The following is a 121896-nucleotide window of genomic DNA, read 5'->3' as shown; positions in this document are numbered from 1 at the left end:
GAGATTTACTTTGCTAAAAAGCAGGAGGATATTTATCAAGGATAGGTATTGAGGACACCTTGATTTGATTCAGCTGAGGGGAAGCTCCTTTGCTTGAATTATCTAATGCGATCCACTAGCCAAGAACCAGAGCCACCCTTTGAAGCTCTTTGTGCCTGTACTAAGTTGAGTAGGAAGTGATATCAACAGTCTAAGCCTTTAGTCTCATTAGTCTCCTGAGCCAACTAAGTCTCAAGGAAGTTTTCAACACCTTTTAAGGAAAAATTAGCCTAACTTGCATGAGGGGGAGGGGTTAGGATATTGTTTCTACTACAGAGGCCATATAATGTATATATGTGTGTATGTAGATAGGAATATATAAATACAAATAAATAGTTATTTGTGAAACTATAACTTGAAAACCTTTCCCTTTTCCTCATTTCTGTGTAAACTATATATTTTTGGCATTATAAACAAAAATATTTTTTAAAGTATGTATTTTTTTCTTATAAAGTTTTAGTGATGATGGGTCAGAATTAGTAGTATATTCAGAATTTTATACAAGATATTTGAATTAACATTTAGGCTTTGAAAACTTATGAAAAATGAATATTATGCATCTTTGTGAATACTGTGAAGCTGGGATTCTGGAATCTTTTGATTTATCAAACACTAAATTACTGTGGTCATTTATTACTAGGTTTTGTATGCCTAATTTATTTCACTGATCCATTTCTGTATTTCTTATCCAGTCCCAGATTGTTTTGATGATTACCTCTTTGTAATACAATTTGATCTGCTACTGGTAGGTCACCTTCATTGACATTTTTTTTCATTGAATTTCTTGCTATTCTTGACCTCATATTCCTTCAGGTGAATTTTGTTATTATTCTTTGATTATTGTAAATTAGAGAGGAAATCTGACTATTACACCAATAGCTCTTCCATATAGGCTATTTAAAAATAATTTTTTCTACTGATCTATCTGCCTTTAAGTATTTATTGATCAATGGATACATTTGTCTATTTATTGATTGGCTCTGTCCAGTAAGAAGCTCCCTCTACCAATGTTGATTAGAGGCAGCTATATGTCACATTAGATAGAGTATAGGGCCTGGAGTCATGAAAGCCTGAATCTGAATCCAGCTTTAGATGTTACATAACCTTGGGTAAATCATTTAACCTCTGTTTATCAGTTTTCTCAACTATAAAATGGGCATAATTTTGACGCTTAGTTCACAAGATAGTTTGAGGATCAAGTAAGAATATTCATGAGGTTCCTAGCTCAGTGCCTGGCCCATAGTACATATAAGTATATACTATATAAATATAATATAAATTCTAGCATCAGTTATATAGCAACAGAGTTTCCTGGGGACACTGATAGGATGAATAGCTTATCTAGGGACTTGAACCAAAGTCTTAGGTTCTCTATTTCCTTTCATTACCTTTCAAGATAGGATTTATACAAGCTGAAAGATGTCAAATCTCTCTTACTCTGAGAAGCATTGGGACCTTTCTATTATATCTCTATATTATATAAATAATATGCATATTATTCTTATGTCATTACCATGATATAAAATTATTATTATTAAAAATTCCTACCTTCTTTAAATCAATACTATATATTAGTTCCAGGGCAGAAGAGTGGTAAGGGCTAGACAATAGGGTTTAAGTGACTTGCCCAGAGTCACACAGCTAGGAAGTAATCTGACCTCAGATTGGACCCAGGATCTCCCATCTCTAGGCCTAACTCTCAATTCATGGAGCTTCCTAACCATTCCTGATATAAAAATGATTAACAAAGACATGAGTATTGTTTAAAAGTTTATATTTCCAGTTACCTGTTAGGCTGGAATTAAGATCACATGCTGACCTCCAAGTCAAGAAGTCCTGGATTCAAGTCCAGACTTTAGCCTCACACTTGCTTTGTGACCCTGGACAAGTCACTTAACCTTTAAGTGTCCCACAAAGTTTTCTAAGGCTAAGCAAAGCAGCTACTAATATGCATTTGTCAAGGGAGTTTTCTCACTGTGCCAATGGCATAATGGGTCTGGTGTTCTTTCTCACTCTCACTCTTCATCAAAGTCATCCAGTCCAATTCCCTAACTTCATTGACACTGAGCAGTGACTTGCTTAAAATGACCCAGATGATTGTAGGATTCAAATCCATTTCTTTTTACTCTATTTTTTACACCATGCTAGAATTCAGGTTTCCTAATTGTTTCCCTAAGACAATGCAGGTTAATTAACATAAGAAATAGGGGACAGCTGAGGTTGAGGGGTGGTAAAGTCATTTCTCATCATTTTTCTTTAGTGGCAGCATTTTAAACCAATAATTTGTATTTATAGATTCTAAAATTAAATTTTCCCTTTTAATATCATTTAATCTGTTTTAGACACCAAAGACAATATTGGGGATGATTTACATGAAGTAGTGAATATATAGGATGTGTTTGGAAATGGACTTGTTCATCAGTTTTTCCGGTAGAGATGCTGTCATTTTTATGCAATTATGAGAACTAACATACTGTCAGCAATAATGCTGGGAAATAGGTATAATTATTTGTTTGCAAAAATATCAAGAAGAATATTTGCTGTAAAAAGAAAATCAATTCTGTTGGGTTTTAGAAATGCCACATTTCACTACACCAATGTAGAAGTATTAGAAATATCTAAGATTGTTTCTTTTAATTAAGATTTTCAGAAAGCTAACAGCTATTTCCAAAATATGTAAGAGGGGACAGACGTTAGAAAATTTGAAATGATCAATGAGTAGGTGGGGGGAAGTTCTTGGTTGACATTTTAATTAGTTATGAAAGTTCCTTCAAAATGTATGGAGATCTTGGTGTGACTTCTGTAGCTCTTAGTGTAATGATTAACTATAACAAATGGTAATAGTTAACTAATCTTTGCCCTGGTGAGTGAATCTAAGAGAGATGTCTGGGTGGAATATGCTGACAGACTTGTGGGAGTATGTGTGTCAGAACCTCTCTCTATGCTTTACCAAAGCTAGGACAAGAAAGTAATTCTTGGAAAAGATGGGTTTCCAGAAAATGGGCCGGTGATGGTAGCCTGGGGCGGTGGGGGGGGATCTCTAATGAGTGATATTAAGGGTGCCCCAGAGTGGAGAAGCACAACCCCCGCCCTGCATCGAGGCAGCACAGCAAAAGGTCTGACGGGAAACAGAGTATGGCTGATCAGCTGCCTCTTGATTCCTGCTCCCTCTATGTCTCCCCCCGCCACCAAGGTCTTCCTTTATCTGACTGAGATTGAGTTAAAGTTTAATAATGATAAGGTAGCAGAAGGTGGGGAGTGGGTAGAGGTGTATGAGGTGTCCCTAAATTTCTAACCCCAAAGGTCCTTCTCCCTGGCTGACCCAAAAGGCCAACCCAGGAATTTACCTTCCCTTCCCCTAATTCTTCTCTTAATCTAAACTATGGTATTAAGGTATGACAGGAATAGAAGTAAGGCAAGGCAGGGCAAGGTCTTCTGAGGTCCGACTCGGAGGCCGTCCAAGTCCTTGATCCCTCAGGTCCGAGGGGACCAGAATCTCTCTAAAGGCTGTCAGGGTTTAAGATGGAGTGTTTGGGGCTGGTTTTTGGTCTGTCCCGAGCAGGCAAGAGATCTTCCTCTCTCCCCCGAGATCCCAGACCAAAAGCCCCACTCCTTTCCGGGTCCGTTCCCAGGCTGCTTTGCTTCAACTCCAACTGTCTGTCCATGTCACTCACCCAGCTCTCAGAACAGTCCAAGACTCTTCAGCTCTTCTGCCCTCACGCTAGTTAATTAAAGTCTAGGCACCAGTTTCAATTGATCACACAATTTATTATGTTTTTGTTTTAAAATATACATGTAAGTTTATTTGAAAATTAGTGTTATGCTACATCCTCAGGATGAAATTACAAAATAACTGGTTACAACTTAAAGTGAAATAATAATAATACTTTTACATAAAATAACTATTTCTTGAAAATGAAACAAATATGTAGGTCAATACAGAGAGAAACAAGTTCCTTCTCAAAATTCATTAATGTTGCCACTCCTGTAGCTATTGAAATACTGTAAAATTCATGAAAATCTCTCAACCTCACATTTCCCCCAATCATATACATTTGTAATACCTGCTACTATGTTTCCAAACAATATAAATTCTTCATGTGCATTTTCATTTTAGTAATCAAGGGTTTCTTCCTCATTTCCTGAGGGGGAAAGAATGAACAATGTAAATACTCGTGAATCACTCCCTTTGCTCTGGCTTTTTTTTTTTCTGTTTCATGGACTCCTGTCTGTTACCCGATACTCTATCAATAATGCTAACTGCCATTTATAGTACATTTTAAGATTTGAAAAGAATTTTACATACATTATCTCATTTTATTCTCATAATAACCCAATGAGGTAGGCATGGCAGATTTTTTTTAACCATGTTACAAATAGGAAAACTGAGTCTTAGGGAGGTAAAAAGACTTGCCCAATGTGATGGAGTTAATTAATGTCAAAAGTATCATTCAGAAAATCCAGCACTTTCTCACTTTATTATATTAGTATGATTAATTCTTAATATGTAAGACATACAGTACTACTGAAAAAAACAAACTGAAAACTTTCAGAACAGCAACAATTTCCAGCCTGTGATGAGGATCCCACTCCACATTGGAACTCATGCTTAGCTTTGGGGGTACCTGTTTCAAGCCACAGTACTAATCATGATCCCAAAGTGATCAGTCCCACTCCGGGCCCCAGAGGTTTGCCACAAAGGTTAAACTGAGAGAACACGTGGAGGAAGGGAAATTGAGGAAGGGTAAAATGATGAGTTTCCTGGACACTCAGTTATTCAAATGCCTGCTGGTGTGTAGGATCTTGTTTAGGCAGTCTAGAACTGGATAAAGAAATCTAAAATTTAGGATTTTGCCTCAACCTATTGATTAATTCCATCCATCCCAAGGAAAATATACATTTTAAAAACTGGCCTGTGATGGGAGCACTTTAATCTATTTCAAAAGGAAGTTTTGATGCATAAAATATAATGTTGTTCAATCAATTTCAGTTGTGTCTGACTTCATGACCTCATTGGGGTTTTCTTAACAGAAATACTGGAGTGATTTTCCATTCCTTTATTCATTTTACAGGTGAGGAAACTGAGGCAAACAGGATTAAGAGCCTTGCCCAGGGCCACACCTAGTAAGTATCTGAGCTCCTGATTTGACCTGATTTGAGCTCCAGTCTTTCTGACTCTAGGTCCAATGCTCTATCCACTGTCATATTCAACTTCCCCCATAATGCTATTTGCCTTGTATTTATTTTGTATATATTTAGAAGCATGTTGCCTCCTTCCATCCCTCCTTCCCTCCTTAAGAGGGGGAACTGTCTTATTTTTTTGTCTTTGCATTCCAATTGCCTAGCACACTATCTGTCATATAGTTGAGGATCTAATAGACATTTCTTGATAGTCATCTTTTCATGCAATGGATCTTGGGATATTTTCTGTATTAGCAGCACTGGAGGATACTAATTGTCCAATTCATCTGTAGCCTTTTAATCCTTTTGGTGCTTTTACTATATGGTTCACAACAAATTTTTTCCCCTATGAATTGATGGTTAATGACAGACAAAATCTTTCTAGCTCCTTTTGACACTATTTAGGGTCTGGATTGCAACACAAATGACAACTCCTAAAATTATGGGACCTCTAACGAGATGTGAGGCTCTGGCATGACCACAGAAGAATCTATAATCCCTTGTACAATGAAATTTCTTGAGTGCAATTCTTGAGTGGAATGGAACTTATTATATAGAAAAGCTTCAGATATGTAATTTAGTGCTTGGACTTCTCCTTGGGTGATTATCCTTATTTATTAATTCTAATTTGGCTTTTCACCAATGTTTATCAGACCATACTGGTGTGAAACTGGTGTCAAAGTCAATGGCATCTCCTTCCCACCCCTTCTTCCATTCCCAACTGGCCAAGTCCATGGCATTTTATGTACTGCTTCCCACATGATGTGAGACCAGGTAGACTTTTGGAGGAAGGACCTCAGCCCCAAGAAGCAGAATTTCACTCTTGGCAACTGGGTCACATTCAACCACCTTTACAGGCAGTAATTAATAGTGAAGCCAACAGTCCATCTCCTTTACTGCACAAATACAATATCAACTTTAATTATGTCTGTCACCTACCTTCTACGGGTTCTTGACTTGGACCTTCTGAGATGTCTAGAGAAACTTGGCTGAAAAATTCTAAGGCTAAAAAATGCAAAGAAAAGAAGAAACACTTACAATTAATCATTGTTCGAATATACCTTCATCCCCTATGCTTAGCTCCCCTTCTTTTTGTATTCTACAGCCTTTTAGGAATCATGAGTATACTACATCATTCTGGAAGAGTTTTATTATAAGTGTTAGTGCCCTGTAGTCAAGGAGCTCTAGCACTGTCCCCTCCCTTGGGGCCATGGCATGATGCCCAGCAGCTGGAAAAAACATCTCCAGTGGCAATCCATTGAGACTCACTCCCTCAGGGTTCCACTAGTGATCTAGGGAGTTTCAGAAAAGGGAGTACTAAGCATAGAATGAAGGATCCTAGATTGAGATCTGGAAGAACACTAGAGATCATTGACACTAACCTTGTCATTTTACAAATGATAAAATCGAAGGCCACTTAAACAGTGTATGGACATATTCATTCTAAGAGGTAAGAAACTAACTGTTTAAGTGCACATTAATTATAAAACACAAATATTTTTTGTATTTACATGAAATAAATTTTAAAATTGATTAGCTCAAATTCAAGATCTTTTTCTCCTTTTATATATAAATGTTACCTTTGCCAAAAGAGAACTGAAAAACTAGACAATACACACTTACTTTCTCCTCCTCCCATATTAGCACTTTGTACAATGCTTGACACATAGTAGGTGCTTAACAAATGTTGATTTATATTTATATATAGTTTCATTTATATGTATACATATACATATATATATGTTGTTTATTGTTGTTCAGCCATTTTAGTTGTGTCCAACGATTCTCTGACCCCATCTTGAGGTTTTCTTGGCAAAGATACTGGAGAAGTTTTCTATTTCCTTTTCCAACTCATTTTACAGATGAGGAAACTGAGGCAAACAGGGTTGAGTGACTTGCCCAAGATGACACAGTTAATAAGTGACTGAGGCAAGATTTAAACTCAGGTCTTCCTGACTCCAGACTGAATATTCTACCCACTGCACCACTTAGCTGCTCATATACGTGCATAAAAGTGTGTGTGTGTGTGTGTGTGTATGTATGCATATATATATATATATATATATATATGTCTCATCTACATCAGTGAAAAGAGATTACATAAAGAATTACATCATTTTTCATGGTTCTTTTTCCTCTGAACACCTTTTGCCTGTAACTAATTAATGCTTTTGGTTTTACTGCATTATGTAGAACTTATCTCATACTGTTACTTAACTTTTCATATATATCTAGGCCTTATTTTCCTAGCTAGATTGGGATAAGCTTCTCAAAGGTAGAAACCAACTCTAAGACAAACAGGGAGTCCCCAAAGTCTTAGTTATAGTTATGGATTTTAGTTACAGATATTAGAGATTTTAAAGCTTAAAACCACATTAAATATAGCATGTCCCCAATATCATAGTGCAGTTTTTTTTATAACCCTTACTTTCCATCTTGGAATCAATAATGTGAATTGGCTCCAAGGCGGAGGAGTGGTAAGGGCTAGGCAATGGGGGTCAAGTGTCTTGCCCAGGGTCACACAGGTAGGAAGTGTCTGAGGCCAGATTTGAACCTAGAACCTCCCCTCTCTAGGCCTGACTCTCAATCCACTGAGCCACCCAGCTCCCCCCACATAGTTCAGTTTTTAACTATTAAAGGAATTAAAGTTTAAAAGTGAACTAAGACTTTTGGGACATCCTTTGTCTTTTTTCCTACAATGCCTTGTGCATAGTAGACACTCAGTAAATGACAACCATATTCTTCAATGGTGCTTTTCTTCTGAAGAATACAAATCATTTCACATATATATATATTCTCTCTCTCTTTTTTTAATGAAACCCTTACCTTCCATCTTAGAATCAATATTGTATATAGGTTCTAAGGCAGAAGAGTGGTAAGGGCTAGGCAAGGGAAGTTAACTGACTTGCCCAGGGTCACACAGCTAGGAAGTGTCTGAGGCTACATTTGAATCCAGGATCTCCCATCTCTGGGCCTGGCTCTCAATCCACTGAGCCACCAGTGCCCCCTTTCTTCTTATTTTGTAAGAAAGGTCAGAGAGAGAGAGAGAGAGAGAGAGAGAGATTCTCTAATCCCATTTTATAAACAAACCACAGATTTGTATATTTATTCTTTTAAGATTAAATTTTAGCATTTGGGATGAAAATAAGTAGTTTGTAATTAAAGCAATTTACTACCACTTTGTTCCTTTAGTAGTTCTTCCTCTGCCCTGTTTTCATCGATTTGGATTCTGACTCTGGTTTCCCGCGGTGGGGCTCCAGGTGCTAAAATACATAAGTAAAAATAAAACATTTAAAAATAGATGTATAAACCATCATATTCTTTATACTTTATGGATGTGATTGCTTAATTTCTTGGGTTTGCTATGTTTTGCCCTAAGTGGGAAGAGGCTGATATGCTTTTGAGATGCAACTCCCCCTAGAAAAGTACAATCATAGGGTAAGAAGTTAGGAAGTGAATGATGAAGAAAATAGAGAGGGAGAAGAGACTAAAACTATCAAAGATTTCAGGAAGAAGAAAACTCAAGGACCATGACTACAGATAGAAAAGTCAACAGGAAAAACAATAACAACAGAAGGAAATATGGCCCCTAGACCTATTAAATGAGTAAAGTAACAATCTGATTAAAGACCACAAAACAAAGAAAGGGATAGCACTCAATGAGACATAGAAGACACTGGAGTTGAGGAGAATATGGAACTACACTATGCTGTTCCTGAGTAGTTTAAAAGAAAAATTAGAATTATAAGAATAGAATTTATGGCCCATACAACAAAAATAATAGGCAGAATAGGAAAACTAGAATCTTTAATGGCAAGTATCATGGAAGAAGCAAAAGAGAGGATAATAGATTGGGAATACAAATATAAAGAAATGAAGGACACTCTAGAAGAAAGCAAAACCCAATAACATTAAAAGAAAATGTGCTCACATAGAAGCAAAACATACTGATCTGAAAACAGGATGTATAGAGACAATCTAAGGATCATAGGTCTCTCAGAAGAAATGGGATAAAGCAGGATAAAAATAAAAAAACCTTAACACTGTGGAAAGGAAATTAGACTGAGAGTTTGTAGGGGAAGGGGCCAACTGGAAGTGCCATTTCCTTTCCCAATAAATATTACAACACCCATTATAAAGCAAATGAGAAAAGATGGCCCAAACTTCTATATATAGAAAATGAAATTCCAATTGAAAGAGTTTAAGATCATATCCAGGAAAATCATCCAAGATATGCAAAACACAGAACCGTTGAATTTAGTTATTCATTTCAGTTCACTGGAGTCACCGTGATGATAACTTTCTCTACATTTAGCTAAGAGTTCCTCAAACAACAGACTTAGAATTGTTCTAGTGCTTCATGTCAACAAGCTTTTCAGTTACCATACTGACATAGCCTCTGAGAATACAGGGTCACCATCACACTTTGGAGTGCCATACAATTATTATTATTGTTGTTGTCATCATTATCATTGTAAGGAGACATCAGAGTAGGTCATTAGTGAACTAAGTTTTAAAAATAATAAAATTTAGCTGGGGAATACATATTTTAAACATCTCATGATATGCAACTCAGTTTTTCTTTATTGGAAATAGGTTTTCTTTGAAATTCCAGCTAAAATTTTACCTGGAGTGTATGGCTCATAAATTAATTGTTCTCCACTTGCAACGAGTTGTTCCTGTTTCAAAAGAAAAAGACATTATAGCACAGATTCTACATTGATGATTGCTACTTATTTTGGTACCAAATGGAGATTTCACTAATGTACAACTACCAGTATGGAAAGTCCTTTGCCAATGAAGATCAGCAATAGCTGGTAACTCAAAACTTACATGACATGCACAGGATCATGCTGCTAGTATGAACAAGGGAAATAATTTGAATCCCAGTATTTCTAATCAAAAGACCTGGCTCTCTATACATTATGCTATATTATCTCTTAATGATCATCATTATTAATGTACTCATATTTTAAAATAAAAGATTTTAGTTACTATTTTAAATGGCTAAATACAGAACAAACATAGATAGCACTATAAAGTAGTCAAATGTATTTCTTCACAGACATTCTAGAAAAGACACACTCAAATGAGTGGTGTCTTTCAAAGTCATTGCTCTGGGAGGATGCATACTAATTCCTTAGAAGCAGATGACACAATTCCAAGAGCCACTAGTCAGGGAAGAACACTTCTTCTCTGTTGGGGCAGAACTGAATCTCTGTTCCAATATTCCTACTGTCTGTGTCTTTCAGATCTTGCAAGGATATGGTCAACTTATAGCCCAACTGATTGCATTGCCACTTTTGAATCTATCAGGGGAGAGAGAGAGGGAGGGAGAGAGAGAGAGAGGGAGGGAGGGATGGAGAGAGGGAGGGACGTGTTGCTCATGTTTCACAGAGATATAGAAATATTTTACCACTTTATTACCACATCAACACCTTGTCATCTGTGACTACTTCATTTGAGCTGGGATCTGTGTCCAACCAAATTCTGTATCCCACTGTTCAATTACACGAGCACTACAATTTCCTTTTTATCTTTTCTGAAATTACCTGTTGGAGATCATGGATTATTCTATTTCTAACGTCTTCAGTTAGTTCACTCTCAATTAAATCCGTAGGAACAGTCCATATTCCATTCTGGCATTGTGCTGGCATGGAAATTACCATTCCTTCAGGCATGCCAAATTCACCTGGAATATAGTGGAAAAGCCCATCCCCAAAAGACAGTGAATAATAAGTGCAATCAGTTGTTTCTTCTTCACTGCCCTTATGAAAAGGCAGAATTATAAAATGACCCACAATAAGTGTTCTTGAAAATGAAGATTATGCTGATCTCTCCTACCAGCTTTCTCCTTATTATGTAGTTCTACTAGAGCCCAGTCAGTTCTTGATTGTCTATGCATATGTATATTTGGTGACAGTAGAAATTATGGGCTCTGGGACATACAGCCTAGCTGATCCATGGCCATTTTCTCCCACCCATATTCCTTGATCTGGAAGCTTGTTTCCCATGTCATTTTCATGAAGTCATATCTGTATTATCTGCCCATATTCTAATCCATAAAGCAGTTATATTTATCTATGGGACAAGTTATATATGATTTGGAAGGGAAGTTTAAAATGGGAGTTTAGTGAACAGAATGATTTGGGTTAAAGGCAAAGGATAATGGATTATTTTCAGTACACTATTCAAGAAAAAAAAATAGCACAGCTAGGAGCCTCTGACATTCTATCATGTTTTATATGCTCTGTTCATAAAATTTCCTTTTAAGAATGTTCCTTGTAAGAATGTTCATCCAACACAAGACAATGCTGTAAATATTTGTAACAACATTTTTTACCTCCCCCCCCAAAAAAAAAGGTTTTTGGGAACAAGTTAAAGTATAAAGTGGTTTTATATAAAAACATCAGTTGTCTTCTATATTTTGATAAGCAGCAGTACCAGCTTTCATTTGTAAAGCAGTTTGTGGCATTGGAGGAAAAAAGAATTCCATGTCTGTTGAAATGATTTATAACTGCAAAGAGAAGATAAAATATTAAAGAAACATATTTTCCAAAAAATAAAAAAATTTAAAAAATGAACTTTAGGCATGGGAATTCTCCAGCTAAATACTGAATGTTCATTAAAACAATCTTTACAACCTGGCTAGGATAGGTGATAGGAAAATTACTGGTAATTACTGGTAAGCACTCAATATTCAGCTGAACTGTCCACTTGTATGTAGAAGTGAACCAAAAAAACTGTGGCTGGCTTCCTAGCAGTGATGTGTGATGGGAAAAGCCCTGCTCTGTGAATGAGCAGCCCTGGATTTTAACCACTGCTCTACTACTGACTACAGTACTTCTGGAACAGAACTTGGTCAAATGGCTTTGCCTCTCTACACCTGGTTTTCTTTTCTTTTCTCTCTTTTTTTTTTTAAATGAGGGGATTGGAGCAGATGCTTTTCAAGGTGGCTTTCAATTCTATCAGTCTATGAATCCAAGTAGCTCTTGGCCACTAAGACAAACAGGAAGACTTCACTGAGGAAACATATGTCTAAAAGAGTGGAAAATACTGGAATTTCCCACCACTCCAAATTCTTCACACAGCCTCCTATCTCTAGGCTTTCCTACTCTGGTTTCTCTGTTCTGGGATAGGCAGAGTATTCAGGGATACTGAGAAAGTGCCCAACTGCCTCAAATATCAGCCTCACCCGCCTGTTGATACTTGGAATCTCTTTAAGAGGATGCAAAGCCATTTATTTTATAATTAGACATAAAGCATAAACACAATGACATATTCACACTCATTTGTAAATTACTGATATCGGATCCTTTCCTAGGAGCAGGCATTGATAGGGGAAAATAGAACAAAGCCACTGGGGATTTGAAAGAGATAAGAGAAGATGCCAAAGAGTGGTAAAAAGCTAAGGGTGCTGAACTTGGCCTATTTTGACATTCTGCCTACTGTGAATTGTCCCAGATTCTAGGTCCCATACTGGATGGAATCCCTGCATGGAGGAAATTGCTAGGAGACATTAGCCACTCTCTTGTATTTTCTCTGCTAACGCTTTTTCCATTGACATGAGTGAATGAGTATATTAAGACAAAGATAAAACAGCACCAGCAGTATAATGTACCAGAAAGGGCACCAGATTTGGAACAAAGTCTGCTCCTGCTATGTGTGTGACTTCAGGCAGGTAATTTAATTTCTCATAACCCAGTAGTCTTGTGTATAAAACAAGGGCACTAGGCCAGATAATCTCTCAGAGAGGACAATAAGGATGGAGAATGGTCTCCAGATAATGCCATAAGAGGCTCCATTGAAAGAACCAGGATGTCTACTCTGTTGTGAAAAGGCCTCAGGAAATGCTATATCTCTGCATTTTTCAGGGCTAGTGGTGGGAACAGGGAAAATCTTGGGGAGAGACCTCAGGGAGGTACATCCTTGTCCTTATTGTGTGGAGAGATCCCTTGACACACTGAAGTTGTCTCTAAGACATCACTGCCAGGGGATGGAGCAAGATGGATCAAGGAAATCCTAGAGACTGGATGGAGGTAGGGGTGAGTAATGACAGGTGTTTTGAAGTATAGGTATCCCTTCTGCATCATGGAGCTTAAGGGCATAGTACCCCCAGAATCTGGAAAATCCAGATAAAAATTTTTGACCCTCCCTCTGAACCAGAGCAAAAGTCTGAATTTTCTCCTTTTTCTTTTATGGGGTGTTTATAGTTCCTTACTGTAAAATTTGGGTTGTCACAGACTATATGTTCTGAGTTTCTAAACTTTTTCTGCATCTTCTGTTGGCCTTTGAATGTTATCTGTGACTTTTGCAAAACTCTCAAAAATTTTACATTTAATTTCTTGTGCAGACAAGCAATATATCAACACTGCTGTGGAAAAGTCTCAGTGTGGAAGAGAAACCTGTATTCCAAAAGTTGTTATGTAGAAAGAGAATTAGACTGATTCTCCTTGGCATGGGAAATCAGAGCCAAAAGAGGTTAGAATTTGCAGAGACAAATTTAGGCTTGGGATAAGGAAGAACTTATATTAACAAATTGTTCAGTTGTGTCCAACTCTTTATGACTACATTTGGGGTTTTCTTGGCAAATATACTGGAGTAGTTTGCCATTTTCTTCTTCATCTCGTTTTACAGATGACTGAGGCAAATAAGGTTAGGTGACTTGCCCAGGGTCACACACTGAGTATGTGTCTGAGGTTAGATTTGAATTCAGGAAGATGTCTTCTTGACTCCAGGCCCAGAACTGTAATCATTTTGCCACCCATCTGCCCCTTATTAACAACTAGAGCTGCCTAAAATAAGGGGGGGGAAAGTCCCCCAAGGCAAGGCTGAATGATGCTCTCATCAGGTATGTTTTAAAGGGCATTCTTATTCAGGCACAGGGTGGACTAAAGGGCTTCCAAGGTCCACTATGAGATTTTGTGACTCAGGTATCTTCTGTTCAAAACCCTGAGCCTTTAGTCAATAACAGCTCCTAAGTTAAGAATTCTGATCACTGACCTAACACTATACTCTTTATGATGTTAATGAGCAAATTATAGAATTTCAATGAAAACTTATTTATTAATATCTTATTTATATCCCCAAGATAGAAATACAAAATTCCTTTTTTCCTCATAAACAAAAATATGTAACTCTATGGAATCCTCAGCTTATAAATAAGTTATGCTCTAAATTAATTCCCAAGTCAGTAATTTAGAATGAAAGGTATTTTCTTAGGGAGTGAGAGAGAAGATGATTTTCACAAAAACTAAGTTAATGAATAATCATTTCTTTTCCATCTCCACAACATTTAAAGGGCTAAAGCAGAGATATCAGACTCAATGTGGGCCTGGCCTTTGTATGTGGCTAGAACCAGATTAAAATGTAATTGAGAAATGTTTAACAACAACAAATAGAATTTCTTGTTTTCAGTTGCTTAAGTTGTGTTCAACTCTTTGTGATACCATTTGGGGTTTTCTTGGCAAAGATCCTGAAGTGGTTTGTGTAAGGATAATATTAGAAAATAAGTATTGTTCTATTAGTTTAGGGATAAAAAGTAGAATGCTGGCTTGAGAAAGAACTGGAGTTTGAAGCAGAGCTGAGAGAGCATGTTGATTTCTAATGCTGACAGTTATAACTGTTTTTCTGTGTCAATTACTCTCTCTGGCAGTTGGGAGTCGATCTTTGGCAGTTGGCAGAGACACACACTCAGAGACTCTCAGGGCTGGAAGAGGTAACATCTTTGTCTCTCTCTCTGTCTGATGGAAAGATCTGAAGAAGTGTTTTCCTTTCCCAATTTGGGAAACATTATTGACTATTGTGGTTTTTATAGATTGTTTAACTCTGAGAAGACCAAAGAAACTTTGGTCTTTGGATTGGTCTCTGAGTCTGTGAAGACTCAGAATCCTAACTTGATTCTTGTTGAGACTCAACCAGCTAGCCTTTGCTATTTTATAATTTGAAGGCAAAGTTAAGATTTATAAGGAAAATAGTGGTAGTTTTTATTTAGATAGTATAAATTTGGGTTAGTCAGATCAGGGAGGAGTAGTATAGCCTGTGAAACACAGGAGAAGTGGTTTCTTGCGGAACCAGAGTTTATTTGGGTGGATTTAGAATCCCTTAGATTTAGAAATCCTTTTTTTATCCTTATATATTTCAATAAATATTTTATTTTTATAATAAGAGCCGCTTTAGCGTCCTTGTGCCTGGGCCTGAAGGGAAGTTCACATTTGAGCTTCACTTCATCACTGAAGATACTTTTGATTACATCTATCAAAAGTATCAGAATAGTTTTGAACCTATATTGAATAGTTTTTCCATCTAAATATTTTATTTTTATAACTTGCCAATTTCTTTTTACATTTGCAGTTCCTTCTCCAGCTCATTTTACAGATGAGGAAATGGAGGCAAACAGGATTAAATATCTTGCCAGAGTTACACAGCTAGTGAGTATCTGAAGTTAGATGTAAACTTAGGAAGAGGTCTTCCTACTATAGGCCAGGCACTCTATCCATTGTGACATCTTGCTGCCAAAAAACTGAATACAGCTGTTAAAGGGTAAGTTTGACCAGTAATAAAGTTGGTTGAGTCTTGTTACTACTTAGCTGCTCCTCCCTGGTCTGAGGGCAAGATGGATACCCTCCAGCCTAGAGTACATCAACAAACTCTATCTGACTTCTTGTTAACAAAAGTAGATTTATTATAGTTAAAATTCAGGAAGATAAGGAAAGGATGATGGGCAGAAGGTTCCTAATCTTTTCCCAAGCTAATTGTCCCAGTACCCTTCTGACCCTCAGGGGTATCTTCTGGGTCCAAGACAGACCTGCAATGTCTCCCTTCCTCTATCTAGTTCCCACCATCCTGCCTAAGTAAACTAAGCTAAGCCCATCAAACAGTTGTTGAATGGAGGTCTGAGCTCACTGATTAATCAGGAGGATGATGCTAGAAATGACTTAGCCACCACAGGCTGAAGGCTCAGCCTACTTGAGGTAACTTAGACATCCAAGCCAATTTCTCTGATAGAATCTTCTTGGGAGTCAACAGTTGTCAATTAGATAACTGGAATCACTCAGGAACAACAAGAACCTATGTAGGAAATTTGGGTCGCTTTCCACTCAATTTGGAGAGAGCTAAGGGCAGGAGATGTGTCTTCCTCCACACAAACCTCACTCTCCTCAACTGCCAGTTCCAGGCACTCAGACTCCGAATTCCAAGCTCCTTCCTACATTCTATCTTCTCTATCCAGTGCACTCCTGTCTTTGGCCCTTCACATTTACCCAAATTTCCCCCTTTCATTCTTCCCCTGTAAACTTTGTAATCATTTGTAAACCCTACCCTTACCCTTCTTTCCTTGGGGACATCCTGAGAATAGGTATAGTTATAATATAGGAGAAGTATAGATAGCATAGAGGTGGTTTCTTGTCTTGGGGTTAGATTATAGGGTAAGGATTTAAGTACATAATAAGGTCAGTTAATATGTGGCCCACAGATATCCATTTCTATTTAAGTTTAACACTACTAGGCTAAACAACCTGAGCCTACATGAGAAATCTAGGAAGAAAAACATTAAAGGTGGCTAATTCATGGACATTCTCCTTAACACTAAGTTCTCAGATCTTCCTAGACTGAATCCTAAGGAGCCATATGGAATAGGAGACCTTTTTAATTCCCGCCTTCACCAAAATCCAGAAAGGGAAGTTAAACCAAGGAAAAGAATCAGCCACTTAATGGAACTTGGTTCAGATGTCAGAGATGGGAGTTTGTCACTTAGAGAACATACATGGATATTTGGTTTAGATATGATTAAATTTGATTGTTGCCCGCCTAGGAAAAAGAAAGAAAATCTGATCATCTGAGGTGAGAAACAAAGATTCACCTTCACTTCTTATTCCTACAGAAAAAAACTCTCCTGGAGGGGAATCGTGGAACCAGAATGTCAGCATAGTGGCTATACAGTGTGCTGATGGAATAGCCTTTTGGAAATGCTCTTTCAAACTCCAGGCATTAAGGGAGGCCACAAATTCTTTGCGAATCCATTCACTGCAAAAAGAGAAAGTGGTATTTTACTAAAATAAAAAGAAACAAGAACAATGACAAATGAACTAATTCAAAAAGTTGGAAAACTGAAACATAAACATTAAGTACAATCCCATACTAACTCCATCCTAAATGCTCAGTTACATACTAGCTTTATGTTAAATATTACTGTGTATGTAGATTTGTTTTTAAAAATAAAACAAACAAAAAAACTGTGTTGGAGAACTACATTCCCCAGCATTCTGTACTTTTAAGAAAAACTGTATGCTGAGGAACTACATCCCCCAGCATGCCTTGCACCTCTCAGGGTTAGCTTCCCCCTCCTTCCTGGTGTGGGATTAGTGGATTGGTCTCTAAATGGATCAATCCTGCGCTAGAGAGGGATCTTTTGTCTCTGACTTTGAGCCAATTCAGCTGCAGAGAGGAGGGGGAGAGGGTGCTTTTTCTTTTGTTATTCAAGACCTTTTCCCTTTGATCTTTTTCTTCTGCTTTTCGTTTTTTCTTTTTACATAGATTACAAACTATACAAGAGCAGGCAATATACTTTAATTTCCTTTGTATTGCTTCGAGTACATCGCATATTGTGTTGCACTGAGTGCACAAATCATAAATGGTTGTTGAATAATTAATTACAAAGTGTTAAATTAGTTTGTAGGTAGTGTAAGTTCCCATTTAAATCATATATTTTCTATCTTATGAAAAATGTACTCTATAGAATACATTGTCTGTTATCTACTTCAATAATTCAAGAATGCACAATTTTGTCGCGGTGGGTATTCCCTCTATAGATAAAATTAGTAGGTGTTCTTCAAGAGCTGCTATGGCCAAGAAAGTCATCACTCTGTCATTGCCTAGCCAAATACATAAAGAAAAAACATACACATTTCATTTCACATCTCTATTAAAATACATTAAAGCAAGAAGTACACATTAGCTAATTCTGCAGTTTTGTTGAAAGTAGTCTGCAAATTTGATTCTGTGAAGTAATATTCATCATTGCCCATAGCTCTTTTGGGTGGTGTTGTATTCCACCTGTTCCAAGAATAAAGAGAAATACCTATGGCTAAAATTTTTTTTAAATGTAATACAGGAAGAACTTCTCTCAGGCCCAAGGGAATAGTATGAATTGGATCAAAAAATCAAATATCTAAAATTCCAAATATTTTTGTGTCCCTTTTCTGGTTCCCTTTAATGCTTGTAAATGATTGGAAAAAAATTCAGTGAGATTTAGAAAATTCCATATATACACACAGACACAAATAACGAATACTATGCAGATGGAAAATTTGCAACACCTGAGCTATACGTTCCCAGCATCCTTTTAAGTTATGTCCTCATTTTTAGTAAGGATGCTTAGGAGATAAATTTGCTGCCAGGTGTTACAAATTTTCCATCTGCACAATACTGTTCAGCACAAAAACGATAGTGGTCAAGCTTTTATTTCATATGGACATATCTAATCTAATCTATTTATACTTCATTTAGTAACATGGTAAATATGGAAAAGCTGGACTGATAAAATAACATTTTTGCAGAACTAAAGATATTTGAAAACTATTTTGAAGACTGAAAAATGCATCATCTATTAATGGCTAATATATAATATTAAAAATACTATACCTATCAAATATCAGCTGTAACAGAAAACGTGAATAGTTTGGAGGTCCCCAAATAGCACTGTTATATTTGAAAATTTTTGCTTTCTTCAGGTCAATATAACGAAAGCCAGTAATATTGCCCCAAATTATCACATCTTTGACATCTAGAACAAAAGAATTCAATGAACAAATATAGAAAACGAATACAAAAATGGAAAATACACTACTTTTTGAGAGATAATTAATTGGGACTTAAAACTAGGGAAATTGCTTTTTTTAGAATATATGAATATCCTGCCAATCTTTTATTTCCATGTGCAGCCCTTTTAAAAATGTTTTGTTAATAAATTAAATTTTATATCACAATTATTTTTAGAAATCTAATTTTCCTCTATAACCTCAACCCTTACTCTGAAAGAGAACCCTCTTTTAATCTAATTATAGTTAAAAGTTAAAGTTAAATATTTAAGCAAAATTAGTTATTTCATCTCACAATGCACATAGCCCTTTACTCTAAAAGATCTTCTTTCTATGTATTTCATTAACTATGTTGTTTTTTCATTTGCTATGTGTTTGGCTTCATTATTGTTGATTATTTTATCGATATTATTTTAGTCAATGTGTATATATTTTTGGTTCTATTTCACCCTCATCAGTTACTACAAATCTTCTCATCTTCCTCTGAATTTTTTATTCTTTCTTCTTTTTTCGTTACATTTGAGTTTTAAATCTCTGTGTATGAAACTATATATAATACATAGTTCCTTCTTTAGAGGTGGATAGCATCTTCCATTATAGGTAGGTAGGTAATTTGACTATTCATGTAACTTAGAATAGCATAGTTATCTTTAAACAATATTGCTGTTACTGAAAATAATGTTAATTTGGTTCTGCTTGATTTGCTCTTCCTTTATTTCAGGTAAGTCTTTCCATGTTTTTCCCTCATCAATTTGCTCATCATTTCTTTCTTTTTTTTTTTGATGAAGGTTTTATTTTATATTTTAAGAAGAATAAATTGTTCGCCCAAGAGATTATTGATTTCATATCTATTGATTGTTTGGTTTTCTCTATATGAACTTTTTTTTTGTCATTTATTAAATCCAGAATAAAATGTAAAAATAATTATAGCACTACCAGAAGATCAATTCATCCTGTTTCCAGTATGTATGGCTAAGCCTGGATTGCTCCCTAACCAACTTTCTCTAGTAAGCCCTAGTCCTGTGTTGGTGAACCTATGGCATGTGTGTTGGAGTGTGCCAGAGAGGGCTGCTCCCTTCCCCCTTTCTATGCACAACTGAGGACATTTCTCACATCACCCTCTGTCCTGCAGCCCAATGGGAGCACTTCCTCCCTCCCTCTCCTGTCTATGGTAATATGGGGGAGAGGCTCACAAGTGGCAGCTCATAACTTCTTTAGAAAACTTTTCCCCTGTTCATTATTTCTTAAAGGAGAGGAGTATTCCATCATAATCGCATACCACAGCTTATTCAGCCATTCCTGAAATGAAGGGCATTCTCTCAATTTCTAGTTCTTTGCTAACACAAAGAGAGTTGTTATAAATATTTTAGAAAATTAGGTTCTTTTCTTTTTTTCCCCTAGATTACCTTGTGAAACAGACCTAATACTGCTGGTGCAAAGGATATATACAATTTTGTAACTCTTTGAGCATAATTCCAGATTGATCTCCAAAATGGTTGGAACAGTTTTTACAGTTACACCAATAGTGTAATACTGTCCCAATTTTCCCACATCCCCTCCAACATTTTCTATTTTACCTTTCCTGGCATAAAATTCCACTTGGAGATAATTTAAAATCTTTGTAATATATTGTTGTAGTCTCCTAAAATATATTTTATTTAGAATTTTTGCATCAGTCATCATTAGTGAAATTGATCTATAATTTTCTTTCTCTGTTTTTGCTCTTCTTGATTTAGGATTTGGTTTCATAAACGGAGTTTTGGAGGACTCTTTCTTTACTTATTATTCCAAATAATTTCTTTAATATTGGAATAAGTTAATATTTAAATGTTTTGGATAATTAACTTAAAAATCTATCTGGTCCTGATACTTTTTTTTTCCCCTAAGGAAGCTCATTTATATCATGTTCAATTTCTTTTTTCTAAAATAAGTTTATTTAGATATTCTGTTTCCACTTCTGTTAATCGGGGCAGTTTGTTTTTGTAAATATTCTCCCATTTCACTTACATTGCTAATTTTTTGGCATATAATTGGGCAAGATAACTCCTAGTAATTGCTTTAATTTCATATTCATTGGTGATGTATTATTCAGCCATTTCATTTTTGATATGAGTGTTGTGGTTTTTTTTTTTAATCACATTAGCTAATTGTTTATCTATTTCATTAGTTTTATCATAAAACAACTGATAGTTTTATTTATTAATTCAATGGTTTTCTTACATTCAAATTTATTAAACTCATTCTTTGTTTTTAGGATTTCATATCTGGTGTTTAATTGGTGACTTAAAATTTGTACTTTTTCTAGTTTTTTAAAAAAATTACATACCTAATTCATTGATCTGCCCTTCTCCATTTTATTGATGTATTTAGAGATATAAATTTTCTTCTGATTACTGCTTTTGCTGCATCCCATAAGTTTTGACATGTCTCATTATTATAATTCTCTTTAATATAATTATTTATTTCTATGTCTTGTTCTTTTACCCACTCATTATTTAAGTTTAGGTTATTTAGACTCCAATTAATTTTTTTTAAACCCTTATCTTCCATCTTGGAGTCAATACTGTGTATTGGCTCCAAGGCAGAAGAGTGGTAAGGGCTAGGCAATGGGGGTCAAGTGACTTCAGGGTCACACAGCTGGGAAGTGTCTGAGGCCAGATTTGAACTTAGGACCTCCCTCTAGGCCTGGCTCTCAATCCACAGAGCTACCCAGATGCCCCCCTCCCCCATTAATTTTTAAACTGTGTTTCCATGGTCTTTTATTAATGCAATTTCCATAGTCATTCATGCAATAATATTCTATTATATTCCTATTCCAAAGTTTCTGTGGACATTCATAGAAACATAAAAGCGCAAAGGGAACTTGGAGGACATAAAGCTCAACATCCTTATTTTATAGATAGGAAAACCAAGATATTCTTCCAATTAATAATTTTTTCCTAGTTCTTTGCAGCATCAAAACGTATTTCTATTAATATTCTGGTACATACTGGAACTTTTTTTTTAACCTTTGACTTCTTCTGGATACTCAGGAATAGAATTGTTAGGTTAAAATGGTATGGGCAGATTAGTTTTCAGGTTTCTAAAACAGAGACAATTTTGTTGTCAATGAGGGGTTATAATGGATATTAGTTATCCTGATCAATTCAGGTTAACTTTGGTATTGGATCTATTTTTTACATTGGTGGCACAGTAGATAGAGTACTGGGCCTGGAGTCAGGAACTCTCATCTTCCTTAGTTCTAATTTAGCCTCAGACACTTACTACCTGGGCAACTTTGGGCAAGTTATTTAACTCTTTTTGCCTTAGTTCCTCATCTGTAAAGTGAGCCAAAGAAACAAATGGCAAAACCACTCCAATATCTTTGCCAAGAAAACTCCAAATGGGGTCATGAAGAGCCATATACAACTGAAACAACTGAACAACGACAAAAAATAGGTTGCTATTTTAGATGAGATATATCAGAATACTATTTTCTATGCCTTCCTTGTTGGTAAAGTAATGGATGGAGTTTTTTATTGTCATTTGTCATTTGTTAAGGGATTCAGAGTCCATCAGTGACAATGGTCAAGACAAGGCCATATTTTATAGGGTTTTTTATTTTGCCTAAAATGATGCTAACTATATCCTTGAATGCCTACTGGCCACTGTTGGTTCCCCTTTCTGGAAGGGCCTGACTTACTCAGACTCTGACTACTGTGATCTCTCATTGGATGTTGGAGGCCAACATATCCTAGTAGAAAGTGAAAGAGGCAGGATCTGAACCTATCCCAAATGCTCTGAATTCAAAGCCAGCATTTTGTATACTGCACCTTGTTGTCCCCCTCAAGGCTCCTATTTTTCTTACCCAGACTTGCATCCACTTAACTTCCACACGTGCCACTTCAACAACTAGTAAGGGTAATGGTTAATAATGGCAAAAAAAACATTTCAGCACCCATCAGACATCATAAGCTACCCTTTATTCATCCGATTAGGTGAAAAGCTCCATGCTAGCTGCTCTTTACCTACCCCACATACCACTAACTTTTTATAACATTTAAACTCCATCATATATTCCACATAATATTTGTTGAATATTGCACTTATCATATTTAGTTTTGTATTAAATCTCCATGTGCATATATCATTTCTCATCAGTAGATCGTGAGCTCAATGAAAGCAATGTATTGTATCATTGATTTGTATCATATGATTTGTATTGTATCATATGATTTGTATCATCTCCAGCATCCAAAACAGTGCTTTGCACATGAGAGATGCACCATAAATGTTTGTTGAATTGTATGAAATTATATCATGCAAACTGGGAACTTGGATGACTGAAGGAATTGGGCTCAAAGTTTAAAAAATTTAGAAAGGGCTTATGAATCATACAAACTGGGTCTTTGGTCTATTAGGAAGAACTGTATTCAAATCCTATCTCTGACCCAGGGAAGTTACTTTATATATGAGACCTCAGTTCTTACTTCTGTAAAAAGGGGACAGTCATATTTCAAATACCAGTTTCATAAAGTTGTTTTGAGATTTGAATATGTGATGTAATGTGCTTTAAAATATTAATAAGCTAACCAAATTGTCAGTGATATTATTATTAATCAATTAATATTTATCAGCATGGCATAATAGAGGGAGCACTGTTGTGTGTGGGCAATTCTATAAATGCCCTGTACTGGACTTGTATGGCCTTGAACATCATTAATCCTTAACTTCATTGGTAAAGAGTGGGTATAGATTTGATGGTGCCCTCTAGTTCTCAGTCTATTAACCTCTAAATCTACAAGGTGGGAGTGCTCTGCTGATTCTGGGAAAATGGGCAAAGGTAAAAGATACACCCTGCCCTCAAGAAACTTTCATTCTCCTGGATTATATAATTTCCAGTTCATTAATTATCCCAGATGATAAGCATATAGCCTATATCCTTTTATCTATTCTCATGTTAGTTAAAAATAAATTAACATAAAAACTCATTAAACACATATCTACAGGGATTCACAGATATATCATATCATATACTAAGATCACAGGATTGGAAATGCTAGAGCTGGCAGAGACTTTAGTGCTAATGATCTTAGGCAAGTCACTGAATATCTTGGGTATTGAGTTTCCATTTCCTCAACTGTAAAAGGAATGGATTAGCCTAGATAACCCTACAGGTTCTCCATCCATGACTCTGTAATAATCTAGGTCATTCCTTTCATGTGACAGCTGAGGCCCAGCAAGGTTAAATATTTGTCCCAAAGTCCCTCTGTCAGGTTTGCAACAAGGATTGAACCACAGGCTTTCTGACCCCTGTTTACTGAATTTTTAGATGCTCTGAAAACAAACTCGCTCTAGATTAAAAATGCAAATGACTCACCTGAAGCTGGTGCTTTCAATTTTCTGGCCAACATGGCTTTTGCTTCATTTTCAACAATCATGGCCACAGCAATGATGTTCCGCGGATTCACAGAAGGTGTATGTTGTATGATCAAGCTGGTGGTGAGATTTAGGAAGGTCTTTCCTGCCACAATAACTTTCACATTTTCATTAGCATTTTTGTCAATCAGGGATCCATATAATTGACATATAGGAAACCTATCCCTAATTCTATCTTCTAGAGGCTCAGACTCATCTTCAATAATGTCATTTAGTATGACAATAACATGAGCCTCCAAAAATGCCTCATTGATTTCTGTGCACAAGGAGATATTCCGCAGAAGAGGCAATGCCAGGTCTTCACTCTCCATCACAAGGCCCCTGAGGTTGTCTTCGTTGTAGGTACTGCTTAATAGATTGATGCTAATTTCTTCCTCCAACCCAAAGACTTCTCCACTTGCCAGGATTGGAATTAGGTGGTAGCATGTAGGACAAGATGCACTGATGAAAATGTGATAACTTCATTATAAGTGATACAATGATGTCCCTTTTAAACCATGTTGTTCTGTATATGTAGTAAGACTGTACATATTTACATTTTAAACATTTTATTTTTAATAATTTAATTTATGGTTATTTTTAGTAGCCATATCATTCTGTAAATATAGTAAGACTGCACATATTTTTATTGGATAGTCTGTTTTAGGTCAGAGTTTGTTTAAAAAAACAAACAATCAAAAACCAAGAGATTCTGACTTCTACCTTAGTCTGGTCTTGAGAAGATAGTCTCAAAATAATTGACCCTGCCTCTTTTCAAATGACTGAAATAACATTTCCTTTTTGTAGAAAGCTATTTCTAATTAACTACCATTTTATGTTGGTTGTCCTTTTAAATTTTATCATATGAAAATAAAAATCATCATGTCTCTATTAACCACTATTCATGAAAAGTTATGGGAAAACTTTTGGGAAAAAATTGCTTTTTAAGAAATATGTCTTTAAAACAATCCAAATTTCAGTCTGGACCCAAATTCATCAGTACATTATAGAACTAGGATTTTAAGTCATAGAAATCAAGTCATAACATTTTAAATTTGCAATAATGTAGACAAAAGGAACAGAGTTAGCTCTTTGCAAAGCTTACTCAACAAATAAAATACTTTGGATTGTTTTCAAACCTTTACCTTCTCTTAGAACTGATACTAAGTATTGGTTCCTTGCAAAAGAGTGGTAAGGGCTAGGCAACTGGGGTTAAGTGACACACTCAGGGTCACAAAGCTAGGAAGTGTCTGGGGCTACAGTTGAACTCAGGACCTCTCATCTCCAGGACTAGCTGCCCCAACAAATTGCTGTGTGAGATTACTGACTTTGTACTCAGGACACAGAAGGGTTGAAAACTAAGTGGTGCATAGTGGCCTAATCTATTACAGAATTAATCCCGCTCCCTGATAAAGAAGAATTATAATGTAGCAAATATCCTGGCTGTACTGTCCTACCCGGTGATCCAGACCTGTAGAGGATTGATCATTTCTTTGAGCTCTTTCTCTTCCTGCTCAATTTCTATATGTGTCTCCATGTTCTCGTCAGCAATGAGCAACATATCATCAGTCATCATCTTTGAGGTAATCCCATAGTAAAGCTAGACAGAGAGAAGCCCTAAATTAGCACAAGAAATAAAAGATAAAGAAAGCCTCATTCTGTTTCATTGGAATGAAAAGGGGGTGCTCTGCCTGCTGCTACCACAGCTGCGGGGCTTGGGGAGGCTGCTTTGGGAAATTCGCCATCCCGCGTAAAGGAGGGAACTTGTCCACAATTCAGATCATGCGCTCGGTTCTACATTCTGTAGTCTACGGGCTCACCATCTGTTTACCTCAGGGCGAAGAAATGTTTTAATATGATGCTGAGCTCGGACTGAGCATGTATACAATCAGAATGCCACTAGAGGCTCAGGTTAGAGTATATGCCAAAGTTTGCTGATAACAAAGCCCTATAAAGAGCCAGCCAGGAGAAGCAACCTGCTTGATCCAGACCAGCACGGAATGGATCCAACCAAAATGCTGTGCCCTCAAGCAAGGGAGTAAGTCCTCCAAAGGCTGTGCCCCACCCAGAAGTGAGAGTTCCCCTTCCCTCTCAGAGGGAAGAGAGAGTAGTAGACATGCCCTGGGGACCCAGCTTCTCACAGTTGGGGTTGGGAGAGGGAGACTACAGGAAGAAGAGAGAAAATACAAGAAAGCATTTGAAAATTGACTGCATTTTCAAAGTAAATGTAAAAGTGTAAGGAGGAGCAGATAAAATTTCAAGCAGATATTAACTATCTAACAAACCTATTACCTCAATATGCTCCATGAACTCATTAAATCCTCCCAGAAGAATACCCTTTCCTCCACGGTCTAACAACTCTCTCCAAATTATAGGAGAGCGTTTGTGACTCCATTGATTCTTCTTACATATATCCTGTAGCCATTGCTATTAAAAGAAAATGCCAAGGAAAGTTTAATATGATTAAATTTACTTAAAATTTAGGTTTTTGAGATTGAAATGTTAGCCTTTTCCAATTTGTATAAGAGTTTAAGGGTTCTTTATAAAGTATGCCTTATATTTTAAAATCATACTGAAATACAAATGAGCAAATTAAGTTTAAAAAGTGAAATATACTTTACATTTATCTTAAAATTTAAAAAAAATATTCAAAGCTAATGCAACCAAGATTAGAAAGGAAACAAATAAATTGGGAAAAAAATTACAGCAAGTGTCTCTGATAAAGGCCTTATTTCTCAAATATGTAGAGTCAAAATGATAAAAATACAGGTCATTCCCCAATTGATAAATGATCAAAGGCTATGGACAAGAAGTTTTCAAATGATGAAATCAAGGCATGAAAAAATGCTCTGTCACTTTTTAAAAAAATCCTTACCTTCTATCTTAGAATACTATGTATTGGTTTCAAGGCTGTTAAGGGAGTTTTGTTTTTTTTATTAATTTCTCCTCTTTTATATTTAAGGGGGAAAGGAACAATCATGTTTTTTCAGTAAGAGCCTCCCTGCTGTGCAGGTTGTCAGTTAGTGACAGTTAGAAGGATATGGCTGGGGGGACTGAGTGAATGGGAGAGAGTTGCCAAGGGCTTTTCATCTCTGGGTCCCCTGGAGAGAGGTTGTGCTGCTAGCACTCTCTCTGGTTGGAGACAGAGAATGGAATTAAGGTCTTAATAGGCTTAGTAAATCTTAATAACTTGGGTAAAGAAGGCAGATAGATAGTAGTTATATATGATTAGATGGTGAGAGTAGGAGAGTAGGCGAGGGCTTCAGCCTCACAGAAGATACAGCCCTCTGAGGCAGATAGATGTAGAGTTTTTTGTTTTGTTTTTGTTTGTTTGTTTTGTTTTCCTTTTTTTTTTTTAAGAGAAATTTAGTTAAGATTGGGATCTGGTGTTTAGTTACAAGCTATTGTAAGATTACTTTCACTTCCTTCCTTCCTATTTCCTATCCATATTTTCCTACTAATAAACTAAGTGTTTTGCATTTAATAAACTGTGCACTGACTTTTGTTCCAACAACTACCCCCCTCCCCAATTTAACCATTCACAGCCTGGAGAGTGTAAACCTCAAATTTCCTTAGACTTATAATTGTTGAAAATTTCACCATTGGGATATTTCATACTTGGAAAATTTCTTACTGATAGTCTATTGGAATGGGAACTCCATTGGCATGGGAGGTTCCTTCTCTTCCCTTCTTAAGATTACTTTAGGACAGAAACCCTTTGCTGAACAATGGAAAGGACTTTGACCTATGCTTAAGCATAGAACAGGAATTTCTTTGAGTCTTGATTGATTTTAGAATTGATACAATGGAGATACTTGGAATAAATCTCCACCCTATTCAGTCCTAATAGGATTGAGTAAGGGCTGCAGCCTAGATCAAAATTTAATTATTCCAATCTCTACCATACTCAAGTTAACAGGATTTAGAAAGGGCTGTAGCAAAGGAGTATAGATTTAATCATTTGAAAAATATGACCTTCAACAGACATGTGCAAAAGCCAGAAACCTCTGGGCGGTCCTGGGTTAAGCGAGAGCCTCCATTGACAGGGAAATTGATGAAGAGTGATTGGTAGATGTGAGGACTGAGGGGAGGCAACTTGGATGGTGTCCTTAAAGATAGGAGGGTCTGGAGACTCAAGGGGGAGAGGTGATTGAGTTTTTTGGTCGGTGGTTCCTGGGCTCTGAGGAGGCTTGCTCTGAAGGAAGCTGAAGGTGGGGGCCTCTGAGACTGTTTCTCCATTTTGGACACGTGAGTAATAGGGACTGATCTCTTTTCTTTGCCCCAGCTATCTAAGGGCTTGGGCCTTTTGGCCCAGCCTAAACAGAAGGGGTATTTAAGCCCTATTCCCTTCTCTCCCCTTTCTCTCTCTATATATATCTCTAATTCCTTTCTTGCTCCTATTGTAATTAAACTCCAAAAAAGGCTGACAGCTGACTTGAGTTTTTCATTTAGGAATTACATAGCTGATTCCTTGGCGACCTTAAATTAATATATATCAGTCTTTTAAAGTGATTCCCTTGTAACATTGTGGCTGACCACACGGGAGTCTAAAGAATCCTCTCAATAAAACTTTTTCCTTGCCTTTTTACTATACTGTTTCACCACTTAGTCCTTTTTTTTAAAAAAAAAAAACTTGGCTTAAAGACACAGCTGCTAGAACACGTGAGTATAAAAAACTTTTTCTCTTTTCTCCTTAAGTTAAATTGGAATCAGCAGTTTTTTCTTTTTCTTCCCTTTAATCTTAAGGGACAGCTGGGTAGCTCAGCGGATTGAGAGCCAGCCCTAGAGGCAGAAGGTCCTGGGTTCAAATCGGACCTCAGATACTTCCCAGCTGTGTGACTCTGATAGACAGAAAACAGCTGTTTTTAAATCTCAGCAACAGGACTCTAAAGTCCTGGCTGGAAGAACTGTTTCTAAATATCCTTTCCCTTAAGGAACAACTTCCTGGATTAAAAAAAAAAAAAACCCTGTGGAAAGTTTGTTGCTTTGCCCTGCTCCCCACCTGTTTTGTGAAATTACAAAATATACATATAAAAATGAGTACTACATTCTTTGACAATTATATGGCAGCTGAAGAAGTAGGGGCATTGAGGAATGAAGGATACCTCCAAATTTTTATATTAATAGGTACTGTCATTTTTGTACTCCTCAATACTATATTTAGAGATGAAAAAATAAAAAATATTGAGGATAAAATAAAACAAAATGAGGATAAAATAAAACAAAATGAGGATAAAATAAAACAAAATGAGGATAAAATAAAACAAAATGAGGATAAAATAGAAAATATTGAGGATAAAATAGAAAATGTTGAGGATAAAATAGAAAAAAATGAGGATAAAATAGAAAATATTGAGGATAAAATAGAAAATATTGAGGATAAAATAGAAAAAATTGAGGATACAATAGAAAAAATTGAGGATACAATAGAAAAAATTGAGGATAAAATAGGAAATATTGAGAATAAAATAGAAAAACTTGAGGATAAAATAGGAAATATTGAGAATAAAATAGGAAATATTGAGGATAAAATGGGAGATATGGAAGATAAAATAGGAAAAATTGAGGAAAAAATGCAAGCCCAATTAGAAGATCTAAAATGTTTCTTACAGGATCAATGGGCAAACACCCACTCTACCAGAAACAGACCTGTTTCTGAACCTTTGAATGAGGAAATTTCCTTCCCTGAAATAGAGATGGAAAACACCTTCCCTATAGCCCAGTTAACAGACTGCTTCTCTCGTGCAGTGCAAATCTTGTCTGAATTTAATCCCCAAAACCCTTCCCCTGCAATCCCAGCTTCTCATGTTCCTTCTCCTACAGAAAACCAAATTCCAATGCAAGGGAGATCTTGTCCTCCTAGAGAAACCTGTCCTTGTCAAACTGACCCACAGGTACAAAATTCAACTAGAGGCCTGTTTCCTCTAAGAGAAGTACCTGAAATAGGACGAAATGGGGATGTGGTGACTTTAAGACATAGGATACCGTTTACTCCCCAAGAAATAAATGAATTTACACGAAATATCCCCACATATGAACAAGATCCTTTTCTAGTAACAAAAAAGATGGGAGACATATTTTTTCAATATAATCCGTCTTACAAGGACGTTGAGAGCTTACTACAGGCTTTTTTAAGTGAACGTGAAAAAAATAAAATAATTGCTCATGTCAACAAAACCCGGGGGCGTAATGCAGCACATTGGCCATCTCAGGATCCCGAATGGGACTATAATAATCCTGAGGACTATCTACAACTATACCGTTGTAGAGAGGCCATCCTCACGGCCATGAAGGAATGTGCGGACAGTACAGATAAGTGGATGGAACTGGAAAAAATTAAGCAAAAGGAAAACAAAACACCCTCCAGATTTATGGACAGAATTATCGAGTTTGGGGACAGATACTTAGATTGGGACTTAAATAAAGAGAATAGTTTAAGACAAGTTAGAAGAATCTTTGTAAATAATTCTTGCAAAGTAATTAAAAATTATTTTAAAACACAATGCCCAAGATGGTCAGATATGGACCTTGAAGAATTGCGAAAAACAGCTATATATGTTTTTAAGGGAAACGAAGAAAAGGAGAAAGAGAATAATGATGACATGGAGGAAATGAAGAAAAAAATGAGATGTGTAATAGATAGGATAACTAAATTAGAAAGTGGGCATGATAATGAACCAACGACAATTGCCCCTCTCCAGAAATCCAATTATCAATCCATTACTTGCCACTTCTGTGAGAAGAAGGGCCACAAAATGATGGAATGTAGAACCTTTCTTAAGATGTTTGGAAGGAATACACAGTTTAATAATGGTTTTAGAAATAATAACTATAGAAATTATGATAATGGTTATAGAAACCAGAATTCTAGAAATTATAATAATGACTATGGAAATAACTATAATGAATATAGAAATAAGAACTTTAGAAACCAGAATTATAGAAATAGGAATTGGGAATTTAATGACAATGCTCAAATTGAAGAAAATTTTAATGATAATACTCAACAATATATGAGAAATGGCGCTCGTCCAAAAATTACTCGAGGTGCTAATGATCCTCAGAGAGGTGCCCTTCAGGAGGGTGCCCAGGGAACTTCCCAGTATAATAAAGATGATTCTTCTTAGATTGTATTGATTTTGTTGATATTAATTAACCTTTTTCAGTTTTTTTTTCTCTCCTCTCCAAATAGTAGGAAAGATGAATAAAGAACTTAAGACTATGATTGGCAAATTATGCACTGAGACCCATTTAAAATGGCCTCAAATTCTCCCTCTGGCCCTATTTTATCTTAGAAGCAGGCCTAGAGGAGACTTACATATTTCACCGTGTGAGATGCTTTTTGGACATCCGCCTATACAGGCTAAGCCTTTCTCCCCGGCTTATACATCGCTATTAGGGGGAGATATTACTATTGCTTCCTATATACAGGAGTTACAGCACAAACTACGTGAACTTCATGAATCCGGAGCTGCAGTACAAGCTGGACCATTAGACTTTTCTCTGCATGACCTGAACCCAGGAGATAAAGTTTATATCAAGAATTTCAAGCGAACTGGAGCAACTCAACCTTCATGGGAAGGACCATTCCAAATATTATTAACTACTCCAACATCTATAAAGATTGGAGAAAGAGACTCTTGGATTCACTGCTCACATGTGAAGAAAGCATCTTCTGCTGAGACTGATTGACTCTATCCTATCATATGAATTGTGACTCTATCTTATCATATGAATTGGAGATAATAATCCATAGACAAATGGATGTTTTTTTTTCAAGAATATATTGAATTACTGATTTTTTTTCCTTATTTTTTCTTATTTCTTTTTATTTTTTGATCAGAATATTTGATTTTTTTCTCATTTTTTTGTACTGAAGGTACACATAATTAATATTAATATTATTTTTTCCCTGCAGTAATACAAGTTAATATATATACTCTTGCTATAATATCAATATATGCCTAAAAGCTTTAAACTATGGGAACCTGCCATTTATTGATAAAATATTATAGAACTGTGATTAATGTTTGTGTCTGATTCCAGGAAAAGGGATAAAAACAAGGAGCACAGACTAAACCTGAATAGTGCCAATAGAGCACACATGAAATATTAAAGTGAGACTCAAGGTTGCGACGCTTAACTTATGTTTAAGTCGTAGGACTTCCTTGTATCTACACTCCTTTTCGAAATACTCAAACAAGTACAAAGCTTGACTATCATGCTGGCTCCCTATATCTCTGAAGAAAAAAATCAGACAAGGGAATGACATTTCCCCATCAAAATAGAATTCTAATTCTTTTCTTCTTATATTATGGCAACTTCCTGTAGTCTTGGCTACAGATGGCTAAGTGAAATATTACTGCATTCTATCCTACATACTTGTGGGATAGAAATTACTTTAAACTGGACCTATACAAGGTCTATTTTGAATTTTTCTTATGTTTTTGATTATTTTTCTATTCTTTTGATAATTGACACATACACCCCCATAACTGAACATTGCATTCTGAGCTAAACTTGATATATTTTTTTTTTAAATACTTACTTCAGGGGGGATTGTATTTTAATTTAAAATCTAAGAATTTTTTCATTTTTGATTTTTTTTTGTTTGAGATTTTATTTTTATAAAAATCCAAGACTTTTGTTTAAGATTTTACTTTTATAAAAAATTCAAAGATTTTGATTTTGTTCAAGAAAAGATCTTCAAGAAAGAAGCTTGAAACTTTTATATCCAGAGAATGAACTGTTGCAGAAAGATGCCAAAAACCTACACTTCATCAAGAAGATCAAGAATGAACTTTGGATGTGATTGATTGGACTGAACTTTTGATTGAACATTTATTGTAACATTTATGCCAAAAGGGACTGCCCCTAATTTGGCTTTCTGTCAATGCGCCTAGCAAACATTGGTTTTGCTTTCTTTTCTTTTCTATTTCCTCTCTCACTATTCTAATTTCTCTTAGAAATTGAATATTGTGTATATCTTTAGTTAGAAGTGAATTTAGAACTACAAAATGATTATGTTAAATGATCAATGGGGAGACTAGTCTCCCAATGATCATCAGGGGGGATTGTAAACCTCAAATTTCCTTAGACTTATAATTGTTGAAAATTTCACCATTGGGATATTTCATACTTGGAAAATTTCTTACTGATAGTCTATTGGAATGGGAACTCCATTGGCATGGGAGGTTCCTTCTCTTCCCTTCTTAAGATTACTTTAGGACAGAAACCCTTTGCTGAACAATGGAAAGGACTTTGACCTATGCTTAAGCATAGAACAGGAATTTCTTTGAGTCTTGATTGATTTTAGAATTGATACAATGGAGATACTTGGAATAAATCTCCACCCTATTCAGTCCTAATAGGATTGAGTAAGGGCTGCAGCCTAGATCAAAATTTAATTATTCCAATCTCTACCATACTCAAGTTAACAGGATTTAGAAAGGGCTGTAGCAAAGGAGTATAGATTTAATCATTTGAAAAATATGACCTTCAACAGACATGTGCAAAAGCCAGAAACCTCTGGGCGGTCCTGGGTTAAGCGAGAGCCTCCATTGACAGGGAAATTGATGAAGAGTGATTGGTAGATGTGAGGACTGAGGGGAGGCAACTTGGATGGTGTCCTTAAAGATAGGAGGGTCTGGAGACTCAAGGGGGAGAGGTGATTGAGTTTTTTGGTCGGTGGTTCCTGGGCTCTGAGGAGGCTTGCTCTGAAGGAAGCTGAAGGTGGGGGCCTCTGAGACTGTTTCTCCATTTTGGACACGTGAGTAATAGGGACTGATCTCTTTTCTTTGCCCCAGCTATCTAAGGGCTTGGGCCTTTTGGCCCAGCCTAAACAGAAGGGGTATTTAAGCCCTATTCCCTTCTCTCCCCTTTCTCTCTCTATATATATCTCTAATTCCTTTCTTGCTCCTATTGTAATTAAACTCCAAAAAAGGCTGACAGCTGACTTGAGTTTTTCATTTAGGAATTACATAGCTGATTCCTTGGCGACCTTAAATTAATATATATCAGTCTTTTAAAGTGATTCCCTTGTAACAAGAGTCAGGTAAGAGTTTGATTAATCTATTGATCTTCTGTTCTTTCCAATATTAGGAAAGGGATAGGAGTATAACCACGTTGTTCAGTAATGCCTCATTACCTCAGGGAACTCCCAATACCTGGGAATTTTAAAAAATCTCACAATTTTTTATTGTCTCCGGTTAGTACCACTTATAGGAGTATTTGTTCTGTATGCATTGTTACAAGGGTACTAGCTTTACCAAGCATTTAGTTTGATTCTTACTAAGAAAAAGAGGCAAATGAAAGAGAGATTAATGGAGACTAGAGTTGCATATCTTGAGGATTGCATCTCGAAATTAACTAACACTATTGCTCACCAAACTGAAACTATCTCCAAAGTGGAATATCTCTCAAATCACTAAAAGTATAATGCATTTAAATGAAACTATCTCCAAACAGAATGAGAGTTGTGCTTGGTCTTCTCCTACGTTTCGAATTTTTCCATTAAGGCACCTAAGATTACAAGCCAAAAGAAAGAAGATACTAACCCTAGCCTATTCTCTTTAAGAGAAGTACCAACCCTTAACCTTAAGAAGAACAAGTTAGTAACTATTAGACATCACAAACCATTTGCCCCTCAGGATATGGAGGGATTTAAGTGCAGCATTCCTTCTTTTGAGGAGGAGCCTATAACTGTGATAAAAAAAGCTAGAGAAGATGATGTAAGCAATTTGATCCAACTTGGATTGATTTTGAATATCTTCTAGATGAGTTACTAACTAAAAGGGAAAAGGATAAAGTTACCAATCTTACCAATGAGCAGGATGCAGGGTTCACTGGTCTGTGAATAACCCTCATTGGGAAATTAATGATGAAACAAACTATGCAAGATTGTGCCAAGCTAGGGAGGCAGTTCTTAATGGAACGAGAGTTTGTTAAGATAGACCTAGTACCCGGACAAAATTTGAAAAGCTTAAGTAAGAAATAGGAGAAAATCTTTCACACTTCATGGACACTTATTGAACTGGGAGGAAGATACATAGACATTGACTTAACAAGAGAAAGAGACAATAGACAATTGAGAAGGCAATTTGTAAAACAAAAAATAAAACAAAACAAAAAAACTGTTGCTTTAAAATAGTCAAAGACTATTTTAAAACCAGTTGCCCTAACTGGATGAATATGGACCTTGATGAATTAAGGAGAGTGGCAATTTATGTTTATAATGGGCATGAAACGAAAGATGCCTATGATAGTGATTTAGTGGATGCATTAAGAAATGAAAAGCATCAGGCCCAGAGATGGGAGGTCCTGGGTTCAAATTTGGCCTTAGACACTTCCTATCTGTGTAACCCTGGGCAAGTCAATTAACCCCTATTGCCTAGCCCTTACCACTCTTCTGCCTTGGAACTATTGGTTCCAAGAAAGAAGGTAAGGATTTTAAAGAAAAAAAAAGAAAGGAAAAGTACTAAAGGGAAAAATTGAAAGGCTTTAAAAAGGTGATATTAATTTTGGGGTAACTATTGCTCCTGTGTGAGAATATACAAACCAGAGGCCAATGTGTTACTTGTGCAAAAAAAATGGATACTTGAAGACAAATTGCAGATACTAGAATCAAATATTCAGCAATTTTAGAAATAATGGTGGGAACTTTTGGAATAGCTATTGTTAAATGGTAAATTTGACCAGTAATAAGGTTGGTTGAGTCATGTTAATCTTTAGCTGCTCCTCCCTGGCCTAAGGGCAATATGGATACCCTCAGGCCTAGAGTTCACTGACAAAGGCAATCTGACTTTCTTGTTGAAAAAAAGTAAGTTTATTCAAGTTGATATTCAGGAACTAGGAAAGGATGATGGGCTAGGAAGATCCCTAATCTTTTCCCAAGCTATCTGTCCCAGTTCTCTCTGACCTTCACAGGTCTCTTCTGTGTTCAACACAGTTGGACCTTCTCTGCCTCCATCTCTATCTAGTTCCCACCATCTTGTCTAAATAAAGCTAAGTCCATCCAAACAGTCTTTGAATTAAGGTCAGAGCTCTTTGATCAATCAGGAGGATGGTGACAGAAATGACTTAGCCACCACAGTCGGTAGGCTCAGCCTACTGGAGGTAACTTGGAAGTCCAAGTCAGTTTCATTGTTAGAGTCTTCTTGGGAGTCCATAGATGTCAATTAGATGTCTGGGATCACTCAGGAACAACAGGAGCTGAAGTAGGCAATTTGGGTAGATTTCCCACTCAATCTAGAGAGTTACGGTCAGGAGCTGTGTCCTTCTCCATGAACCTCGCACTCTCCCCCAACTGCCAGTCCCAGGCTCTCAGAATCCCCACTACAAATTCCAAGCTCCCTCCTATATTCCATCTTCTGCATCTAGCACACTCCTGCATCTTCATCTCTGGCCCTTCACATTTTACCCAAATTTCCCCCTTTCACTATTCTAGAACCAATAACTATTCTAGAAATAATAATAACAGAAGCAATTTCCAAAATAATAATTTTGGAAGTTATGGGAATAATAGAAACAGTAACCAAACTGAGGCAAATAACTTGTTACAATATATCCCTAATGGAACATGTCCGTGTACTAGCCAAAATGTAAATCCTCCTCAATTAATCAATTAATTCTATTAATTTTCTGTTGCTTGTGCACTTAGAAGAGCCATAAGGACTAGGCAATAGAGGTTAACTGACTTTCCCAGGGTCACACAGCTAGAAGTATCTAAGGCCATGTTTGAAACCAGGATCTCCCAGGTGCTCAATCCACTTTAGGCCAGGTGCTCAGCCCACTGAACACCATTAGCCTTTCCCCAACACTCTCAATTAGAGAAATGCAAATTAAAACAGCTCTGAGGTATTCTCTCATATCTAGTAGATTGGCTAATATGACTGAAAAAGAAAATAATAAAAAAATAATTGGAGGGAGTGTGAGGAAAGGGCTTTAAAACTGAATACCCTTTGATCCAGTAATACCATTGCTAGGTCTCTATCCCAAAGATATTTTTGAAAAGAAGGGAAAATGATCTATTTGTACAATAATATTTATAGCAACTTTTTGTGGTGACAAAGAATTGGAAATTAAGGGGGTCTCCATCAATTGGGGAATGGCTGAACAAACTGTGGTGTCTGATGGTGATGGAATATTATTGTGCTGAAAGGAATAATGAACTGGAGGAATTCTATGTGAACTTGAAAGACCTGCAGAAATTGAAGCACAGTGAAAGGAGCAGAACCAGGAGAACATTGTACACAGAGTGGCACAATCAATTGTAATAGACTTTTCTATTAGCAGCAATGTAATGACCCAGGACAATTCAGAGGAACTTATGAAAAAGAACACTTATCCATATCCAGAGAAAGAACTGTGGGAACAGAAACACAGAAGAAAAACACATGATCGATCACATAGTTCGATAGGGATATGATTAGGATTTTGGTGTTAAAAGATCACTCTGTTGCAAATATGAATAACATGGAAATAGGTTTTGAACAATGATACATGTATAACCCAGTAGAATTGCTTGTCAGCTCCAGGTGGGAGAAGAGAAGGGGTGGGGAGCGGGAATCATGAATCATGTAACCATGGAAAAGTATTCCAAATTTTTTAAATTGTAAAGAAAAAAAAAAAGAAAATTAGGTTGCAATCTGGTGAATCCAAGTTATGCTCATTTAAGGATAAAATAAAATTATTTTATCAACACATTTTTGTGTGGACCTTGTCTCTAAAAACTAAATTGTAAGTTAGAGGAACAGTTCAATGTTCATTTGGAATAATTCCACTTGGTGCCTTTAAGTTACACACAGTTAAGACTGCTCTAAAGACTTGTATTTTATGATACAATCCTTTTGATATTGAGTAACTAAACTCTTCCTAACTGCCATGATTTTCCACTTGCCCTCACAACTGACATTATAAAGACCTTAATCAGATCAACAAATGCTGATCATTCCTCTGGCCCTTTCTAAAGTCACACTGACTCTTTGGTAGGTGGCCATCTTCCAGATGAGTAATCACTGAGTTAATGATTAAGGAGGCCTATGGCAAGGATCTTGCCAGCAATAACTAAGAGAGAGATATTCCCCCTATGGTTGTCACAGGACAGCCTGTTTCCTTTTCCTTTATAGAAAAAGAAAAATGGAGGTATTCTTAAATTCCAGGAGGAAATTTTCAGTTCTACTTTTGTATGAACAATGTAGATATCTGCTGGGATGGAATCAGTGGCAGGTGCTTTGCCACTGAGTAGAGCTTGATTGCATTCAGTACTTCTTTAGTTGAAGATTTGCCTAGAGAGGAGCTGATTACCACCTGAGGCATATGATCAATAGTTTTAGCATTGGTTGATAACAGTTTGTTATGAACACTATGGAGAAAAATAAAATTAAAAAAGAACACTATGGAGGTGTGTTCAGCCTATCTCTCCAGGATCATGTCATTGTCACTGATCAGTGTGACTTCATTAGCACTGTGTAGTTGAAATGCACCAGAGGTTTTTGGTCCATAAATAGTCCTCAGGGCATCATAGAAGTGCTTGAGATTATTCCCACCAGTGGAAAAATTTCTTCTGCCATCTTGCTGAGCAAGAATCCTGTATCTCTTTAAGCTTCACTTGGACTTTGCTTTTGATGGAGTTAAACGCTGCCTTCACGGAGATGGACAAGCTATCCTGCTGATAAACCCTGTGGAGTTCTTTTTTAGCAGCTTCTAAACTTTCTCATCTTTTTCATCAAATCATTCCTGATGTTTACTGGTGTTCTGGCCCAGATGAGCAAATGCAGTGCTCTACACCAAATCTCTGAAAGCTGCCCACTCCTATTCTGCTTTCCTTTTGCAGTCTGTGTACTTACTCAGTTTTCCCTCCAGGTCAGCAATAATCTGTTCACACACAGAGAAAAGCTCTATCCTGTTAACACTGATTCTCCACAGTCATCTTCAGAGCTGTTGCTTTCGCTGAATGCAAATATTTAGCTTGAAAAGGATGGTGAAAATTGGGTTGCCCAGAGTTCATCAGCATTGTAAGCCAGTGAAGAGAGAATTAAAATTCTCTTTGTCTATTTTGACAATATTAATCAACCAAGAATTTAAAGTACCCCTACTTAACACTGAGTAAATCACTAACAAAAAAAGTTCTTAACTCCAAAGGCCACAAGCATTGCCCCTTGGGCAGTGCTAGGCAAATTGAAAGGCTGTGATTGGTTCCTGTGAAGAGGGGGAGAGACAGGAAGTGACGTGGAAAAAGGAGGTATAAAAAGGCGAGACCAGAAAGAAGATTCATCATGCCTAGTCTTTTGGGAAAGAACTTTCTTATGGATAGATTTCTGGTCCTTCTGAGAGAGACCTTTCTCGTGGATTGATTCTGAGTTGGAGATTGCTGTGCTGGAGAGGCTTTCTGGGTGAGTGACTGGAGCTGAAGGAAGAGGCTTGCATTGGTGGAACCCTTGCTAAAGACACCACCGGGACTTCTGGTGGAAGAAACTACTGTGACTTGTGAAAATTGGATTTAGCTCTCTCCTGATTGTAACAATGAAGACACTTAGCTCTTCCTTTATTGGGAAGATTGAATTGTAATCCACAATCTATTTTTAGATTTTAATCCCCCAAAAGGTGGTAACTCAGTATTTGAAGTAGATCTACCAATTTTAAGCACAAAAAGGTACAAACTAACTACTAAAGGTGTGATCTAAGCAAACAAGGTATAATCTAACCAAAGAAGGTGTGAACTAAAGAGTGGGCAGTCCTGGAGAGGAGCCTCTGCTGTGATTGGTAGACATGAAATTTAGGGGAGGTGACACAAGAGAAAAAGATCTTTAAAAAGAGGACCATAGAGGCCAGAAGAGTGATTCGAAGAGATTTGAGCATTTGAGATTTGTGATAGAGGGAAGAACAGTCACTCGAAGGAGAGACTGGAAGATGGATACTCAGACTTGGCTGTGGAATTGGACTCTTGGAGGAGCTTGTGCAGGAGACCTCAGACTGCTTTCCTTTTAGATAGTCACCTTGGTGAGTGAAAGGCTGACTTAGTGACCCTGCCTTTCTGGAGGTGTAAACCTCCGAGAAAGGCCCATCATCTTGAGACTCCTGTTCCCTGATTAGGGCCTTAGAATGTCTACCTGGCTCTGAGGACACCAGAGCTCTCTCTCCTTCTCTACCCTTTCCTCACTTCCTTAATATCTTAGACTTTATTGTAAATAAACTACCATAAATTACATTACTTTAGTAATTCATTTTGGGATTTAGAAATTAAATCCCTGGTGACCACCAATTATAATATTGAAGTCCAACCACAATTAAATTTGACAGACTCCACATGGAGATTGGGACTTGAAGGGTTCCTTGCTGGGTGGTGAGCTGGACTTCTTCAGACAGTAATTATAGGGTATCTAGCTAGGCAGTGTTTTCTACTTCTTTCCTATATTTCTCTTCTTTTGCTATATTTACATTATATTAAATTGTTAAAAGCTACTAACAGCCATGTTGACTTAAGGGTTAATTATTTTAAAAACAGTGACCACAATCTCATTTTTTAACTCTTATATTTGTCAAACCCATTTTTACCCTTACATCAATTTTAATTTTAATAACAAATTTTAATTGTTATACTAGTAATATGATGGCAAACTCACATGGATTCTGGATGAAGGACAATGCTCTCATACTTTCCCAGGCACCAACAGAGTGAAGTAGTGTTATATGCTTGCTCCCATGCTCTTTGGCATGATGTTCTCTGAGATGTTGTCAGATACCCTCAGTGAGGACAAAAATAGCATCAAGATCAGTTTTCAAACTGATGTTAAACTATTTCATTTGAAAAGGCTTCAAGCCAAAACCAAAGTGGAGAGGACATTGGTACTTGACTTTTTGTTCAAAGATAATTGTTTACTCAATGTGGCCTCTGAAACTGCTGCCTGTGTTAATTTTGGCCTGACAACACCAAGAAAACAGAGGTCTTCCACCAGCCAGCACTGTACCATTCATACATAGAACTGTTGTGGGAGAGCTATGAGATGAAACCCCAGGTTGGGGATAGGCTACCCTTTACAAGAATATAATATTCCAAAACTTAGCTTAAAATTAAAAAGAGAAATGTATTAATTTGGAAGCCAGGTGAAAGGCTGGGAAACAGTGTTCAGATGGAATACTGCCTCCCCTAGGAGATGGGGTTTAGGGTTTTTTATACCCTTTTAGCAACAGGGCCTACATGACTAGAGAAAGGATGATGTACTGGGTCTCTGGAACCTGAGATGGGTCATGTGGTTATGTCCCACGACTCAAAGTCAAAAGTGGGTGAATTGTGCAGTTTAGAGGGTAATCAGATATCTGGATATAAAATAGATGCATATCAGGAGCAAGCTGGGATGTGCTTATCTGTGCTCATCAAGAATGAAGGGAAAGGCCAGAGGGGCTCAAAGTCACCTTCCCTAGCATTGCAGGAATTCAAATAAAAATGAGTATTTTATGTACACTCTGACCTAGCACACAATCTGGGGTTTTGGGGTGTCTAGAGGAAGTCTATACCCCCATATCAGAACCATTGATCATAAAAAATGGAGAAACTTTGAATGCTGTGGATAAGTTACCCTTTTTTAGAAGTACGTTCTCCAAGGCTGTCCCCACAGATGATGAGATTGATGCATATATTGCCAGGTCTTGCTCAGAGTTTGGGAGACCTCAAAAGAAAGTGTGGGAGAGAAAGCTTTCAAGTGGTATAACAAACTGAAGGTCTAAAAAGCCCTTGTGCTGACTGCACTGCTATATGCTAGTGAAATATGGACAGTCCACTACCAACAGGCTAGAAAATGAAACTGCTTCCCTATGAATAATCTCAGGAAGATCTTGAAGGTTACATGGTAAGATAAGGCATCAGATACTGAGATCCTCTCCAGAGTTGAACTGCCAAACCTTGAGACAGAAAGTGTAACTCCAAAAGCTGGCCACGCTGTTTGAATGCCAAATGCACCCTTACCCAAAAGAGTATTTTACAGAAAACTTGCACAAAAAAGCTCAAGTGCATTTAGAAGAAGCAACATGATGCACTTTCAAGGTATCTCTGAAGAATTTTAGCATTAACTGTGAGATATGGGAAACACTGACACAGGATGCTCTGGCATGGAGTGCCTGTATCAAAGAAGATGCTGTGCTCCATGAACAGGGCAGAATTGTAGAAACACAAAGGAAACATGAGCTACACAGATCCTGAGTCACCTACATTCTAAATGTTTTAATGGACTAGTTATGCCCCATCTTGCGTCTTCCCAATGCACAATGGTTTGATCAGCCACAGCTGAACATTGTACCCTGACTCCAGCATTGTGGTATTATTGGTCTTCTTTAAAAACACAGAATGAACAACTAAACTCCTAGAGGTTGTGGTTTAAGCCACATCCACCTTTTACTGAGTTCTAATCTCTAGCAAATAATACTTTAGAGAGGCCTTGAACATGTCCATAGAAGGCAGCAATTTCACACGTTTCACTGGTTTCCTTAAAAAATTTTTTCAATTAAAATCTGAAGATCTTTGAAGGAGGATATATATTAATAAGCAAAAAAAAAAGTGACAGGTACTGAGTTCTTAGGTGAAACTAAATTTGCACTGTTTTCTAATTAGTACCTAGATTTATTTCTATGGATCATATTAAAACTTTTAAATTGGGGTCTAAACACTGATCAGAAGAGATTTGCTTTAAAAATTACCACCTGTCTATAACACATGAATAAACCAAACTTCATTATAGAAAACCAATTTGCAACAGCCAGTCTAACAATTATAATTGAATTTAGGTGTAATGACTTTTAGTGAATCTTATAGACTGTAATAGTTCCTTACCTCCCAAATATCAGGGTGTTGAATAATTTTGTGTATCTGGAAATCAGGTAGATTTTTCTGCAGATAATCTGCCAGCAGTTCTGCCTTAGCAAAGTATGGGCAATCTGCTTTACCTAAGAGATCAAATGAATAGGGAGACAGTTTACATTCTCGTGTATGTTGGTATTAGGTATTCACATAGGTTGCCTATCCCATTTCTGTATTTATCATGTATATACAAATCAGGTAGAATTCAATTCAATTGAACTTAAATATTTATTTTCTATTGTGTGCAAGACAATTCAATAAATTCTAAGGTTATAAAAACAAAACCAAATTGTATCTGTTCAAAGAGCTTCTATTTTTTGGGGCAGTAGGAAGAACACAGCATGTACAAAAATTAAGCATAAATAAGTGTAATACAATGCAATATCAAAGAATTAAAAATTAGTACAATCAGAAGCTTCATGGAGAGCACTGGCCTTTGAAAAGCAGAGCTGTAAAAGGTGAACACTCTGTGGAGAGTATTGTATATCTGTGTGCAAAGCAGACAAGAGAGGGCCTTTTGAATAGAGATGAATCAGACAAGTGATAAAGAAATGAAAGAATTCATTTCAGAGACATGTTCTTTAGTTTTCAACTATTTCTCTTTTGGAATCCTCCCAACTGACATCCCAACCTTAAGGATCGAATAGGTCTTGTTAAACTAGATAATTCTTTTCAAGTCAAGCATATTAACAATTTATTAAGTGCTTGATGATGTGCCTTAGTACAGAGGTGAACTAAGCTAAAAAAATACAAATAAAAAGACAATCCTTACCTTCAAGGAGCTTACATTCTTTTTTTGGGGGGGGATGTAGATTCTTTTTTTTTAAATAGTATTTTATTTGATCATTTCCATGGATTTACATTCTTTTTTAATAACTTTTTAAAAAAACTTTTTTTAACTGTTTCTGTCTTAGAATTGGTACAATTCTATTAGTTCTAAATATCAGTTCTAAGGTAGAAGAGCAGTAAGGGCTAGGCAATTGAGATTAAGTGATTTGCCCAGGATCACATAGTTATGAAGTACCAGAGACCAAATTCAAATCCATTACCTCCTTGTCTCCAGGTCTGGCTCTCAATCCATTGAACAACCCAGCTGCTCTTCCCCCACCCCCAACTTTTTCTTAATGTGAAAAAGAGGATTAGAAAGTTTCTAAGGCATTGGAGTCAAAGCAAATAGAAATGGGACTGTTAAACAGTACATAAAGCTCTCTGCTTACATTATATTGGCTTAGAAAACCACATTATAGAATGCTGTGTTCTATTATATTTTTATTTGTGAAATATTTCCCAATTACATTTTAGTCTGATTCCAGCCAAACTTAGGAGTATTGAAGGTCACACATATTTTGACATCTTTGATCTAAGGTACTAAAGCTAAAATAAGACTTTCTATATGAAAGACAGCATGATATAGAGGAAATACTGTGGGAATGAAAAGATCTACTCTGCCACTAACCAGCTAATGATTTTCTCTTCCATCCTGGACCTCAGTTTCTTCACCTGTAAAATGTGGTTGGACTAAATGATATTTGGTTCCATAAACAAGACACTGCATTTCTTGTTTCTAAGCATTTTCTCTGGCTCTCCCCCATGCCTAAAATATTCTCTTCCCTTATCTCCACTGCTGGCTTACCTGGCTTCCTTTAAATTCCAGCTAAAATCCCATCTTTTACAGGAAACCTTTCCCAAGCCCTTGTAAGTCTAGTGCCTTCTTTCTGTTAATTATTTCCCATTCATCCTGTACACTGCTTGCTTTGTATATATTTGTTTGCATGTTGTCTTCCCCACTAGACTGTGAGCTCCTTGAGGTCAGGGACTGTCTTTTGACTCTTTTACAAACCAGTCTTTAGCACAGTGCTTGGCATATAGTAGCCACTTAAGAAATGTTTACTGATTGGCTGATTATCTATAAGAAAGGTACATCACCTATGACATAGCCTTTTCACTGAATTCATCCTCCAGCAGACTTCAAGTCCCATCTGGTCTCAGTAGACTGCTTTAAGATCAAGCCTGTGATAGATTTCCTTTCACTTGAGGACTACACTAGCCAAGTTTGTGCATACTGCAAGAGGATAAACTGTTTTGGTCATTCTCAAGAACTATCTACTCATTTGCAGAAGGGCTTTGAGTTGGTGGAGGGAATATGGACAGAATTACAGATCTTTTCTTTGAAGTATATTTAAGAACACTGTTCTCATGGACAGCTGGGTGGCTCAGTAGATTGAGAGCCAGGCCTAGAGACTAGAGGTCCTAGGTTCAAATCTGGCCTCAGACACTTCCTAGCTGTGTGACCATGGGCAAGTCACTTGACCCCCATTGCCTAGCCCTTACCACTCTTCTGCCTTGGAACTAATATATAGTTCTTACACTTGAGGAGAGGGAACATTCAATCAGATTCTGTATATCCTAAATCCTAGAGGTTTATCTAGGGAGCCACAGATCACAGGTAAAAATAGGTACATCCCATTCTTGACTCCTCTAGTTTAACAAAGAACATGTAAAAATTATTCACATTTATCCTCAAGTATTCACCGAACACCAGGTATTACATCAAACATATTAACAAACATATTCCTTAGATTACAGTAGCTAACATTATAAGGTGATATGATTGGCAATCACCGTTTTCAGGAGTTCTTAACCTCTTTGGCCCTGAATACAAAGGCCTTTAGCATTCTGGTGAAGCCTGTGAATCCTTCCTCAGAATAATGCTTTTTAAATACATAATATAAAATTAATAAGATTACAAAGGAAGTGTATCTATACAGTACTGACATTGTAATAAAAAATTAAGTAAATTCATGGGCTCCAATCTTAAACTCTTTTTCTTTATTTGATGTGGGCACCTAGTGCTTTGAAATATAATATTTGGAAGGAGAAAGATTTGGGAATGGAAATTTTGGAAGACTGGAGAAGAGAGCCATGAGCACAGATTCGACTTCAATGCAAAAAGGAAGCTTTACCTATATGAAAAGAAGGCATTTAGGTCTTTGTTCCCTGTGGACCAAGTATTCATTTTGGGTTTTACCCACTTTCTAGGACCTTTAACCTGTCTTCCATGAGCAGACAACTCTTTCAGTAGAAGGATGACTTAGGTTAGCTGAGGTTAAAGGAGGTATGAGCAATTGAACTGTAGGAAATATTGCTTCTGTTTTGGGGGAAGTTTATGATTATTTCCAGGTACTCCTACTACTCAACTTAACCCCAAGTTAATGTACTTTTTCAGCTGCAGCACTAAACCTGATTGGTATAAAGAAATAGCTGTCAGTGGATAGGGAAAATATAAGAAGGGCTACAGATATAACAGCAGGAAGAAAGGGAAGATGTCTGCAACATCATTCTTGTCCAGATTCTGCTAGGTATTACTCTCTTTTATGTAAGCACATGTGTGCATATAATATGTATGCTTTGTATGTCTAGATATACATGTGCTTGTGTGTACATAATGTTAAAAATTATCAAGCATATATTATACACCTACTATGTAGTAATTAGATGCAGAACACCAAACATAGAGCTTAAATTGGAAAGCAGTTTGGCAAAAAGTAGATATAGACCAATACATATCTTAAACTATTTACTAAGTAAGATAAGATCAAAATGGATCTAGGACCTAAAGTGAGATATTATAAGCAAATTAGAAGAACAGGAGATATATTACACATCAAGTTTATGGAGAGGAGAGGAATTCATGAATAAACAAGATATAGAAAGCATTGTGAGATATAAAATGGATAATTTTGATTAAATTCAATTAAAAAGGTTCTATACAAATAAAACTAAAATAGCCAAGATTAGAAGGAAAACAGAAAATTGAGGGAAATTTTTTTTAACAGTTTCTTTTTTTGATAGAGATTTCATGTCAAATATATAGGGGACGTTGTCAAATTTATAAGAGTATGAGCCATTCCCCAATTAATAAATGATAAAATGATATGAAGAGATAATTTTTGGATGAAGAATCAGTCATATGTAGTGAGATGGAAAAATGCTCTAAATTATTACTGATTAGAGCAATGCAAATAAATAAAAATAATTCTGAGGGGGCAAGTAGGTAGTTCAGTGGATTGAGAGTCAGACATAGAGATAGGAGGTTCTGGGTTCAAATGTGGCCTCAGATACTTCTGAGCTGTGTGACCCTGGATAAGTTACTTAACATCCAGTGCCTAGTCCTTCCTGCTCTTCTGCCTTGGAACTAGTACAAAGTATTGATTCTAAGGAGGGAAGGTAAGTGTTTAAAAACAACAACAACCCACAATTCTGAGGTATTATCTCATACCTATTAGATTGGCTAAAATGATAAAAGGGTGAAATGACAAATGTTGGAAGAGATGTGGGAAAATGGGGACACATATGTTGGTAGAACTGTGAACCGATTGAACCATTTTCAAGAAAAATCTCAAATTATGCTCAGAGAGTTATAAAATTGAGTAAATATAACTTTAGACCTGGTAATACCACTGTTGGGTCTGTATCCCAAATTGATCAGGCAAAAAAACCCCAAAGAATCTATATGTTCTATAATATTTATAGCAGCTCTCTTTGAGGTGGCAAAAAAACAGGAAATGGAAAGATGTCCATCAATTGGGGATTAGCTAAACAAGTTGTGTTATATGACTGTGATAGAATATTACTGTGCCATAAGAAATGATGAAAAATCTTTTCCAGTCTAGTGAAACTTGGTAGCAGTCCCCTCACTCAGCCCAACTCAGCTAGATGAAGCACTTGGGCTCTGTGGTGTCAGGAAGTGGCTTTCCCCCCAGGTGGGAGCTGACTGGGAGCCGAGTCCCTGCCCCCCTCCTCCCCAAGGTGAGTGTGTGGGAACAGTAGGTCTCTGGGGGGAAGGTGTCATTGCATGCAGTCTGGGGTGGGGAAGGACCACAACATGTGTTCTCTAAAAGATTCTAAAAGGTTTGCCAACACTACCCTAGATCATCTATTAAGTGTCTGAGGCTAGATTTGAATTCTGGTTTTCCTGACTGCAGCCCAGTGCCCCACTCATGAATACATGCATTCAGGATTATGTGTGTAGAGGTATATACACCTGAGGAAGGTGATTTGCAGACTCAGCCTCCTTCTCTTTAGAGATCCTAAGTCCTAAGGACCCAAAAAATCAATGAAGGAGGAGGAGGGGGAGAAGGAAAAGTAGAAGGGAAAAAATGATGATAATGATCCTGCAGTATCAAATACAAAATCCTCTGTTTGACATTGAGACCCTTTTATATCCCAGCCTCTTTCAGCCTTCTAACATGTTACTTCTCAATATGTACTTTTCCATCCAGTTACATTAGTCTCTTGCCTCTTCCTAAAACAAGATTCTCCTCCTCCATCTGTGCTTATGGCATTCCCTCTGGCTGGCCTCCATGCCTGGAACAAACTCCCTCCTCCATTTGCTTACTGACCTCCATAACTTCCTTTCAGTGTCAGTTAAAATCCCATCTTCTATAGGAAGCTTTTCTTCACTCCTTTTAATTTCTTTCTTATTTCCTTTTTATCCTGTATTTAACTTGTTTGTTTGCTTGTTATCTCCCTCATTGGATCATAAGCTCCTGGCAGGGATTGTCTTTTGCCTCTTTTTTGTATCTCCACCTGTTAGCACAGTGTCTGGTGAATAGTAAGCTCTGAAAAAATGTTTGTTTATTTATACATACACACACACATACACACATACCCTTGCTTTTCATCTTGGAATCAATACTGTGTATTGGTTCCAAGGCAGAAGGGCAGCAAAGACTAGGCAGTGGAAGTTAGGTGACTTTGCCCAGGGTCACACAAATAGGCTCGACTTGAAACTACATCCTCCCAACTCCAAACCTGGCTCTCTCTTCATTAAGCCACCAACCTGCCCCAGAATAAATGTTTATTAACCATCTGCTGGTGCTGTGCCTGGCAATGGCCCCCTTTGATCTTTACAACTACACCCCTAGGTAGAGACGTAGGGCATTGTCATTCTTATTTTACCGCTGAGTAAATTAAGATTCATAGAGGCTCCGGCATCTAGACCAGTCAAACAGTCCTCAAAGGGCAGAAAAAGGTGGATCTCTCTGGTTCTTCTCCTAGGACGCAGCCGCCTGCTTCTTTTGGGCAGTTGAACTACAAGCATTAAAAATATTGAGGGGTCCCTGAAGGCTTTCTTACCCGCAACAACGAATTTAGCCATCTTCACTGTAGGGAACGGCCGAGAGAGGGATAGAGAGAAAACAACTTCGTTGCTAAGGAACGTCCGTAAGACGCGTTCCTTTGGAGCACTAAACTGTAAAAACAAAGTCTCTCTCTCTCTCTCTCTCTCTCTCTCTCTCTCTCTCTCTCTCTCTCTCTCTCTCTCTCTCTCTCTCTCTCTCTCTCTCTCTCTCTCTCTCTCTCTCTCTCTCTCTCTCTCTCTCTCTCTCTCTCTCTCTCTCTCTCTCTCTCTCTCTCTCTCTCTCTCTCTCTCTCTCTCTCTCTCTCTCTCTCTCTCTCTCTCTCTCTCTCTCTCTCTCTCTCTCTCTCTCTCTCTTCTTCTTCTTCTTTTCTCTTCTCTCTCTCCACTCCTAATCCTTCTTTCTCTCTCTCTATCGCTCTTCTTTTCTCCTTTTTCCTCCCTCCTTTCCTTTCCTCTCTCTCTTCAGCTCCCCTCCGTCTCCTCTATCTGTCTCTCGTTATTAATAACAAAGTGGCGTCTTTCCGGTCACTAGAACGCCCTTTCGGAATGCTGAAATACAGAGAACCTGGGTTCGAATCTCAATTTTGTCTCTTCATTCATTCAATCAGCAGTTGACTAATTGTCTGTTAAGCTACTAGATATTGTGGTTGACGACTGAGATACAAATACAAAAATGAAGCAACCCCCGCCCTCAAGGAGTTTATTATATTTTATTGGAGGAGAGAATAAGACCAGACACAGAACCGTAAAGTCCAAAGTGGACGCAAAGTAATTGGAAAAAGAGAGTGAGATAACTTGGATAACTCTGGCCAAGTTGCGAGGTAACCTTTATGGGTTTCAATTGCTTCGCTGTAAAATGTAATAGATCTTTTCCAACGTGAAATCCTGAGTTCGTTGGCTGATTTTTCTGGTAGCGAACAGTTTTGACCCTCTGTAGTTCCCGTAAGTCTCGCGACACTGGCGGTGCAGCGAGAGGAACTGGCACGGCGGCGTTCAGTTTTCAGAAATGCTAAGGTGAGTGTAGGACGAGTGGTTGAGATTGGGATTCCTCCTCCACGGAGGATAATCTCGGGGTTCTCTTGAGGGTTCTTTTCAGGTTCTTGGGTTATTGTAGAGTTCAGAGAGGAGGATAGGTTGGGGGCTTCGAGTTTCAGTTTCCCGGAGCTTGGAGGATCGCTGGCTGGGCGAGCTGGGCTTACCTTGGCCCCGCACCCCACCGCGATAGAAGCCTTGGACTACCGGCCCCTCCCAGCCGAGTGGCCCCCTGAGTTTGCCCACCAGAGCCCCAAGCCAGCAGAACAGAAGTATCCCCACCCCGCTTCCAGTGGGCGCGAGAGGCAAGGGGCGCAGCGCGCTCTGCTCTTGGGGAGCCCGGGAGATTTGGCTTGTTCTGGATTCCATCCTTCAGACTGCTTTTCTTTCCCGGTTCATGCCACCTTCTTCTGTTGTCGCTCAGAGTTTAGAAATCACCTAGATAATTGTTTCCTAACTCCCCCCCCCCCCCAAATCCCTTTGAACAACAAAATGTAACAACCTCACCCCACTTACTATACCATTCTATTAGATTTATTCATTAAGTGCAAATAACTACAACGCTTTAAACTGGCACATTCTTGCCATGTCATTTGTAACATAATTGGGGGATTATTTACTGCTTGAGGTTCCAGTAAATGTTTTTTAGCAGCAATCCTTTGTCATTTTGGACCACTAATAGGCCAAACCCCTGGTTTCTACTGATAGGGTGGGTTAAAAGAAGGGTTCAAACTAGCTATATGTATAAAATCAAAGGTTTATTTAACTAAAGGGAGAAAGGAAGGGAAGGTAATCAGGGACTAACTTACTTCTAACCCACACCAGATATTAAAATCCTAAACTTTCTATAATTATACTAAACTAATAAATTAAAGTTAAGGAAAGATTTTTAGAGGCAAGGACAAAGGGCCCAAAGAAATCTCACAACACAGGAGTCCTTTCTTTGATCAAGCAGAAATCCCAGTGACATCTCTGTAGGTCCACCCAGGATTAGAAGGGGAATGATGATTAATCCACACACTGTCCACCAGTGTGAAGTAATCTCTCCCTTAACCACTCCTTCAAGTTGGTCCAATTTCCTGGCAGCTTCAAAGTCTTTTCCTTCAGAGAGAGCCAACTCTATTCCCTCTCTGTCTTCTTCCACAGAGACAACAGTAAGTCCCAACTGCCTCTCTCCTCAGTCATCAGAATGTTGACCCAGTCCTTGCTCAGTGGGATTTCCTTGCTTCTTGCTTTTTGCAAAGCTAATTCTTTACAACACCTTATAGATAGGGGCAGGGACTTTAATGTTTGCTTCAGGGAAGAGTAGGTGCTTAATAAATACTTGTTTATCCCAAAATACCAATTGAGCTGATCATTTATTAACTCATTCTTGTTACATAACCCACCCAACCTTTTTTTCTTTTCCAGTCATACATTAGATAACATTTTTTTCATCACTTCTCAATGCAAGACATCATTAATGACTGTCTTCTTTGTTCAGTTACAGTTGTGTCTGACTCTTCATGATCCCATTTGGAGTTTGCTAAGTTACTGGAGTGGTTTATTGTTTCCTTTTCCAGCTAATTTTATAAATGTTGAAACTGAGGCCATCAGGGTTAAAATAACATGCCTAGTGTCACATAGCTGGTAAGTATCTGAGGCCAAATTTGAATTCAGATCTTCCTAATTGTGCCTAACACTGCACCTGGAAAGTCAAACCCAACTGAATAATAACAATGCCTCTTTGGTCAGACTTACTCCTCAAAGATTTGAGCTAAATTCTTTTTTCCCTACTTGTCATTTGCCCTTCTAGATAGTTCCTTGTGGATATAGGGGCTTTATCTTGTTCATTTTTATCCCTTCATGCCTGCAAAAGTGTTAAATGTTATAGATGATTATTGTTTTGTGAATGAAGGAAATAATTCTAAGTATATGACATATTAGAGCACTGGATTTGGTGTCAGAAGACTTGGGTTCAAATATTGTTTTTGCTACATTTTATATAAATTTGGGCAAGTTACCTTTTGAACTGCAATTTCTTGATCTGTAGAATGAAAGGGGTTGAATAAATTGAAGATAGGCTTAGCTTTCCCTTTGTCTACTTTTGGATTAATCAACAAAAGCTAATACACCCATACTTAACTCTAAAGTAAGAAAGTCCACAAACTACTTACCATAGCAGTTTACACCTCAAGGAAGACACTCCCACTTAATGCCTAAGTGGGGAAGGTCCACAACTCACATGCTAAAGTGGGTGACAACTGAGAAATGACTGACTTCCCTTGGGCAGTCCTAAGCAAAGTTACAGACTGCAATTGATCCCTGTAAAGTAGGGGAAGGCACAGGAAGTGATGTAAAGAAGGGTCTTTAAAAGTGGCTGCAGCTTCCTGTGAGTCAGTCTTTGATCTCTTTTGAGGCTTTGGAGGCTGGAGGAGGTCTTTCTTCAGCGTGGATCTGGAACTCTAGCATTTGGTAAGACTGCTCTGGGATTTTCTCCCCTTGGACTTTGGATTGGTGAGTGGAAAAAAAACTGACCCTCTTTTCCTGACTTCTAGAGAGATTAACACCAGATAGGCCTCCCTCTTGGAGGAGGCTGTGTGGATGAAACACTTGCTTAATTTACCTTTGGGCCCTCAGGCTGGGGCTTTGGGAGCCCTGCCAGAATAGAGCCAGGCACCAGAGCAAATATTTAGCTTGTTAGGTTAACTGCTTTTTCTACTCTCTTTCACATTCCTCTCCTTTCACTCTTTCCCTCTATTTTGTAAATAAACTGATAAAAAGTCATTTTGACTTGAGATATATTAATTTTGGTGACCACATTCTCTTATATTTAGTCCAACCTTAATTTTAACCCCTATAATAAGATGACCCTAAGATCATTATTAGTCTCTAAATCTTATGATTTTAGTCTTTGATGAATTTTTTTAAACAGTTATCAGGTTGCCATATATATACTGTTATTCTTGAACTAGCTAGTTGTTTTTGTATTTCGTTTTCATGAAGGAAAATGGTTCAAATTCACTGTTAAAATGCTTAGGAATTCTCACTGAATTCAGATTTCTATTAAAAGTTTTGTTCTCAGTGGGTTCGGGGGTGGTATTTTGAACATTTTTATATTCAAGAGAACTTGAAATACTGATTTTATTACTTTTTAGTTACACAAAGATTACTACTGTAGGGGATAAAATTAATATTGTTTGACAAAATATAAGAGGATGTTGTTGTTGATATAACTGCAGAAACTACCCTCTCCAGAAGTCAGGAAAGGAGTCAGTGTTTCACTCACTCAAGTTGTAGTCCAAAGGGGAAGATCCAAGCTCTGTCTTACCATATTCTAGAGTCCCAGGTCCACGCTGAAGAAGGTCCTCCACCAGCCTCGAAAGAGCTCGAAGACCTTCCTGTTCCTTCCTCCACTTTAGGGGACCAATTAAGTAGTCTATAAATTTGCTTAGGATTACCCAGGGGGAAGTCAGTTGCTTCTGGAGGTTACAAACCCCTTTAGTAAGTTTCTTGTGAACTTCCCTAGGGGTTTATTCACTTTTGTTGATTAAATTTAAAAGTAGGTAGGGCAGAGTTAATCTCATCTTCAAACTACCATGCCACTTTGTTACTTTTTAGCAAATATAAAAGTTATGGTAGAGCATCGATCATTAAAGTTCAGTTTTCATGCCTTATGTTATAATTGAAATTACCTTATTTTTGTGAAGACTGCTTCGAGCAAAACTATAGCCTGTCTTCCCTTTCTTGAAATACATCAGATATAAATCTAGGGAACAATTTTGTGTTTATCTAATGGACACCTCTTCTAATCAAGTTAAGAAAAGCTCTTTACTAGGCTGTGAGAATACCTTTTTTTTTTCCTTCAATCACAGCAACTCCTAAAGGTGGTTTACTATGACAGCAGAAGTTGTTGTCCCTTTAGGTAAAGTACCTGCACTCATAAAATAGCAAGTCTTGAATGCTTATATTCAAGGAAATGTATTGTCTAGATTCTTTTAAAAGAAGTCTTTAATGATTGAAGAGGATATTCTAGGTTTATCTCAGTCTGATTTAACAGTGTATTTTGTGGTCTGTGTTTATTTTTTAAAACTTTACTAATTAATTTATCCTATTTTATTTTTTAGAGTGAAAATAATGGACCTCTTCTGTTTTGCCTGGTAGAAAGTTTTGGCTGTTAGTGACTTTTCAGAAATCTAAAATCAATAGCAAAATGAATAAGAAAACAAGTTCCTTTTTGCAGAACCTCAGACATTTGAATAGAAACATTTTTCCTTTGAGTTCCACAAACATTGTAAGAACAATGAAAGTAGACCCTTTGGGACTTCATAAACTAAAAATTACCTACCAAAATAGCATATTAAAAAATGTTCTTTTCATTGACTCTCTTCAGAAAGCTCAGTTATCTGTTAGATTTTTCTGTCAAGGTGTGTTAGCTTTTCATTTGGAAGACAATAAGATCCAAAAAAGAAGATTGAGCACATTAACATCAATTTCATTTGGTAAATTCCTATATCCTAGAAGACTGTCTTTTAACTCACAATGCTTCCTTGTGTCAGACACAACACCTCAACTTACTACTGCTGGGCTAGAGAAAATAATGGCCTCCACTGAACATGATCTCCTCCAAAAGGAAAAGAAAAGTTTGTTTTTTGCCAAATACAGGCATCTCATTCAGGAGTGTAATTCCATGAGTGACTTATTAGACTTGTTTTCAAAGTGTTCTGGCTTTTCCAGCTGTAGCTATTTCATAGCTATGTGGAAAATTGCTAAAAATATGTCCGAAGACCAGAAGCGCTTTGAAAGACAGTTGCTGTGTGAACATCCTGCATTTAATAACTTTTGTGACCAAGTATTGAAAGAAGCCAAGATTGTAAATCTTCAGCGATTGATGTTTACTCTGTATGCTGTGATCAAGATTGGAATCCCTCAGAATACTTACCTAGTTCAGTTCTTGCTGAGGATAGTACAGGTAAGATGAACAGAAGCCTGAAATCTTTGATGGGTAGCCTAACAAACACATTTGTTTTTCCCTCAGTACTTTTGGGAACTCTCTGGACAATGGAATGTTATCTTTTATGCATCCACAGATAATATGTGATGTGATAATGGCCTCATCATCTGGTACAGAATTATTATTATTATTATTTTTTAATATTTTATTTGATCATTTCCAAGCATTATTCATTAAAGACATAGATCATTTTCTTTTCCTCCCCCCCACCCCCCATAGCCGACGCGTAAATCCACTGGGCATTACATGTTCTCTTGATTTGAACCCATTGCTATGTTGATAATATTTGCATTAGAGTGTTCATTTAGAGTCTCTCCTCTGTCATGTCCCCTCAACCGCTGTATTCAGGCTGTTGCTTTTCCTCAGTGTTTCTACTCCCACAGTTTATCCTCTGCTTATGAATGGTGTTTTTTTCTCCTAGATCCCTGCAAATTGTTCAGGGACATTACACCGCCACTAATGGAGAAGTCCATTACGTTCGATTATACCACAGTGTATTAGTCTCTGTGTACAATGTTCTCCTGGTTCTGCTCCTCTTGCTCTGCTGATCACTTCCTGGAGGTTGTTCCAGTCTCCATGGAACTCCTCCACTTTATTATTCCTTTGAGCACAATAGTATTCCATCACCAACATATACCACAATTTGCTCAGCCATTCCTCAATTGATGGGCATCCCCTCACTTTCCAGTTTTTGGCCACCACAAAGAGCGCAGCTATGAATATTCTTGTACAAGTCTTTTTGTCCATTATCTCTTTGGGGTACAGACCCAGCAGTGCTATGGCTGGGTCAAAGGGTAGATATTCTTTTGTCGCCCTTTGGGCATAGTTCCAAATTGCCCTCCAGAATGGTTGGATCAGTTAACAACTCCACCAGCAATGAATTAATGTCCCTACTTTGCCCCATCCCCTCCAGCATTCATTACTTTCCTTTGCTATCATGTTAGCCAGTCTGCTTGGTGTGAGGTGATACCTCAGAGTTGTTTTGATTTGCATCTCTCTGATTATAAGAGATTTAGAACACTTCTTCATGTGCTTATTAATAGTTTTGATTTCTTTATCTGAGAACTGCCTATCCATGTCCCTTGCCCATTTATCAATTGGAGAATGGCTTGATTTTTTGTACAGTTGATTTAGCTCTTTATAAATTTGAGTAATTAAACCTTTGTCAGAGGTTTCTATGAAGATTTTTTCCCAGTTTGTTGTTTCCCTTCTGATTTTAGTTACATTGGTTTTGTTTGTGCAAAAGCTTTTTAATTTGATGTAGTCAAAATTATTTATTTTACATTTTGTGATTCTTTCTATGTCTTGCTTGGTTTTAAAGTCTTTCCCCTCCCAAAGGTCTGACATGTATACTATTCTGTGTTTACCCAATTTACTTATGGTTTCCTTCTTTATGTTTAAGTCACTCACCCATTTTGAATTTATCTTGGTGTAGGGTGTGAGGTGTTGATTTATTCCTAGTCTCTCCCACACTGTCTTCCAATTTTCCCAGCAGTTTTTATCGAATAGTGGATTTTTGTCCCAAAAGCTGGGATCTTTGGGTTTATCGTATACTGTCTTGCTGAGGTCGCTTTCCCCCAGTCTATTCCACTGACCTTCTGTTCTGTTTCTTAGCCAGTACCAAATTGTTTTGACGACTGCTGCTTTGTAATATAGTTTAAGGTCAGGGACTGCAAGGCCCCCATCATATGTGTTTTTTTTTCATTATTTCCCTGGATATCCTTGATCTTTTGTTGTTCCAAATGAATTTTGTTATGGTTTTTCTAAATCAGTGAAGAAGTATTTTGGTAGTTCAATGGGTATGGCACTAAATAGATAAATAAGTTTGAGTAGGATGGTCATTTTTATTATATTGTCTCGTCCTATCCATGAGCAGTTAATGTTTTTCCAATTGCTCAAGTCTAGTTTTAGTTGTGTGGCGAGTGTTTTGTAGTTGTGTTCATATAGTTCCTGTGTTTGTCTCGGGAGGTAGATTCCTAGGTATTTTATTTTGTCTAAGGTGATTTTGAATGGGATTTCTCTTTCTAGTTTTTGCTGCTGAGCTGTGTTGGAGATATATAGAAAAACTGATGATTTATGTGGGTTTATTTTGTATCCTGCAACTTTGCTAAAGTTGTTGATTATTTCAATTAGCTTTTTGGTTGAATCTCTAGGATTCTTTAAGTAGACCATCATGTCATCTGCAAAGAGTGATAACTTGGTCTCCTCCTTGCCTATTTTGATGCCTTCAATTTCTCTTTCTTCTCTAATTGCTACTGCTAGTGTTTCTAGTACAATGTCAAATAGTAGAGGTGATAATGGGCATCCTTGTTTCACTCCTGATCTTATTGGGAATGCGTCTAGTTTATCCTCATTGCAGATGATATTAGCTGATGGTTTTAGATATATACTGTTTATTATTTTTAGGAACGACCCTTCTATTCCTATGCTTTCTAGTGTTTTTAATAGGAATGGGTGTTGTATTTTATCAAATGCTTTTTCTGCGTCTATTGAGATAATCATGTGGTTCTTGTTGGTTTGCTTGTTGATGTGGTCAATTATGTGGATGGTTTTCCTAATATTGAACCAGCCCTGCATCCCTGGTATAAATCCTACTTGATCATGGTGGATGATCCTTCTGATCACTTGCTGGAGTCTTTTTGCTAGTATCCTATTTAAGATTTTTGCATCTATATTCATTAGGGAGATTGGTCTATAGTTTTCTTTCTCTGTTTTGGACCTGCCTGGTTTTGGAATCAGTACCATGTTTGTGTCGTAAAAGGATTTTGGTAGAACTCCCTCTTTGCTTTTTATGTCAAATAGTTTGTATAGTATTGGGCAGAATTATTTTTAATGAAATTCTATCTTGATTACTAAACATGCCTATATTTACTGTTAAAATCCCATAACGAGTTAGCTTACCAGTTTTATTTATCAATTCAGAAAGATAGGCAAAGCAGAATAGGAGGATTATGAGATAGGGATGTATGAAAAGGAATATTGCTGGGTAAATTATTTCTTTATTAAGTGCCTAATACTCCTCAGGGATTGTGCTAAATGTGCTTAAGATACTAATATAACAAATTAGACATTCCCTACTTGGAAAATGCTCAAATTCTAAGGGGATAGACAACAAATGCAAATATAAATATATAAAGAGAATAAATGCAAAGCAACTAACTTTAAAGTAGTTTGGAAGGGAAGGCACTATAGCAGTTGGAGGGGACCAGGCCCTTAAACTGCAATTTGTAAGCTCTATTCTCCATTGTATTCTATTGATGTGTGTAATATTCTTTCTCCCTCTGGTAAGCCTTAGCCCTTTTCATCTCCCTTCTCCATATCCATCTTTTCTGTCAGACTGTGTGTGTATGTGTGTGTGTATGTTGTACTCTCATGAGCTATTAAAAGTAAGTTACTAATGTCAATAAGTTAATCTGATTGAGCTGAAATTATCATTTTGATAAACAGTGAATATGAGTTGAATATATTATTAGGGGTAAAATTGGATTAGGTTTGGCATAAAAATTTTATAAGTGGCAGGAGAGAACCTTGTCAAACTGTCTCAGGTCCAATTTGGAACTTAGAACCAAAACCTCTGCTGGAATTCTGAGCTTCTAGGGGGTTGAAGTTTGTAACTGACACTTTCTAGCTTGTTCTGGGATCTGAGTTTGGTCCTAGAAATAGCATTTTCCTGAGCTCCCTGGCAATTTCTTGTGAAATCTTTGGGAATACCCGATTTTGAGTTTTGGAAGAAAGAGGTGACTGACTGACTGGAGAGAGAATACTGACAGAAGAAACAAGACCTTTTTTATTCTCTGGTCTATGTGAAAAACAGTGAGGAAAGAGATTTGACCTACTCAGGCAGGAAGCCATTCCTACTTCCACCAGATTCAACTTTGGCTAGAGCTGGCAGTACAACATTTATTGAAAAACATCTTGAGACAGTATTTTTAAAACTATGTATAATTTTAAATAAGGATTTTGGACATAGGCTTAGTTTAGATAGAAATTGAGTATAAGTTAGAGTAAGAATATAACATATATTTGGGGAAACCCAAACAAATTTGGATTTAGTTAGAACCAACCCCCCCTATGTTTTTTAGGGTTTCCTATTTTATACTTTAACTTTAAACCTTTTAAATCTTATTAAATTAGGATTAAGTTTTTCATCTGTCTCCTAAATTATCCATTACACTGGCCTACAAACTAGGCCCAACACTGTTATATTGGCCCTTATCTAAAGGAGTTGGCAATCACAATACAACAATAAGAACAAAGAAGATATTGTGTCACAAAATTATCTTAACAATTGATTTTGTAAAGGGATACTATTATTACTAAAGCTAGAAGAGTTTGGAGTATACATGTTCATGAGTCTAATACTGTATAGAGCATTATGCTTCCATCAGCTCCAGCTTAAATATATATATATATATATATATATATATATATAATGGAAGCCTGATGCTCTAGTAGGAAGTATGTGAGTGAGTGCATGTGTTGACTGTGTGTTCCAGTCTGTTTCAGTCACTGATCTTTACACTAATGACCTTAGTTATCAAGAAAAGGTTAAAAAGATGTTCATTCTTTTTAAGAATCAGAAGAAGCATGAATCAATTCAAAAAACAACAATGAATATATATATATACATATATATATATATATATATATTTTTAATTTTGGCAAGTAAAAGGTTAAGCTTCACATGCTCAAGAAAATTCCTATATGAAAAATGCCATTCCTTTTTAGGAAATAATGGATAATGGATATGTTTTTGCTGTTCCTCATTAACTTTATATGTGGAAGTATTCATTCAGTTCTTAAGTTTGGGGTAAGATGAACTTTTCAGCGATAATATTTTAATGTCAACATATTTCAACAGGAACGTATCAATGAATGTGATGAGTTGGGTATTTCAGTTTTGTCACGTACTTTAGAAGCCATGGAAGCAAGCAAAAACGTGGATGCCCTTCGTGCAGGATTGCGGTAAGGAGATAACTTCAAGGAATTCTATTTCTTTTAATTCAATTAATTTAGTTCAACATACAATTACTAACTAGGCCTATGTACCAAACATTTCACTGTCAGAATTGATAGAGGTCAGGAAGCCTGTTGCATTTGTAGTACATTTATAAGTGCAATTTTCAACCCAGTTTAAAATCTTGACATTGGATCAGAAAAAAAACCCAAAACTTTACTTTAGGATCACTGTTAAAAAGAAATGGTAATGTTGAGAGTCAAATTAAATTCCTAAATTTTCTCCTAATAGAAAAAAGTGTGATATCCTTTTACTGAACCACTACCAATGGCAGTGATGTTTCATTTCTTCATTTTTTAAAGGCTTTATTTTTCTTTATGGATCCCATTGATGACAGCATAGCAGAATGTGGCTAACATCAAGAGATACAGGCTCTTGGACTGTATCTGCCACCATTTGTGGTGCCATGTAGATTATTTAACTTCTTCAATTTTCTTATCTGTAAAATAAGGGATGAGAGAAGACATGATTTCTAATAATTATTACCAGCTCTTAAATTCTGCAATTCTAAGATTTATTCTCTTTCATAACAGGCTTTTAGTTGATAAACACATATGGAGACTAGAACACATCCTTACTCTACAATCCATCATGAAATGTATTGGAAAAGATGCCCCATACCCTCTTAAAAAGAAATTAGAGGTAAAGGAAGAAAAAAAGGCAAAATTTGACTTGTTTCTGTTGGGTATTTGGAAGGAAAGGTGCTTGTGACTAACTCTTTCCTTTTTCAACCGTAAGTACTTCACTTGATAAATGATTAAGTCAGATACTATTATCCCATAAAGAATGCTGATAAATGGAGCAAAGAATAGTAAGACCCTTCCTCTGCTCTTCTAAAGAAATACATTTCCTGTAATGCTTAGATCTTTTTTGAAATGCTTCCTGTAATGCTGCTCCTTGTCTAGACTACTAAGATCAGATTTTGCTAGAGCTCTGGGTGGCTAGGTACTTAAGGACTCCAAACATAAACACATCTGAAGCAGAGGTGGGGGCTCTGTCTGCTCAGTGGTCTTTCAAAGGGTCATGTTATTCCTTTTATGTCAACTTATGGTCAGCTTGAGTAGAAAAGACTTAACCAGAATAATGAGCGGGATTAGTCCTTTCCTCAAGTAGTTGCTGCTGTCATCATTTCCACAACAGCTTATGGATTGCAGTAATCTTACTCAAATTCCTTTTTCACTCCATTTCTTGGGGTAAGATAATTTTGGGGTAAGCGGATTTTTGTTTACTGATACAAAATAGGAATTCAACTTTATTTTTTTTCTAGATAAGAGCTTTGAATGAATTAAACAAATTCTCTCCTGTAAATAGCCAGCACATGTTTGGTGCCCTGGCTGCCATGAATCACCGTTCTTTCTCATTACTGAACGAATGCAGTAAAACAGTTGCTGGTAAGTAGACATTTTTATGAGGGTTTTACCATTGACTTTACCCATGTCCCTTATATGAGTCCTTGTTTAAGTTCTAGGGTCTTTTGTTTGAACTCCTTACCATGAAATATTTAGAGGAGTTCCTTTTTATAGTTGTAAATAGTTGGCAATATTGTTGGCAGATTTCACTGGTTTGGAGAGCTTTTTATTACAAGTATATCCATTTTTTACTAATACTTGAATTGTGTATCATATTGAATCTTTTTTTCTTTCTTAACTTCATTCTGACAGCTCATATCCATGGATGCCCTTTTTGGATGTTAATGAACATACTACAGTCATGCAGGGATCTCCAGTACCAAAACTTTGATCTCTTTACAGCAATCGCCGACTATATAATTACAACTTTTGCCATGTGGAAAATAAAACAAGTGAGTTTGTTCACAATTGATCTTGCAGGATAAACCTGCTAACATGCTGATTCATTTTCTGTACTGCAATACTTCTTGAATTGTTAAAGTTACATTGCCACGAAGCTTGAAATGCCAGACTGAATGGCTTAAAATGGTTCTTGATACACCATCTGTCTTTCACAATATCTGAATCTAAATAATTCAAAATAGTAACATTAAAAGGTGTTTTTGATTATTTTTTTAAAAGTTGTCTTTGATAGCTTGCATAGATATTAATACTGTACCTATTGTTCCACATAATTTTGGTCAACTTTAGCCTAAGTCAGGTAATTTTATAATAAATTCATTTTCAAATGTAATTTTGTTATTACTTAATGATCAAATAACTGCAGGAGAAATTTAGTTTTTGTTTCTCAAAACTAACTCTGAAGTTTTGTTATTTAAAAATCTCATTTTAAGGACATTAATGAGCAATATTTTCCTTCTGAAATATAGCAGTAGGTAAATGTTATAGCTATTTAAAATCTTTCTAGTTTTTTCAGTGACCTATATGGGATGAAAGCATTATGTTCTACATGGAGATTGAAGCTGAAAAAATTGTATAAGGAAGAGAGGGACACAGAAAGAAATGGGAAGTATATTGGATATTTGTGTTTTCATCATAGGAATTTAATCCTATTCTGCTCTCACTTCTTAAGATTTATGCCATTCCCAAAGTATATACCCTAACTTTTTAGAGAAGAGAAATCTCAGAAAAGGAAATCAAGTGAGACATTTCCTGATAGGCAAGAATTGAGACAGAATCTAAGGTTGACTTATTTATTGTTGAAACATTTTACACTAATTATTATACTTATTTTGTGTTTTCTGAAAAGCAGGCAGGAGAGAGCCCTTTACTCAAAGGTGATTTATATTTTCACAGATAAAGTGACTACTTTATGCCCTTTTCAAAAAACTTTCTGTCTTTATCCACTAAGTCACCTAGTTGTCCTTATGCCTTTATTTTCCATCATTAAAAAATTATCTTCTACCTTTAGGTTTGTAAGGGTGTTATATTTCAAGAAAGAATGTAACTAAGATGTTTGAGTTGAGAAGATTCAGTCAGGATCAGGAACCAGGATTCTTAAACATCTTAAAAAACAAAAAATGTACTAAAGAGAAATACCAAAAGAACAAAAGTAATTAAAACAATATAAACAATGGAATAATTTTGGAAAAAGAAGTATAACTCCTCTTGTGGGGAGCTTTAAAAATCAAACCAAGTATGCAAAAAAAAGTTTCTAAAATAGTAATTACTCTTTGACCCAGAAAATGAAGGGAGGAAATGCTTATTAGTATGCTTATTATGTATCACACTCAAATATTATCTCATTTGAGATTTCTTACAGTCCTGAGAGTTAAGTGCTGTTATCTTCATTTCACTGTTGAAGAACAGCCAAGTAACATGACTGGCTGGTCACATAGCTTAATAAGTGTCTAAGGCTAGATATACCAGAATATCTGTGATAATTAAAATTAATATATAATAACTCAAGTATTATATTTATAAGATTTATTAAAACAATTAAAATAAAAACTAGAGTAAAAAAAGGAGCTATCTAACTCAAGTCATAGTCACAAGAGAAGAAGAGGAGGAAGAGGGAAGAGTCCCAGAAACTTCTAAGCAATCACATAAAGACTCATATAAACGAAGAGAAAAGTATGCTAGAAAATGCAAAAGGAATTCTGGGGAATGTAGTTCAAAGATAGAAAAATTTCTACTTATACAATATCTATAGAAATAGTTCTTGTGGTAACAAAATTGTGAAACAAAGTAGATATCTATAGATTAGAAAATTGCTAAACAAGTTATCATACAAATGTAAAAGAATTTTACTGAGCTCTAGAAATAATGAACATGAAAGATGCAGAGACACATGGGAAGAATGAATTCAAAGTGTGACAATTAGAATCAGGAAAACAAAACACATAATGACTACAATAATGTCAATAGATAGAACAGTTTTTTCTTTTTCTATTTAAAGATACGTTGTTTTCCCAAAACATGTAATAACTTTCAGCATATATTTTCTGAAATTATAAGATCCAAATTGTCCTCCTCCTTTCCTTCCCCATCTCAGGGATAGTAAGCAATTTGATTTGGATTTTCTATGTATTATGCAAAACACATTTCCATGTTGGTCATTGTTGTAAGAGAATACTCAGGTAAAACCAAAATCCCAAAATAAAACTAAATAAAATAATGTGAAAGATAGTTTGCCTTGATCTGCAGCTGACTCCAAACAGTTCTTTCTCTGGAGTTGGATAGCATTCTTTGTCATAAGTCCTTCAGAATTGTCCTCAATCATTGGATTGCTGAGAGTAGCTAAGAATTTCACAGTATAGTATCATACAATATTGCTATTACTGTGTACTTTGTTCTCCTGGCTCTACTTATTTTGGTCTGCATCAGTTCATGTAGATCTTTCCAGCTTTTTCTGAAATCATCCTGCTTCTCATTTCTTATAGCAAAATAGTATTCCATCACCAACATGTACCACAATTTGTTCAGCCATTCCCCAATTGATGGATATCCCCTCAATTTCCAAAAAAGAGCTGCTATATTTTTGTACAAGTAGGTCCTTTTCCCCTTTTTATGATCTTTTTGTGATACAGACCCCATAGTAGTATTACAATATCACAGTTTTGGGCATAGTTCCAAATTGCTCTCCAGAATGGTTGGATCAGTTCACAACTCCACCAAGAATGCATTAGTGTCCCAATTTTACCACATCCCAGTCAACCCATATCACTTTCCTTTAACTGTCATATTGGCTGATCTGATAGGTAGGAGGTGGTACCTCAGAGTTGTTTTATTTATTTATTTATTTTTTTCATTTTCTAATCAAGAGTGATTTAGAGCAATTTTTTCATATGATTATTGGAAGCTTTGATTTCTTCCTCTAAAAATTGCCTGTTCTTATCCTTTGACCATTCGTCAATGGGGTATGACTTCCATTCTTATAAATTTCATCTAGTTCTCAATATAGTTGAGAAATTAGACCTTTATCAAAGAAATTTGTTATAAATTTTTTTCTCCAGTTTATTGTTTCCCTTCTAATCTTGGTTACATAAGTTTTGTTTCTACAAAAGCTTTTATATTTAATATACTCACAATTCATTTTACATTTTATAATGCTCTGTATCTTCATTTGGTCTTAAATTCTTCCCTTCTCCATAGATCTGCCAGGCAAATTATTTCCCAGATTTACTGAATGTTGTGAAATTATGCTAGATTTAACCTCAAAGAAGAGATATGAGAAGACACTTCAACTTATTCTTTTCAGAGATAGGGTACTATGGATGCTAAGCACTAAATATGTCAAACTTTTCACCTGTGTTTTTAATTTTATAGAACTCTTCTTTCTCTCTATTATACAGGATGGCTTTTGGGAGGCAGGGCATTCAGAAATGTAGATCAGTATGTCAAACTCAAATCAAAATGGATCCTACAGGCAGCATATTGACTTAGGAAACTAGAAATGAATATCATCTGTTTTGTGTTTTATTTTTATTATTATTGTTAAACATGTCTCAATTACGTTTTAATCTGTGGGACCTTATTCTTTGATGTAGGTGATATAAACCAGAAGCTACCAATAAAATTTATTTTAAGCGAACAAAATAAAAAGAAATAATAGAAATTATAGAAGGAAAAATCAGGTTGAGTTGTCTTATCTTTTTATCCTAGAGGCAATAGGTAGCTATTGAAGATTTTTAGTAGAGTAGTGTTTTATAAATATGAGTTTTGTAGCTTTGTGGAGAAAACATATGGAATTGAGCCTGAAATCTGGGCGTCTGAGTTTGAAGCTGATTTGCAGTAATCTCATGGAAGCAATGAGGGCTCTTTGCTAGGGAAGTGACTATGTAAGTAGAGAGAAAGGAATTAGGAGCTAAACATTGCAAAGGAAGAATCAACATGACTTTGTTAGCTGACTAAAAATGGGGGAGAAGAAATAGAAACCAACAGAGAATCAAAAAAACAAATCAACCAAATGTTAAATGAGCAAAGGACAGTGTTGAATAATTCCTATAGACTATTGGATCAGCCAAAATACCAATCAGTGAGATTAAAAAAGGAAGTCAGAGAACATAAAACCTTAAGATATCCTGAGAGAATAAAAGACCGAAAGAAATTTAGCCAAAGTTGCCAGTGCTAAAAAAAGTCAGAAAACTAAGAGGCAATGCAAAGTAGCACACATTTATTGAGTACTTACTAGGTACGAGACATTGTATTAAGTTTTGCTAAGGATACAAATGTAAGCAAAAAAATAAAAGAATCGCTGCCTTCATAGAGTTTACAATGTAACCAAGAGAGATTACACAAAAAAATGGACTGGAAAGGGTGGGAGGTAGTAGTTGGGAGTTATGTGAAGATACTTAGATCAGGGACATTGTGTTAAAATTGTAGGAGAATGAAGATTTGCTAGTCTGGACCCCTACCCCATGTAGAGTCCCTAAGGAACCTAAGGATGAGAGAAGAGGGATGTGAAAATTGTAGGAGATGATGAATGTTCCAGAAAATGACTACAAGTTGAGCAGTAATTTTGAAGACTGAAAAGTCAGGAACCTGACAAAGAAATAAAGGTTAGTTACCCTCTCCAGGAACTTGAAGAAAGTTAAAAATCACATAAGGAAATTCAACAAGAATTAAGAGGCAAAAAAAAGAGGAACTAATGGAGGAAAATGGTCAATATGAAAAATACATGGAAAAAATTTATAAAAGCAGCATATAGACTTATTACTATGGAAAGTAGAAGTATGATACAAATCAAATGGAACTATATTCTGAAAATGACTGGATTATGACAATGAACTATTAAAAAAGAGAGTTCCAGGTGACAGATTATAGAATAAATTATGCCATAACTATCTTAATATTTCTGATAGTCCAGACAACTTAAAGAATTTGAGACAATATTTTCCAGAGTTTTTCAGAAAATTTCCAAGAATTGACAAAATAATACTATAAGTATTATTTGTGTCAGATTGAATCACTGAGGGCAAGACCATCATAAAAGTTTGTAAAGCCAAATGCAAAAATGTCAAGCTTCCCAATGAAACAAAAAAAAGTTGCACAAGCAATAAAATGGATTAAAAGAATCTAGATTATATTTATAGGAGATATATTTAATCCAGAAAATGCTAAATGGAAATAATAGACTGTTCTAAATTGACCATGTTTCTACTAAATTGCCAAAAGTGAACAAAATTGAATGTGAACCCAATATTAAGAGATAAACACATATTATGCCCCAAGGTGCTATATATACAATGAGAGCATATCCATTTAGTCTTTTAGATTGAGGAAAATCTTCAACGTTGCCATAAGATTTTAAAAGATGACTAGTGTACACCTCCTAATGGCACTGAGATCCAAAGATCCTTGCCAGGCAGTTTTATGAAATAAACTTAGAAACCAATAGAAAAGAATCTCAAACTTGAATGTAATCAGAAAAGGGCAAATCAAGATAACTTTTTTATGCTAGAATGCCAACAATATTAAACATTTATAAAAATTCAGTTATGTGGATAAAGGCACTCAAATTATTATTGTGGGGTTGCAGACTGTTGCAAACATTTCATAGAACCATATGGCAATTTACAATGAGTCGCAAAATTGATCATAACCTTTGACTTGATTCCATTGCAAGACCACCCCAAAAACATTTTTATAAAAAATAGAACCTAACTGTAAAAAAATAATTTCTTTTGATATCCTAAAAAAAAAAGGAAATGGCCTCTGTGACCAAAATTTGGGGAACAGTTGAATAAATTGTGGAATTTTAATGTACTGGGATGTTATGGTGCTGTAAAAGTGATCACAAAATATATAAAGAAATATGAAAAAAAAACTGATAATATGGGAGGAAAATCAGAAAAGGAAGGAAAACTTTTTTTTTTGCTTTTGTGATTTGTTATTATAAAAGCTATGAAACTAACTTTCAAAGCACTCCTGCTTGCTTAGGATTCCTTCTAGCTGTCCTGTTCTCTTCTGAACATTTCTAAAGATGTCCCATTTACCTTTTATTTTTTTTCCACTTTAATAACCTCTTCCTTTTCTTACTTCCTTATCAATTGAAATAAGGAGCAATGAAACCTTTGGATAGTCAGGAACTTCAAGTTGACTGTGTCCAAAAATGTATATTTCATTCTAGATTTTGAGTTCATAGCTACTTAAATAGGAGGTAGAGAGTGTGTTTTATCACTTGTCATTTGGGATTGTGGATGGTCATTACATTGATCAGAATTCTCATGTTTTTTCAAGTTTGTCTTTACAGTGTTAACTGTTACTGTGTATAGTGTTCCCCTAGTTCTGCTTATTTCATTCTGCATCACTTCATTATAGGTCTCAGGTTTCTCTGAACCTATCCCCTTCATCATTTTTAGGGCCCAGTAGTATTCTATGACATTCATATGTCATAGTTTGCTCCACCATTCCCCATTCGTTGGGCACTCAGCTTTTCTTTTTTTTGCTGTAATAACAAGAACAACAACAAAAAAAGAACCCCAAAACCAAAAACACCAAAAAAACCCAAAACAAAACACCTCAATTGATTAAGTCATTTTATTAATGTTTCTCATTTCTCTCCTTAGGTTCTTGGTATTCTATTTTTTTTTGAATCCTTGAAATTTAGACATATTGGTTTGATGAATTTGTTTCTTAAGAGAGTGCTAGATGAATCTCAGTCTCTGAATCAGAAAGAAATTTTATGTATTCTTCATATATATTCCTCTCTCAACCATTTCCATGAATGCCAGGACCAACAGTAAGTACTATTTTTAGAATTAATGAATTAATTTAGGTATTTTGAGATTCTTTATTTTGACTTGTGATATATAATAACATTTTTTAAATTTCAAGACTGGTTTTAATTTTCTGGAATCTTCAGGATTATGAGAAGTAATATGATATTGTGAATAGGTTGCTAGACTTAAAATTAGGACAATGAGGGTTCTAATTCTGCCTCAGGTGTTTTGTTAGCTGCATGATTATGGGCTTCTTAAGCTTTTTGAACTTTATCTTTCTCATTTGTAAAAAATCTTGTATTACACACCTCACGGGACTTTTGAGGCTCAGAGGAGTTGTAAAGTGGTTTACAAACTGTAAAGTGCAATATAAATACAAATTTTTCTTCTTAAAATACTTCATCTCATATCAGTTGTCTTACCAGCCTATTCATTATGCTTTTAACTCATAGGGTGAGTATTAACTGTAATTGATGATGTTGACTCCATATTATAGTTAAACTCTGCAAACTCTCACAACAGTGAAATGGCCCTCCCCTACATGAAGCCTCTTTGCCTCTTTGATTTCCAGGTATATTCCTGTTCTCAATTTTTGCTTCTCTGACTTTTGCTTTCTGATCTTCTGCCCTGAGTCCATGAGGCTCATCAGCTTGTTTGCCTATGTCTTACCTGCCTACCTAACTTCAGGTGGGATTGAAACTTGGCAGCCAGGTCTGTGGACTTTGCTAGTATCGGGAGAGAAGGTGAAATGGGATGTGTGTAGTCATTGAGTTGGTTCAGTTCATGATAGAAGGGGAATAAAGATAATTAAATCTGGTAATAATGGTTTGAATAAGGACCACTCTAGTTAGTTAAGCTTCTAGGATGACAAGCAGTATGAGTAGGGATTTGAAAGCACCATCTTGTTTTTATCCTTCCATATTTTCCTTCCATATAACTCTGAGAAATATATGTGTTGGGCAAATCTCATATAGAGTAAGTACAATGTAAGGAAAACTTCCTATAGAAAGTAAGATTTGAGCTGAACTTGGAGGAGTGGATTAGATTATCAATTGGGAATGGCTTAACAATTTATGGGATATGATTGTGATGGAATACTACTGTCCCCTGAAAAATGATGGTTAATTAAATTAAAATTTTAAATTAAAATTAAATTTTTAAATTTAAATTTAATTTAGGTTTTTTTTTTTCAGTTACATGTAGAAGCAATTTTTGACATTTTAGGATTAAGATTTTTTCCTTCCCTATCTGCTCTCCTCTCTGAGGTTGTGAATACTCTGGTATAGATTATATCTATACTTTCATGTAATACATATTTCCATATTGCTCATACCATGATAGAAGACATTACACATACAATAGAAATTTCATGAAGGAAATACAGTGTAAGATAGTATGCATTTAGACTCCAACAGTTCCTTCTTTGACTGTGGATAGCATTTTCATCATGTATTCCTTATGCTTATCCTAGAGAATTATTTTGCTGATGATGGATTAGTCCTTTACAGTTGATCATTGTATAATATTTCTGTTACTGTGTACATTGTTCTTCTGGTTCTGCTTATTTCACATATAAGTCTTTCTGGGTTTTTCTGAATTCATTTTGTTTATCATTCCTTATAGTATAATAGTATTCCATTATTACCATATGCCATAACTTGCTCATCCATTTCTCAAGTAATAGACAACCCCACATTTTCAAATTCTTTGCAACTACAAAAAGAATTGCTAAAAATATTTGGATACAGATAGGTCCTTTTCCCTTATTTCTGATCTTTTGAGGATATGGACCCAGCAGTGGTATTGCTCAATCAAAGGGAATGCGTAGTTTTGTGGTCCTTTGAGCCTGGTTCTGTATTGCTCTCCAAAATGGTGGTATCAGTTGACAGTTCAGTAACAGTATATTAGTGTTGCAATTTTTTCATGTCCCCTCCAGCATTTATCATTTTCTTTTTGGGTCATGTTAGCCAATCTGATAGGTGCAATGTGGTATCTCAGAGTCAAATAGTTAGCATTTCATCATATGACTATGAACAGTTTTAATTTCTTCATCTATGAACTGTCTGTTCATATCCCTTGATCATTTTTTGGTTGGGGAATGCATTATATTCTTATAAATTTGACTCAGTTTTTTATATAGTTGAGAAATGAGGTTTTTGTCAGGGATATTTGAAAATTTTTTTTCTAGAGTTGTTTCTCTTCTAATCTTGGTTGCATTGGCTTTAGTTGTATAAAAACTTTTAAATTTAATCAAAATTATCTATTGCATTTTTTGGTAATGTTCTCTATGCCTTGTTTGGTTATAAATTTTTCCCTTATCCATAAACCTGACAAGTAAACTTTTCCATGTTCCCCTTACTTTATGGTGTCACCTCTTATTTCTAGATCAAGTATCCATTTGACTTTATCATGGAACATGGTGTGAAATGTTGGTCCATGTCTAGTCTCTGCCATATTGCATTCTAGTTTTCTCATTAGTTTCTCCAAAGCTTGGCTCTTTGGATTTATCAAACATTAATTGTTTTTGGACTTTAACTGCCATGTGTTAATTGCCTAATCTTTTCCATTGATCCACCAATCCATTTCTTACCCAGTACCAGATTCCAGTTTTGATGATTACTATTTTATAGTATAGTTTAAGATCTGGTATAGCCAAACCTTCTTCTGTCCTATTTTTTTAAAATTAATTTCCTTGATATTCTTAGCCTTTTGTTCTTCTAGATGAACTTTATTGTTATTTTTTCTAGTTCTATGAAATAATTTTTGGGGAGGGTATGACACTGAATAGGTAAATTAATTTGGGTAGGATTGTCATTTTCACTATATTGGCTCAGCCCAACCATGAACAAGTAATCTTTTTTCCAGATATTTGGTTCTGACTTTATTTGTGGGAGAAGTGTTTTGTAATTGTGTTCATATAGTTGCTGGGTTCATTTTGTTAGGTATACCCCCTAAGTATTTATTTTGTCTAGAGTTATTTTGCATGGAATTTTTCTCTTCTCGCCATTGGATTTTGTAGAAAATATTTCCATTAGTTTTTTGGTTGATTCCCTAGGATTCTCTATATCATCTGCAAAGAGCGATAATTTTGTTTTTTTCACTGCCTATTTGGATTCCTTCAAAATCATCTTCTGCTGTAGTGAGCATTTCTAGCACAATATTAAATGAGTGTTGATAATGAGCAGCTTTGCTTTACTCCAGTCTTAATGGGAAGGGTTTTAATTTATATTCCCATTACAGATAATGCTGCTTGATGATTTTAGATAGATGTCATTATTCCTTTGAGTAAGGCTTCATTTATTCCAATGTTTTCTAATGTTTTTATAAGGAATGGGTGTTGTATTTTGTCAGATGCTTTTTCTGCATCTCTTAAAATAATCATGTGGTTTTGTTATTGATATGGGCAATTTTGCTGATGGTTTTCCTGATACTGAACCATCTCTGCATTTCTGGTATAAAACTCACCTGATTGTAGTGTATGATTCTTGTGATATAATGTTGTAATCTCCTTGCTACTACTTTATTTAAAGTTTTTGCATTAATATTCATTAGGGAAATTGGTTTATTCTTTCTTTGTTTTAACTCTTCCTGGTTTAGATATCAGTACCTTATTTGTATCATAAAAATTTTATAAAGATTCCCTTTTCCTCCATTTTTCTAAATAGTTTACATAGTATTAGAGTTAGTTGTTTTTTGAATGCTTATGAATTCATCTGTCCCTGGGGCTTTTTTCTTAGGAAGTTCTTTGATGGTTTGCTGAATTTATCTTTATGGGGTTCTCTGTTGATTTTTAGAATTTCCAATTTAGGGTTTAATTGAACATTTTTATTTTGTTCTTTAGTTTTTTTTTAACTGCATGCCCAATTTATTGATCTACATTTTTATCTCTTTTATTGATATAAGCATTTCTATTTAATTGATGTAAACATTTAGCATCCCATAAATTTTGATATGTTGGCTCATATTTTTGGTTGGGAAAAATTCCTCTACTTCATTAAATATTAATTTTTTCCCCTGGAGGGTTATGTTCAGTTTTGCTAAGTAAATAATTCTTACTTTTTAAACCTAGATTCTTTGCCTTTTGGAATATCAAATTCCATACCTTTGCTTCTTTTAATGTAGAAGCTCCTAGGTCCTGTGTAATCCTAACTGTGGCTCTGCGATACTTGAATTTTTTTGTTTGTTTGTTTGTTTTCTGGCTGCCTGTTCTTTTTTCTTGTCCTGTGAATTCTGAAATTTGACTATAATAGTCCTGGGGCATTTTATTTTGAGCTCTCAGGAGGTGATGGTGGATTCTCTCAATTTCTATTTTTCCTTCTTGCTCAAGGATATTAGGCCAATTTTTCCTGATGATTTCTTGTAATGTGGTGTTGAGGCTCTTTTTTTGATAGTGGCTTTCTAGTATTCTGATAATTTCTTAAATTATCTCTCCTGAATCTTTTTGCTAGTAAGATATTTTAGATTTTCTTCTTTTATTTTTATTTTGTCTTATTGTTTCCTCATGTCTTAAGGTTTCATTAGCTACGGTTTGTTTAATTTTAATTTTTAGGGAGTTCTTCCTTGAGTTTTTGTGTTTCCTTTTCTATTTGGCCAATTCTATACTTTTTTTTGGTTTCTATTTCCATTTCATCCTTTCAGTTGCTTAGGGAGTTGTTTTCTCTGATGCATTTTGTGCTTTCTTTTCCCTTTGGTCTATTGTAGTTTTTAGAGAATTGACTTTAGTGAATTCCCCCTCTTCCCCCGCCCCCCCCCCCAACTGTTGAGTTCTGTCAATATTCTGGGCAAGCTGGCCAGCTGTCCTAGGTTCTATTTGCCTCTGTAAATGCTAGGAAAATGTAATCTTCTTGAGGGCAGGGGCTGCTTTTCATTTTGCCTTTCCTTTTTTTGCCTAATACCTAGCACAAAGCCTTGAATATATAGCAATTCCTTAATAAATGCTTATTGAATTAAATCAGAATACCCCAGATGGAATAGCACAGGGTATCTTCAGGACTACGAACATCATAATTTGAATGTAATAAATGGCACAAATAAGTAAGGAGAAGAAGTAAGACTCAATAACTTTTGAAATCCACATATGTATGGATATATGTATGTATACACATAGACACAAATTCATACCTTGCTATTTTTGAAAACCATGAAAAAAAATGTAGTCTTGCAGATTAGTAAATAAAATAGTTCCAATTGCCCATCAATTTTTTTTTTACTAGTCCTCAGTTTTCATCTCTGCCCCTTTCATTCTCACTTCCTCCTCAGTGTCCAACTCTTTAACAACTCTATACATACTTTATATTTATCTGTAGGGAGGAATGTAACCCTCTCTCTGTATGGCTGGAGCATATCTGCAATTCCCTGTACAACATCATTATAAGTTGATCCAGTAGATATAAAGGATTATAATTAAAAGTGATAGTTAGATAGTTAGATAGATAGATAGATAGATAGATAGATAGATAGATAGATAGTTAGGAGACACCACAGATGTTCTGGGCCACATCATCATACCCACCTCAAAAAGATACTATATACCTACTATGATCCATTATTTTGCTTTTTCTTTGAACTTAAAAAAAGGTGACTGGAGTTTCTTTGACTTTGTTATGGCAATTTTGTTAACCTATTTCTGATTGTTGTTTTTCCTTTCTTTAAAGGTTCTTAGAAGTTATCACAAGTGCTTTGAATACTTACCTTCCAAAAATTTCGTCTTTAAACCTGTTGAGGGCAGTATATTCCTTTTGCATATTGAAACATTTCCCGCAGGATCCTTTTAATCATCTTCTCCAAGATAATATCATCAATGAGTTGCTGTTGCCAGGTATGAAATTATTGTTTGTTGCTGTGAGATATGAGTCTTATAGTAATCGGATTACACCTTTAAAAGTGATCATAACAGTGCTTACAATTTTTGTTGCAGAATGATTAATTTGAGCTAGTTTGATTCAGAGTAGCTATTATTAAATTAATGAATTGGTCTTGAAGTATTGACCAGTAAGTTCACTACTAACTTGCTGAAAAGTCTTTAATGATAAATTTGATGGCTATGTTAAGGTTTCATTAGCAGAGTATTATGAGCACAATCGTTATTCTTTTATTTCTATTTAAATTACAAAAAGCTAAACATTAATTTAAGTGTACTTTGTTCAAGAAGTTTCTATATCAGTGTTGATTTTAAGCTTTTTATTGTGGTATGCATATTATATGAATTATAAAACTTAAAGGTTCATTTATTAATGACCTCTCATGGTAATTGAAATACATCCAACTAGAAAAAGAAACCAAACAATTGTCTTTAAGTTTAAATATAAACAATTCATGAATTTGGTACTTACATTGGTTAAATTACATGGATTTTGAGTCTTCTATTGTACATAAAATGGAGGAAAAATTTTAAATTCTTATTTCTCATTTATACATTTAAAACTTGTGATACCTTTTTGAAGCTTCATTCATAAGATTAAAAAAGTAGGAGGGAACCATGGTGTAAAGGGTTCTAAAAGAGAAGCTGAGAGATTTCTTACCAATATGGTTGCCTGAACAGGAGGCAGTTGACACAATTCCCACATACCTACCCCCCAACAAAACCATGAAGTTTCCACTAGGACAAATTATGTTCAAGAAATCCAATGAATCCACAGAACTGTATGAAAAGCTAATTATAAGTCAATCCAATCTAATCCACATTTATTAAGTCCTTTGTGCCAGGCATTGTGTTATGCATTGGAGAAGATATACTTTAAAAAAAAAAAAGACAAGATTACAGTCTAAAGGGGGAGACTGGGCAGCCGAGTAGCTCAGTGAATTGAGAGCCAGGCCTAGAGACGGGAGGTCCTAAGTTCAAATATGGCCTTAGACACTTCCCTCCTGTGTGACTCTGGGCAAGTCACTTGACCCCCATTGCCTAGCCTTTACCACTCTTCTGCCTGTATTGGTTCCAAGACAGAAGGTAAAGGTTCAAAAAAATAAATAAATAAAGGGGGAGACAACACCAATAGACATCCAATGTGAAGGCATTTTGTGCCATATAATTAAAATCAGCAAGAAAGCATGTGCTGACTGGGGTGAACTGAATCCAGTTTCTCCCCTATGAAAAGGAAGGTACTTACATAGATGATAATTCATTGCATAGGAACTCTTTATGTTAAGATCACCAAGAAGTTTGAGTGGGAGAGGTTAGGAGTTACAGGCAAATACTATAAGTAATCTTTGCTAGGAATTTGGCTGTAAAAGGGAGGCAATAGCGTAAGGAGATGGCTGGACTGGATTAAAGTTTTTTTGTGGATGGCAGAGATCTAGACATATTTATTGGCAGAAGAAAAGGAATTAATGGATAAGGAGATCCTGAGGATGAGGTCAAGCAAGTTCCTAGAGGAGAAAGGAGAGCAGAAAATTAAGAAAACAGATGAAAGTTGCTCAGCAGGAAGAGTTACCTATTCATCCAATCGACCTGAACAAAGGAGGATGTGAGTGGGAGATAGTGAAGGATTTTGAAGTGTGGTAGGTTTGAGGAGAAGGCTTATTGTTAAGTACTGGTAGGAGTGTGCCTACTTTTTTGCCTGGACTGCTGCTTCCAGGAACATAAGAAAAGGAGCACTCATTATTGGAAATGATGGCCAGGAATGGGATGTCCACTCGGATAAGCCAAGTTTCAGTTAGGAAGATGGAAAAATTGCAAAGAGAATGATGAATTAGAATTTGTTGAAAAATGAGTGGAGGACCAGAGGGCACAATGCACTTAAGAAGGGCTGATATAGATGGGAATGAGAGTACAATGAAATGATGAGACTTTTCTCCTTAGTAGATACTGATTTTGCATCACAATCAAGGAAAGCAGTGGCATGACCAGCTGAAGAGGTGTCACTTATCTCTGAGGGTCCTGAAATGACTGAATGCTGAGTCAGAGTTGACTCTTTTCTTTCTTTTTCTCTTTAACATTCTTCCAGTGTATATATCTAGCAGTGGTTTCTTTAGGATATTTTAAAACATTTTCTTAGCATGATTCCAAATTGCTTTCAGAATGGTTGGGTCAAACATCAGAGATAGTTGATGAATTTTTTTTCCCCCAGTCAATAATTTCCCTTCTTATTGACATTGCATCAATTTTGTTCCTGCAAAACCTTTTTAAGTTCATATATTTGAAACTATCTGCTCTTTTGGTAACTTAGAGAAGTTACTTTTAAGTGATGAGATCAGAAGTCAGATTTCAGGGTTTTTAAAAGTGAATTGGAGGGATTGAATGAGAATAAGTCACTTTTTCAAGTAGTTTGCCTGAGGAGAGGAAGATACCTGCTTTATGATTTTTTTTCCAATAGTTCTTGTTAAATAAAGAATTCATTCCCAAATAATTTGTTCTTAAGATGAGTTCATTTGTATCTGATTCTTTATTATCTGGTTTGTTTCACTGATCTACTATTCTCTTTAGCCAGTGCCCAATAATTTTGATAGTTATTGCTATTATGTATAATTTGAGGTCTATAAATGCTTTTCCTCTTTGTTTCTCTTTTTTTCACATTCTCTTGAAATTCTAAACTTTTAATTTTTTTCAAATAAATTTCCCTTTGTTTTATAGGTAACAAAAATGAGATGGTTGAGTCCATGCTACATCAGGTGAATGCTTGCTTGGAACTTGAAAATACTACAGACCTTCATTCCAAAACCTTAACATTGAAAAAATGCTCCCCAACCCCATTTCATTCAAATGTGGAGGTTGAAAATGTATTACTAGCACTTTTAGAAAATAAAAGATTATTTTTAAAAGACGTACAGCTGCCACATAATTATCTTGTTGGTAAGTAAATTATTGCTTATATTAATGGTTTTCTCAGGTAGAGCTTATTAACTTGTATTGTTAAACTAATGGCTTCTGTTAGTCAATGGTCTTATAATCTTCCTAATTAAGTTTATTCATTAAATGAATTTTATTTTTTTCCTGGCTATATAAGGCACAACATAACATAGAGAAGATACACATGCCTACTCTTCCACTTTGGATTTTATATTTAATATAAACAAAGCAGAATTCAAAAGGGTGGGAATACATATAGAACAAGAAAATTAAATAATCCTTTATCAGATTTATGAGAGTAACAATAGCTCTTTTTTTTGTAGCCTATTATCACTTTAGAGTTTATAGAGTTCTTTCACACCTCACTGAAACAAAGGAATTCTTGCCTTCTGGCACTAACTTCTAATGTAGTTGCAGCCTGTGGGTTTTTTTAAAGCATCTACATATATACATATTTGAGCTGGTAGTCTGTATTAATAATGCTTGTCCCATAATTTTCTTGTGAATAAAGCATTTCATAATGTAAGAGTACTTGATTTAGTATCAGTTATTGGAAAATGCTGAGGTAAAGTGTAAAGCAAAGTATCAAATGCTTTAATCTTGGCTAGTCTACTTGAGGTTTTTCAAACATATCTGAAGACTAGTCTGAGGTGGGCATGCTTGTTCTTTAAAATCTTTTTATTACTTTTTATATATTTTACCAGAGCTTAACAGTAAATAGGAACTCAACAAATTTATGCTTGTGGTAGATTTTTCTATAACTCTTAGAATAAGCTACCCATGTTTTTGCTTTTTTTAAAAAAATTCTTTCTTCTTTTGTATTTAGTATTCCTTTTCTCCATCTCAGCCCCAGATCCCAACACTTAGCACCTTTATAGAATTGAGAAAGATCATAAATTAAAAAAAATTGTAGATTTTCTCTAGTATTGATTTTTGAAGTAGATTATAATTTCATTTTGGTAAATTCTTGGCAATTTAACATCAATGCTTCTCTTGCAGATTTTGAATTGAGAATGGATTCTAGGAGAAGTCAAATATTTCCAGTTTCTGAAGCAGATGTGTTCAAGGCTGAAGCAGATATTCTCAGGTTACTGGACTATGTTTTTTATTTGCTGTACTCTCAATATTCTTAGATTAATTCCATAATGTCCTACATTATTCGTAGTAATAAAGATAATTCAGCAATCATGGAATTTTAGATTAGAAAAGAACTGTATCTGTTCCAGAAGGTTATAGAGTTAATGACAGAGCCAAGAAAAAAACCCAGATTGCCTGACTGGGTCCAATGCTCTTTCCACTTCATTCTACAAATAATAGTTGAGTGACTACTAGGAACAGGAACTGTGCTCACTAACTGCAATGAGAAATACCCTGAGCTCTTTGAGATTATAAAATAGTCAAGGTGAGTCAGTCAGTCATTAAACATTTAGTAAGAGACTTCTAAGTGCCAGACACAAGGCTAAAAACTTAGGACTCAAATGAAAACAAAGCCCCTGTCCCCAAGGAGCCTGTAGCCACACAGGGAAAGACAGCTTGCAAAAGGAAGCTAAAAGGGGGGATGGTATAGAAGAAAAGGGACTGGGGTGGGGGAGGTCTGAGGTGTGGGTGTGGGGTATTCAGCACAGGAGCATGATAGAGAAAACCCAAGAGTGTAGCCTGGTGGCAAATGGAGAGAAGACTGCTGAGTCCTCTCCTTAAACAGAGTCTGGAGCCCATGGCCCTGTCCTCCCGTCAGAAGGTCCAACCACAGAAGCAGAGAGTAATGGTGAGATGTGAATACTTGGGCATTTTCAGATTTGCAAGATATAACGGGATCAATCAATGAACCGTAGGTAAATCTCTGACACAGAATATAATATGAATGTACCTTAAGAGAAGTATTGCCTAACCATGGAATTCATCACAGAGGGAGGAACTGCTGAGGTCCTTTAGCTCAAGCTGTACTCAAAACAAGAATCTCATTGAGAGCATTCTAGCTTGAAGAGTCATCCAGCCTCTGGTTGAAAATCTTTAGTGCCAGGAAACTCAGTTCCTTAAACTAACCCATCCCATTTTTGGACCATTGCAATTACTCTGAAATTCAGCTGCCTTCCACCCAAGCCCTCACCTCCCTCCTGAGCCAAGCACAGGATGCCTGTTCAGGAGGATTTTTCACGCTGCCTCTAAGTATCAAGGAAATATCACCATTTAGCCTGCTTTTTAAGCTTCAAGTACAAAAAAGTATTTCAAAGCAAATTAGCCAATATTATACTCTAAGACTTTGGGATTAAACAACACAGTAATGTAATTCAAAACAAAACAAACTCTTAGTATCAGTTCTAAGACAGAAGAGTGGCAAGGGCTAGGGGTAAATGACCTGCCCAGGGTCACACAGCTAGTGTATCTGAGGCCAAATTTGAACCCAGGTCCTCTCAACTGTAGATCTGGCACTCTATCCACTGTGTTCCCTAGCTGCCCCTCAATCATGTAATAGTAATGTAATCTTGTTCTGAAAGCTTTTGACCTAACAAACTCATGGACTTATGGAGGTCAGCCCCTTACTAATGTTAGGAATTTCCCATATAACGTCTTGTGACAGGCGATCATCAAGCCTCAGTACGAAGCAGGTGCTTGCTTCCTGATGTAATCCACAGTGCTTTTTGGGAAAACTAATGATTAGCAAATTCTGCCTTAAATTGAGCTAAAATTTATTTTTTTTGTAATTTTCACAATTGGTTCTAGTTAAACATCCTGATTTTTCTTCAGTGTCTCCCTGGATAATAATAATTTCAAGATTCCTCACTCTTCTGTTTGCCTCCTGCACCTGCTCCAGCTATCATTACCCTTCTAGTAAGAGGCACGCACAGTGTCTTAGTGATCTGAGAGAACTGAATCCTCTTCAGGAGCATCTTGCCACATGTACACTGTCTTTGTATGGCTTTGGTAGAAGAAAGATGGATTTTGGTTTTTTGCACATAAAGCAATATTGTCCTGTTTTGGAAGTTAGGAAACCACACCTTATGTTTTTATTGCTTCATACCTAGAACATGGAGTATGTGTGTTTTGGGAGAAGATACACTGATGTCAGAAGACTTTTCCCTTTGAGACATATGTAGACATTAACATCTGGCCAGATTTTTTGCTCTCTTTTCCAGTTGATGTCTCTTTTTCTTGAATGGACTTTCTCTTAAGGAAATCTTCCCTTCTGAGTTCTCACACAGACTTGTTGGCTTTCTTTTTCACTGCATTATTGTAGACTACAAAATATTAAACTAGCATTTATATAGTTATTTGAGGTTTGTAAGACACTTCACAAATATTATTTCATTTTATCCTCACAATAACCCTGGGAGTTAGATGCTCTTATCCCCATTTAAAGTTGAGGAAACAAAGGCAGAGACAAGGGGACTTTCAGAGGGTCACATAAGGAGGATGTGCCCAAGGCAAGATTTGAACTCAGATCTTCCTGCCTCCAGTGCTCTATGCACCTTGCCACCTGGCTGCCACTGGACTAAGAGAAGAATCAGCTGTCAACTGTTAAAGATTAGTAAGAGGAGGAGATAGATTTGGCATTGAGCTGAACATTCCTGTGGGGGCAGAAAAGCCCTCCATAGAATCTTCAAGGTTAGCAAGAGCTCATTCCTAGCGGAAGAGAAGAGGGATGACTGCTTTTATTTCCTTACTGAGCTTCACATTTCAGAATGGAGAACATGAGGGTGATTGATGAAAAGCAAGGCAAAATCAGCCCACCTTTTGTTTTTTTCTTGGCCAAAATCAGACATATTTGCCTTTTCCAAACTCTTCACTGCTGCCTGCTAGTTCATGATAAGGAATTAAAAGGAGGATCATTTAGACATACTCTCAGATTTTCCCAAAGCTTTTGCCATTTTGTCCCCTTGTATTCTGACAGAGATGATCCTTCTAGGAAGGAAGGAAGGAAAATGACATAGAGGAGTATTCAGCATTGTCCATGCTCATGCTTCCCATTCATGGCACAGATCACTGTGCTCTATTCAGGGATTACTTGCCTTTATTTACCCTACCTGCCAAAGTGGACATTCAGACCGAATTTCAGTGATGTGCTGGCACTGTTGTACTCTTCCCTGCTTTTTAAGCTTCCTCTGAAAATCTGCCTTTTCTGGTGAGAGTCAACATCCTTTTTTTTTTAAACCTTTTCTGTCTTAATAATTCTAAGAAGGGCAAAGGCTAGGCAAATAGGGTTAAGTGACTTGTCCAGGGTCACATGGAGTCAGCATTCTTAAAGATTGTCAGGCTCAGAGGGTATATCATTTTATGCAGTACACAGTCTTGCAAAATTTGGTTTAAGTGGAGTTTTTGTAACGTCCATTTTTTCTAATGTTATACATTATAGTTTCAAAAACACTGCTTTCATTTCTATTTCATCTTCATTTGGCTAGAAATCTTCAATTTCTAGTTTCTTCAAACCTCTCATAAAGTTAAAGCATTTTATATTTCAGAAGACTGGTGAATCCTTTTTTTAAATGGAAGAATCCTTTGTATAATCAGCCCTTAACTCATTTAATTCTCTGCATTGAACATTTGGAATGGCGTATAAGCAATATTTCTAAAGTTGAGAACATCTGTAGAATAAAAGACAGTTTGAGGAAAGATAATAGAACAAAGGAAGTGTGGTCTGTAAAAGATATGAACAGATATACTCAGCTTTTTTTTCTATTTAAGTAGAGCAAGTCTCAAAAACATTTATAGAATGACTGTTGTATATATGGTACTATTGTAAGCACTTTAACATAAACTTCCTATACTAAAAAATACCAGTGTCTGAAATCTACCCAAAAGAGATCTTGGTAGTCATCTATTCCAATTTTACCTTAATGTAGAAGACCCGAGTCCCTCCCTTTGTTATTACTAGTTGTATAACCTTGGACAGGTCACTTCCCTTTTGGGCCTCAGTTTCCTCATTTTTACAATAGAGGATTGGACTAGATGGCCTCTGAGATGCCTTCAAGCTCTAAATCTATAACCTTAGGATCTTTAAAGTAACTTTTCTTGTCTTGTTTATTTTGGTTGCAGAGTGGCTTTGCTCTGTGTTTCTAGATCTGCTTTCTGTCTTGGTTCCACTCATCCCAGAGGAAAGCTGGGAATGAAGATGCGTCACTTAAGAGCCCTAGGTTTTCATGTGATCTTGGTAAGAAGAATTCATGAAGTGTTCATCTCTTAAGAATGACAACTGTAATATAATTATAGTATAATAAAATTAGAAGAAAAAATGTCAATGGGGTTTTAAGGGACCTGGGACAGGAACTTTTATGTGTGGAGGCCTGAACCCATTGGGGTTTACTAACTTGTTTTTTGATAACATTGGCTTCTTTTGTAATTCATATTTTAAGTATTTTAAAACACTATTTTGAGAAGGGTTAGCCTGCCAAAGAATTCCACAAAACAGAAAAGGTTAAGAACCCCTATTTTAGATTCACTTCCTGGATTGTTTTTTGTAAAGTAGCCCTTCAGCTGAATGTCTTTTTAGTCTTGTTAAACTCAGTCTCAAACACATGGTAAACAAGTCCATGACCCCCGGAGGTGATAGTAAAGTTTTGTTTTATGAGACAAAATGGGCATCAGTTATGGAGTGCATTTCCCAAAGAAAGCATGATAGCTATGAATGAATGAATGAATGAAAAATTTATTAAGTGTCTACTATTTACAAAACTCTGTGCCAAGTGCTTGGTATACACAGAAAAATAAGAATCCCTGCTCGCAAAGAGCTTCCGTTCTGATGGAAGAGACAATGCCTGTGGAAGGTTTCAGCTGCAAATCAGATAGGAAGGGCCTGCTGTCCTTAGAGTCCAGAGGCAAAGCAGACTGTAAAGTCTCTCCTCATTTTTACTGATGAGATCATTGAAGTTTCTGACATTGAGCCATTTAACAGTGCCAAGGATCTTGGTGGCAGGAACTTTTATATTTTTCGGGTTTTTAGGAGTTGTGATTATAGCACCCAAAGGAGTATTTACCGAGCGGCATCTCCCCAGGAGCTGCTTTCCAGGATGATGGCTGTGGACTCTGGGCTGGAAGCTCTGCCTTTCCCCAGGTTTTTGTGTACATGGTCCTAGGCCATCTCCATTGGGGTCTGAGAAGAAAGGGAGGGAAGGGAGCAGGCATTTATTATGCACCTGTTATGTGCCCATCGCTGTTCCAAGTGGTTAACAGATTGAGGGGAAATGGTGATCAGGGTGGTGTGGCTTGTCTGGTATACGTGCCTCCGATGACTCTTCGGATTCCTTTGTAAAATTTAAATTAGTCTCCAATAATAAAATATTATATTTATGAGTTTTATTAAGGATTATTAGAAATCAAGGAATAAAGAAGATACAAATTAAAAACTATGTGCCCGTGGCTGATTAGCCAATTCAGAATCCCTGAGCTTAGCTTACCACTAACTTCCTACATCATTGCAATTGAAGAGAAGAGAGGGAGGTGTTACTGCCAGTTAAATACCAATTGTGATCTCGCCAACCTGGGGACTCGGGTGAGATTATAGGGAATTCTGGGAAACACCAAGGACTTCTGGGGATTGAAGTCTGGGGTTCAAAATATCCATTTTTACACCTTTAATATCTAAACATTTTAAAGTATCCACACTTAAACTAGTCCTTCTTTCCCCTTTATGTTCTTAAAAAAACAAACAAACAAAAACTCTTTACCTTCCATTTTAGAATCAATCCTGTGTATTGGTTCCAAGACTGAAGAGTGCTAAGTGCTAGGTAATGGAGATTAAGTGACTTGACTAAGGTCACACAGTTAGGACATATCCGAGTCTAAATTCGAACCCAGGACATGCCATCTCTGGGTCTAGCTGTATATTATATATATATGTATATATATATATAATATATTCTTTATATAAACTACCCTTTATTAGAGCATGATAGCCTTGCAGTAACACTGCATTTCTTTGAGAATTTGCCAAGAAGTTTGTAAAGAAGGTTTAGGTTTCATGTTGGTCCCCGATTGAATTTCAGCCTCTTGGTTACTCATGCACCTAGAATAAAGCTAAACCTCAAAACATAGCCTCAAAGAACATTTAAAACAGGGCCCAGATTACATACTACAGTGCATTCGAACATTGTTGAGGTTTGGAGAGGGCTTTGAGGGGCCTCAAGTCTTTGTTAACGTATGAGGGGCACAGCCAGAAAGAATTTAAATGTCAGTGGTTTGGTGTTCATGCTTTAGACATTACTCATGCCTCATGTTCTACCACTAGTCTTTTTGCTACTTAAAAGATATTTAAAATGGGTGGTTTTTAGGAGGAGAGTTTCCCCTAACCTTGGCACTGTTGAGTCACTTTAAAAATGTATCATTTTTGATGATCCAAATATAAATTTTTAGGAAGTAGCTACTGTGTCTTTTTCTCTAAATCAGATGGTTTGTTTGTGTTGTCTTGTTACTGTTTTTGGTAAAAACTGATTTTTGCCTCATTCTCTTGTAAGGTCAATTTCTGGGAGATTAAGCACCTGGATATGAACTCCGCAGTCACATATCTGAAGGCCAAAATTTTCTCACCAGAAGCTTTCCCCAATACCACTGAGTTTGCAGCACAAGATTTAAAATAAAAGAAAGACTTCTTGGGGAATGAGATTCCATTATGAGAAGGAACACATAAGTGGAATATAGTATTGCCTGATTTTTGTTTCTAAATCTACCGCCAAAGGAGTTTCTTCTGAGTTGCTCATTGAAACAGATGATATGATTAGAATTGTGCACTGCTAAAAATTACTGTATCCAACTGGAAGAATTTTAGCTAAGGAATTTTCTTTTAATTAATATAAATAAAAATTTCAAACATTTAAAATATCATTGAAGATGTTTTGTATTTAATGTGCCATAAAAATGCCAGCGTGCATAATTCTTAATTGTGGTTCTGTCTTCCTCCGTTTGATTATGTTAAATTATTCTATTGTGGGGCATGACTAGACTTGGTCAAAAAATCATATAACCTTTTAAAAAATTAAGATTTGGACTATACTTGCTGTTTGAAGTCAACTCTAATTCTTCTCAACAGTTATAAAATATTGGAAACAGATTCCTCCGATCTGCTTCCCAATGGAAACTACTGCTTGGCTTGTCAGTAGCTATTTTAAAGTAACGATGATGATCATCATTGTGATGATGATGATAAAAATAATAGCTAACATTTATATAGCACCTACTTTGCACCAGACATTCTCTCATTTGAACCTCAACATCCCTGGAACAAGGTGCTGTTTTTAGCTCTGTCCACTACACAACCAGCCACCGGTTTCTGTCCTAAAAAGTACTTCTATTGCACTACTAAGTTGTCAAAGGGTTGTAATCTGTTTTACTAGAAGGAATGGCTATACTAGGATGTCTCCCACTGAAAACAAATTATTTGCTTATCTGTATTTGCGCATGTGTAATCCAGCTTAAAAACAAGAATAATTAAAAAAAAAAACCTCTTATTTAGGTTTTTTTCAAGGAATCTCATAATGGACTCTCAGTACTTAAAAGTTGGAGTTGTCAACTCTTACCCCAGTTTTTTGGGTAAAAAAGATCATCAATCCAAACAGTTTTTAAGAGGCAGAAGATTAAATGACTTACCTGGGTCATGCATCTAAAGCAGGGTTTAAACACAAATTTTCCTGATTTCAAGTCCAGCACTGTCTCTTGTCATTGTGACCCATGTGTAAAGAAGAAGATGTGACTGAAAATGGAAGCACAGCCATAGAATGTTAGTCTAAGAGATGAGAAGGTGGGTTCTGTACCCCAGAGAGGGTGCCATTATTTCAGTGTCATCTACAACTCTACTCTCCTTTGCTCCAGATAGCTAACTGGTTGCTAAATCTTGTTATGTCTGAACAGTTTCTCTTCCATCTTTCCTTGACTCTTGGCCTGTGCACACAGCCATTTTCCAAGGTCAAACCCTCTTTGCCTTTTGCTTGGACTATTGCATTAGCCTCCTAGTTGGGCTTCCTTAGTCCACCCCTCCCCATTCTACCCACAGCTGCCAAAATAATTTCCCTAAAGGACAGGTTTGATCATGTCACTAACCCTCAAACTACATTGACTCCCTATTGATTTATCAAAGGTTATTTCATCTTTGTCTCATCAAATTTTATCTTGGGCAACACAAATTGCATAAACTGGAGCAAGGTACCTAACTTCTCTTGAGTTTCATCTGAAAAATGGGGATAAGAGCACCTATTTCATAGGGTGGTTGTAAGGATCAAACGAGATGCTAAAAGTCAATACATTGTAAGCCCTAAAGCTAATTATTGTGATTATTGTCTCTAATTTCAATTTTAACAAAAAATAACAAGTTTTACAATGTATATTTATTAGTAGAATAGTAAATATATATAATTTATGAATTAAGTAATTCTATGAGTTTTAGGGAATACACACTCAAACATTTTTTACTGAGGGGGGCACATGATCAAAATAATTTGGAGACTTGCCCTTTAAAGCACTGTTATTGGTTCTGTGAATTTATCCATCAATTTTAGAAAGTACAATGCGTGTTTTCAGCATTAAAATAAATCCATTTATGTAAAATGTGGTTGGTGATGGGGGATATGAAAGTAAAGCTGTTAAAAGTTTCAAATGAAGATTAGACAATAAAAACCAGTGCCTTCAGTTTCTAAGGTTCATGAAAGCCCAGAATTCCTTTTCCATCCTTTGTTTACCTCTACTTGAATCAAAGCTGTTTTCCCCAAGTATCAGGGCAGTGATTATGATTTGAATGTGGCATCTGGCCATCCTTATCTTACTAGTAAAATCCTTTCCAGAGAATGAAGGTTGAACCCTTATGTTTTTTCTTATATACTTATATACTCCTTCCCCACCTACTGCATGACTGAGACTCACCTAAGAATCCAGCTAACTGGGATCCCAGTGTGAAGGTGCTACAAAGTACCTTGGTACCACAGGAAGCTGAGGACTCTGACCTGGCAGCTGGTAGGGAGGTGGCTGGCAAAAAGGAGTAGAGAAGAGGATGAGGGTAACTACCTTCAGCCTCTACACCTTCACTTTCACCTTTAGTTTCTGCTGGCAACTATGAAAGATCTGGCCTCAGGGCTCATTAATACAACAGTCCAGCTTCATCAGCCTAATCTAGTCAATCAGCAGAGGAGAAAAGAAGAAGCCCCTTTAGTACATAATAGCCCAAACCCATAGATCCAGCAAATAAACAAGAGGAGCAAGATTATAGCCAATGGGGGGGGGGGGGGTGAGGGGAAAGAAGGAAAAAAAATGAGTAAACAACAGAAAAAGAAAAAAATTACAATCGTCAGCTTCTTTCCTGGTAATGAACAAAAAACAAAGGGAACAGAGGAGGACCAAGGAATACCAAGCAAAAACTCAGGAACTCCAAGGATTTGGACACAGACTTTGGAAGAACTCACAACACAATTCAAAAAAAGTTAAGAGAGGCTGAAGACAATTGGGAAAAGAACTTAGAAAGCAAAATAGGTCATCTGGAAACAAAGGCACATGAACTAATACAAAAAAAAAATAGTTTCTTTAAAGCCAGAACTGCCCTGCTTGAAAAGGAGGCAAAGAAAGTAAAAGATGACCTACAAAGAAAAACAGACCCAAAGGAAAAGGATGACCAAAAAGCCAGGGTTGAAATTCAGTCTTCAAAAATTAGAATCCAACAAATAGAAGTAAATAACTTCACAATGCGGCAAGAGTCTATAAAACAAAATAAAAAAGAATGAAAAACTTTAGGAAAATATGAAACACCTCACTAATAAAACAACAGACCTGGAAAATACATCCAGGAGAGACAATTTAAGAATTATTGGACTACTGGAAAATAATGACCAAAGAAAAAGCATGGATATCATTCTACAGGAAATTATCCAAGAAAACTGCCCTGAAATTCTTGAACAAGAGGGAAAGGTGGAGATTGAAAGAATCCACAGATCACCTCTTGCATTAAATCCCCAGTTGACAATGCCCAGCAATGTTATAGCTAAGTTCAAGAACTTACAGATCAAGGAAAAGATACTACATACTGCTAGAAAGAAACAATTCAAATATCATGGAGCCATAATTAGGATAACACAGGGCCTGGCTACATCCACAAGATTTATCTACAAGAAACACACTTGAGGCAGGTAGACATACACAGAATAAAGGTAAGAGGATGGAGCATAGTTTCCTGGGCTGCAAATGAGATAAAGAAGGCAGGAATAGCAATTATGATCTCAGATAAAGCTAATGCAAAAATAGATCTCATTAAAAAAGATATGAAAGGAAATTACATATTGATGAAAGGCAGTATAAATAATGAAAAAATATCAGTACTCAACAAATATGCACCAAATGGTACAGCATTCAGATTTCTAAAGGAGAAACTAAACATATTAAGGAGGAATTAGTTAGTAAAACCATACTTGTGGGGGACTTTAACCTTCCTCTATCAGAACTAGATAAATTGAACCAAAAAAGAAATTAGAAAGAAGTAAGGGAAGTGAATGAAATGTTAGAAAAATCAGAGCTAATAGATAACTGGAGAAAAATACATAGAGATAAAAAGGAATATACCTTCTTTTCAGCAGCACATAGCATATATACAAAGACTGACCATATACTAGGGCATAAAAACATTGCAAACAAGTGTATAAAAGTGGAAATACTAAATGCAATTTTTCCAGACCACAATGCAATAAAAATCATAATCAATAAGGGCTCATGGAAAGGCAGATTTAAAATTATTTGGAAACTAAATAATCTAATTCTTCAAAACTGATGGGTCAAAGAACAAATCAAAGAAAAAATTCCTGATTTCATTGAAGAGAATGACAACAAAGAAATAACTTATCACAATTTATGGGATACAAGCCAAAGCAGTACTCGGGGAAAACTTATATTCTTGAGTGTTTATATCAACAAATCAGAGAGAGAAGAGATGAATGAATTGAGCATGCAACTTAAAAAAAAAACTAGAAAGAGAACAAATTAAGAATACTCAGATAAAAAGTAAATTGGAAATCATAAAAATTAGAGGAGAAATTAATAAAATGGAAAGTTCTTAAAGAATTATTGAGCTAATAAATAAGACTAGGAGTTGGAACTTCGAAAAAACAAAATAAAGTACTGGTTAATCTAACAGAAAAAAAAGAAAAGAAAATTAACAGTATCAAAGATGAAATGGGCAACCTCATCTCTGATCAAGAGGCAATTAAGGTAATTATGAAGAACTATTTTGCCCAATTATATGACAATAAATATGACAATCTAGGTGAAATGGGTGAATATTTGCAAAAATATAAATTGCCTAGATTAACAAAAGAGAAAATAAAATACTTAACCAATCCCATCTTAAAAAAAAATTGAAAAAACTCAAGGAACTCCCTAAGAAAAAATCCCCAGGGCCAGATGGATTCACAAGTGAATTCTATCAAATTCCCAATACTATACAAAGTATTTGACAAAATAAGCAAAGAAGGAGTTTTACCAAATTCCTTTTATGACATAAATATGGTACTGATTTCAAAGCCAGGTAGATAAAAAAATCACAAGGATTATTCACTATGATCAGGTTATTTTTATACCAGGAATTCAAGGATGGTATAATATTAGGAAAACTATCCATATAATTGACCATATCAACAACCAAACCAACAGAAATCACATGATTAAAACACAATAGATGCAGAAAAAACCTTTGACAAAATACAATACCCATTCCTATTGAAAACACTAGAAAGTATAGGAATAGAAGGGCCTAAAAATAATAAACAGTATACATTTAAAACTATCAGAAAGCATCATCTTCAATTAGAAAGCTTCCCAATAAAATCAGGAGTGAAGCAAGAATGCCCATTATCACCTCTATTATTTAACATTGTACTAGAAACATGAGCAGTAGCAATTAGAGAAGAAAAAGAGATAGAAAGGGTTTTTAAAGTAGGTAACTCTTTGCAGATGATATGATAATCTAAAGAATCCTAGAGAATTAACCAAAAAGCTAGTCGAAATAATCAACAACTTTAGCAAAGTTGCAGAATACAAAATAAAGTCACATAAATCATCAGCATTTCTATACAATTCCAATACAATTCAGCAGTGAGTTAGAAACAGAAACTCCATTTAAAATCACTCTAGACAATATAAAATAGTTAGGAATCTACCTGCAAAAACCAACACAGGAATTACATGAATACAACTACAAAACACTTTCCACATAATTAAAACTAGATCTAAACAATTGGAAAAACATTAATTTTGAGGTAATATAAAAAAATGACAATACTACCCAAATTAATTTACTTACTCAGTGCCATACCTATCAAACTACCAAGAAACTTTTTTAATGAATTAGAAAAAATTAAAACAGAGTTTATTTGGAAGAACAAAAGATCAAGAATATCAAAGGAACTAATGAAAAAAAAATGTGAAGGATGGGGGGGCCTAGCAGTACCAGATCTTAAACTGTGCTATAAAACAGTGATCTTCAAAACTGACTAAGAGACAGAAGGATCAATGGAATAGATTTGGGGTAAATGATCTTAGCAAGAGAGTGTACAATAAGCCCAAGGATACCAGATTTTGGGATAAGAACCCACTATTTACAAAAACTGCTGGGAAACTTGAAAAACAGTATGGGGGAGATTAGGTTTAAATCAATAGTTCACACCCTATATAACATGATGAATTCAGAATGGGTAAATGACTTCAATATAACAAAGGAAATTATAAGTAAATTAGATGAACATAGAATAGCATACTTGTTAGATATATGGTAAAGGAAAGAATTTAAGACCAAGCAAGAGATAGAGAATATTACAAAATGTAAAATGAATAAATTTGATTATATTAAAAGGTTTTTGTACAAACAAAACCAATGCAACCAAAATTATAAGGGAAGCAACAAATTGGGGGAAATATAACAAAAACCTCTGACAAAGATCTAAATTTCTCAAATTTATAAGGAGCTAAATCAATCATACAAAAAAAGTCCAGCCATTCCCCATTTGATAAATGGCCAAGTGATATGAATAGGTAGTTTTCATATGATGAAATAAAAACTATCAATAAGCATGTGGAAAAGTATTTTAAATCTCTCATAACTAGAGAAATGCAAATCAAAACAACTCAGAGATACCACCTAACACCTAACAGATGTAATATTTATTGGGAAAGATGAGGAGATTGGAAAAACGGGGGATAAGGAAGGTTGTAGCAGGGAATGGAGGAGTTTAAGAAGGAAGTGCTGGTCACAAGACCCAACTGCCACTCCCAGTTGCCCTTCCCCCACCAACTGTTAGTCTTGTTTCCTTTCCACACAGATTGGCTAAAATGACATCAAAGTAATAAATATTGGAGGGGATATGACAAAATTGGGATACTAATGCATTATTGGTGGAGTTGTAAATTGATCCAATCATTCTGAAAAGCAATTTGGAATTATGTCCAAAAGGGCTTTCAAAGACTGCACTGCTGGGTTTGTACCCCAAAGAGATAAGAGGGGATAATATGTGTACAAAAATATTTATAGCTTCTTTTTGTGGTGGCAAAAAATTGAAAAATGAGAGAATGCCTTTTGATTGGGGAATGGCTGAACAAATTGTGGTGTCTGATGGTGATGTATTCAAATACTATTGTGCTCAAAGGAGTAGTAAACTGGAGGAATTCCATGTGAACTGGAATGACCTCCAGGAAGTGATGCAGAGTGAAAGGAGCAGAACCAGGAGAACATTGTACACAGAGACTGAGACACTGTGGCACAATCAAACATAATGAATTTCTCTATTAACAGCAATGCAATGACCCAGGACAATCCTGAGGGACTTATGAGAAAGATGCAATCCACATTCGGAGAAAAAACTGTGGGAGTAGAACGTAAAAGAAAAACATATGATTGATCACATGACTTGATGGGGATATGATTGGTGATGCTGACTTTAAATGATCACTCTATTGTAGATATTGATAATATGGAAATAGGTTTTGATAAACATTACATGAAAAACCCAGTGGAATTGCCCATCAGCTCTAGGAGCAGGAAGGGAGGAAGGTAGGGAAAGAACATGAATCATGGAAAATATTCTAAATTGATTAATTAAATTAAAAAATTAAAAAAATTAAATTCCTTAATAGTGCAGATTATCTTTTTTATTTGTGTCCTCAGTTCTAAATGCAGGTTCTGTACACAGTAGGCACTTACATATTTTATTTATTAAAAAAAGAAAAAAGAAAAAGGCACATATGAAAGATGTGAGGGTAGAAACAAGATTTTATAACTGAATGGATAGGTGTTATGAAAATGAAGAATAGAGAATAATTACAAGGTCATGAACTTGAGAGATTAGAAGAAAAATGGAACTTTTGACAAAGATGGAAGATTAGAAGAGGGGAGGATTTAGGAAAGAAAATGAGCTTATTTTCAGTCATTGAGTTTAAGACATCTTTGGGACATCTGTTTGAAATGTCCAGGAGGCAATTATTGATTCAGAATTGGAATTTAGGAGAGCGACTAGGGCTGGTTCTATAGATCTTGGGGCCATTTTCATAGGGGTGATAATTAAACCTATGGGAACTGATGAGATTTTAGAAAGATAATATAGAAGGAAAAGAGAGAAGAGCCCAAGAAAAAGCCTTGGGGAACACCTCTGGTTAAGAGGTGTGATGTGAATGATGAGCCAGACAAAAAGACAAAAAGAAGGAGTAGTCAGACAAAATCCTTTGCATCTATTTATATAGTCATGATTTTTGTTGTTATTAATATAGTCTATTTTATTAATAATTTCCCCAACATTAAATCAACTTAAACCCAATATGTGAATTTTTTTGTACGATGCTATAGTCTCCTTGCTAATATTTTATTTACAATTTTGGTCTACAGACCATTTTTCTATTTTGATGTTTAATTGGATTTTAAAATTTGTTGCTATTTTTTTTAAACCCTTACCTTCCATCTTAGAATCAATACCATATATTGGTACCAAGGCAAAAGAGCAATAAGGACTAGGCAATAGGGGTCATAAAGCTAGGAAGTATCTGAATTCAGATTTTAAAATCTGTACTTCCCATTTCTAAACCTGGTTCTCAGTCTTCTGAGTCACCTAATGGCCCTCAGATTTTGTTTTATTTTTTTATGTTAACAATTCATCCATCTATTCTTTTTTTCTTTTGTTGCTGAAAGTGTTTAGTAATACAATTTCCCCCTAATGACTGATTTGGCTACATGCCGAATATTTTCGTATGTTGTCTCATTGCTATGATGTTTAATGAAATGACCTATTTGTTTCTATGATTTGTTCTTTTACTTACCCGTTCTTTAGGGTTATTGTTAGTCTTGAATTAATTTTATTTCTTTAGTGGACCTTTGCTTAATATATTTTATTACATTCTGGATTGTAAAATATTTGTTTGATATTTTTGTTTTTAAGGTTTTTATGCTCTAACACATATATACTCATACACATATATATACAGCTAGATGCATATGCATATATATATATATATAAACTATTTTTATACACCAATAAATATCAGAACTTTGTCCTTTCTAAATTCTCTAAAATTTCATTCTGGTTCTCAACTTTTTTCTTATTTATTTTTTAATTAGATTTACCTAGGTCTAAAAAAAGATTACATTGTGGTCCCCCCTGCCCCCCCTCACTGTGACAGTTTTACTTTGTATTTTGCTGTGTAATTCATTTTAAACTTTTCTTTAAGTATTTCAATATTTAGTCATGGAGTACATATTTAATATTTATATTAATTCTCTCTGAATTCATTGTGAATAATAATAGGCTTCCTCTTTATTTCTTTAATCAAGTCTATTTTGGTTATCATCTTTTCTGAAATCATGATTGCTATCATTATCTTTTTTAATTTTAGCTGAAGTATAATTTGTTTTACTCTAGCCCTTTATTTTAACTGCCTGAATTTTAAAACAGAACAAAGAGGACTAGCTAGGTGGCTCAGTGAATAGAGCACCAGGCCTAGAGGCTAGAAGTCTTGGGTTTAAATCTGACCTCAAATACTTCCTAACTCTGTGACCCTGAGTAAGTCACTTAACCCCCATTGCTTTTCCTTTATTGCTCTTCTGCCCTGGAACCAATACATAGAATCAATTCTAAGAGAGAAAGTAAGAGTGAAAAAACAAAACAAAAATTTCTTATAACCATTAAAGAAACTATGGGTTTATTTCTATAAAAGATGTACCCAATTTTAAATATACATATTTCCATCCTTGAACTGTGCCAATAAAAACAAGGTGCTATTAATTAGTCCACAAGAACATACCAAGCGTTTCCATTTTTATATCTTTCTAAATCTTATAGTTAATGCTATGCCAGTGAATAGCCTTACCAAACTTCCTAATCATCTCCAAGTGAAATCCAAGGTATATATTTGAAATAAATATGTTACAGAAAGAAAATCAGGTGGAGAAGTGGAGAAGAGGAATCATGGAAAAGTGAAATAATTGGTCATTTTAGGTTGGCCTTATCTTATACCCTACAGTGTTTTATTAAATGGTAAGAGATAAATGGTAAGGTTAAGCATAAATAATGAATTATTTTATACTTGACCTAGCCAGTTTTATTAATATAAACAAGTCAGTTAAGTATTAATTTCTATTAATTTTTATCTGTTAATTTCTACCATAACACATTAACTGAAAAACATTTTAGCAGTTTATATGAATTGGCCAACCTAGTTGCTCATGTCTACCTAATGCATTCTATTTAAATGAGCAAATTACAAGTTTTAAAATGAACAATGGTCTCTAAGTAGTATTAAAATATATACCCTAAACAGTAATTATTTGTATATAAAGCTTATTTTATACCTAAAATATTTTAACAATTAAATATTATTATATTCTATAGCAATGTATTAAATAATTAAAATATTTCATTTATGTATAAAACTTCTAATATTATGCAGAGCTATGCTATATGTTCTGAAACCCAATGAAATTTACTTGAGGTTACTGGTAATCCTTTTTAAAGAAATTTAAGAAATTTTATTTAAAAATTTTTTTTCATGTTTCATTTTCTTCCCCCCCCTTTTCCCTCCCCCCTGCAAGAGCTGACAAGCAGTTCTATTGGGTTGTACAAATGTTATCACTTGATACTGTAAAAGTTAAATTAAATCTCAATAATAAAAATATTACATTTTAAGAGATTTATTAATGATCATTAGAAATTAAGGAATAAAGAAGATACAAAATAAAAACCTCATGCCCATGGCTGATTAGCCAATTCAAACACTCACCTTACCACCACCAAGCTCAGGATAAGAAGTAAAAATGTGGGACCTTCCCTGTCCTTGCCTAATATCCCCTATCTACAGGAAGTAAGTAATGACAAGAAGTCAGTGGGCTCCTGGAAAATGTAGTTCTTTACTGGGTAACAGATTTTCAATTATACATTCCCCTCCCCCCCCCCCCCCGAGATCCATGGAAAACTGATCTCTCCATGGAAAACTGATCTCTCCAATGGATCTTGTAAACATAATCAACTTTGAAATTACAATAATTTGAGGATAAGAGGAAAAGAGAACAAAAACAATGATTGCTAGGCTCATTGACAAAAAGCCAGTTAGGAGACAGTCCCCTTTGGCATAAGAGTATACATATAAAACAAATACATTCAACCCTACACAGTTCAAATCACCACATCCCAAAGTTCACTCTGGATCTTCTGGTGCAGCTTGAGGTCTGTGGAGGCATCTTCATGGTACCTTCTCCAAACAGTTCACTTTCTGGATTTGGAGAGGTAGCATGTTTCTTAATCTAAAATTACTCTCAAAAAGAATTTAAACTTTGCAATTTAGAATAATTGTACATTCTCTATTGAAGAGGGTGTTGAAAAATATAAGGATCTCTTAGGAATGCATGGGTGAGTTATAAGGGGTATGAATCAATTGGCAAGAGAAACTAAAAACATAAAAAAAATCCAAATAAAAAAAGATAATTTCTGGATGAAATATAGACTATCAAAGTCTTATGTGTAACAATTCTAAGTAAAGGAAAAATAAATCTATAATAGGTCCTTGAATTAGGGCCCAATTAAAATGATTTAAGCAATTATGCACTTACCCAATCAGTAGTCAGGACTATAGAAAGTTTGCCACACCATGAAAGACAGAAAAGGGACTAGATTATAGGAGCCTGGTAGGTGCCAAATTTGAGATACTTCGTAGAATGTGGGAAAAGGAAGACCTGCCTTTGACATGTGTCAAAACAGCCACAACCTTGAACCCCAAACAAGTTTAAGTTCTCTTGTCTTGGCTCAAAATTTCATCAATCCCATTGGGATTGGTTGGTTTCTTTGACCTGGTGCTTGATTAGCACTATGCAGTTTAGCTTTGTGCTTCTTTGACACTGTGCAATGACTCTTTTTGTATTCCTGTCTCCTGGAATCAGACAGAATCATTAAGCAAAGTCCCATAAAAATTATTTTTAAAACAATCAATGGCATATTTTTTATAGTCTAAAGCTTTTTGTGTATGCATTGACATTATAGCAAATATATCTTAAACTTATATTACTGCAAATTCAAAAAAAGTTAAAGAAAATCTCAATACTGATGACATGTGCTTCAAATACAAAAATGAGAGAAAAACTGAAATAGTATATTGCACATGCAAGCAAAAACAATAATAAAAGAGTTTTAAAATTAAAAAATATATAGTTTATAATCATTGACACACTGTGTCAGCTAAGGAAATGTAGAATACAAAGGTTTCTCATGAAAAAAATGAGATCCATTTCCTTTTTCAAATCATGGCCAGATCCACTGTGAGTGCAAAGCAAATAATTTTCACAAAGTAACAGTTTTTTAAAAATAAAGAACAGTAGTAGAGCATGTAATGCACAGTCAAAAGATATCAACATCCCCCAAATTATAATAGTCCATTTAATGACAATAGCAAACAAACCCATTATCATATTTCATATAAGTTGCTATATGACAAAAAAACAACCTATGAACTGATGGATATTTGTCATAATTTTTACAGATGTCGCAAATCTTTCAACCTTGGCAAATATATTTTTAAACAAGGTAAAACTTATTTGGGTCTAGAACATCACCAAGAAATCTAGATTGTTCTGGTGGAAGTAAATTAAACTGAAGAGGTTTTACAGGAGCTCTTTTTTCGGCTTCTTAGTTTGTAGAAACACCTTGGTAGGAACATTTCTTTGTTTCTCTACCTTTAGTACAGCATTCTTCAAAATATAAATATTAAGAGCAACTTCTGGTCAAGATGGCGGCTTAGAGAAAGCTAAAGTCCAGACCTCCTGAAACCCTTCCTTAATGATCTCAAACTGAATGCTCCTAGGGCACCGAAATTCAAAAGGATCAACAGCATAGACCCCGGGAGTCCTCCTCCTGGACCTGGACCTGGATCAAAAGGTACTCCCCCCCACCAAAAGCCAGAAGCCTAGAGCATTTGGACCTAAGGGGTAGGCAGAAGGAAGGTCCTAGGACCCATCCCCCCCAACCCAGAGCGCCGAGTCCGAGTCTGAGGCAGCAGAGGCAACCTCAGAGCCCCACAGCCTGCTATTCCGAAGGCCACATCCTGAAAACAACCTAACCCAGTCGAGGGGGCACCCAGACAGCAGGGAAACAGAGAGGGATGGGGGAGCTCATAACCCCCTAGGAGGAGCCCTCGGAGCTCGGGGAAGCCGCGGCCCCTCCCTCTCAGAGATCAGGGTCGTCTGGAACAACAGTAAACCTCAGGGCTGCCAAAAGGGCCTTAGGAGCCGGCTATTCTGAAGGCCACATCCTGAAAACAACTTGACCCAGTCGAGGGGGCACCCAGACAGCAGGGAAACAGAGAGAGAGGGGGGAGCTTGTAACCCCCTGACTGGATCCTTCCATCGGAGTCTCACAAAAAAAGTCCCTGCCTCAAGGCATACTAAATTCAACCCAGGGAAAGCTAATCTCATTAGGAGCCCTTGGAGCTCCAGGAAGCCATGCCCCCCCCCCCCTTGCAGAGTGCAGGCTCTGGCCAGCTAAGGCACAGGAACAAGGGCCAAGCCAGGCTTAGAGAGTGGAAGTAAGGCAAAGGAGAAGCATCAGGAGGGTGCCGAGGGGAGGAGGGCAGTAACAGGGACACACCAGCAATTCCTGGCTTCCCAGGAAGACAGAACAACAACTGCATAGAATGGACAATCTGCCTAGGGCTAAAACCTCTGAACACCAGACAGAGATAAGAAAAGCTAGTCCTCCCCACTCAGATAGAGATGGCAAACTCCATAGAAGCACAAAAGTCCCAAAATTAAAAAAAAAAAAAACAAGAAGAAGGGGGCAACTTTGGACACATTTTATGGAGCAAAAATACAAAACACAGAGGAGATAGAAGAGGAAACACAAGCAAATGCTCCAAAACCTTCCAAAGGAAATGGAAACTCTCCACAAACCCATGAAGAATTTGAATCTGAAATGATAAAAAAGATGGAAGCCTTCTGGGAGGAAAAGTGGGAAATTATGCAAAAGAAATTCAAGCATCTACAAAACCAGTTTGACCAAACTGAAAAGGAAAACCAGGCTTTAAAGCAAGAACTAATAAAGCAAAGCCAAAAGACCAAGAAATTAGAAGAGAACATAAAATATCTCACTGACAAAGTGACAGATTTGGAAAATAGAGGGAGAAGAGATAATTTAAGAATAATTGGACTTCCAGAAAAGCCAGAAATAAACAGCAAACTCGACATTGTAATACAAGAGATACTCAAAGAAAATTGCCCAGAGATTCTAGAACAAGGGGGCAATACAGCCACTGACAGAACTCACAGAACACCCTCCACACTAAACCCCCAAAAGACAACTCCCAGGAATGTAATTGCCAAATTCCAAAACTCTCAAACAAAAGAAACAATCCTACAAGAAGCCAGAAAAAGACAATTTAGATATAAAGGAATGCCAATCAGGGTCACACAAGACCTTGCAAGTTCTACTCTGAATGATCATAAGGCATGGAACATGATCTTCAGAAAGGCAAGAGAGCTGGGTCTTCAACCAAGAATCAGCTACCCAGCAAAACTGACTGTATACTTCCAAGGGAAAGTATGGGCATTCAACAAAATAGAAGACTTCCAACTTTTTGCAAAGAAAAGACCAGAGCTCTGTGGAAAGTGTGATACCGAAAAACAAAGAGCAAGGAATACCTGAAAAGGTAAATATTAAGGAAAGGGGGAAAATGTTATCTTCTTCTTTTACTCAAACTCTCTTCTATAAGGACTATATTTATATCAATCTATGTATACTAACATGTAGGGAAAATGTAATGTGTAAATAGGGGGAAAAGAAAGGCCAAATAGAATAATCTTTCTCACACAAAGATTCACATGGGAAGGGGAGGGGAAGGAAACTCTTATAAGAAGGAGAGGAAGAGAGTTTTTACTTAAACCTTACTCTCAGGGAAATCAGCTCTGAGAGGGAAAAACATCCAGATCAATTGGGATCTTGAATTCTATCTTACCCAACAAGGGTAGGGAGAAGTGAAAACCAATGGGGGCAGGGGGAGAGGGAAAACAAAAGGGGAGGGAAAGAGAGGGGGAGAAGGGGAGGGAACAAAAAGGGAGGGACTAAAAAGGGAAACATATCAAGGGAGGGGACAATGGGGACTGATTTAAAGTAAATCACTGGACTAAAAGGTAGAGCCGAAGAAGAAAAGGTTAGAACCAGGGAAGGATATCAAAATGCTAGGGAGTCCACAAATGACAGTCATAACTTTGAACATGAATGGGATGAACTCACCCATAAAATGTAGACGAATAGCAGAATGGATTAGAATCCAAAACCCTACCATATGTTGTCTTCAGGAAACACACATGAGGTGGGTTGACTCCTACAAGGTCAGAATTAAAAGATGGAATAAGACGTTCTGGGCCTCAACTGACAGAAAGAAGGCAGGAGTGGTAAACATGATATCTGATAAAGCCAAAGCAAAAATAGACCTGATCAAAAGGGATAGGGAAGGTAATTATATTTTGTTAAAAGGGACTTTAGATAATGAGGAAATATCACTAATCAGCATGTATGCACCAAATAATATAGCACCCAAATTTCTAATGGAGAAACTAGGAGAATTGAAGGAAGAAATAGACAGTAAAACCATATTAGTGGGAGACTTAAACCAACCATTATCAAATTTAGATAAATTAAATAAAAAAATAAATAAGAAAGAGGTGAAAGAAGTGAATGAAATCTTAGAAAAATTAGAATTAATAGACATATGGAGAAAAATAAATAGGGATAAAAAGGAATATACTTTCTTCTCAGCACCACATGGCACATTCACAAAAATTGACCATACATTAGGTCACAGAAACATAGCACACAAATGCAGAAAAGCAGAAATAATAAATGCAGCCTTCTCAGATCACAAGGCAATAAAAATAATGATCAGTAAAGGTACATGGAAAACCAAATCAAAAACTAATTGGAAATTAAACAATATGATACTCCAAAATCGTTTAGTTAGAGAAGAAATCATAGAAACAATTAATAATTTTATAGAGGAAAATGACAATGGTGAGACATCTTTTCAAACCTTTTGGGATGTAGCCAAAGCGGTAATCAGAGGTAAATTCATATCCCTGAGTGCATATATCAACAAACTAGGGAGAGCAGAGATCAATCAATTGGAAATGCAAAAAAAAACTTGAAAGCGATCAAATTAAAAACCCCCAACAGAAAACCAAACTAGAAATCCTAAAAATTAAGGGAGAAATTAATAAAATAAAAAGTGATAGAACTATTGATTTAATAAATAAGACAAGAAGCTGGTACTTTGAAAAAACCAACAAAATAGACAAAGTACTGGTCAATCTAATTAAAAAAAGGAAGGAAGAAAAGCAAATTAACAGCATCAAAGATGAAAAGGGGGACAGCACCTCTGATGAAGAGGAAATTAAGGCAATCATTAGAAATTACTTTGCCCAATTATATGGCAATAAATACACCAATTTAGGTGATATGGATGAATATATACAAAAATACAAACTGCCTAGACTAACAGAAGAGAAAATAGAATTCTTAAATTATCCCATATCAGAAAATGAAATCCAACAAGCCATCAAATAACTTCCTAAGAAAAAATCCCCAGGGCCAGATGGATTCACCCATGAATTCTATCAAACATTCAGAGAACAGGTAATCCCAATACTATACAAATTATTTGACATAATAAGCAAAGAGGGAGTTCTACCAAAATCCTTTTATGACACAAACATGGTACTGATTCCAAAACCAGGAAGGTCAAAAACAGAAAGAAAATTATAGACCAATCTCCCTAATGAATATAGATGCAAAAATCTTAAATAGGATACTAGCAAAAAGACTCCAGCAAGTGATCAGAAGGATCATCCACCATGATCAAGTAGGATTTATACCAGGGATGCAGGGCTGGTTCAATATTAGGAAAACCATCCACATAATTGACCACATCAACAAGCAAACCAACAAGAATCACATGATTATCTCAATAGATGCAGAAAAAGCCTTTGATAAAATACAACAACCATTCCTATTAAAAACACTAGAAAGCATAGGAATAGAAGGGTCGTTCCTAAAAATAATAAACAGTATATATCTAAAACCATCAGCTAATATCATCTGCAATGGGGATAAACTAGATGCATTCCCAGTAAGATCAGGAGTGAAACAAGGATGCCCATTATCACCTCTACTATTTGACATTGTACTAGAAACACTAGCAGTAGCAATTAGAGAAGAAAAAGAAATTGAAGGCATCAAAATAGGCAAGGAGGAGACCAAGTTATCACTCTTTGCAGATGACATGATGGTCTACTTAAAGAATCCTAGAGATTCAACCAAAAAGCTAATTGAAATATTCAACAACTTTAGCAAAGTTGCAGGATACAATATAAACCCACATAAGTCATCAGCTTTTCTATATATCTCCAACACAGCTCAGCAGCAAAAACTAGAAAGACAAATCCCATTCAAAATCACCTTAGACAAAATAAAATACCTAGGAATCTATCTCCCGAGACAAACACAGGAACTATATGAACACAACTACAAAACTCTCCACACAACTAAAACTAGACTTGAACAATTGGAAAAACATTAACTGCTCATGGATAGGACCAGCCAATATAATAAAAATGACCATCCTATCCAAACTTATTCATCTATTTAGTGCCATACCCATTGAACTCCCAAAATATTTCTTTACTGATTTAGAAAAAAACATAACAAAATTCATTTGGAATAACAAAAGATCAAGGATATCCAGGGAAATAATGAAAAAAAAAACACATATGATGGGGGCCTTGCAGTCCCAGACCTTAAACTATATTACAAAGCAGCAGTCATCAAAACAATTTGGTACTGGCTAAGAAACAGAACAGAAGGTCAGTGGAATAGACTGGGGGAAAGAGACCTCAGCAAGACAGTATACGATAAACCCAAAGATCCCAGTTTTTGGGACAAAAATCCACTATTCGATAAAAACTGCTGGGAAAATTGGAAGACACTATGGGAGAGATTAGGAATAGATCAACACCTCACACCCTACACCAAGATAAATTCAAAATGGGTGAATGACTTAAACATTAAGAAGGAAACCATAAGTAAATTCAGTAAACACAGAATAGTATACATGTCAGACCTTTGGGAGGGGAAAGACTTTAAAACCAAGCAAGACATAGAAAGAATCACAAAATGTAAAATAAATAATTTTTACTACATCAAATTAAAAAGCTTTTGTACAAACAAAACCAATGTAACTAAAATCAGAAGGAAAACAACAAATTGGGAAGAAATCTTCATAGAAAACTCTGACAAAGGTTTAATTACTCAAATTTATAAAGAGCTAAATCAATTGTACAAAAAATCAAGCCATTCTCCAATTGATAAATGGGCAAGGGACATGGATAGGCAGTTCTCAGATAAAGAAATCAAAACTATTAATAAGCACAGGAAGAAGTGTTCTAAATCTCTTATAATCAGAGAGATGCAAATCAAAACAACTCTGAGGTATCACCTCACACCTAGCAGACTGGCTAGCATGATAGCAAAGGAAATTAATGAATGCTGGAGGGGATATGGAAAAGTAGGGACACTAATTCATTGCTGGTGGAGTTGTGAACTGATCCAACCATTCTGGAGGGCAATTTGGAACTATGCCCAAAGGGCGACAAAAGAATGTCTACCCTTTGATCCAGCCATAGTATTGCTGGGTCTGTACCCCAAAGAGATAATGTACAAAAAGACTTGTACAAAAATATTCATAGCTGCACTCTTTGTGGTGGCCAAAAACTGGAAAGTGAGGGGATGCCCATCAATTGGGGAATGGCTGAACAAATTGTGGTATATGTTGGTGATGGAATACTATTGTGCTCAAAGGAATAATAAAGTGGAGGAGTTCCATGGAGACTGGAACAACCTCCAGGAAGTGATGCAGAGCGAGAGGAGCAGAACCAGGAGAACATTGTACACAGAGACTAATACACTGTGGTATAATCGAATGTAATGGACTTCTCCATTATGGTGGTGTAATGTCCCTGAACAATCTGCAGAGATCTAGGAGAAAAAAAACTATTCATAAGCAAAGGATAAACTATGGGATTAGAAACACCGAGGAAAAGCAACTGTCTGACTACAGCGGTTGAGGGGACATGACAGAGGAGAGACTCTAAACGAAACTCTAATGAAAATATTAACAACATGGAAATGGGTTCCAATCAAGAACACATGTGACACCCAGTGGAATCACACGTTGGCTATGGGGGGTGAGGGGTGAGGAAAAGAAAATGATCTTAGTCTTTAATGAATAATGCTTGGAAATGATCAAATAAAATATTATTTAAAAAAAAATATATATAAATATTAAAAAACATACTCATCCATTCAGAAACCACTAATTAATTAAAATTATTTCTGATGACCCCTTAGAATCACAATTAAATTCTGAGCTTATTAAATTTTCTAAAAATTGTTTGCCGGTTGAGTCTATCCATCATCTATGTGACAATTAACAAATGAAAAATGGGGGGAAAAACTCTTTATGGGCTTTTACAATATTTTACAATATTTTGTTCAGTAGCCATAGGGAAAAGGTAACAGAATATATCTAATAGTTAAAATACAGTAGATTAAAATGATTCAGTGTAACAGAACAATATAGAAGATCTTAATATATGAACTTAAAAGAACAACATTGAATCTTAAACAAAACAATCAGAAAAATACAATAAGATCCAGAGACTTTCATTTAAAAAAATGGAGTCTGGGGGCAGCTGGGTGGCTCAGTGGATTGAGAGCCAGTCCTAGAGACGGGAGGTCCTAGGATCAAATCTGGCCTCAGACACTTCCTAGCTGTGTGACCCTGGGCAAATCACTTGACCCCCATTGCCTAGCCCTTACCACTCTTCTGCCTTGGAGCCAACACACAGTATTGACTCCAAGATGGAAGGTAAGGGTTTAAAAAAAAAAAAAAGAGGAGTCTGAAAAGGCTTAAAATTTCACCTCCAGATCCTTTAATGTTCCTTTTTCTAAAATTCAGATCCCTATTGTCAACACTGTGGGATTTTCCCATAGTGAGGGAGAACATGTATTTGAGGAATCTCAAACTGGATGAATTTTAGAGCCTGGGCAGGCCCAAATGCAAAGGGTTGTAGGGAGACGAATTGCTCCCTTGAATTTCAAGCAAGATAATTGATAAGGATCAGTGGTCGAAAGAAAAAACATCCTAAAGCTGGAAGATGTTTGAAATGGGCAATGCACTGCTCTTTCATAGAATACGCCATGCTTATAATCAACTTCCTGTTTGGAAGAGTTACTTCCTCCCCCTCTCCCCCCACCAGGTCCCCTGCCACATGGAGACTGAAGGAAAGAACATCCCAGTTTTTACCAGTTGGTTTGTGATTCCAAAGACACAGAGGCAGCTACCACCAGCCTAGGTCCTGGGGTAGGGGGTGGGTGAGCAATCTGGATTAATAAACTCAAGAGGAAGAAAGTATTAGCAATGCCAGAGTTAGCAGCCAGGAACTAGGAACACAAACATGGGCTCAAACAGATGGGAAAGAGTCCACAATCTTAAAACAGCCAGGCCCATAGGGAGGGCAACCAGGCAAAAAGTAACAATTGAAGAAAAAAGCAGCCGCTCCAAAGAGAGGTCAGAGTTTGTGAGGGTGGTTGGGGTGGGTGAAAAGCCTTGGCAGGAGAAATGTGACTTGAAAAAAAATTATCTAGGCTATCTTAAAAAATTGAGAGGTTATTCTCTGACTAGTGGTTGTCATCAATGTAAAAGTTAAAATTAAATCTCAATAATAAAATATTACATTTTAAGAGATTTATTAATGATCATTAGAAATCACGGAATAAAGAACAAACAAAATAAAGACCATGTTCCCATGGCTGATCAGCCAGTTCAAATGCTCACCTTACTGCCACCAAGCTTGGGACAGGAATTAAAGAGGTGGAACCTTCCATGTCCCTGCCTAATATCCCCTATCTACAGGAAGTACATAATGACAGGAAGTCAGAGGGCTCCTGGGAAATGTAGTTCTTTTTTTTTTTTAGGGTAACATTTTCAATTATATATTACCTATTTCCATATTACTCATTTTTGCTGTAGAATGACCTTTTAAAGCCTAAACCCCATATCACATACCCACATATACATGTGACAAGTGATGCCATGTTTTTCTTTTGCATTTACACTACCACAGTTCTTTCTCTCGATGTGGTTATCGTTTTTTCCCATAAGTCCTTTAGGAGTGTCCTGGTTTGTTGCATTGCTACTAGTAGCAAAGTCCATTACATTGGATTGCTCCATAATGTTTTACTTACTGTGTACAATGTTCTCCTGGTTCTGCTCATTTCCCTTTGCATCAGTTCTTGAAGGTCTTTCCAGTTCATATAGAAATCATCCAGGTCATCATTCCTTATCACAATAGAATTCAATCACTATCAGATACCACAATTTGTTCAGCCATTCCCCAATAGATGGACAACGCTTCATTTTCCAATTTTTTTGCCATCACAAAGACTGCAGTTATGAATTTTTGAACAAGTATTTTTCCTTATTATCTCTTTGGGGTACAAATGTAGCAGTAGTATTGTTACATCAAAACGTGTTAATTCTTTTCAAGCCCTTTGTGCATAATTTCAAACTGCCTTCCAGAATGGTTGTATTAATTTATAACTCCACCAGCAATGCATTATTAAGGACACTGGTAATCCTGATGCTTTCTAGCAATTTAGCATGAAATCTTACCATTTTGAGGAAGGAAAATTTGTCAATGAGAGAGAAAGACTTTGTTCCCCAAATTAAGAGTTCAGTAACCTAAAGCAATGTAGTAATCCCTTGGGTTACTGATATTCCCCTCAGGCAGATTGTATAGGAAACAATAACAAGTAGAAGATTCAGAAGAATGACAAAGGAACATTATTTCAGGATTTGGTCAATTGCTCCCCAACCCCAGGAATGTTCCAGAAGACACCAGTACTTGAAATAGCTCCTGAAACCCAAGGATATCTTTAAAGAACTCCAGGAGAAATGACATTTCCAATAACAAGAAGCCTGTAAAGACACCAAACTAGCCAGAACTCATTCAAAAGCTTTTCATTAGGGGGAAAAATGGGGAGGGGGGAATCCTTTAAGGAAGGAGATAAAAAAATTAAAACTTTATAACAAGAAAAGCTTGAAATACAAAAAGTCCCAAGTGTCATTTCTCTCTTTCTCTCTCTCTCTCTCTCTCTCTCTCTCTCTCTCTCTCTCTCTCTCTCTCTCTCTCTCTCTTAGAAGTAAGGATTATGTATCAAAGAAAAGACAATATAATGACAACACACTTGGCATGAACTCAGAGAGAAAATGATTTCCAAAGCTTATTTTGCATTTAAAAAATTGTCACAGACTTTTCCTTGCTTTTTTTGTTACAACACTAAATTGTAAGCTTTATGAAAGGTGTCTTTGCTTTGAAAAACAAAGGTCTGATAGGATTCATGTTTACCTGCTTTCTTTTTTTAAAAGAGTGATGGTCTTTGTCTTAAAACAATAAACATTTATATGGGAATGATGCAACTTTAACTTAGATGTAATTAAAAAGGAGGCAATGCTGTTGTGGAAAAAATAAATTACTGGTTACATTTGCATCGAAAAGAAGACTGAAAATTTCTAGACAACTGTAAATTCTTTGAGGAAACCAAAGTATCTTATAATCCAAAAGGGGTATGAGGTCATTAAAATGTCCCAACTTCAAATAAAATACTGAATGCCAAGAGTAGATAGAACTTGTATATGTAAAAATAAGGGTTGTAAGCTAGATCATGCTTAGAATGATCTCAAGTGCAAATAAACCAATGGACAGAAAGCCGCTTCATAGGGGACACACATGTCTAGGGCTTTTCTCTCCCCTGAGAGAGAGAAGTGGTGGTGTTCTCAATTGTTTTCCAATAGAGATAAAGTACCTTCCCCCAAAGGCAAAATGTGATTGATGAAAAGGAATAGGATGGACTCTTCAAGAAATTCTGCTAAAAAATTACCCCTTTCTTCATGGCCCTTATTTTCCTTAGACTTAAAGAAATATAAGATTTAGGATGCCAGAAGTAGAATCCCTTGGGTGGTTGGTTTGTTTTAAAGTCTGCTAGATCCAGTTCATTCTGTCAAAACTGCAGCTTCTTTTTCTCTTACAGCTTCTTCAATCTAGGCACTATGGTCCCTGTTGTTGCACATTTCCACATCAAACATTATCTGACCATCTTCTTATGGGGAAGGTCTGTTCATAGTTTGTTTAGCTTGTGTGTGTGTGTGTGTGTGTGTGTGTGTGTGTGTGTGTGTGTGTGTGTGTGTTCTTTATTTGACCAATTCAGATGAAAGCAAGATTCAATTGTCCTCTGTTCCCTGGTCCTTTCCCTTACTTGTATATTCTAATTATGTGAATAATTCCCCCAATCCATCCTTCCTTCCTCCAATTAGTGATTCCTTTCCTCTCCTCCTTTTCCTCTCTTTTAAGATCATCAAAACATTGCAATATCGTTCCCAGGCTTTCTTTCTTATTTGCTTTCTTCTATGACTTCTGATGATGTTAGGAGTTTATGGGTCTACTTATATAGAGTCCCCTTATTAGAATGTAGACCCTTCATCTTTGTTTAAACTCATAATTACTTGCTCAGATTTACTTTTTTATGTTTCCCTTAACTCCTGTATTTGTATTTCAAAGTTTCTACTCAGCTCTGGCAAGAATGTTTTAAAGTTATCTATTTTGTTGAATATCCATTTTCCCTTTACGAGATTGTATCCAGTTTTGCTGGAATAAGATATTATTATTATTTATAAATTAGCATATGTTGCTTTTTTGTACTATCATACTTCTCAGGACTTAAAATCTTACTTTCTGGCTTATTGTAATCTTTTGTCTTTAACATGCAATTTCTAGTCTATTGTGATATTTCAGGTTTTTTTTTCATTTTGAGATTTCTTTCGGGAGGTAATTAGTGGATTCTTTCTATTTTCACTTTGACTTTTAGTTCTAAGAAATATGAGCAGTCTTCTTTCATGATTTCTAGAATATGATGACTAGGAGTAGCTAGGTAGCACAATGGATAGAGTGTCAGTCCTGGAGTTGTTAAGACCTGGGTTCAAATTTGATCTCAGATACTTCCTAGTTGTGTGATCCTGGGCAAGTCACTTATTCCTAATTGCCTAACCCTTATCCTTCTTCTGTCTTAGAATTGATACTTAGAATTAGTAAGGGTTATTCATTAACAGTAATTAAACTCAATGAGTTTAAAAAAAAGAAATGCGATGTCTAGGGTCTTTTTTTTTGTTTTGTTTCTTTAAATTTGTTTAAATTTGGTCAATTTCAAACATTATTTCTTGGTTACAAAAATCATTTTCTATTCCTCCTTCCCCTTCCCCCTCCCCTCCCATAGCTGATCTGCAATTCCACTGGGTATTGCATGTGTCCTTGATCAGAACCCATTTCCATGTTGTTGGTATTTGCACTAGGATGTTCATTTAAAGTCTATATCCCCAATCATATCCCCTTCTATCCATGTCATTGAGCAGTTGTTTTTCTTTGGTGTTTTCACTCCCACAGTTTTTCCTCTGAATGTGGATGGTGTTTTTTTCTCCTGTATCCCTCTGGGTTGTTCAGGATCAATGCATTACCACCAATGGAGGAGTCCATTACATTCGATTGTACCACAGTGTATCAGTCTCTGTGTACAATGTTTTCCTGGTTCTGCTCCTGTCACTCTGCATCACTTCCTGGAGGTTGTTCCAGTCCCCATGGAATTCCTCCACTTTATTATTCCTTTGAGCACAATAGTATTCCATCACCAACATATACTACAATTTGTACAGCCATTCCCCAATTGAAGGGCATCCCCCATTTTCCAATTTTTTGCCACCACAAAGAATATAGTTATGAATATTTTTGTACATGTCTTTTTCCTTATTATCTCTTTGGGGTACAATCCCAGCAGTGGTATGGCTGGATCAAAGGGAAGACAGTCTTTTATCGCCCTTTAGACATAGTTCCAAATTGCCCTCCAGAAGATTATAAGAGATTTAGAACACTTTTTCATGTGCTTATTAATGGTTTTGATTTCTTTGACTAAGAATTGCCTGTTCATGTCCCCTGCCCATTTATCAATTTGAGAATGACTTGATCTTTTGTACAATTGATTTAGTTCTTTGTAAATTTGAGTAATTAAACCTTTGTCAGAGGTTTTTGTTATGAAGATTGTTTCCCAGTTTGTTATTTCCCTTCTGATTTTGGTTACATTGGTTTTGTTTGTACAAAAACTTTTTAATTTTATGTAGTCAAAATTACTGATTTTACATTTTGTGACTCTTTCTAAGTCTTGCTTGGTTTTAAAATCTTTCCCTTCCCAAAGATCTGACATGTATACTCTTCTGTGTTCACCTAATTTACTTATAGTTTCCTTCTTTATGTTCAAGTCACTCACCCATTCTGAGTTTATCTTGGGATAGGGTGTGAGGTGTTGATCCAAACCTAATCTCTCCCACACTGTCTTCCAATTTTCCCAGCAGTTTTTGTTGAATAGTGGTTTTTTGTCCCCAAAGCTGGGCTCTTTGGATTTGTCATAGACTGTTTTGCTGAGGTCCCTTACCCCAAGTCTATTCCATTGATCCTCCTTTCTGTCACTTAGGCAGTACCAAATTGTTTTGATGACCACTGCTTTATAGTATACTTTGAGATCTGGGACTGAAGGGCCACCTTCCTTTCTATTTTTTTCCCATTATTTCCCTGGATATCCTGTATCTTTTGTTCGTCCAAATGAACTTTGTTATGGTTTTTTCTAATTCAGTAAAGAATTTTTTTGGAAGTTCAATGGGTATGGCACTAAATATGTAGATAAGTTTGGGTAGGATGGTAATTTTTATTATGTTAGCTCGTCTTATGCATGAGCAGTTAATGTTTTTCCGATTGCTCAGATCTAGTTTTAATTGTGTGGAAAGTGTTTTGTAATTGTGTTTATATAGTTCCTGTGTTTGTCTCGGGAGATAGATTCCTAAGTATTTTATATTGTCTAGGGTGATTTTGAACGGAATTTCTCTTTCTAGTTCCTGCTGCTGAGATTTGTTGGAAATATACAGAAATAGAAATGCTGATGACTTATGTGGGTTTATTTTGTATCCTGCAACTTTGCTAAAGTTGTTGATTATTTTGACTAGCTTTTTAGTTGATTCTCTAGGATTTTTTAAGTAGACCATAATATCACCTGCAGAGAGTGATAGCTTGGTCTCCTCATTGCCAATTTTAATACCTTAAATTTCTTTTTCTTCTCTAATTGCTACTGCTAGTGTTTCTAGTACAATGTTAAATAATAGAGGTGATAATGGGCATCGTTGTTTCACTCCTGATCTTACTGGGAATGCATCTAGTTTATCCCCATTGCAGATGATATGGCTGATGGTTTTACATAGATACTATTTATTATTTTTAGGAAAGACCCTTCTATTCCTATGCTTTCTAGTGTTTTCAATAGGAATGGGTATTGTATTTTGTCAAAGTCTTTTTCTGTGTCTATTGAGATAATCATGTGGTTTTTGTTGGTTTGCTTGTTGATATGGTCAATTATGTGGATGGTTTTCCCAATATTGAACCATCCTTGAATTCCTGGTATAAATCCTACCTGATCATAGTGAATAACCCTCCTGATCACTTGCTGAAGTCTTGTTGCTAGTATCCTATTTAAGATTTTTGCATCTATATTCATTAGGGATGTTGGTCTATAGTTTTCTTTCTCTGTTTTTGACCTGCCTGGCTTTGGGATCAGTACCATATTTGTGTCGTACAATGAATTTGGTAGAACTCCTTCTTTGCTTATTCTGTTTGTATAATATTGGGATTAGTTGTTCTTTGAATGTCTGATAGAATTCACTTCTGAATTCATCAGGCCCTGGGGATTTTTTCTTAGGAAGTTCTTTGATGGCCTGTTCAATTTCTTTTTTCCAATATGGGATCATTTAAGAATTCTATTTCTTCTTCTGTTAATCTAGGCAATTTATATTTTTGTAAATATTCATCCATATCACCTAGATTGCCATATTTATTGCCATATAGATGGGCAAAATAGTTTTTAATGATTGCCTTAATTTCCTCTTCATTGTAGGTGAGGTTCCCCTTTTCATCTATGTTTTTTGAAAATACCAGCTTCTAGTCTTATTTATTAGTTCAATGGTTCTGTCACTTTCAATTTTATTGATTCCTCCCTTAATTTCTAGGATCTCTAATTTGGTTTTCTTCTAGGGGTTTTTAATTTGTTCACTTTCAAGTTTTTTGATTTACATGTTCAATTCATTAACCGCTGTTCTCCCTAATTTGTTAATATATGAACCCAAGGTTATAAATTTTCCCCTGAATACTGCTTTGGCTGCATCCCATAAGGTTTGAAAGGATGTCTCATCATTTTCATTTATTCAATGAAATTATTAATTGTTTCTATGATTTGTTCTCTAACTGATTTTGGAGAATCATATTATTTAATTTCTAATTAATTTTTGATTTGGCTCTCCATGTACCCTTACTGATCATTATTTTTATTGTCTTGTGATCTGAAAGGATTGCATTTATTATTTCTGCTTTTTTGCATTTGTATGCCACATTTTTATGACCTAGTGTATGGCCAATCTTTGTGAATATACCATGTGCTGCTGAAAAGAATGTGTATTCCTTTTTGTCCCTATTTATTTTTCTCCATATGTCTATTAACCCTAATTTTTCTAAGATTTCATTCACCTCTTTTACCTCTTTCTTATTTATTTTTTGATTTGATTTATCTAAATTTGATAGTGGTAGGTTCAGATCTCCCATTAGTAGAGTTTTACTATCTATTTCCTCCTTCAATTCTCCTAGTTTCTCTATTAGAAATTTGGGTGCTATACCATTTGGTGCATACATGTTGATTAGTGATATTTCCTCATTGTCTATACTCCCTTTTATCAGAATGTATTTACCTCCCCTATCCCTTTTAATCAGGTCTATTTTTACTTTGGCATTGTCAGATATCATAATTGCAACGCCTGCCTTCTTTCCATCAGTTGTGACCCAATAGGTCTTGCTCCAACCTTTAGTTTTGAGCTTGTGAATATCTACCCACCTCAGGTATGTTTCTTGCAGACAACATATAGTAGGATTTTGGATTCTAATCCACTCTCCTATTTGTCTACGTTTTATGGGTGAGTTCATCTCATTTACATTCAAAGTTATGATTGTTACTTGTGATTTCCCTAGCATTTTTATATCCTCTCCTAGTTCTGTCCTTTCTTTTGCTATCACCTTTTAAACCAGTGGTTTACTTTTAATCAATCCCCTTAATCCCCTCCCTTGATATGCTTCCTTTTCTGGTCCCTCCCTTTTTGTTCCCTTCTTATTGTTTTTTTTAGGGTCTGTTAAGTTCCCTCCCCCTTCTCCTACCCTCCCTTTTTGTATTCCCTCCCCCTTACTCCCCTTAGTTTCCCCTCCTCCCTTACCCTGTAGGATAAGATACGATTCAGGATCCCAATGGATCTAGATGCTCTTCCCTCTCTGAGTTGATTTCACTGAGAGTAAGGTTTAAGTATTACCTATTAGCACTCTCTTTCTTATAAGAATATTCTTCCCCTCCCCTTCCCATGTGTATCTTTTTGTGAAAAAGATTATTCTATTTATTTTATTTCTATTTCATCAAGTATCTCTTGGTACCATCATTGATTCCCCTTCCCCACTCTTTTTCTTTTTCTTTTTGTACATATCATCTTCTAGCCCTTAATGCTCCAATCTTTCCCTACAAGTGATTCTTCTAATTACTATAATTATGAATACAATTTTTGAGCTTTACAAATAACATTTCCCCATATGTTAATATGTATAATTTGATCTAATTGTAACCCTTATAGAAGAGGGTTTGAATAATGAAAAAAAAACATTTTCCCCTTTTCCCTTTCTTTCATATTTACCTTTTCATGTTTCTCTTCCTCTTGTGCTTGGATATCAAAATTTCCCCTGAGTTCTGGTCTTTTCTTTACAAATACTTGGAAATCTTCTATTTTGTTGAATGCCCATACTTTCCCCTAGAAGTATATGGTAATTTTTCATGGAATGGTGATTCTTGGTTGAAGAACCAGTTCTCTTGCCTTTCTGAATATCGTGTTCCAGGCCTTGCGTTTCTTCAGTGTGGAAGCTGCCAGATCTTGTGTGATCCTGATTGGTGCTCCTTGGTATTTGAATTATCTCTTTTTGGCATCTTGTAGGATTTTCTCCTTAGTTTGAAAGGTTTGGAATTTGGCAATTACATTCCTGGGAGTTGTCTTTGGGAGATTTAGTGTAGAGGGTGTTTTATGAACTCTTTCAATGTCTATTTTGTCCCCTAGTTCTAGAAAATCAGGGCAGTTTTCTTGGATGATTTTTTGTATTATGATGTCAAAATTTCTGTTTATTTCTGGCTTTTTAGGTAGACCAATGATTCTCAGATTGTCTCTCCTTCCTCTGTTTTCCTGATCTGTCACCTTGTCAGTGAGATATTTTATGTTTTCTTCTAATTTGTCAGTCTTTTGACTTTGCTTTATTAATTCTTGCTGTTTTACAAGATCATTGTTTTCCAGTTGCCTAATTCTGGTCTTTAAAGATTGGTTTTCCTTTTCAGTTTGGTCTATCCTGCCTTTTGAGGCTTCTAGCTGTTTCTCCAATTAGGAGTTCTTGTCACTCAGATTGTTGTATTCTCTTTGCATTATTTCCCATTTTTCATGCCAGAAGGCTTCCATCTTTTTTGATAACCTCCAACTTAAATTCTTTAAGAGCTTGAAGACAATTTCCATTTCTTTTGGAAGGCTTTGGAGCATTTATTTGGGTTTCCTCTTCTGTTATTTTCTCTGTAGTCTGTATTTTTCCTCCATAAAAATTATCCAAAGTCAACCCCTTCTTCTTGCTTTTCTTGGTTTTGGGAAATTGTTCCTAGGCACTGTTTGCCATCTCTATGTTTTTTCTTTCCCTTTCCAGTCAGAAATTTGAGTAAGGAGGGCTGGCTCTCTGTGTATGGAGCTAAGGAGCAAGGCTTTTGCCTGGGGCAAGCTCTCGATTCTCCGCAGCTGCACTACCTTCCAAGGGGCACCCAAGGTCTACGCTCCCCTGCCTTCCGGCATTTCGGGTGTTACTGCTCTCAGGGGTTTGTCCTTGGTGGTCTTCGTCAGCTCCCAAGACCTGTAGGTGCCTTTTGCTCACTCCAGGGGTGCCCTTTGCACACTAGTTGATTATGGCACGCTGGTTCTGAGTGCCCAAGATCTGAGTTCTCCTGCCAGCCTGCCGGGATTTTGGGTGTTACTGCTCTCAGAGGTAAGTCCTTGGCAGTTTTAGTCAGCTCCCCAGACCTAGAGCTGACCCTTGTTCACTCCAGGATTGCCCCTCACTCACTCATTGATTCTGGTGTGTACTGACTTTAACTCTGGCTCTATAGGTATGGTGGGGAAGGGTAGATCAGCTCAAGTTTGGGTGGGAGCTTTTTCTCTCCCTTATAGTGTGGAAATGCCTGAATCCCACGTACCTTCAGTGCTGTGCCCTACTGTAGAGTCCCTCCGATCTTATGCGGATGGTTTTTTTGGGGTCTTTTGAGGTCATCTATATCATTGGGTCTGAGGAGGGGAAGCAAGCCGTGTCTAATCTGCTGCCATGCTTACCCAGAAGCTCTAGGGTCTTTTTAGTAATGGCTTTCAGGTAATCCAGTGATTTGTAAATTATCTCTTGTTAATCCAAGTCAGTTGTTTTTGTATGACATCCTACATTTTCTTCCATTTTTCAGTTTTTTTGATTTTGTTCTAAAATATTTCTTCTTGTGTCATGGTGCCATTAACTGGACTTATTTGGCCCATTTTAATTTTCAGGGGTTTTGTTATTTGGGCAAGGTTTTGTACTTCTTGTGGTAAACTGTTAATTCTGTTCCAAGTCTTTCCACCCTAACTTTCATTTCATTTTTAATTCTTTCCATTTATAGTAATAAAATAATTTTTAAATTCCCCTTAAAAATGAGCACTCTTGCTTCATTTCCTCTAAGAATTCTAGTTAAAATTGCACCAAATGGGTCTTTCTTTTTCATTTCTTTCCCTTTAGATGTTTTTGAATCATTCTTTTCCTCTAGGTTTGTGTTTTGGACATCTCAGTGACAATGATAGCACAAACAATGACAATAACAATATTAACACAAATAATAATAACTTCTATGTAGCACTTTAGGATTTACAAAGCACTATATATTATATCATGCTATGTTGTCAGGTCTTGTCATATAATAAAACCCCCATATCAAATTACTATAATTTACTATATATTATATATAATATACCAAACTTTATACTGTATAATATTATTTTTCCTCATAACAATACAGTGAGCAATACATGCTATATTGTCTTTATTCTCAATTTATGAATGAAGAAACTGAGTTTAACAGAAGTTAAAAGACTTACCCAGGGTCACAATCTATTAAATGTTCAGATTTGGATCCAGGTCTTCCTGATTCCAAGCATAGGTCTCTATTTACTTTGGCATGATGCCTTTCCGTGCCAATAATAATGTCTTGCTCAGAAGTGATCAATAATTACCTGATGGTACTATTTGTTTGAACATCTCGACACTACATTGTAAATAACTCTCACTATCCTTTTAGTTTCATAGTTCTCAGAACTAGATAATCCATTCACAGAAGTCTCTTCTGATATAATTTGGTAAACATTGATTAAATCCAAATGTATGCACAATACTATGTTAGGTATTGTAGGTAATGTTTTTATAGGCCATCAAATCCACCCTTTTATGACAAAGATTTGTTCTCACTCAAGATATTTAAAAGAATGCATGATAGGCTTTGAAAAGGATTCCTTAGAAATTTTTTGAGCAATGGTATCAAAGTTACACTAACTAAAGAGTCTTCTCAGATGACAGTTTGGATGTAAATGGGGAGAGAAAACTACTTGGAGCAGGGGTTCTGAACCTTGTTGTGACATGGATCACTATGGCAGTCTTCTGAAATCTCAAGATTGTTCAGAAAAATAATTTTAAATAATTCAAACTAATGATCATTATCAATTAAAGGTTAGTGAAAACAAAGACGCAAATAGGTTTTTTTTTTCCTATCCAGGTTTACAGGCTTTAATTTATCCTTGATTAGGAGATTAAAAACACTGATTTAATGTACCACTCAAGTATATTTATATAGAAATCTGTCACATCACTTATAGCTTTAGAATATTATTACATGATTCCTCAGCCATTCATTTTTCTGCTCACATAGATTCTAAGCTCTATGATGGCAGGGACCCTAAATTTATTTGTCTTCAGAGTACATTCTGAATATCCTTAATGGTGACAACCTTTGCCCTTTGAGGATGGGTTTGAATTATAGAAAAGTTAAAAATCATTCAGAGGCAAGTCTGGGGAATAAAGTGGATAATTAAGCTGGAAAATACTATTTTTGGTCCACAACAACGTATAATTGAGGCTGATTTTCTGATGTGGCTTGGAAAATTACCAATAAGGTAATTCAGAAGAGGAGAATCAAAAATAATTTAAGTAATGGCAGCATAGAATAAGCATTTACTGTTTCAAGATGTCTTGAAGGATGAAACTCATTTAAATGCATAAATTTTGGCATCTGTCATTTATATTTACGTATCATACAAAAAATAAATAAAGGAATTATAAGCAAATGTTTAACATGAGGCTAGTGGATTAGTATCCTAGGGAGCATCATAGTCAGGTTGGCACCTTATCATGGAATGTCTTGGTGTTGGACTTTAAAAAATGAGGACTCAGTGACTTCCCACCATGCATACCTGAGTATAATCTCCCCAAACTATGATGACCACATTCAGTTATGAGGCTGTTGAGTTGGGACCTGAGGGTCGCTAATTAATACATGGAGCATTGGGGACAGCATCCGTCTTTTATGTTGGCCCATGAAGTACCATCTACTCTTGAAGAGTTCTCATTCTATTGAGAAAACATACACAAAAGGTCATAGCTACAAGTTATATCAAAAGGTTTCGTGGTTCTTACATGCAGTGGCAAAGCAGATACTAAAATCCTATCAGTTTCTGATGTTGAACCATTTGACAATCCAAAGGACTTCAGGGGCAAGAGCTCTCTTTTATAGGACTTCAGTAATTGTGGATGCAGCATTTATAGAAGCGCTTGTCAAACCATGTTGGACAACTTTGGTAGACCAGCCTGAAAAGTGGAGCCAGTGGTGTGAGGAATGATGCCAGTCCTAGGGCTTTGGGGCTTACCGGCCCACTGGGAGTTGTTAGTGTGGAGTAAAGTGGACTTTTCCAAGGTGATTTTTCACCTCAATGATGGTGGCAGGGCCTGGACTGGAAAAAGAACCAGGACCCTGGAAGCTACTCTCTATATTCCCAATGGTTTGAGGTTTAGGGTAAGTTGGAGCAATTGGCTATGTTTAGGCTGAAGAAGACAAAGCTAGTACAAAGGTCCAGAATCCAGAGATGGATTACTGTGTGGGGGGAACAGAAAAGCAGGCCAGAATGGCTGGGAGGTAGAGTAAATCAAGGTGAACACTTGGAAAAAGTGGGCAAGGGCCAGATTTTGAAGAGCTTTATATGCCCAGCAAAGGAGTTTCTATTTGATCATAGACATAATTGAGAGCCAATGGAGTTTGAGTAGGAGGTTGATATGGTTAGACCCACAATACAGTACAATCATTTGGGCAGCTGTATGAAGGGCAGATTGGAGTGGGGAAAATGGGAGGCAGAGAGCTGGGCAATCCAAGATTAGTCTTCTCCTTCTGTTACAGCAGCATGCCTTGGACAATACAAATACATAGCAAGGTATGGACAATGGATATCCAGCACAAGGCAGGCGAGGGACCAGTGGGTGAAACTGACACTTCTTTTCAGCCTTGGCTTTGAAGGAATACATGGATTGGTAAAGAGAAGACTGAGGGTGCCATCACTTCTTTTGTGTTATTTTAGAGAGGTTTCATGCCCTGGGGGAAAACAAAACAAGACCTTCCAACAAAGCCAGAAGTGAGCTGAAATATCCCCTAGGTGGTGCTGAATCATTGCAAAAAGGCAAGTGAGATCTATTTTTAAAGAGTGCTTTTCTTCTGGGAGGTCTGTTTGAATTTTAAATGATCCGGACCCGTCCCTGGTATGCAATCCCTTGTATATGGCACAACCAGGGGGAATGAGGGTCCTGAATTGGGATTGAGAATCCAGCCTGCTGGCAAAGTCTTTGGAGAGTTCATGTTTGGGAAGACTCCGTCTGGTTTAGTTTAACTAGGAAGGATACAGCCTTCTCAAGCTAGATTGGTGGTGGTGGTGGTGGTGGTGGTCCTCAGCGTGCCCCCTCCCCCAATTGTAGATTGTATTGGATTTGCTAAGATCCACTAAAAGCCACTCAGCACCTGACTAAAGGTCACACATGCGCACACACACAGGCCCCAGCTGGCTTTTGTTGCCTATGTACTTGGTGACATGAGCACTCACAATACACACGAATTTGCCAATTTTGGCACTGTAATGGTGGCAGGGTTCTTTCTTCCTGCATAGCCTTGTATTTCTCCTAAAATACACAGGGCTTGTCAGCTTGGATTGCTATGCACCCTACATTTTGTTTACCAAAGAAAGTTCTTCGAGGGGGATAAAACAGAATGAGCACCCCTCCCCTAAATTATAATTACCAACCCGGAGTCAGAGAGCGGATAGTATAAAAAGGAGTCTCTCATTCTCTCTCAGGGTAAAGGGGCCATTACCCCAATGGCAATGACCAATACATGAGTGCAGATACAAGCATTTTGTAGACTCCCCCACCTCTGTGTGATTCCCCAGGTTCCGGGGGCCGAACTTACAATCTAGGCATGAACGTCTACTCGATTAGAAAACAAGAAGTTACATAGCATGAGCTCATCATGAGCTTCCACCAGGGAGGGAAAAGGTCATGGAGAGATAGCCATGTCCTCAGTAGTGACTCCTCTTGCTCCTAAACATCTGAGGACACAAGGAGGTAGTATAGTCTAATGGTCTTCTTCCTTGAGGTAAGAGGCCTCCCAACTCACTGGGCCAGTGGCAGATGTCCTTGAGGTCTTATCCTGTAATGGTAAACATCCTGTCATTCTGTAATGGGGTCTAGGATGGACTCCACCCTGAGAAGAACAAATTAATTCTTTTCACTCTATACATCCTGAGCTAATTCAATGCATTGTCCAGATGCTGACTGGCAGCAGATTCTGGACATGTCTATTAGGTTCTGAATGTGACACTGGGCAGCTCTGGCTCAGGACTGGGGAAGGACCAGAGAGATCTGCCCTTGAGCTACTGGGAGTCAGAACAGGGAGAAGACATTGGGTCCAGTTTGTACCTTTACCCTTGACATATAAACAATATGCTTTGGGAAGTTTTTGGCATATGTATCCAAAGGAGAAAGTTCTTATATTTTTAAAATCCTCAGAAAATTTCAAAGGGATTCCCAGAAACTTAAAATGATCATCACTTCCTCCCTCCCCTCCTTATCATTTGGAACCCATCTGGAATGGATATAGATCTAAACAATAGACAGTCTGATAATGGATTTTTAGATTTTAGATTGGAAAGTGTCCGTAGAGCTCATTTAGTCCAGTCTCTTTGTTTTATAGAGGAGGAGACCAAAGCTCAGAGTGACTGGGCCAACGGCAAACAGAAAATGTTAGAGCCAGAGCTGGAACCTCTCACTTCAAATGCAACACTAAGAGCCAACTTTTTTGGTGGGGTTCTATGGTTTATCAAGCAATTTCCTGGAAACAACCTTGTGAAGCAGGTACTGCCTGAACCATCCATCTCATTTTACAGATGAGCACATGGGTTCACAAAGGTAATGGATTTCCTGAAGGTTGCCCAGCTAATAAGTGAAAGAACTGGGCCTTGAACCCAAGGCTTTAGATTCATAGCAAAAGGTGCTTTCCATTGTATAACATTGCCATGCAAGTTATTATGGCATTCTTCATTGGAAAAACTTAGAATTTGATTAATCCATTGAATTTTCTCTAGGGAAACTGAAAGAGTATGGTTATTCCTATTTTACATATATACATTGAATAATAATGAATTTATAAACACTTTAAAATAAGCAAAACACTTACTTTGCTTACATTATCACATTTAATTCTCACAACTCAGACATCAGCATATCCACTTTACAGCTAAGGAAATTGATTCTGAGAGATGAAACCAATTGTTCATAGTCACAAAGGAGAAAAAGGAGAAAATCAGAACCTGAACCTAGGTCTTCTTGGTTTCAAGTTCAATACCCTAGTCTCATGCAATTAAAAAACAAAAAACCTTAACTACCACCTTAGAATCAGTACTGTGTATTGGTTCCAAGGCAGAATGGCAGTAAGGGCTAGGCAATGTATGTTAAGTGATTTGCCTAGGGTCACATAGCTAGGAAGTATCTGAAGTTAGATTTGAACCCAGGATCTCTCATCTCTGGGCCTGACTTTCAGTCTACTGAGCCACCAAGCTGCCCCAACCCTTCATGTGATTTGAAGACTGACAGTAAAGAACTCTAAAACCTCTGTCTTTCTAAGAAAAGGAAGAAATGTTTCCAAAAATGATTTAATAAATACTTATTAAGAGAATGATCAGATGTGTCAATTGA

At 36.2% G+C, this 121896-nt stretch overlaps 2 protein-coding genes across 11 annotated transcripts; one reads left to right on the top strand and one right to left on the bottom strand.

The window, feature by feature from the left end:
• Positions 1-3786: 3786 nt before the first annotated feature.
• On the bottom strand, positions 3787-49578 carry MDH1B (malate dehydrogenase 1B). 8 transcript variants are annotated; one of them, XM_056808171.1, is made up of 15 exons: positions 49423-49573; positions 48687-48873; positions 43258-43370; positions 41057-42100; positions 39281-39401; positions 26727-26861; positions 25892-26034; positions 24397-24896; positions 18862-19003; positions 17081-17244; positions 10773-10912; positions 9848-9899; positions 8394-8483; positions 6160-6225; positions 3787-4181 (listed from the first exon to the last, which is right to left on the bottom strand). In XM_056808171.1, exons 6-15 carry the CDS (start codon positions 26739-26741, stop codon positions 4153-4155), a joined length of 1341 nt encoding a protein of 446 aa, XP_056664149.1. In that variant the 5' UTR covers positions 26742-26861; positions 39281-39401; positions 41057-42100; positions 43258-43370; positions 48687-48873; positions 49423-49573; the 3' UTR covers positions 3787-4152. The 8 variants fall into 8 exon arrangements, with proteins under 8 accessions (XP_056664149.1, XP_056664152.1, XP_056664150.1 ...); XM_056808174.1 differs by having other exon boundaries at positions 39281-39383; XM_056808172.1 differs by lacking the exon at positions 39281-39401 and having other exon boundaries at positions 41057-41177; positions 42011-42100.
• A 192-nt stretch (positions 49579-49770) lies between these two features.
• On the top strand, positions 49771-85637 carry FASTKD2 (FAST kinase domains 2). Of its 3 annotated transcripts, XM_007501856.3 has the most exons (13): positions 50304-50440; positions 51942-52087; positions 54565-55409; positions 60313-60416; positions 61002-61110; positions 61736-61859; positions 62130-62269; positions 68888-69060; positions 74695-74858; positions 77610-77828; positions 78825-78912; positions 82857-82971; positions 85271-85637. In XM_007501856.3, the coding sequence occupies exons 3-13, from the start codon at positions 54651-54653 to the stop codon at positions 85391-85393; spliced, it is 2118 nt and encodes a 705-aa protein (XP_007501918.2). In that variant the 5' UTR covers positions 50304-50440; positions 51942-52087; positions 54565-54650; the 3' UTR covers positions 85394-85637. The 3 variants fall into 3 exon arrangements, with proteins under 3 accessions (XP_056663906.1, XP_001370498.2, XP_007501918.2); XM_056807928.1 differs by lacking the exons at positions 50304-50440; positions 51942-52087 and adding an exon at positions 49771-49995; XM_001370461.4 differs by lacking the exon at positions 51942-52087 and having other exon boundaries at positions 50303-50440.
• The last annotated feature ends 36259 nt before the right edge of the window (positions 85638-121896 follow it).

This window comes from Monodelphis domestica, chromosome 8, assembly GCF_027887165.1.
Source record: "Monodelphis domestica isolate mMonDom1 chromosome 8, mMonDom1.pri, whole genome shotgun sequence".
Taxonomy (NCBI): Eukaryota; Metazoa; Chordata; class Mammalia; order Didelphimorphia; family Didelphidae; genus Monodelphis; species Monodelphis domestica.
The sequence above is the reverse complement of the archived record's forward strand: the minus strand, read 5'-3'. Positions and strand labels throughout refer to the sequence as shown.

Coding starts and splice junctions, on each gene's coding strand:
- MDH1B (XM_056808166.1), bottom strand. CDS start 49,444: ATGGCTAAATTCGTTGTTGCGG. Junction 19,004..24,396: donor ATTGAAAGCACCAGCTTCAG/GTGAGTCATTTG, acceptor CTTTTGTTCTAG/ATGTCAAAGATGTGATAATT. Junction 9,900..10,772: donor TAATCCATGATCTCCAACAG/GTAATTTCAGAA, acceptor CTTTTGAAACAG/GAACAACTCGTTGCAAGTGG.
- FASTKD2 (XM_056807928.1), top strand. CDS start 54,651: ATGAATAAGAAAACAAGTTCCTTTTTGCAGAACCTCAGACATTTGAAT. Junction 62,270..68,887: donor CCATGTGGAAAATAAAACAA/GTGAGTTTGTTC, acceptor TTCTCTCCTTAG/GTTCTTGGTATTCTATTTTT. Junction 78,913..82,856: donor GCTGAAGCAGATATTCTCAG/GTTACTGGACTA, acceptor TTTTGGTTGCAG/AGTGGCTTTGCTCTGTGTTT.